General features: G+C 41.1%; 2 protein-coding genes across 2 annotated transcripts in view; both read left to right on the plus strand.

Moving 5' to 3' along the window:
* LOC138887992 (uncharacterized) overlaps positions 1–2,022 on the plus strand; it is a 3,032-nt gene extending 1,010 nt beyond the window's left edge. The window contains exons 2-3 of the mRNA XM_070169786.1: positions 486–622; positions 1,761–2,022. Of these exons, the coding sequence (XP_070025887.1) occupies positions 486–622; positions 1,761–2,022 (399 nt within the window). The remainder of the gene's footprint in view (positions 1–485; positions 623–1,760) is intronic.
* A 1,609-nt stretch (positions 2,023–3,631) lies between these two features.
* On the plus strand, positions 3,632–4,252 carry LOC138887993 (uncharacterized). The gene is made up of 2 exons (XM_070169787.1): positions 3,632–3,874; positions 4,010–4,252. The coding sequence occupies exons 1-2, from the start codon at positions 3,632–3,634 to the stop codon at positions 4,250–4,252; spliced, it is 486 nt and encodes a 161-aa protein (XP_070025888.1).
* Positions 4,253–144,179: the final 139,927 nt, after the last annotated feature.

The raw sequence follows: 144,179 nt of genomic DNA on the forward strand, positions 1-144,179 counted from the left end.
TATGGATGAAGTCCAAAAATGGATTTTATCATTACTAAAGCCAGAAATGCAACCAACTACCAGAAGTCCAGAGCACTGAAGGCGGACATCTAGCCAGAGCCTACCTGTTGCTAGGACTTTGTGAGTTAGGAAGGCTATTCCACGGAGCCAAGGATGTCGAATCTGGGGAAGGTCCTTCTAGGACCAAATAGATAGGAGTTTATCTTTTTGCTTTATAAAATGTAATAAGGCCAATGGCCATTAGTAATTTTTCATTTCCTATTTATTTAGTGTCAATTTGGGATTCGTCTACTTTTTATCAATAAAATGAGGCATTTAGCATCCAAGTTATCCAAATCAATTTGTCTCTAGGACATGATTTACCTTCCCGCACTATGTGTTTAAATATTACAATACTTTTTATGATCCTCACTAACTTGGTTCCCTTTTCGTTTTATTCTTTGTTTTTGTCTTTGTTTTTGTCTTTATTATTCCCTTCCCCAAAGGTTAGTTCGTGCACTCTGGAAACATTATCCTATTTCACAAGATCTAGGGGCCCTCCACCCACTCATCCTCTTAGTCCTGTTAAGGTCTGTTGTGTTATTCTCAAGGAGGAGGGGGAGGAGGCCCTTCCATATAGGCTGTGAGCAAAGGTGCACATCTCAATAATTGGACCATCAGGACAACGAAAGCCCGAAGAGCTTCGGGGTAGCATGGCTAAAACAAGCATCATGCACTGCTTATTTACTAAATGCTTTTCCTTTCGCATTTTTCATTTCCAGCAATAAGATCTCCAATGTTCAAAATAGTTATGCAATTTATCAAAGCATTTTGACTTTTCTTATGAATCAACACTCATTATTATTTTCTCTCATTACTTTACTTATATAGCATTACTATTACTTAACTTGATGAACCAATGACTGTGACATGCAATGAGACAATGTAACAAATGGACATTGATTTAGAGGAAGATGACATACTAGATGAGATTGTCAAAGAAGTTGAGAACTTTGAGAACAAACCTAAGTCCAACCAGGACGAGACCGAAATTGTTAACCTGGGAGATACAGAAAATGTCAAGGAAACACAAATCAACATTCACTTATCGCTATCAGAAAAGAAGCAATACACAGAATTTCTAAAGGAATATGAGGACATATTCGCCTAGTTGTATGATGACATGACTGGTCTGAGTACGTCTATTGTGGCTCACCAATTGTCAATCAATCCAACATGTCCTCCGATAAAGCAAAAGCTCAGAAAGTTCAAGCCTGATAATAGTTTGAAAATCAAGGAAAAAGTCTCTAAGTCAAGGCTAAGGTTCTCAGGGTAGTAGAATACCCGACGTGGTTAGTCAACATCGTGATAGTGCCAAAGAAGGATGGGAAGGTCTGAGTCTGTGTCGACTACCGGGATCTCAATCGGTCCAGTCCAAAAGACGACTTGCCTCTGCCGAACATACACATCCTGATTGACGATTGCGCCAAGCAAGAGCTGGAGTCATTTGTAGATTGTTTCGTGGGTTATCATCAGATCTGGATGGGTGAAGAAGATGCTGAGAAAACGACTTTCATTACGCCGTAGGGAATGTACTGTTACAAGATGATGTCGTTTGGTTTGAAGAATGCAGGGGCCACCTACATGAGGGCCATGACTACCATTTTTCATGATATGATACACAAGGAGGTTGAGGTATATATAGATGATGTCATCATCAAGTCCAAGATAGCCACTGATCACATGGAAGATTTGTTGAAATTCTTCAATAGATTGTGAAGGTACAACCTGAAACTGAATCCCGCAAAGTGCACATTTGGGGTTTATGCTGGAAAATTTCTTGGGTTTATTGTGAGTCGCCGAGGAATAGAACTGGATCCATCAGAAGTCAAAGCTATTCAAGAATTTCCACTGCCAAAGAACAAGAATGATGTGATGAGCTTCTTGGGAAGACTTAACTACATCATCTGGTTCATAGCACAGTGTACAGTTATCTGTGAGCCAATCTTTAAGATGTTGAAGAAGGACACCGCCACCAAATAGACTGATGACTTCCAAAAGGCCTTCGATAGAATCAAGGAGTACCTGTAAACACCACCAGCTTGGTCCCGCCTGAGCCAGGTAGACCATTATTACTCTACCTTGCAGTATTGGATGGAGCTTTCAGTTGCGTTATGGGTCAGCATGATGAAACGGGAGGAAAGATCTGGCCATCTATTATTTCAGTAAGAAGTTCACCCCATACGAGGCCCGGTATTCTCTGTTAGAATTCACCTATAACGCCTCGACTTGGGTAGCTCAGAAGCTGAGGCATTATTTCTGTGCCTATACTACATATCTCATATCAAGGATGGATCATTTTAAGTACATCTCTTAGAAGACCATGCCCACTAGCAAGCTAGACAAGTGGCAAATCTTGTGGAGTGAGTTTGACATTATTTACGTAACTCAGAAAGCGGTCAAGGTACAAGCACTAGCAGACCACCTTGCGAAGAATCCCGTGGATGGAGAATACGAACCCCTGAAAACTTTTTTTTTTGCAAAAAGATATCATTTATAGGAGAAGACATTGCATAATCCTATGATGGTTAGAGAATGTTTTTCGATGGAGCAGCAACTTTCAAAAGAGTTGGCATATGAGCAGTCCTAGTATCAAAAACCGGTCAGCATTATCCGATGTCCGCCAAACTCAGGTTCCCGTGCACCAACAATATGGCCGAGTATGAAGCTTGCGTCTTAGGACTCAAAATGGCCATTGACATGAATGTTCAAGAGTTGCTGGTGATTGGAGATTCAGACATACTTATACATCATGTACGAGAAGAATGGGCAACCAAGAACTCCAAGATACTCCCGCATTTGTATCATGTACAGGAATTGAAGAAAAAGTTCAAGAAGACGGAGTTCCAACATGTTCCTAGAGTCCAGAATTAGTTCGCCGACGCATTGGCTACCATGTCAATGATACATCGTCCAGACAAAAATTTCATTGATCCTATTCTAGTAAAGATCCATGATCAGCCAGCTTACTGTACCCATGTTGAATATTTTGCAAAAGGAGAATACCTAGAGCTTGCAAATCATACTCAGAAACGCACCCTTTGGAGGTTGTCCAACAATTTTTTTCACAGCGGAGGAATCCTGTATAGGAGGACTCCCGATTTAGGACTATTAAGGTGTGTCGACTCAAAGGAAGCATCCAAGCTACTAGAGGAAATTCATGCTGGGACCTGCAGTCCACATATGAATGGTTTTGTCTTAGCAAAGAAGATACTCTGGGCCGGTTACTTTTGGATGACTATAGAAATGGACTACATTCAGTATGTACGGAAATGCCACCGCTGTTAGATACATGAAGATATGATAAATGTACCTCAAAATGAGCTTAATGCAACAAACTCACCATGGCCTTTCACCACCTGAGGAATGGATGTTATTGGACCAATCGAGCCTGCTGCTTCCAACGGACACAGGTTTATCCTAGTAGCCATCGACTATTTCACCAAGTAGGTCGAAGCAGCATCTTACAGAGTAGTAACTAAGAAAGTAATGGCAGACTTTGTTCGACGACCACATTGTTTGTCGATTCGAGATTCCATAGTCAATCATTACTGATAATGGCTCCAACCTCAACATCGACTTGATGAAAGCTATGAGTGAGACTTTCAAGATCAGACACAAGAATTCCACAGTTGACAAGCCTCAGATGAATGTAGTTGTAGAAGCCACCAACAAGAATATCAAGAAGATATTGAGGAAAATGATAGAAAAACATAAACAGTGGCACGAGAAGCTATCATTTTCTCTATTAGGATATCGTACCATAGTCCGCACATCAACCAGGGCAACCCCCTATATGCTGGTTTACGGTACAGAGGATGTCATTCCCGATGAGGTAGAAATTCCTTCCCTAAGGATCATACAAGAAGTTGAGCTCGGCGATGCAGAATGGGTGAAAAGTCATTATGAGCAGCTAGCCCTTATAGATGGATAGAGAATGAATGCAGTCTGCCATGGTCAACTCTATCAGAACATAATGTCTAGAGCCTTCAACAAAAGAGTCAATCCGAGACAGTTCACACCGGGGCAACTAGTGTTAAAGGAAATTTTTCCACTTCAAGATGAAGTCAAGGGGAAGTTCTCTCCCAATTGGCAGGGTCCATACATGGTCCACTGGGTTCTGACAGGAGGAGCCCTCATACTTGCAGATATGGACGGAGAAGTATGGCCGAAGCCAATCAATTCAGATGCAGTCAAGCGTTACTATGTCTAATTTTCATGCTTCCCTTATATGATGTAATTTGAACTATGCCTGATCTGATTCCAGTTTATGAGGGGATACGTAGGCAGCCCTATGAGTTCGGTCACAATTACATAAAATTTCATCCCCCCTCCCCCGCAATTGGAAACTAGAGCAGAATTTTGAGGACGACCCTAAAAATTCCGAAGTAATTTCAGCCAATCGTCGCAAGCAACAGTTAGGAGCATCAACCAATTAAAGTGGGGCAGAAAGAGATGTTGCAATGTCTCGAACCATGTCACAGTCGTCAGTTCATATAAAACATTATTATGTCATATTTTTACTAAATCATGCATATTACTGAAATTACTTTGTTTGGCAATGCTACCCCAATGATACATATAGTACCACCAGATCAAAGCTGAGTAAGTCAAGTAAAGCCAGCGAGGATACGAATTGACCTTCCCTTTTACAAAACTCACGATTTTTCTTTGGATGCAGGCACTTGGATTGCAAAATCATCAAACATATTAAACACCCATGGGACAAACATTGTTCAGGAATACAACTCTTAGAACCATTGAACTTACCAACATTTCATTTCCGTACACACCAGTGATATTCTGTATGTCACAATGTCCCTAGCAATCACAATGTCGCAATCTGCTATCAGCTAAGAAAGCTCTACTACCATTTGCTAATTTGTTTCTTGCATAAGGCTGCCATTCTGCCTCCGTATACATTTGTATTGCATAAGGCTACCATTCTGCCTTCCGAGACTAAACACTGTCTCCATCTACATTTGCATTGCATAAGGCTACCATTTTGCCTTCCGAGACTAAACATTGTCTCCATCTGCATTTTTTGCATTGCATAAGGCGACCATTCTGCCTTCCGAGGTTAAGTTCTACCTCCAATACAAAGGACCGTACCACGTCCTCATCGCAAGCGACGGAGACATATTGGACCTCAAAACATCGCCGGCACATCCCACACTAAGTTATAACCATCTCCTATTTCATTATATATTTCACGCTAACCCTTATGAAGGAGCTCAACCGAAGCAGTCAAAGCTCTAACCCAACCCGAAGACCTTAAGGTTTAAAGCATCCGTTGCACTATTTTCCTTCGACCTAGTTTTTATCCCGAAAAGGGTTTTACCGGCAAGGTTTTTAATGAGGCAACCTTCACATGCTACCTAAGGACGACTAGACAAGTATTCAAGGATTCTTTTGTATTCAACATCGAATATTAGGAGGGCACCCCCCATCCCCCCCGAAAGGCCATCCGCTCGGAAAAGCCAAGAAATGTCAAATGGGGTCCCAATCGGAAAATGATGTACCGGGCCAAACGATCGAATGAACCATGTTCGTATAGTTGGGCCCCCAGCGGCGAAAACACCTACACTTTTACCAAATAATTGAAGAATATCTTTTATCAAAGCATCTCACACTTCAAAAGAAGCTCGACACCTTCGCAGAAACAACTCATCCGCCAAAAATGTCTCAAACACTCGGGGACTAGCGTTAACAATTTAAAACCTGAACGACCTTCGGGTCAGGACTGCAAACTCATAAACCCTCAACGAGGCAACATGAAAATCACAAATCATCTCCAAGGCTGAAAGTGCCCAAAACTCTCGGGTACTAGCGTCAAAATATCAAAAAAGCATGATCTTAGGGTCGGAATCTTCGAATTCATAAGCCCTCAATAAGGAAATACCTTGTTTACAAGTAATGGCTCCCTAGTAAAAAAAACCTCGACGTCTCGGGGACTACCGTCAAGCACCATCTCCTTCGACTTATCAAAACCCGAGGTTGTAAGGCCACATGCGGGCAGCTTCAGTCTTGTAAGACCTACATAAGGCAACAACGTTATCTGTAAAACCTCAAGCAAGGCTAGAAAAATACTTGTACTGATTATCCAAAACTGTAAGACCTCAAAGGCATGTAAAACTGTATGACCTCAAAGGCATGTAAAACTTGTAAGACCTCACTAAAGGCATAAACCCGATCTCAAAGTTTCGGCTATATATCGAACTTGTAAGACCCCTAAAAAGGCATACCCTCGATATAGATGCCGAAACTAATTCACTCGGACTTATAGACTCCGGCCAAACACAAATGACTCTGGTCACAAGGCTGTACCAGCCAAACTAATGTGACTCGGGTACTCCCGATCGTCGCTACAAAATCACAGGCCTTCAATTACTTCGAATCTACTTCAAAAAGAACCTGTTAAACAGGCTACCCTCGACATAGGCAAAAGAGCTTCGACTATGTCATCTCCAAATCACAGGATTCAAGATACTTAGCCTCCGATCCAAACCTCCCGAGGTGCTCGATTATCGCCATATAACGACTCGTAATAGAGGTTTTTATCGAACCGTCGAAGAGTCAGGCAAAAATCATTTCAAAAAATCCTTAACAAGGGAAAAATAAATCCAATAAAGGTCGATTCGACCCAAGGTGTAAGAGCCATTGTCGCCAGCCCACACTAAAAGGTCGCATAGGCCCAAGGCGTAAAAGCCATTGTCGCCAACCCACACTAAAAGGCCGCATTGGTCTAAGGTGTAAGCACCATTATTGCCAACACAAACTAAAAAGGTCGCATCGACCAAAAGTGTAAGAGCCGTTGTGGCCAGCCCACACAAATCCGAAAACTTGAGGGTCAATGAGCTTGATTCGTAACCTGATTCGGAAACTAAACCCAAAACAGTTAACAAAAAAGGTTGCATCGACCAAAAGTATAAGAGCCACTGTCGCCAGCCCATATACACTAAAAGGTCGCATCGACCAAAAGGGTAGAGCCACTGTTGCCAGCGTAAAACTCAGCAACTTGAAGGTGGGGACTGAGCCCAAAACAGTTGGCCTAAATATGCCTAAGAGCAAAAGCGCGTAAGAGCCCACGGGCCCGCCTAATAATCCCTAGGGCCATATCACGAATCTAAGGATTCCTACCAACTTAAAGACTAGTTCACCCGGCCAAATTCGAGACAGAAAGAGATATAGACGAAACAAATCCGGAAGGTTTTCTTTTATACACATATATGAAAAAACACAACCTCTATCTAAAAACATGATTTGAAATGCTATATACAAATGGCAAAATCTATGACCCCTGGGAGCAACGGCCTACCGGCCTCATCTTCGCTTTCTTCGGTGACGAACAAAAGTAACCGAGAATTACCCTTGTCCGGCCTCGCTAGTGCCAACTCTTCCGAGTGGACGAAACCTCTAGCACGGATCTCCTCTAGGGTCTTTCTCTGAGACTTGCAATGAGCATATTCTTCAATCCTCTCTTTGCAGTCGAGGACCCTTCTCAGCTCAGCCTGAGCATCGGTAGCATCCTTTATATAGATCTCCATTACCTGGTAAGCCTTAGCTCGGCTCATTGCGACTTTAGCCCAGGCATCAATGATCTCAGCCCTGACCTTCGAAAGCTTGGACTCGAGCTTCGTAATCATATTTGTTTGAACCGAAGCGTCATCGCGAACTAAGTGAAGTCGAGCCTCAAAAGTAGGAACTCTAGCCAGAGTACCCTTCCCCTATAAAGCTTGAGCCTCCGCCCGAGCTTTTAGCTCATCACGCTTATGCCAGGCTCGGTCAGCTTCATCCCGAAGGCTCTCCAGGGCCTCTATCCTTTTATGCAACTTAAATAATTGAAGCGTTAGCCTCAGAAGCTAGAAGGAAGAATCCACGCTCATCTGGGATAGAAAATTATGTGCTTCTTCAAGTAGTTCTCATAATGCAAGCTCCGGCTCACCTCATACCGCAAGTGTACCAACTCGACTTCCTTTTCATCACAAAGGAGCCTAAGGGATCTCTCCTCATCTAGATCTTTCTGAAGCCTGGCTTCACGGCGAAGCATCCCAGACTTAAGCTTGTCGAAAGCCTGCAAAAGAAAACCCAATAAGGAAGGGAAAGGCATGAAGCTCAAAAGGCCTGTGCCGAAACTCACCACAAAGTGAAGCCACTGAGCTTCCTCGAAGGCCGAGCGCACATCTTGCAACCTAGTTCCCTCAGCTTTGTAAGGGTCGACTCCGGTCGAGGCACAATCGCTCGGTGTATGCGACCCTGGGTTTTTAGTATCTCTCGAAGTACTATCAATGGAAAAAGAAGGCAATAGGAAAGGAGAGACCATCTTTTCCATTCCAGGAACCACGAGCGCGGCGGGCTCGGACGATGCTTCTGCTCCAAAGCCCTGAAAAAGCATCTCTCACTTATTGTTGTCGTTCTTTAGCCCGGAAGCTGACAACCTTTCCCCCTCACTAGAGGAGCACGACCTCACCTCAAAAGGCTCTCCGATGACTACAATAGCAAGATTAAACGCGCAAAAGGAAAATTACTCTCCAAATGAAGGAATGTAGAGGAAAAAATAACACGACACGCACCATGATGTTTTTCTTCCCATCTACCCCGGGACAAAGCTCTCCACTTGCGCTCATCGCAGGTCGAGTGGATCGCCAACTTCTGCACCCAATCCGGCAGATTAGGAATGTCGCCCGGTACCTATGAAATTGCTGTAGAAAAAGAAAAGAAGGCACGGTTGTGAAACCAGCTTTCGTGAAAGACAAAACTGAGAAGGCATGAAATGCACCACTTACATGTATAGTTCCATTCCTCAGGGAATGGCATAAGCTCCACGGGGATAATGTCAGCAGTCTGAACTCGGAAGAAATGATTCACCTACTCCCGGTGTCCATCTCCCTCATCATCAACAACGAAGAGCATGGTCGATCGGCATTGCAAGGTTAGCAGACCACAATGGTGAAAGGGCCGGTACAACCTAATAAGATGACTAAGCATAAGTTCAAGCCCCGCTTTCTCCGCAAAAAATCTGATCATCAATATTGTTCAACAAAATGACGGATGGATCTGCACCAATGTAACCCGATATGTTAAACAGAAGTCAAGCACAATTTTATCAAGGGGGCCCAGTGTGAAAGTATACATGTCCACATTCAAAAATCCATCGGCGCGATCTGTGATGCCCTCATCCGAGGAAAATGTCTGTAACACTACTTTCTCCCTCCTATCCACAGTCTTTTCTCACTAACCCAAGGTGCTCTTCTCCTATCAAAGAAGTGATCTTCGGGTTATACTCTCGTTAGTCCTGAATGTCGGAGGTGGAAACCTCCCCTATCTGCCGTATAGACCCCGATGTAGCGGTTATGGCTCCAGGAAGCCAATGACATCATCGCAAGTCCCGAGGTGGTACCCAACCTCGAGGACCTCCGTCAATGGAAAGTTAGGCTCTAAGAAGCCAATGACATCCTCGCTAGTCTCCAGGTGGTACCCGACCTCGAGGACCTCCGTCAAAAGAATGTTAGGCTCTAAGAAGCCAATGACATCATCACCAGTACCGAGGTGGTACCCAACCTCGAGGACTTCCATTAGAAAGGAGTTATGCTCTAAGAAGAAAATAACATCATCAACAGTCCCGAGGTGATACCCGACCTCGGAGACCTCCAACAAAGAGAGGTTAGGCTCTAAAAAGCCAACGACATCATTTCTAGTCCTGAGATGGTACCCAAACTCGGGGACTTTTGTCAGAAAGGAGTTATGCTCCAGGAAGCCAGTAACATAATCATCAGTCCCGAGGTGGTACCCGACCTTGGGGACCTCCAGCAAGGAGAGGTTAGGCTCTAAGAAGACAACAACATCCTTGCTAGTTTCGAGGTGGTACCCGACCTCAAGGACCTCCATCAAAGGAAAGTTAAGCTCCAAGAAGCCAACAACATCATCGCCAGTCCCGAGGTGGAACCCGACCTCGAGGACTTCCATTAGAAAGGAGTTAGGCTCCAACAAGCAAATAAAATCATCGCCAATCCGGAGGTGGTACCCGACCTCGGGGACCTCCAGCAATGAGAGGTTAGGCTCTAAGAAGCCAACTACATCATCACTAGTCCCGAGGTAGTACCTGACCTCGGGGGATTTTATCAAAAAATTAGGCTCCAAGGAAATAAACACTTCAAATACACCCGTATGGGCTTGGGCCCGGGGTATCGTCTGAGTTCGGACAAACCCACTTCCAGGATCCATCTACAGCACTTTAAGGTTATCTACACTAAGTTCAATGCAAGTTTCCAGGTGGTCCGAATTTGAACGAACTTCCACTCGGGGACTGCCATCGAAAGCTTAAAGGCAGTCCCTATCCATGGGCCTCCGAGCAAATTTCCCCTTAAAGGTTACCGCGGCGCCTAAGTGATAAATCACGATTTCAAGGCTCGAAGCGTTACTTTCATTCGACTCGAAGTAAGGGTCCCAATGACCCAAGTTTATTGGTCCAATCAAGGCTCGATCCAAGGAACGGCGAAGGACTCCACGATAAGCCATACTAATCAATCAAAAATCAGGAAATAACATTCACCTCTGGGCTCGATAGTGGCAACAACCGGTAGAGTCATACATTCCGAATCTCCATAAATGCAAATAAAAGGGAATACATCAAGCATCAAAGACGAAATTGAAGAAACTTCTTTGTATTCATAAAACTTTTTGATTACAAAAGCCCACGAGGGGCCGTTACATATGATTACAAAAGACTACAAGGGGTCCTTACAAATAAATAAAGAAGAGAAAAAGTACACATGTAGCAAAAGAAAAGTCCATGGGATGTCCCGATTATCGTGAAGACTTATGTCATAAGTATAATATCATCAACGTGACATCATCGCGGGAAGCCAGAAGAGCTGGATGTCAAAATTGTTTCTTGTCACTCCTCTCTAAGAAACGCGGGGACTATCTGTATACGGTGAAATCAGAGGGCCCAATTTCTCATCATCAAGGCACCTCAGAAGATCATCTTGAAGCCTCGAGGCTACAAGGCTATGGTCGAGTTTCGCCCTCGAGGTACATCAACACCCGACATTGGGATAATGTCGATCACATATATGCTAGAAATGAGGAGTTCCCAAGGTACACGGCTAGGACTGACAAAGCCTAGTGGACTACCCTAACCCTAAATCAGGGTGTCACCTAGCTGTCCCATCCCCATATCATTGTAATTAATGCATTTTGTACTGTGTTGGGACTCCCCTCATATATAAAGTGGATCCTTGTCATTTTTTAAACCCCTGTTGCTTCAGCTGCTCTACACAAAATATACAAGAACATTCTCTTTGCTATCTAACATATTCTCATGATATTACTGTTTCTATTTATTATCTTCATTCTTGTTCATCATTTATTTCTTATCATTGACCATAAAGAGCCTTCGTTGATTTAACCATAACTGTTAGTGTGTACGGTGAATTCGGGGGCCTGATTCCCCCCGTCATAGAACCATCTCGCAGTGGTGCCCCTCGAAGCTTGAAGCCAAGGTCGAGACTCATCCTTGAGGCTCATCATACATATCAGTCTGAATGATATCGTATTCTGACATGTAAAGCAAGTTATGACAGGCGAGAGGGGAGTTCCCAAGGCACGCGACTTAACCTGACATGGTTGGTCTATCCGAGGCCTATTTTCAAGATGTCATGTCTAGCCATCCTATCTCCATACCTTTACAATTAACACGTTTTGTACCATAACGGATTCCCCTCCTATATAAAGGGGATCCCCATTACTTTGTAGACTCGGCTGATGTTGCTCAATTTTTTCACAAGTGCAATAATATCTCACTCCCTTTCTCTCTTTTCTTTCTAACTTGCTTGTTCTCGCTGGCCCGAAGTCGCCTTAATCTCCATTTATTTCTTACTAGTTCTTCATCGTATTGCTCAGTATTGGCTTCGAAGATCCTTGGGTAATTATATCCTCAACTGTTATCCCATCCGTGACTATCCCCGATAGCTCGAGCTCGACCACGACATTGACCCCGAGGTCCCCCATCGGCCAGATCTACACTCGGGCAGTAGGCCCTTCGGTTCGATTACTATCTCGTTTTAGCTTGCATTTCGTCATTAAACTCCGCCTTATTAGCATCAAACACTCCAACAACTAGCTTGTGAATAGATCGCGTATTTTTAAAATCCCATTTACAAATTTAATTGTTGTTACCATTTTCACGGTAAATAGTTTGGCGCCCACCGTGGGGTTAAAATTTTTTGTTGTTATTTTCTTGCTGGTTCTATTGCACAAACACACGTTATCTTTCACGCTTTTTCTCGCACAAAGATCTCTTTTTTCAGGACAAAGTGTCTGGTTCGACTAGTGAAATAGGAAGCCGGAACCTCGAAGGCGACGGAGAAAAAGGCACGACCGACCCAGGGGCCGATGTCCACAAGATTATTGGGCGAGCCAACATTCCCCTACGACCCATGTCCAAACGAGTGAGAATGCCCGCTACAGAGGAGGGGTCGGCCCGAGAATGCTTACTTCGAAAAACCCTCATATTTAGCGAGGAGGATCTCGAAGCTACGATGGAACCGCACAACGATGTGCTAGTAATCTTGTTTCTCTCAAACAACACAAGAATAAAGTGCGTGCTCGTAGATCCAGGTAGCTTGGTCAATATAATCAGGTCAGAAGTAGTAGAGTAGCTAGTGTTGCTCAATCAAGTTGTTCCCGCCCATCTAGTCCTCCACGGTTTCAACATGATCAGAGAAGAAACAAAGGGAGAAATCATTCTCCCGATCGATACATCTAGCACGACCTGGAACACCGAGTTTCAAGTCATCGACAGCGACATGAGATACAACGCACTACTTGGCAGACCTTGGATACACAACATAAGGGCACTGCCCTCAACCTTGCACTAGGTGATAAGGTTTCTTACCAGGGATAGCATCACGACCATAAACGGGGAACAGCGGGAAGCAAGGAAAATTTTAGCGGTCCACCACGAGACGCCAACCCCCGCATGCCCGGCCTCGGTGTCATGACCCTGGTTCGTCCTCCGTGAACCATCATGACGGCACCTAGTCTTGACGACTAGGTAAACCAAGGATGGTCTGGGCCAAACCAAGGAAGCTGCGGATCTTGGTAGCTGAGGATGGTCTAGGCCAACTCTGCACGGCCTCTATCTTCTTTGATTTCAACATGATCAGAGAAGAAACAAAGGGAGAAATGATTCTCCCGATCGATACATCTAGCACGACCCGGAACATTGAGTTTCAAGTCATCGACGGTGACATGAGATACAATGCCCTACTTGGCAGACCTTGGATACCCAACATAAGGGCACTGCCCTCGACCTTGCACTAGGTGATAAGGTTTCGTACCAGGGATAAAATTACGACCATACACAGGGAACAACGGGCAGCGAGGAAAATTTTAGCGGTCCACCACGAGATGCCAACCCCCGCATGCGCTGCCTAGGTGTCACGACCCCAGTTCGGCCTCCATGAACCATCATGACGGCACCTAGTCTTGACGACTAGGTAAACTAAGGATGGTCTAGGCCAAACCAAGGAAGCTGCGGATCTCGGTAGCTGAGGATGGTCTGGGCCAACTCTGCACGACCTCTATCTTCTTCGGATCCACCTGAATACCCTCACTCGATACCACATGGCCTAAGAATGCCACTGAATCCAACCAAAACTCACATTTAGAGAACTTAGCATATAACTTCTTCTCTCTCAAAGTCTGAAGCATAGTCCTCATGTGATGATCATGATCTTCTCGACTCCGGGAATATACTAGAATATCATCAATAAAGTTAATGACGAACGAGTCAAGATACGGCTGGAACATATTGTGCATCAAATGCATAAAGGGTGTTGTGGCATTGGTCATCCCAAATGACATAAAAAGGAACTCGTAATGACCATACCAAGTCCTGAAAGTAGTTTTCGGGATATCTGGTTCACGAATATTCAACTGATCGTAACCTGAGCGCAAATAAATCTTAGAAAACACATGTGTGCCCTGAACCTGGTCAAACAGATCATTAATACGAGGCAAAGAATAACAATTCTTCACTGTAACCTTGTTTAACTAGTGATAATCAATACACATACGCATAGAACCATCTTTTTTCTTCACAAAGAAGACAAGAGTACCCTAAGGTGATACACTGGGCTGAATAAAACCCATATCAAGCAATTCCTGTAACTGATCCTTCAAGTCAGGAGTAGCCACACGATACAGAGGAATAGAAATGGGCTAAGTGCCCGGAAACAAATCAATGTCAAAATCAATATCTCTATCAGACAGCATGCCTGGAAGATCAGCTGGAAACACATCGAGAAAATCCCGTACTACTGGAACTGAATCAACTAAAAGGGTATCAATACTGACATCTCTCACATAAGCTAAATATGTGTCACACCCCTTCTCAACCATATGTTGAGCTTTAAGAAAAGAAATAACTCTACTAGGAGTGTGATCTAAAGTACCCTCTAAGATAGAATAATATCAAAATCAATCATGGTGAGCAATAATAAATCGGCTATGGTCTCAAAACCACTAAGAGCAACCAAACATGACCGATAGATGCGGTCCACAATAAGAGAATCTCCCACAAGAGTAGAAATATAAACAAGGGAACTAAAAGAATCCCGAGATACACCCAAATGTGGAGCAAAATAAGAAGACACATAAGAGTAAGTGGAGCCTGGATCGAATAGAACTGGTGTATCTCTATGACAAACCATGACAATACCTGTGATGATAGAATCAGCGGCAACAACTTCGGTACGAGCAGGAAGTGCATAGTATCTGGCCTGGCCTCCCCCTCCAGGGCGACCTCTACCTCCCCGACCTCTACCTCTAGCTAGTTGAGCAGGTGGGGTAGCAAATAGAGCTGTAATCATAGCCTGAGAACTCTGTGGGGCACGCTGTCGCTGAGAAGTCTGTGAAGGTGCACTCCTCGCAAGTCTAGGGCAATCCATCACCATGTGGCATTTGTCACCACACTCGAAACAAGCTTTGGAAGGACATGGTGGCTGTGACTGGCTAGGGCCAGGTCTGCTGGACTGACCTCTGAAAGCACCCCACGCAGGAGGTGTGCTAGATACCGGATGTGCATATTAAGGCTCCTAAGGTTTAGGAGGAACTGGAATACCACTAGCTGCTGGAAGAGTTGAATGAATAGGGCGACTCATATAACCCCTACCATGACAACCTGCAGCTAGGGTACGTGCACTAGAATTATGGCCTGACTCTTGAGACCTCTTGGCCTCCCTCTCCTCTCTCTCCCTAGCATGCATACCCTCAATCCTCCTATCAATGCTCACCACCTGCTGAGAAGAAATATCCATCTCCAACTCACACGCCATGCTAGATCTGATCCTGGGAATAAGGCCCTCAATAAATTGGCGAACCATCTCGCGGATAGCAGAAACCAAGGCTAGTGCATGCCTAGCCAAACTGGTGTAATGGATAGCATACTCTGAAACAGTCATAGCACCCTGGCGCAAATACTCAAACTCTGCACACCACGTCTCCCTGAGGCTCTGAGTAACATACTCCCTCAGGAAAAGATCTAAAAATTGATACCAAGTTAGTGAAGCATCATCATCTAGACTGTCTAACTAATAAGTGTGCCACCACTCATAGGCGGCTCCTCAAAGCTAGAAGGTAGTGAAGGAAACCCCGTTCGATCCTGATATACCCATGGTACGGAGAATGCGGTAACTCTCATCTAGAAATCCTAGAGCATCATTCAATGCTAGACCACCAAATACAGGGGGCTTGTACCTCTTGAACCTTTCAAGCCTCAGCTACTCCTCCTCGGAAGCCGTTGCCCTTTCCTCGGGCTGAATTGGCACTACAGGCAGTACAGGAATAATCTCAAGGGCCTGCTCAACATTCACTCGCTGCTCAGGAGTGCGAGCAACGAGAGCCTATGCTAATTACCCCAGCCTAATATAAGGTTGCAGCAAGGGGAAGCAACATTGCTTGAGCCAGAGTGGTGTACATACTCTTGATATGTGCCAAAGTCACCTGAAGAGCCGGAATAGTAGTAGTGGTAGGCGTATCAGGTGCCTGGACTCCAGCTGGATCTGCTGTTGGTACCTCGGCGGCAGCTTGCGTATGTGCTCTGGTTGCACCACTTGTGCGTCCTCAGCCTCTACCCTGGCCCCGGTCTCTGCAGTAGGGGGCGCGACTGCCTGATCATCTCAGGTAGCACGTGTCCTCACCATCTGCGAGAGAATAAAAGACAGAAGTTTAGAATTGTGAAATCAAAAATCTTGCATGACAAGGAATTCAAATAAAGTGGAATTTTCTTAACGGTTACATAGCCTCTCGTAGATAAGTATAGACGTCTCTGTACCGATCAGCGAGACTCTAATAAATCGGCTTGTGATCTATGACTCCTATGAACCTGTGGATCTCGGTAGCTGAGGATTGTTTGCGTCAACTCTGCACGGCCTCTATCTTTTTCGGATCCACCTGAATACCCTAACTCAATGCCACGTGGTCTAAGAATGCCACTGAATCCAAAGAAAACTCACATTTAGAGAACTTAGCATATAACTTCTTCTCTCCCAAAGTCTGAAGCACAGTCCTCATGTGCTGCTCATGATCTTCTTGACTCCGGAAATATACCAGAATATTATCAATAAAGACAATGACGAACGAGTCAAGATACGACCGGAACACAGTGTTTATCAAATGCATAAAGGCTGCTGGGGCATTGGTCAGCCCAAATGACATAACAAGGAACTCTTAATAACCATACCGAGTCTTGAAAGTAGTCTTCGGGATATCTAACTCCTGAATCTTGAACTGATCGTAACTTGAGTGCAAATCAATCTTAGAAAACACCTGTCTGCCCTGAAGCTGGTCAAACAGATCGTCAATATGAGCCAAAGGATAACAGTTCTTCAATGTAACATTGTTTAACTAGCGATAATCAATACACATATGCATAGAACCATCTTTTTTCTTCACAAACAAGATAGGAACACCTCAAGGTGATACACTAGGCCGAATAAAACCCATATCAAGCAATTCCTGTAACTGATCCTTCAACTCCTTCAACTTAGGATGATCCATACGATACGGAGGAATAGAAATGGGCTGAGTGCCCGGCAACAAATCAATGCCAAAATCAATATCATTATCTAATGGCATGCCTGGAAAATCAGCTGAAAACACTTTGGGAAAATCCCGTACTACTGGAACTCAATCAACTAAAAGGGTATCAATATTGACATCTCTCATATAAGCTAAATACGCGTCACACCCGTTCTCAACAATATGTTGAGCTTTAAGAAAAGAAATAACTCTACTAGGAGTGTGATCTAAAGTACCCCTCCACTTAACATGTATTACACCTGGCATAGCTAGCATCACGGTCTTGGCGTGACAATGAAGAATATCATAATGGGGCGATAACCAGTCCATGCCCAAGATAATATCAAAATCAACCATGTTGAGCAACAATAAATCGGCTCTGGTCTCAAAACCACTAAGAGCAACCAAACACGACCGATAGACGCAGTCCACAATAACGGAATCTCCTACGGGAGTAGAAACATAAATAGGGGAACTCAAAGAATCCCGATATACACCCAAATGTAGATCAAAATAAGAGGACACATAATAGTAAGTGGATCCTAGATCGAATAGAACCGGTACATCTCTATGACAAACCATGAAAATACCTGTGATGAAGGAATCGGAGGCAACAGCTTCGGTACGAGCAGGAAGTGCATAGTATCTATCATGCCCTCCCCCTCTAGGACAACCTCTACCTCCCCGACCTCCACCTCTAGCTAGCTGAGTAGGTGGGGTAGTAACTGGAGCTATAATCATAGCTTGAGAACTCTGCGGGGCACGCTGTGGATGAGAAGTCTGTGGAGGTGCACTACTCTCAAGTATAGGACAATCCCTCACCACGTGGCGTGTGTTACTACACTCAAAACAAGCTTTGGAAGGACATGGTGGCTGTGACTGACTAGGGCCAGGTCTACTGACTAACCTTTGAAAGCACCCCATGCAGGAGGCACGTTAGATACCAGAGGTGCATAGTAAGGCTCATGAGGTGTAGGAGGAGCTGGAATACCACCGTCTACTAGAAGAGCTGAATGAACAGGACAACTCATATAACCCTACCATGATGACCTGCAGCTAGGGTACGGGCACCAGAATTATGGCCCAACTCTCGAGACCTCTTGGCATCCCTCTCCTCTCTCTCCCTAGAATGCATACCCTCAATCCTCCTAACAATGCTCACCATCTACTGATAAGAAATATCCATCTCTACCTCACGAGCCATGCTAGATCTGATGTTGGGAATAAGGCCCTCAATAAATCGACGAACCATCTCACGGATAGTAGAAACCAAAGTTGGTGCATGCCTAGCCAAATTGGTGTAACGGACAGCATACTCTGAAACAGTCATAACACCCTGGCGCAAATGCTCAAACTCTGTCCGCCATACGTCCCTAAGGCTCTGAGGAACATACTCACTCAGGAACAGATCTGAAAACTAAGTCCAAGTCAGTGAAGCAGCCTCATTTGGTCTGTCTAACTCATAGGTGCACCACCACTCATAGGCGGCTACTCAAAGCTGGAAGGTAGTGAAGAAAACCGCGCTCGATCCTGATATACCCATGGTACGAAGAATACGGTAACTCTTATCTAGAAATCCCAGAGCATCCTCCGATGCTAGACCGCCAAATATAGGAGGCTTGTAACTCTTGAACCTTTCAAGCCTCAACTACTCCTCCTCGGAAGACGCTGGCCTATCATCGGGCTAAACTAGCAATATAGGCGGTACAGGAATAATCTCAAGGGCCTGCTCAACATGTACTTGCTGCTTAGGAGTTCGGGTGGTGGGAGTCTGTGCTAATTCCCCTGTCTTGAGATGTGGTTGCAGCAAGAGGAAGCAACCCTGCCTGAGCTAGAGTGGTGTATATACTCATGAACTGTGCCAAAGTCTCCTAAAAAGTCGGAGTAGTAGTAGTGTTAGGTGTATCAGGTGCCTGGACTCCAACTAGATATACCGGCGGTACCTCGGCGGCAACTCGCGCATATGCTCTAGCTGCACCACGTGTGTGTCCTCAGCCTCTACCCAGACCCCGGTCTTTAACGGCTGTAGTAGGGGGGCACGGGTGCCTGATCGTCTAGGGTAGCACGTGTCTTCACCATCTGCGAGAGAATAGGATACAGAAGTTTAGAATTGTGAAATCAAAAATCTCGCCCGACAAGGAATTCAAATGAAGTGGAATTTTCCTAATGGCTACATAGCCTCAAGTAGATAAGTATAGACTTCTCTGTACCGATCGACAAGACTCTAATAAAATAGTTCTCCCTCCGTGAACTATCGTAACGGCACCTAGTCATGGCGACTAAGTAAGCCTAACAAATGCAAAAAAAGAACTAACTTGTGGAATAAATAATCAAAAGCTAAAAACAACTTAAAGTAATAATATCTAAATGCCACCCAGCATATACACATGACTTCTCAAAATCCGATACACTATCCCAAAACCTGGAAACTGACGAATCACAAGCAAAGATCAATTTCTAACTCCGGAATGTCTAATAAGAACAGAAAAATACAGAAGGGCTAATAATAAATGCAGGAATAGAAAGGGACTTCTTGGTCTGCGGACGCGGCAGATGTACCTCAAAGTCTCAAGAGAATTCGCCTCCTCAAAGATGATAGGCCTGAGCAGTGTTACCTAGATATGCACATAAAAAACATGCGCAACAGAGGCATGAGTACACCACAACGGTACTCAGTAAGTGCCAAGCCTAACCTCGGTTGGGTAGTGACGAGGAAGGTTAGGGCCCTACTGGGATTAAATAATTATAATGATGACAGGATAAGATAAGCAGTACAATTAAGAATCTACAATAAGAATTTACACAGGATAACAAGAGTACAATAACGTAACAGAGATGAAGGAAAACCACAAGGAAGTAACCGGGGATCTCATGGTATCCCGAGAATCTCTCGGTATCCTCAATATAGGCTAGGGATCTCTTGGTATCCCGAGGATCTCTCGGTATCCTCAATATATGCTCGGGATCTCTTGGTATCTCGAGGATCTCTTGGTAACTCAATATACGTAGCATGGATCTCTTGGTATCCCGAGGATCTCTTGGTAACCTCAATATACGTGGCAGGGATCTTTTAGTATCCCGCACCTTAGTACAGATCATAAATACGTACAGGGGATCTCCCGAGATGCCGTCCCGTTGCCCCAAATTAAAAACACATAGAAGCAACACAAGAATACTCAATTAAATGCAAATTTCGTACCAAGTAAATAGTTAATTCTAGCCTAACATGCTTCACGTAATGCAATTAAAGCAGTTTAAGAAAATAGGCAATTAAGTCAACTAAACATGCTTTTCTAAACAATAACAGGCTAAATTTGCAAGTAGAATAAAGCAGAAAAAGGAACTCAATTGAAATACTTAAAGTAAAATAGGATTTTCAACAATTAGCTCAAGTACGCACTCGTCACCTCAAATACAAGGAATTTCCATTACCAAATATACCATATCCTAAGGGGAAGGTCCCCTACACAAAGTTAGACAAGTCACTTACCTCGAACCAGCTCAAAATCAACCCGACACCACGTCTTTGCCACCAGTACTTGACTCCAAATGGCCCAAATGTATTCAATTCAATTGCACAATGTAAATAACACTTCAAGTAACTGATTCTACAATTAAAGTCTAACCTAATACGCGAAATTATGTAAAATGACCAAAACACCCCTCGGGCCCACATCTCAAAATCAGGTTAAATTTCCATTTTCAAAAAGCTCGTACTCTCATGAGTCTATACATAACAAGAACACTGAAATAGGAGTCCAAATGACCACTCAAATACTCATTTAAAGGCATCTTAAACCCAAGCCCTAATTAATCATTTTCCCAAAATTCTCACTACTAATTAGGTCTTTAATCACATAAAAATGAGTTATGAAGTCAAAAATGTTAACTCCAAGTGATTTTTCTTTGTTTTCCTTAATAAACCCTCTCAAATGCTTAAAACCCGGATGAAAATGGTGAAAGAATCCCTCAAATTCACGAAGGCAACTATTTATATGTTCTGCCCAGTGATTTTCGCATTTGCGGCCCAGGGACCGCATCTACGGTCCTGCTTTTGCGGAACAACTGTCGCATCTGCAACTTTCACTTAAGGACCCAGCTTTCGCATCTGTGGTACTCTAACTGTAAGAGCGGTTCTACTTCTATGGAAATCGCACTTCATGTGCGTTTCCTGAGGAAAATCCCAAAGTTCACTTCTGTGGTCCTCTATGCCACTTCTGTAGCTTTGCATATACGATCCCTAAACCGCAGATGCAGAAATACCAGAAGAACAGCTGTTGCAGCAACGTCACACCAAAATTTCCTCCGTCAACCATCCGAATTCATCCCGAGGCCCCCGGGACCTCAACCAAAGGCATCAACATATCCTAAAACCTTATTCAAACTTGTACAAATCTTTAAAACACTTCAAACAACATCAAAACAACCTAAACACATAGGATTCAAGCCTAAGTTCCTAAAATCTTCCGAATTCCGCTTTCAATCAAAAACCCAACCAAAACATGTCCGAATGACCTGAAATTTTCACACACATCCCAAATGACATAACGGAACTACTGTAACTCTCGGAAATTCATTTCCACCCTCTGATCAAAATCTCACTATCGAATCGGAAACTTCCAAAATTCAACTTTCGGTATTTCAATCCTAAATTAGCTACGGACCTCCAAAACACAATCTGAACACGCTCCTAACCCAAAATCACCCAACGAAGCTAATGGAACCATCAGATTTCCATTCTAAGGCCGTCTTCACACTGTTCTGACTACGGTCAACTTTCCAACACTTAAGCTCTCATTTAGGGACTAAGTGTCCCAAAATTCCCCAAAACTCAAAACCGAACATCTTGGCAAATCACATTAGCCCCCGAGGAATCCGATGCGACCAAGTTAATAGTCGAAGATCTGGAGCAAATCGTTTTGATCAAACACCTCCCAGATCGTAAGGTATACCTGGGAACGGGGCTGAACCCTAAACTCAGGGCAGAGTTTATTCAATTCCTTATTAATAATATCGACTGTTTTGCTTGGTCCCACTTATGTATGATAGGTATCACACCGGAAATAACCTCCCACAAACAAATGTTGACCCCAAATTCAAACCTGTGAAGCAGAAAAAAAAGACCGCAGTCCGAGGTGAAGCATGCCTTCATCAATGAAGAAGTGGCGAAACTCCATAAAATCGGATCCGTCACGGAGGTAAAGTATCCTGAATGGCTAGATAACGTAGTTGTAGTGCCAAATAGGGGAATAAGCTAAGGATGTGCGTAGACTATATGATTACCGTGAAAATGGTAACAACAATTAAATTTATATATATGATTCTAAAAATACATGATCTATTCCCGAGCTACTTGTTAAAGCAGTTAATGCTAATAAAGTGAAGTTTAATGATAAAATGCGAGCTAAGACAAGGAAGTAATCAAACCGAAGGGGCCTATTATCCGAGTGCAGAGATGGTTGATGGGACCTTGGGGTCGGCGTTGATATTGATCTCGAACTACCGGGGACAAGCAGGGATGGGATAACAGTTAAAGGAATAATAAAATAGGGCTCTTTTGATCAATATTAAGCTATAGAATGAACAACAAGTTAAGAAGCAATGAATACGGAGGCGGCCTCAGGACAGTACCAAGTGTTAAGGAGAATGACCAAAGATAAATGACTTTGAACCAAGGGGAATAAGCAAATTAGAGAAGAGAGAGAGAGAATATAATTGCACTTGAGTAGGATCAATGGAGCTCTGCCTTGCAAGGTGTTGGCGACCCCCCCCTTTTTAGAAAAGGGACGCCCAAACATAGTACAAAATAGTTAGTATGACAAAAAGAATGAGATGTGACAGCCCATTAGTTTTACGTCGCATGAGGGCTAGCATCGAGCCACTTGAATAGATTTGATCGACCCCGAGTGCATTCCTCGGGGAATTCCTGCATTCGTTGGGGCCTCTGCCTATGATTATTCTTGGCAGGGCTTTGACAGGTTTTGAGGGAAGCAACCGACCCAAGATCCCCTGCTTTCGGGGCCTCTCTCCAAAGCATTACATCGGGGGGGGGGAGGAGCGATCGGTTCCCCGGTTTTAACCGCATACAGATAGTCTCTATGTTTCTTAGAGGGAAGTGATAAGAAACAATATAGACATATCATGTCCTGATCCCCTATAGCAGTATTATGTTTATGGTGTAGCCCTCCTTTGACAAGTATCGAGGTACTTCGCCTTTTCGCTTCTTCGAGATCACCCGAAATGTTACGACCCTTGGAGTCATATTGTTGCTATCGGTTTAGCTTCTATGAATGCATTGACTGCGCCTGTTGTTATGTTTTTGGAGGGCGGTAATGGCATCGTCGGCTGCTTTTCCCTCCTTGTAAATGAGGCTCCTTGTGGCTAGCTTTTCTACTTAGACTTTCTTCGATACCTATCTCTCTTTCTTTTTATATCATGTTGAAGTTCCACCATCTTGCTGTGTTTGAGGCCCAGGCTTCAAGATTTAATACTATATGCGCCTTGACTCCTTTCTTGATCTCTTTTTGATTGGACAAAATGGTGTCGCCATGATGTTGCTATTGTTGATGTTGTTGTTATTGTTGTTGCTTCAGTCGTTGTAAGCTCGGGGCGATGAGGCAGAGGGCCGATTCCTTCCAACACTGGGTGTATTTTTTGGACTATGCACCACTACTCAAGAGGGGGCTCAGATTATACACTGTTGCTCACCCTCCTCCCTCGGTTTGGCGCGCTACGCCCCTTTTGGATTCCTGGGGGTGTGGCGGCTGTTTTTGCAGGATGTTGCCTCTGGGCTGAGGCAACATCTCAAGAAGTGGCTTGATGGGTTTAACTGGCGGGATTCATGACAGCCAGATTTTTCACCCAGCCACTTCTTATCTCCATCCCTCACCTTTCTTCCTTTTGAAGATGTCATTCTAAGGAATTGAGATGAGGTCCTTGAGGGCCTCAGACTCGGAAGATATTGTCTTTGAGGTCATATGCCCGAGGGGATGACGACGGAGATGCCATGCAAAAAGTAGGCTAGACTCTTAGGCTTTTGTTGTATGCATATCTTTGGATTTCTTTTTTGCGTGATGATCCCCTCGCGGACTTTTGTAATCATATGTAAGGACTCCTCGAGGGCTGTTATTTATGGATTTCTTATGAATATGAATATACTTTTTCTGACTTCTGCTTTCCTTACTTTGCTTTGTTTCTGTATGCTCCCATGCCCTTAGAGGCTCTTTGAATGCCTTCTTTTATTTGTTGACTGCCGATATCTGAATTGAGTGAGTGCGTTCATTCTGATCTCCTGCTGATCAACATGGTTCTCCTCCAACCCGCCATCGTACTTCGGACCAATCTGGGATCATTCTGATAGTTCCGAGCTAGCGAAGCCCTCCGATTTGTTTGGAGATCATGCATCGAATTCTGGGGCCTTTGGGAACGTCATCCCGGATGAAGGTCATCTTCGAGTACTCGGGGGGTCCCTATTGACCTTGATGTAGACAATCCTTTTAGAATGTATAGGATTGACTGCTGCTGAGGAGTTTTCTTGTATTTAGGTGCTTCCTTGGACATTTGTGGAGCTTTCGATTGATAAAATGGCTCCGCATAGGATTCTTTGTGTCCTGGCCCAAAATAAGACCAGTAACATCGGGCCACCGGATGCTTACCGTGAAGGCATGAGTTGTGTCTTCGGACATCGTAGTGGCCTTTGAGAGGAGGCTTGACCGAGGACCGGCGGGTTTAGGGATGCAAGTGGCTTCTCGAATGTAGTCTCTGTGCAGAGATCTTCCTGCATTTGGATTATCTAGATCGATATCCGGGGACTGTTCCATATGAGTGTATGTTAAGATGCAACTGTATTTGCTATCTAGCTTCCTTTGGTGGAGGCCTTTGTGTGCTGATCTCGTGTTGGTAAAGGCATTGCTGGTCTTTTAGGGCTTTATCTTACCGTGATGGAGGCTTCCGGGGTTGGCTATCATACTGGCGCCGGATATGATGCTGATGGCTGGTGCCATTGGTTGTTTTTGAATTTGTCACCATTTTTCTGTCATGGAATGTGAGGCTGCTTTCGCCTCCTCGGGGGTCGTCGAAACCTGCCTTTAATGGCTACTTTATTTGGGGAAGGTAGAGACTGGGCTTGGGCGAATTGTTCCTCCCAGGTGTTGGTGCCATACATTCGAAACCCTCGTCAGTTATTTGAAGGGATGAAAGGATGTCCTTCAGGCGGTATGCCCCACGCTTCGCCGATTCTATCTGTGATGATGGTGAATCAAGCAACCGTTCTTTCCTTACTCTATTGTGGACGTTGTTGGTGTTGAACGGTCCCAGTGGTCAACGATGATAGTGAGATATGTGATGTGATGGATCCTTTTATTAAGGCGTGGCCGTTTCATGCCTCTGAGGAGAATGCATCGATTTGAGCCGGGTGTTTCTAGAGACCTTGATTCTTGGGTGACCGACCCAAGTTATGGGAGCTATTTGATGGAGCAGGTGGCTTTCTGTAGTACACGCTTCGCCCCCCTATGCCCTTAGGGATAACCCCCTTTCTATTATATTAGCTGCAGAAAAAAGTGGAGGTTTCAAAGTACCGTAAGGGCGATGTCAAGCTTCGCCAGAGTGACTCGTGGGGTGCTAAGGGCTCAAGTGCAGGCTCAAGCTTCTGAGGGGACGAATGTCTCGGCAATGGTCTTTGCCTTTCGAGGTCCAACTTCTTTTGACTTGTGACAGTGCCAATGTTCAACCAGGTATGATTGGGAAACTTCGAATTTGAACTTCTGAAGTTTTAGAGCAAAGATAATTGATGCTTGGGCCGAAGTGACACTAAGTCGAACCAAGGCGGGTCGGGAGATGGTGATTCGTATGAAGGGTGCTACTGATGCCCAAGCCGAGGTGCAGCGAGCCCTAGACCAAGAGAAGAGGATCAAGGAATATGTTCGTTGCAGGTCCCGAGCAGAGGTACTCGAGTAGGTTGGTGCAAGGGGTTCCATTTTCCCGGAGGAATTGGCTCGATCCAGGGGAATAATCATGGCACTTGGTCACTTCTTGCTGAAGTTGCGGAGGGCAATTTTTTACAAGTTGTATACCATGTAGCGCGAAGTGTAGATTTTGCCATTTATTGTCACTTTCTTTTTGATATATGCAGAATATGCCTGTAGATGGAGAGTGCGCCTTTCTTGCGCATGCAATATATAAGAAGGAATTTGAATCTTTGTTTCTTCTGTACCTTTTTATTTGCTATTGCTTTCTACTAGGCAGGCTGGTTTTGCTATTTGATTGGATCCTCGTAGGTCCAGAACGGAACGAGCAGATTGGGGGCTCTTAAGCATGATTTTTGACATGATTAGGTACCGGGGCCTCCGTGCTTGGCTTGGCTGTTTAGGCTTGGTCTCCGAGTCGGGCTCCGACTCGAGCCTTCTTGTTCTTTAAATTTTTTTTGCTTGTGCGGGTAGGTAGTATTTGTTTTGATCTCTTGCCCTTCGCCATTCGCTGCTCCAACTATTTGGTGGGTCTAGTTTCCGAGCTGCATTATGACTGGTGCTTAAATCTACGCTCAAGCTCTCCCTTGCTTGCATGGGAGAGCTCTCTGTGCTTTTGGTCGAAGTGACCTCACGGGTGCGTGGCTTGGAAATTTAATCGACTGACGACGGTATCTTTCGATCCGTGCCCTTAGGCATCCTGCAGTTCAACTATTTTGGGTCCAGTCTCCTAGTCGCGTCGCGATTCGAGATGTAATCGACCCTTAAGTTTCCCTGATTCCCTTGCCAACGATAGTGGCATTTATTCCCCGCCGTTAGGCATATTGCAATTTTTGGGTCCAGTCTCTGAGTCGCGTTGCGATTCGAGCTGTGATCGACCCTTAAATTTACTGGAGTTTCTGGCTGGCGATAGTGGAACTTACGCTATTTGGTCGTTGAGACCTTTTAGTATGTGGCCCGGAGGCTTGCATAGTTAACTATTTTGGATCAGGTCTCCGAATCGGGTTACGATTCCAGCTCATTTTAATCCTTAAGTTGTCAAGATTTTTTAGCTGGCGACAATGGCTCTTGCGCTGATTGGTCGTAGAGACCTTTCAATATGAGGCCTGTAGGCTTGCTTAGCTGGCGACAATGGCTCTTATGCTATTTTTGCCCGTGGGCTTTTTTGTAAGCTTTGGTTCCCCTCGTTATGGTCTTTTAGAGTATTTTTTCCTGACCCGTCATCGGTTGCTAGAGGAACCTCGATTTCAAGTCGTTGTCGGCAATGTTTCGAGCACCTCGTAAGGTTCATAGCTCGTAGGTCGAGTAGATAGACACTCTTGTATTTGGGAGCCAACATTGTCGGAGCTCATTTTTGCCTGTTGAGGGAAGCCTGTTTTAACCGGTTCTTTCCGAATTATATTTGGAGTAGTGGCTTGCAATTCTTTAGCGACAGTCGGGCATCCCCGAGTCGCATTATTTCGGCTGTATTCGCCATTTTAACCGTAGTCATATGCGTTTGGCCGTAGCCATGTTTTATCCCTAGTGATAGTTTAGGCGTCTATATCGAGGGTATGCCCTTTAAGGATTCTTACAAATGCAATGTACAGATTAAACATCGGGATTTTCCATGGCTGTTGAGGTCTTACAGTTTGTCATGCCTGTTGAGGTCTTACAGTTTGTCATGCCTATTGAGGTCTTACTGCTCATAGAATAGATCTAGTTATGTCGAGTCTACTCGTTAGGGTCTTATAGTTTCGAAATTTCTAGTGCATGGTGATTGGGGACAGTTTCTGAGTTATCGAGTTTGGTTAAGCTTAAGATAGCTTCTCTTGAACTCGGAGTTGCATTGTGGGGGCTTTGTATTTGTGTGGGCACTGAACCATTTAAGTCTCCGAGTGTCTCAGGATATATTTGGTGGAGAGGTTTTTGTCGAAAGTATACTACGACTTTCCCTTTTTGGAGAGTGAGAAGTTGGAAGATATTCTTCGATCCATTGGCGCAATACATGTGTTGTTGTGCTGAGTTAACCTATTTTTGGTTGACTGCGGTTGCTTTGGAGATATTCATGTTGCCTTACTCCGAGATGGAGCCCTCCTCTTTTTCATGGGAGAAAAAGGGTATTTTTTGATTGCCCGATATAATAATATATGCTTCCGCATTGGCGGGAACTAATTACATCGACCGTTTGGCCCTATACATCGTCTCCCCATAGGAATCTTTGCTTAGCGTTTCTCCACCTCCTGCGAGTTGGGTGGCTTCCAAGGGGAATGCCCCTCGCCGCTTGAAAGTTGGCCGTAAGAGTAGCTTCGAGTAGTTCTGTGGAGCTTTTCCCCTTTGAGAAGCTTCGTAGTCATTGCCTCGTTAAAAACCTTGCCGGTAAAAACCCTTCTTTTCTGGGATAAAAAACTCGGTTGAAGGAAAAGAGTGCCACGGGCGCGCTTTTGGTGGTCTCGAGGTCTCCTCATAGTGTTAGTGTCTTGGTATCTTCGGTTGAGTGCCTGCATGAGGGTTAGTTCTTAATCTGAAATAAAACAAAAGGAATAGATGTACTTTAAAACGAGATAGGCTAGTGGTGCCTTGGGGTTGGCTTATTATGACCGACCAAGGGCGGACACGCGATGCAAATTTCTATTTGTACTGGTAAACCCGAACGGGATTGAGACATGATTCACCCATTGGCATTTTTGGGAACGGAGGTACGGGCGCTGGTAACACATCATGTATTGCGAACATTTCCCTTGACGCGTGTTATTCCCCATAGACGATTTTGATCCCGTCTTTTGTCGGGAATTTTATCATCTGGTGGAGAGTGGATGGTACCGCTCTCATGCAGTGTATCCACGAACACCCAAACAAGGCGTTATACCTCATATCTCCCTAGATGACAAGGAATTTGGTATCTTGGGTTGTGCCTGCCACGGTAATCGGAATGATGATTTATCCTTTCGTTGTTTCGCTCGCCATGTTGAACCCATTAAGGACTCGAGTGGAGGGCACGATCCGTTCAGTTAGTCCGAGCTATTCTACTACCTTTGACTTGATAATATTGGCAGAGCTACCTGGATCCACGAGTACACGTTTTATCTGAAAAGAATTCACAAGAAAGGAGATTACTAGGGCGTCATTGTGGGGTTGAGACAGAGCCTGGGTATCTTCTTCGCTAAACGTGAGGGCGTTTTCGAGAATATATCCCCGAGTTCATTTTTCCCTGGTAATGGATATTTTTGTTTTCCTCATCATGGGTTCCTGCGGGGCATCGGTGCTCCCCATGATCATGTGGATGACGTGTTGCGGCTCGTTTGCCTCATTTTTCTTGGTTGCCTCCCTATCCCGAAACTGATTTTTGGCCCGGTCGCTAAGGAATTCCCGAAGGTGCCCTTTGTTGAGTTGTCGGGCCACTTCTTCTCGTAGTTGATGGCAATCCTCGGTCCTATGGTCGTATGTGTTGTGGAACTCAGATACTATTGGTTTGGGCCACTTGGCGTCCCAGATTTTGCCGATAGCGAACACGATGTCTGATATGTCGACGCTGAAGTTGTATTACGATAAGTGGGGCGCGTTCATTGGCGCCATGTTTTGATCGAACCTGGTTCTGTTGATGAGCCCCCGTGGGTCTTTTCCTCAATCTATTCTCCGATAGTTTCGAGGTAGGTTGCGCCTCAGTGCATTCCTTCTGTCTTCAAGGTACGGTTGGTACCTTTCTCTGCTCGGTTTTATCTCTTTTTGTAGGAGTCTGTTTGGGTATACTAAGCCCGAATGGGCTCCCAACTGGTCATCCTCGGCCTTGATCTTTAACTGGTATCAGTTGGGAACGTCCGACTAGGTCACGACCAGGTATTCGATTAGATTTTGTTTTAGCTGTTTTGAAGCCATCGAGCTTTGTTCGTTCAGGACTTGGGTGAAGGCCTGCACCGCCCATTTTTCGGAGACTGGTGGCAGCTCCATCTGTTCCATCTGGAAGCGGGATACGAACTCCTGCAACATCTCATTCTCTCTCTACTTGATTTTCAAAACGTCAGATTTCCTCGTTGCTACCTTGATGGCTCTGTCACGTGCTTTTACGAAGGAGTGTGCTAGTGTGGTGAACGAATCTATGGAGTTGGGAGCCAAGTTGTGGTACCACATCATGGCCCCCTTTGAAAGCGGTTCTCTAAATTTTTTCAGCAACACAGACTCGATCTCGTCGTTTTTTATGTCGTTGCCTTTTACTGCGCAGGTGTAAGCAGCGATGTGTTTGTTAGGGTCGGATGTACCATTGTACTTAGGAAGTTTTGGCATCCTGAAACTTTTCGAAATGGGCTTCGGGGCCGCTTCCTCAGGGAAACGACCTTTGAATGAACTTCTTTGAATCCAAACCTTTGAGGACTGGGGGCGCACCTGGGATCTGATCGACCCTAGAGTTTTAGGTCTCGACTTTTTTATCATTGGATGCAATCATTTTCTCACCTGTTTCGATCCTTTTGGATAGCTCCTCGAGCATTTTTACGATTGTGGGATCAGCCATTGATCCGTTGTTGCTTGACTTTTCGAGTACTCACTTGGCGGGAGGAGTCGTCTCTGATGCCACTGTGTTGGGGCTTCTTGGGTGGCTTTATAGCTGAGCGATGGCCTATTGTTGTGCCTATAACATCTCAAAAATAACATGAAGACTAACTTCCTATTCTTCCCAGGCTGGGGTTTTTTGTGCTTCTTGTTGGTCGCTGTGTCGTACGCTTCTATCGGTGTGAGAATTTTCGTCTACTTATTGTGCGTCCTATGAATCTGCCTCCGCTAGGATCAGTCCGGGAGTGATATCAGGATTTTATGGAGGTGCTCCAGTGGCCGGGATAGCCACTCCATTTTTCCCGTGATTTTTGAGGTTGTCGTTCTCAACTACGTTTACCAAGCTAGACATTTTGGCCTGAAATCAAAGGATCCTGGACAAGAAAAAGTGTAAAAGATAATGTGCGTTCGTGTGACGAAACCAACAAGAAAATAATCACTATAATTTTTAGCCCCACGGTAGGCGCTAAACTGTTTACCATGAAAATGGTAACAACAATTAAATTTGTAAATGGAATTCTAAAAATATGTGTTCTATTCCCGAGATAGTTGTTAAAGTAGTTAATGCTAAGAACGTGAAGCATAATGATAAAATGCGAGCTAAGACGAGGCAGTAATCAAACCAAAGGGGCCTGTTATCCGAGGGCAGAGATGGTCGATGGGACCTCGGGGTCGGCGTTGATATCGATCTCGAACTACTAGGGATGGGCTCTTTCGGCCAATATTAAGATATAGAATGAAGAACAAGTTAAGAAGCAATGAATACGGGGGCGGCCTCGGGCCAGTACCAAGTGGTAAGGAGAATGACCGAAGATAAATGACTTTGAACCAAAGGGAATAAGCAAATTATAGAAGAGAGAGAGAGAGAGGATATTATTTCACTTGAGTAGGATCAATGGAGCTCTGCCTTGCGAGGCGTTGGCGACCCCCCTTTTATAGAAAGGGGATGCCCAAACTTAGTACAAAATACTTAGTATGATAAAAAATAATGAGATGTGACAGACCGTTAGTTTTACGTCGCATGAGGGTTGGCATCCAGCCGCTTGAATAGATTTGATTGACCCCGAGTGCATTCCTCGAGGAATTACTACATTCGTCGGGGCCTCGACCGATGTTTATTCTTGGTAGGGCATCGACAAGTTTCGAGGGAAGCGACCGACCTGAGATCCCGTGCTTCAGGGGTCACTCTTCGAAGAATTACGTCGGGGGGGGGGAGGGGGGAATTGGTTCCCCCGTGTTCACTGGATACCCTATAAAGACTTGAACAAAGCGTGCCCGAAAGATTCCTTCCCGTTGGCTAATATGGATTGCCTGATCGATGCTACGGCCGGCCACAAGACCCCCACTTTCCTCGATGCCTACTCGGGGTACAATCAAATCCAGATGAACCCCGAGTATAGGGAAAAGACCTCATTTATCACGAAATACGGTACATATTGTTATAACGTAATGCCCTTCGGGATAAAAAATGCAGGAGCAACATAACAATGGCTAGTTAACAAAATGTTCGAACACCAAGTAGGAAAATCAATGGAGGAATATATTGATGATATGTTAGTCAAATCCCTGCGCGCAGAGGACCATCTGACCCATTTGCAGGAAACCTTTGACATCTTCAGAAGCTACAACATGAAGCTAAATCGTGAGAAATGCGCCTTCAGAGTAGGTTCGGGCAAATTCCTGGGCTTCATGGTCTCAAACAAGGGGATCAAAATCAATCCCGACAAAAGAAAAGCCATCGAAGAGATTACGGTGGTAAACAACGTAAAAGCCGTTCAATGGCTGATGGGGAAGATCATAGCCCTAGGCAGATTCATATCGAGATCGTCAGACAAACGCCACTATTTCTTCGCCATGCTCAAAAGAAAGAACAACTTCGAATAGACTCTAGAATGCCAACACGCCTGGGAAGAACTGAAACGGTACCTGTCTAGCCCGTCTTTGCTGCACACGCCCAAGGAGGATGAGACGTATACCTATACCTGGCCATATCTGAAATAGCGGTAAGTGGTGTACTGGTCTGAGAAGAGAAAGGTACGCAATTTTCTATTTATTATGTGAGCCGAATCTTGGGGGACACCGAAACCAGGTGCCCCCATCTGGAAAAATTGACTCTCGCACTAATAAGCACCTCGCGCAAACTGAAGCCTTACTTTCAGTGCCACCGTATTTGCGTCATGTCAACTTATCCCCTCCGTAGTAACTGCATAAACCTGAGTTATCAGGTCTATCGGCCAAGTGGGCCATCAAACTCGGAGGGTATGACATCGAGTATCAACCTCGGACGACCATCAAGTCCCAAATCCTTGCAGATTTCGTGGCCGACTTCTCGCCATCCCTCGTGCCCGAGGTAGAGAAAGAGCTTTTATTAAAATTAGCCACATCCTATGGGGTATGGACCCTATTGACATATGGTTCCACAAACGTAAGGGGATCCGGACTTGGTAAAGACCTAAAGCCTTCCGTAGGCGGCATAATCAAAAAATCCATAAAAACCACAAAACTGACTAATAATGAAGCCGAGTATGAGGCTATGATTGCAGGTTTAGAGTTGGCCAAAAGATTGGGAGCCGAAACTGTCGAGGCAAAATGCGACTCGCTCCTCGTGGAAAGCCAGTAAACGGAAGCTACAACGCCCAAGAAGACAGGATGCAAAGGTATTTGGAAAAAATCCAAATCACATTGCGCTGCTTCAAAGAATGGACCTTAGTCCATGTACCTTGAGAGCAAAATTGCGAGGCCGATGCCCTCACGAACCTAGTATCTTTCACTTAAGAAAATGGAATGCTCCCCGGAACCGTCGTTCAACTATTCAAATCTGTGGTCGAGGAAGGTCACGCGGAAATTAACTCCACCAGCCTGACATGGGATTGGACAAAACAAATACATAGTTTATTTGAAGGACGGAAGGCTACCCACGGATCCAAAAGAATCGAGGGCCCTACGAACCAAAGCAGCCTAGTTCTCACTCGACGAAAATGGGGCTCTTTAAAGTAGAACTTTTGATGGTCCCCTGGCGATATGCTTGGGGCTGGGCGACACGGATTACGTGCTCCGGGAGATCCACGAGGGCACCTGCGGAAATCACTCTAGGGCCGATTTTTTAGTCCGAAAAGTGATCAGAGCGGGCTACATTGTGACAGAGTAGAAAAAGACGCCAGGGAATTCATAAAAAATTGTGGCAAGTGCCAGAGGTTCGCTCCCATGATCCACCAGCTCAAGGAACGACTGCATTTCGTTTTATCACCATAGCCATTCATGAAATGGGGGATGGACATTTTTGGCCCTTTGTAAACAGCGCCAGGTAAGGCCAGATTCATTTTATTTATGACTGACTTTTTCTCAAAGTGGGTGGAAGCATAGGACTTCGAGAAAATAATAGAGAAGGAAGTCATCAAATTTATATGGGAACACATCGTATGCCGGTTCGGAATCCAGTCCGAAATAACATATGACAATGGGAAGCAATTCATCGGGAGCAAGGTAATACAGTTCATTGAAGACAACAAAATCAAGAGAATCTTGTCGACGCCATACCAACCGTGTGCAAATGGCCAAGCCGAATCTACGAGTAAAACCATCATTCAGAACTTAAAAAAGAAGTTGGAAAGCACCAAGGGAAAATGGAGAGAAACACTGCCCGAGGTGTTGTGGGAATTTCGGACAACTCCAAAATCGAGCACCGAGGAGACACCCTCCACTCTAGTGTATGGCGTCGAGGAACTAATACCGGTAGAGGCTGGAGAACCAAGTGCCATATTACGTCACACTAGCGAGGGGTCAAACAATGAAGCCATGGCAATGGCCCTTAAACTGCTCGACGAAAGACGGGAAGCCTCGCTGGTTCGGATGGCTGCCCAGAAATAGAAAATCAAAAGATACTACAATAGAAGAACAAATCTCCGAAACTTCAGAATCAGAGACTTGGTCCTAAGGAAGGTTACCCTCAACACCTGAAACCCTAATGAAGAATAGTTGGGCAAAAATTAGGAAAGACCGTACCGTGTCCTTGTGATAGTTGGCAAAGGATCCTATAAGCTTGGTACCATGGAGGGCGAGCAGCTTGCGAGTAACTGGAATGTATCTATTCTTAAGCAGTATTACTGCTAGGGCGGCCGGATGTGGAACCTCACAAATGTCCTTGAGAAAACATCGCACTTTTTTCCTTCGATCGAGTTTTTTTACCCCGGAACGGGTTTTTGCTAACAATGTTTGTAATGAGATGACGTCCATACATTTTGCCAGAAGGATTCGAGGAACCTACAAGATTTCTTTCGCAGTCAGCCCCGCCCGAGAAAAAGACGAACAAGGCTCCGATATGGAACAACGTATTGGGCTGAGCTTGCGAAAACAAAATACATGTATCTACACTAAGCAATAAAAGGATATCTTTTCAACATCTTATTCTCCAAACAATGAAATCTCAAGTAGACCCCCGATAGGGGCCTCTCTACCAAATGTGTCCCGAGATACTCGGAGGCTTAACGTCAGCAATTCAGCACACGCACGACCCCAGGTTCGGAACTCCAGGCTCATAAAGCCCCTACAAGGAAACTCCAAGCTCACGAAAAGCGGTCTTCAAGCATAAAACTGTCATTCATCGCCAATCGCCATGCACTGGGAAACCCAAAACTGTAAGACCCCTAGCGGGAAGACTCGGCGTAACTAGATCTATTCTACATTACAACAACAATTGTAAGACCTCAATAGGCATGATAAACTGTAACACCTCAACAGGCATGAAAATCCTGAAGTTCAGGCTATACGTCGCATTGTTAAGAATCCTGAAAGGGCATACCCTCGGTGCAGATGACGGAACTATCACTCGGGATCAAAAATGGCTCCGGCCAAACATATATGACTATGCTCAAAACGGCATATACAACCAAACTAACGTGACTCGGGGATGCCTGACCGTCACTAAACAAAATCGCAGGCAACTACTTTGAATATACTTCGGAAAGAACCGGTTAAAACAGGCTTCCTTCAATAGGCAAAAAGGAGCTATGAACCTTTTGAGGTGCTCGAAACATCGCCGATAATGACTTGAAATCAAGGTTCTTCTAGAATTGACGACGGGCCAGGAAAAAGTATTTCAAAAGACCTTAACGAGCAGAAAACAAAGCCTGCAGAAAAGCCCATGGGAAAAAACAGTGTAAGAGCCATTGTCGCCAGCTAAGCAAGCCTCCAGGCCATATATTAAAAGGTCTCTACAACCCAAGAGTGCAAGAGTCATTGTCACCAGCTAAAAAATTGACAACTTGAGGATTCAAATGAGCTCGAATCGTAACCCGATTCGGAGATCGGATCCAACATAGTTAACTATGCAAGCCTCCAGGCCACATATTGAAAGGTCTGAATGGACAGAACAACGTAAGAGGGACTATCGCCGGTATGAAAATACTTGAGGGTCAGTTGAACCTCGAGTCGCAATGCGACTCAGAGACTGGAGACGAAATGGCTAAACTACAATATGCCTAAGGGAACGACATAAATGCCATTGTCAACCAGTCGAATGAGCCTCCAGGCCATGCGCTTATAAGGTCACTCCGACCCGAAGCATAAAAGGCCATCATTGCCCGCCCATGTAGGCAGGAAAGGAACTTTAGGATCGATAAAAGTTTGAATCGCAACGTGACTCCGACACTGGACCCAAAATAGTTGAAACAACAAAATGTCCTAGGGCAAAAGATAAAAACCGTCATCACACGACTGCGCGGGCACGGGAAAGCATAAATCAACAAGGCTCAGGACAAACCTGGCCCGGAAACCCAACGCAAATCAGCGAGGCAAAAGCGTAAGATCCCTCATGGCGGTTCATGTTGGACGCCAAATAAACCAGCCACGTGACAAACTCCCAAGCCAGCCCAAAAGGGCCACAGGGCTCTATTACAAGTCCAAAGGTTTTTTCACCAATCATTGGTGAATTCAAAACACAAAGGGAAACAGAGTCGCAAAATTCTCCTCATACACATGCCAGATAAAAAAGTACTATACAACGAACAGGGAGATCAACAAAAATAGCAGATCCTAATCGATTACCAAACCAATGGCCTCAAAGGTTGCATCTAGGAGATTATAGAGCCCCGCTCTCCGAGGATCAACCCCCATTTTTAACCCCGCTCGAGCTACCTTCCAATACACTCTCGACGGTCAGTCTTTGAGAAACTGGCCAAGCATGACCTACGGTTCAAGGAAAATTCAGGCCATTCCCCTCGAATGCTCTCTCAACGTGGGAATCTACGATAACCGCTCCTCCCCCTTGTGAATATACAAGTGCCTCGGCCTCAACTTTGATCCGGAGCAATGCGGCCACCAACTCGGAATGAATGCTTTTATACATGTCGTTATCCTCCCTTGCGCCCTGAAGGTGGTGCTCATTCAAGGTAACTCTCTCCTTGAGGTTGTCCCTTTTAGAAGACACCTTGCTCACACACCAGCTAATCTTAGAGATTTCAGCATCTCTGGTCCGAAGCTCCCCTCTCAGCAGGGCTTTTTCCTTCTCAAACTACACAGATCGAGGCACGAAAAGTTGAATGCAAAGAAATTTTACAAGGGCTCAAATAATAGAAAAAGCAAGGGATAGATAACATGTTCGGTGAAGAAAGAATTCTCATACTCACGACGACTCACCTCATCCTGGCACTGAGTGAGGACTTGGTTATAAAGCTCCTCAACCTAAAACAGCATAAAAAGTTAAGAAGATAAAGGATGGAGCAGCTCGTAGCAACAAACAAGGCAAGATGAGGTTACCCACTCACAAACATGCCCATCTCGCCAAAAATAGATGAGGCATCGACATCGGAACTACCCTAAAGGGTGATCGCCGGCCTCCCGACTGCGTTTCTACCTTTGATCAGTGCTCCAGCCACAAAAGGCTACTCGTGAGACTCCTCTTGCATTCCAGAAGATGGAAGGATATCCCCCTTTGGAGAATTAACAATATCCAACGGGCTAACGGGGTTAACCTAATCTCCATCCTCTGTTCATCCTGGGACCCAGCTCGAGGTCCCTCCAAACTTCCTGTCAAGGGCGTCCCAGTTCAGGGAGAACTCTGGCCACCTGTCAATTCAAGGTCAGTACTCAATATCGTAGCCATTGCCTCGTCACCACGAATCTGAGTCACGCCAACATCAGACTCCTATCCGAACGCATCTATTCCTATGGCTTGAGGGTCAATCAACCCCAAATGCTATTCAAACGGTGTCGAGAAGCTGCTTTCTCCCTCGCCTTCAGCACAAGGATTTCCCGTTGTCCCAGATACTGGAGCCAATGAGTCAACCTTGGAATCCTCCACTCTGATCCTTTTGGGCTCCAGCAGCTCACCCGGTAAGCTCTCCTGCCTATTCCCCTCCTCGTCATGCATCCGAATGTCCCCTCCAACGGATGGCGCCTCTCTTACCAGTAGGGTTCCTCCCAGACCTACATAGATGCAGATGTTAAAATGTACGGTATGAAGAAAGCTACTAACATCAAGCTACATCAAATGCATGGATGCGTCTAGACTCAAGCCTTACTAGGTCCTCCGGCCTCCCACCGAGCTCGAGATAAATCCTGCCACGCTTGGTTAGTATAGGTGGCAGATTGAGTGCAAACAACCAACCCAACACAGAAGGTCCGGCACCGCACCAGGGTAGATCGCTGCGGCTAAAAGGACAAGAAAGGCAAAGTCAGATGTATAAAGAAAATTTACCAAGAAATGGCAATGCCACCATGTCTACTTACTCCAAGCGTTCCATTTCTCAAGGAATGACATCTTTTCCGCTGAAATCAGATCAAATGTCCTTACTTGGACGAATCGGCTTACCCACGCATCATCCCCGAATTCCTCGGTGGGGGCAAAAAGGGACCTCGAAGCACGACAGCAAAGCTTTACAAAGCCTCCGCAACGTGTACGAGGGCTATACATCCGGATCAAATGGTTCAGGGTGAAGGGAATTCCCTCTATCATTCTCAAATAATGCCTGATCATATAAACCACGCACAAGAACGAAGGGTGGACTTGACCTAGAGTTATCTGGTAACTCCGGTAGAAGTCGGGAATTACGAGGTCAGTTAGGGGCGAGGATGGCCCCACCGACCATAAAGAGAATGGGTAGGTATACACACTTAGAAAGTCGGCTTATGAGCCATAATATCTTCATCCTAAGAGGGGATCTCCATGAGCACGGTATCTCCCTAGCAGCGATTTTCCTTCATTCTTTCGGTATCTGTTATCGAACTGATATACCGAGTCACAGTCTCGCGGCACCCTGACTTCGAGGAGGGTTTCTCGACCCTAAAATCAGAGGTCATCACAAAGGGTCCTAGAACGTACTTCTCAGCATGGGAGGGAGTGACCACTACACCTCGAGAGAAAAAGCGAAGAGGATGAGCCCGCAGCCTCCTGAAAGCAGAAGTGGTAATATTCGTTATCCTTGGAGAAATCTGAGGAAATAAGAAAAAAGGGTATTTTGTCCCTGAGAAAGAATGCAAACGAGGGGAAACAGACCACACTGAGGGTTTTGAACACATGATGGAATCTAAAAAAGAAGAAACAAGTATTTATAAAAGCATCCTGGTATATTGAAGGAAGCCAACCACCACAGTCAATGTCAAAATCTACAGGAACAATGCATATAATGTGCCTTAATACCTTGTATCCGTTCGCAAGGGCACCAGAGGAAGCAGTGGTTCAGAACCATTTCTTATTGTTTCTTGTCACCTTCACTCTAAGAAATGCGGAAACGATCGGTATACGGAAAATTCGGGGACCTGATTCCCCCCGTCATAGAAACATCTCGCAGTCGTGCCCCTCGAGCTCGATGCCAAGGTCAAGACTCATACTCAAGGCTCGACATATATATCGGTCCGAAGGATATCGTATTCTAATAGGTACAATAAGCTATGATAGGCGAGAGGGGATTTCCCAAGGCACGTGGCTTAACCTGACATGGTTGGTCTATCAAGGGCCTATTTTCAAGATGTCATGTCTAGCCATCCTATCTCTATACCTTTATGATTAACACGTTCTGTACCATAACGGATTCCCCTACTATATAAAGGGGATCCCCATTACTTTGTAGACTCGACTGATGTTGCTTCATTTATCCACAAGTGCAATAATATCTCACTCTCTCTCTCGCTCTTTTCTTTCTAACTTGCTTGTTCTCGCTGGCTCGAAGTTGCCTTAATCTCCATTGCTTTCTTACTAGTTCTTCATCGTATTTCTCAGTATTGGCCGCAAAGATCCTTGTTTAATTATATCCTAAACTGTTATCCCATCCCTGACTATCCCTAATAGCTTGAGCTCGACTTCGATATTGACCCCTAGGTCCGCCATCCACTAGACCTATACCCGAGTAGCAGGCCCTTCGGTTCGATTACTATCTCGTTTTAGCTTGTATTTCGTCATTAAACTCCACCTTATTAGAATCAACTGCTCTAACAACTAGCTCGGAAATAGATCACGTATTTTTAGAATCCCATTTACAAATTTAAATGTTGTTACCATTTTCACGGTAAATAGTTAGCCATACTTCGACCCCCCTCGATAGCTCCCAGCCGAGCTCCAGAATTGATATGGTTATGATACCGTAACCATATTGATATGGTTACCGTAAACAAGCTCAAGGCCCTGATTGTTAACTTATTGGTATGGTTATCACTTCATTCCTTACATTTATCTCGTTTCTAAACCTCACACTTAGCGTCAACTGCTTAACAACTAGCATGTAAATGGTTTACGTATTTTTAGAGTCCCATAATCAAATTTGCTTATTATTATCATTTTCACGGTAAACAATATCCTTTGATGTAGATTCAATTCTTTTTCCTTAAAAAGGTACTGGAGGCTCTTATGATCCATATAGATGTCAACATAAATGACATACAAGTAGTTCCTCCACATCTTTAGTGCATGACTCAGCACAGCTAATTCTAAATCATGGGTTAGGTAGTTCTTCTCATGCTTTCTTAGTTGTCTAGAAGCATAAGCCACAACATTACCATGCTGCTTCTGTACACAACCCACTCCAGCGACTGAAGCGTCACAATAGATAAAGTAACCATCAGTCCCTTCTAGAAGCGTTAGAACCGGTGCATGCGCTAATCTTTCCTTTAATGCCTGAAACTCCGTTCGCAAGCATCAGTCCACTGAAACTTTTCTCCCTTCTGAGTGAACTTTGTCAAAGGTGCTAAAGGGAAGAAAATCCCTCTACAAATCTCTTGTAATAACCTACCAAACCAAGAAAGCTACTAACCTCCGTTAGTGTTGTGGGTCTAAGCTAAGTCTTTACTGCCTCAATCTTTTGTATATCCACTCGGATGCCTTTACCCGAAACGATATGCCCAATGAAAGCTACAGAGTTTAACTGGAATTCACACATAGAGAATTTTGCATACAACTTCCTTTTTTGTAGAACTCTGAGCACAGTACGCAAATGATCTGCATGCTCAGCCTCTTAACGAGAATATACCAATATATCATCAATAAATAAAATACGAATAGATCTAGAAAGGCCCGAACACACGATGCATAAATCCATGAATACTACTAGGGTATTGGTTAGACAAAACGACATAACCCGAAACTCAAAGTGCCCATATCTAGTTCTGAATGTTGTCTTCAGAATATCTTCATCCTTAACCCTTACATCATGGTAGTCAGACCTCAAGTCTATCTTTGAAAAACAATTGTCACCTTGTAACTGATCAAATATATCATCAATTCTCGGTAGTGGGTACTTATTCTTGATCTTCACCTTATTTAGTTGCTTATAAGCAATACACATTCGTAAGGAACCATCTTTCTTTATCACAAACAACACAGTTTCTCCCCATGGTGACGTACTGGGTCTAATAAAACCTTTTTCAAGCAAGTCACTTAGTTGTTCCTTTAACTTTTTCAGCTCTGCGGGGGCCATTCTATATGGAGGAATGGATATTGGATGAGTATCTGGTAGCAGGTCAATGGCAAACTCAATTTCTCGCTCTAGCGAGAGACCTGAAAACTCATCGGGAAAAACATCAGGAAACTCATTTACCACAGGGATGGACTAAATGGTTGGTGACTCCACTTCCATAACCTCAACCCGATCTAAGTGATAAATACAACCCTTATTGATCATCTTTCTTGCCTTGAGATATGAAATAAATCTACCTCTCGGCGATGCCGTGTTACCTTTCCACTCAAAAACAGGCTTCCCCAGAAATTGAAATCGGACTATCTTTGATCTACAATCAATGTTGGCATGACAAGAAGCCAGCCAATCCATACCCATTATAACATCAAATTCTACCATATCTAACTCGATTAAGTCTTATACAGTAGGTCGACCATGAATTATTATTATACAACCCCTATATACTTGCTTAGCTATCACCGAGTCACCAATAGGTGTAGATACCTCAAAAGGTTTAACCAATTAAGGTTTTATTCCAAACTTACCAGCAACTAACAGAGTAACGTATGATAAGGTGGAAGTTGGGTCAATCAGTGCATATACATCATATGAGGAGACTGATAATATACATGAAACAACATCAGGCGATGACTCTTGGTCATGTCGTCCTACCAACGCATAAATGCAATTTTGAGGACTGCTCGGGCTAGATGCTCCACCTATGCCTCTACCACGACTCATTGGTGCTTGGGGACCTTGCCTAGGGGGGCGTACTGATGATGACGAACTAGATGCAGATCCCGACGTCTGATTTATGCTTTCATCACCTTTCATCAAACAATCCCTCATAATGTGGCCTGAATAACAACAAGTATAACAAAACCCTAACCCTATACGGCACTGCTCGGTATGCTGCTTACCACATTGGGTACATCGTGGCAAGGATGGCCTCATCTGATTTGACTCACCCCTATACTGAGAACCTAAGGCCCTAAAATTCTGACATGACCCTGAATATGTAGAATGATCAAATATCTTACCGTCTAAATGTGGGCGCGCGCTAGACGAGTGCTGGGATGGATAGCTCGAGTACTGCTGCCTCTGACCAGAAGGACCCGAAGACCTTGCTCTCTTATTCTAGGCCTTATCATGCTCATGATTGGCCCTCTGTTTCTGTTTATGCTCTTTACACCCTGAGCATATGCCTGAGTATGAGAAAGATCTATGTCTGGCTGAAGTGAGACCGACATACAATGATTAAGCAAGTGAGGCTCTAATTACATCACAAACCGTTGAACCCGATCATCCATCTTAGATACAATAGTGGGAGCATACCTAACCAACGAATTAAACTGAAGACTATACTCCGAACACTCATATTACCCTACCAAAGGGTCAAGAGCCTATCAACTTTGGCCTGTTTAAGCTCTAGTGGTAGATAATGATGAAGATAAGCTTCTGCAAACTCCTGCCATACCGCCGGAGGGGCATCCTCACCTCTGGACAATTCCCAAGACTCGTACCAATTAACGGCAACATCTCGGAGTCTATAGGAATCTAGCTCAACTGACTTAGTCGCAGCGGCCTTCATTACCCTTAACGTCCTCTGCACCCTATCAATAAATACTTGAGGGTCCTTATGTAAAGCCCCAGAAAATTTTGCTTAGTAATTTAAGATTTCGTGTTGCCAAGGTAGGCCAAATATTTTATCTTGCATGCAAATGAGGATTAAGGAGTTTATGAATATCAATTGGATATGTTAATAAGTGTATAAGTCATAGTAGAAGTGAATTGGGGTCTAAGGAGTGGCCTAAGTCTAAGCCAAGTTGGAAAATTTCATAAAAGACAAAAGTTGCAAATGAGTGTGCACAAGACCTCACTTTGGACAATCATATCTCCAGTTATATAATGACTTGTATGATGCACAACCTATCAAATACAATTACTTTGAGTCTAGTTTCCAACGCTTCAAACCGTTCGTCATTCGGACACTCCTACCAAAAGTTATGACCAAATTACCAAAAGCGGCGCAGAAGTTTACACTACCGCGCCGCCCCATGCGGCGCGGCTGTGTAAATTATCAGAGCACCTCCAGTTTTGTTTCTAAGCACGTTTTTCATTACCGCCCCGACCAATGCGGCGCCTCATGCGGCGCGGCTGTGCAAAAATTGGGATTTTTATTATAAAACGACCACATTTCGTCAAATAGATTCAAGGAACCATTTCTTGAGCAAAAATCAGATATTTTAGAGTGAGAGAGTGCCCTAGAGTGAGAAAGTATCCCTCATCAATTCTTCTACAACTCTTGCTCAAATATTAAAGTATTAACAAGGAAAACCACACTAGGCCTTCATCCTTGAGGTATGATTCTATACCCTAACCTTTAATTTTGAATCTAGCTAAAGATGGGTAATTATAAAGAACGTTTGTGGGTATTGGAGTTGTTGTCTTGCTTGCATGTGTTGTCAAAGGTTGTAGAAATATTGTTGAGCTAAGGATGGTAAAGTATGGGTTGTGGTTTGATGAAATCCTCTATAAAAGGACCATAAAGATTTAACGCACATATGGTGTTTGATAAAATGCTCGAATGAGCTAGAATTATGAATATCTTCCTAATTTGTGTTCAATTTTATTATGTCTCGAAGTAGATTGGCATTGCTAGAATTTCCGGAACGTTGTAGTAACTTAAGGAAAAGATCTTTGAGGTATGTATGGCTAACTTTAACTCTTGTAGAATCCCCTTGTTGTGACGAGCATATGGTATATGTACCTTGTATGAAAATATGTGTATTGATTGTCTTAGTTGATTTCCACACCACCGTGTTATATGTGATTGTGAAAAGTGATTTGATGTTCCTACCTTATTATGTTCTAAGCTTGTAAATGCTTGAGGATGACGATATGAGGGTATGTATTAACGAATGAAAGAACGTTAATGTGTCCTAATGTGGGAATGTGTATAATGGCTAAAACCCTGCGTGGTATGTAATGAATGATTGTATTGTGAAATGACGTAAATGAGTTGAACGATTACGACAACACCTTGTACATGAATTACTACTTGGTGACATCTATGGTGTCTTGGGCCCAAATGTATGAATTGTTGATATGAACTTGTACTTTCTTGAAATGATGATTCTTGTGATTAATATGCTTTGAACGTTGTTGGTTAAGTCTCGCGATATAATGGTGTAAGTAAATGGCAACAAACCAAGTGTGTGTGTGTGAATGTGTTCATGTCGTAAGAATTGTGTAATAAATGATGGAAATAAATCGTAATTGATGCAATTGAAACAACTGTGGTAATATCATACGTGACTTGTCGCGGGCAATTGTCGATGTGACTTAAATTGTATACGGGCTGCTGCATATGATGGAAATGGTATTTGATGTTATGAAAATTCTTTGTGAATTATTGTTGTTGTCGTGTGAAATTTGATTGTCCGGTGGGATAGGGTTGCACGCCGCAACACAAAGTTATAAGGTGTGGGTTGTGGTGATAAGGGTGGCCGAGGTAATAAGGGTGGAAAAGTGATCGAAATCACTATTGAAATGATAATATGTGAAAGTTGTGAAACCATTGATGTGATGAAATAATGTTGAAAGGGGAAAAGAAGAGATTGTGGAACTTGTTTGGCTTTGGTTGTTCCTTTCATGTGCATTGGATTGTTGATTCTATTACTATTTGTTACCTGTGTATTTCTTGATTTTACTTGGGGTAAATTTTGTTCATACATACCAGTACAATTCAAATGTACTGACGTCCCTTTTGCCGGGGGCGATACATTTGTGTTATGATTGTAGGTGGTTCTATAGCAGGTACTCAAGTCTACCAATAGTAGCACTCCTTCACTTTCCGTCAGCTGTATTGGTGAGCCCCTTTTTCCTCTCGGGGCCCTGCGTGGCTCATGTCGCTTTTCCTCCCGGAAATCTTATTTTGGTATTTGCATAAGGTATAGCCGGAGCCTTGTTACGGACAAGTATTGTAACACTCTTTTGTATCCCTATAGGCTCCGTAGACAGGAAATGTAGGTTATGTAATTATGTATTTTGTATTTGGTCAGTGTAACTTGTAAAGCACGCTATGTAACCATGTATAATATGTAATTCTGATAAGAAAGTGTTTAAATCATAAATGGATATTTCACTTGGTTAACGCATAATGAAAATGCGAGGTAACACGTGGGATAGGAAAGGCACCCAGGTCCGCTTGACTGGGGTTACCCTGTCGAGCGCTTGTCGCGCCCTTCAGTTTTGGGGCGTGACAAACTTGGTATCAGAGCCTAAGGTTTTAAAGTGTCCTAGAATGTCTCGGAGCCGTGTCTAGTAGACTCCTTCTTATCGGTGTGTTGTCGACCATATATATAAGTTGGAGGCTACATGGACATTTAGGAATGTTACCCTTCTTCAACACTCCAGATCGTGCGATAAAGCTTTACTATAATATTGTCTTATAACTCGTGCGTTGAGATTCAAGGTAAGTTTAGACGCTCTTTCGTCTATTTCAAGTAATGTTGTCATGCGGAATGACCAGTGGGCAAAGGCCTGGATATTAAGGAGATGGCATATGTGTTATGTTGAACTAATGATACAAATATATGAGGTACGTACATAGTACCAGAAGCATACTTTATTTGAGAAAGTGTTAAAAATGATTGTAACCTCCAAAGAAACATTGAATTGATAAGTTCTATATAAGCATTAATAGAACATGTGGATAGTGTGAGAAGTATGTAAATGCTCCTAAGGTGTGAAAGAAAGCTGGTTATATAAGCACGTGATATATGGGAGACATGACAAGGCGATTGATGATGAGAGTGCAAGTCTCTCCTAGGAGACAAGAAGTTATGAAATGAGAGTCAATTGAACCCATAATGAGAAGACCCTTATGATACGAATGTTATAAGAACCCCATAAGTGTATGAAGTTTTGTTACACTCCTAAAGGATATTGGTATGAGGAATTGGAATCCCAAACCCATGTGGCTGAATAAGAGAAAAGGACTTATGAGGTTAATACCATTGTTATTTCAATCTCCCTAATACTCGAACATATATGTGAGGGATAGAGAAATGAAACATATGTCCATGAAGTTGCTAAATTCAAGACTTGTGTCAAAATCCGGGACATTCACCTAAGTGGGGGAGGAAGGACCATAGCAAGGCCACTTAAATACAATGAAACAAGAGTAAGACCATGTAGCTTTGATGTTTGAATATTTTTGTTGAAGATAGGCGTAGTCTAGAAAAGTGATAATTGATAATGTGATTATCTGAAAGGATATGCTAATGATAGACCACTAGTACCTCCAAAAAGGTGGAAGGTTAAGGAAGGTAAATTCTTCATACATGGCAATGTGAATGATAGGATCAACGATCCTAGAAACTAAGAGTAGGTTTGTAAAGGGGTTCTATACTTGTTAGAGGGCTCGGGACAATGCATTCTAATGAAGTACTATAGATCAAAGGTTAAAGTTTTGCGAGTTTTTAGAATGGGTTAATTATGGAATTGCGATTCAACTAAAGTTCCAAGACATTAAGAAAGGTGGAACGAGTGGGAGAAATAAATATGATGCTATAATAACCCAAGAGAGTATTTGGGATTGATGGAAACCTTACAAGCAAGTAAGTGTTAAGTGATATGTGGATGAACACACTTTCCCACGAATATCCTAACAAGAATTAAGAGGTGAGCGGGTTAAAAAAAATTGAGGAAAAAGACCGCGTAACATGTGGAAGAGTGCGTGGCTATTCACTAGCTAGGAATAATGAGGCTAGAAGAAATAAGAAGAAAATCTATAAATTGAGATGTCCATGGTTATCGCAAAATATTTCATATCAGAATGGTGGACTCGCCTGGAGCACAAGTGTTAATAGAAGGTAGAAAGGACTAACCATAATGCTATCGACTTGGGTGACACTGAATGGTAACTAAAGGAGCTAGATATAGTTCATGTCTACATATAACGGAAAGTAAGACTACTGATGGTAAAGTTGCGATATGATAAACTCATTAAACTAGGCACAATGATATTACAAGTTCACGGGAGGTAGAAAAGTGTGTGGCAAAATAAGGCAATTATGCACTATGTGCATAATAGAATGGGAATGAATATTCCATTTAGAAAGAAATGATGGTACCAATATATTGTTCGGGCCAGTGGCGCTTTTTGAATTGAATATGTACGAAGGGTGTTGATATGTGTTTTGGGTGGTGTTGAACAGTAAAGAGAGATCAAGAGAATGTTTACAAGGGAAAGTGGAGTGGTTTCTTAAATCCTATAAGGCACACAAGGAGGAAAGAGGTTGACCAGGAAAGGTCTGAGCACAATGTTACATTACACTTGATGCAATGTCGTGCATGTTAATGATATTAAGGTGCGTGCGCAGCCTAGAAGATGTTATTCATTTGAAATAGAAGGTTCTATAAGAAAACTCATCCAGTAATGTCTTTTGTTAAGAATTTGGAAGAGCAAGTTGCAAGAGAAATATGATATAGATGGTTCACTATTGATAGAACATGGCTAGGTGATCACTTATGCCTCTAGGCAACCCAGGAATCCTGGAAAGAACTATTCGGCACATGGTTTAGAACTTGCGGCGGTAGTTTTTGTATAAAGATTTGGCGACATTATGTGTATGGGGTCCACGTTGATGTATTTATGAACCACAAGAGCCTTCAATATATTTTTAAACAAACGGAGTTGAATCTGAGACATAGAGGATGGCTCGGGCTACTTGAGGACTATGATATTGTGATTCTCTATCACCTGGGAAAGGCCAATATTGTGGAGGATGCTCTTAGACGGAAATCTATGGGTAGTTATCTCACTTAGATATATATCAAAGGCCGTTGGCCAGGGAGGTTCACCAGTTGGCTAGTATAGGAGTTCATCTTGCGGACTCTAGTGAGGGGAGAGTAATTGTGTAGAATAAGGCTGAATCGTCGCTTGTAGCGGAGGTAAAAGAAAAGCAATACAACGATCCATTGTTGGTACAGCTGAAGGAAGGAATTCATAAACGCAATATCACATCTTTTCTTTTGGCATTGATGATGGTACCCTAAGGTGCCAAGAGCGCATATGTGTTCTAGATATTGATAGTCTTCGGGAAAGGATTTTGGTAAAAGCTCACACTTCTAGGTATTTCGTACACCCAGGTTCTACTAAAATGTATCATGATCTCAAAGAATTTTATTGGTGGAATAACATGAAAAGAGATGTGGCAGACTTTGTGACAAAATGTCCGAACTGTTAGCAAGTGAAGGTTGAACATCGAAGAGGATTGTTACAAAGCATAGAAATTCTAACGTGAAAATGGGAAAGGATCAATATGGATTTTGTGGTAGGATTACCTCGCACTATGCACAGGTTTGACTCAATTTGGGTGATTGCGGACAGACTCACGAAATCAGCGCACTTCTTGTAAGCACGTGATTTTTGCCTCATACAAATTACTCCAAAATGAATTCCCAAAATTAGGTCTTTTCTTTAATTACGTGTTATTTTTAGGAATTATTGTGTGATTTTCCTGATTGTTCGCATATATTTTTGTGCATGTTTAATTTTATTAATGCATTAAAAATACAAAAATATAGCATTTTCATTTAAGATTTGATTTTTATATTTTTGGAATTAATTAATAATTAGATGTTTTACAAAAATGAAAATTCAAAAAATAATAACATATTTTTTGTAATTTTAGTCAAATTGTTGTGATTTTTTTTAATTTGGCATTTAATTATTTGTGATAATTATTAGTTGGAGTTAATTAGTATTTTTAAGTTAATTTGGTGTTTTTATAATTTAATTTAGGATTTTGGTTTTAAGTTTTCAGAATTGGGCCAAATTTAAGTTGATTTAAGAAGCCCAAAACCAAAACCCAGCCAAACCCAGCCAAAAACCAGCCCAGACCCGTCCCAACCCGGTCCGCCCTTACCAGAACCAAACGACGTCGTTTGGACACGCTTTAATCAGGGTCGTCAATTTTATTTGATCGAACGGCCCAAATCTTTGCCCATCACCCGTATCCGACCTATTTCATCTAAGACTTATCCGGTCTTAAGCTCACTCAAATGATGTCGCTTCATTTAGTCAGATGATCCAAGCCGTTGATCTCGTTTGATCGAACGACCTGGATCAAATCCCACCCCAGTATATATACATCCAAACAAACCACGCCCCCCTTAGAACCCCCCCCCCATCTCGTCTATCGTCTCCCTCACTCCAAACCCTAGAGACCAGCCGCCACCATTCCTCACTTGCCTTCCGGTGGCGGTGCCGGTTCCGTTCCCCTCCAAAATCACACCCCAGAACCACCCCAACTCCCTCTTTCAAAATCCATGACTCGTTTCCCTCGAATCTTGCCCGAACCTCTCGAATTTTAGATCTAAGGGTCAAATCCCAAAACCTCTGAACCCTAGCCGACTCCAATCAATCCCAAATTAACACCACACAACCGCCTTGACCCCCTTATACCTAATCTATCACCAGTTTCCCTCGAATCTGGATTGGAAAGAAATAAAAACGAACCCCAAATCCCAAAAATCCAAATCGTTAGATGCTTGAAGATTTGAGATCGAAATCGACCTTAGTTGTGTGTTCTCAGTCGAGAACACTCGATTAAGGTATATTCCGGCCACAAATTCGAAGAAAATCAAAGGCCTAATTAGAGACATTATTCAGATATTTGGAGGTAGATTTCCTGATTTTAATTTTTTCTATTTTTCTTATTACTATCTTCTTCTACTCTTTTCTGTTATTAGAATATTTATTTGGTCAGTATTGTTCTATGTTTTTAGTTAATAGATTGTTTGTTGATTTTGTTTGGTGTTGTTTTGTTTCTCAGTAGTTTAAACTCACAGTAGTTCTTGAATTGATTCCTGTTAATTTTATTGAAATTATTTCATTTTAAGAACTATTAGGCAGTCTGCTGGGAAAGTTTGTTTGTATAAAGACTGAATAACCTAAAACGATATGATTTGAGTTCAGCCTGGCCCGTGAATTTCAAGTTTAAAAACAAAAACTTTAAACTAATAGTGGGAATTATTTAAGTGTTCACCTACTTAAGAAGTTTCTAGTGGATAGTAGGGTAGTATTTGCACTAATGGATTAAATAATTAAGTGTATAATTGAGTGGACAATGGAGTGGAGGATTAAAGAAATGAAAAGTTAAATTGGTAGTGAAAAATACACTAATTGAATGCCCATTTAAGGGAGTTGAAATTCAGGAGAGGGAGGGGGCTAGTACTTGAAAAATAGAGAAATATACACTGAGAGAGACATAGGAGGGAGATACATAGAAATAGATACAGAAAGAAAAAAATAATCAAAAAACGATTGCAGAATTTCAAAAAAATACACTGTTTCATTGAGTCATTTGGTATTTTCTGAAGTTTTCCTCTAATATGGAAGTAATTTCTGGTTAGCTGATAATAAAAAGGGTTTAAGTCGAGTCTGGTTTGGGGTCTGCTGATTTACTAAGACTGAAATTAGGGTCTGACTATCGTATCACATCCGTTGGTTTCAAAATTAGTCTGCTGGTTCATTTTCTAGTGTTGAATACTACTGCTGTTGTTGGTTACTGCTGATACCTCATTTTTCTGCTTCCTTCTTCCATTTCCAGGTACACATTCAAAATTCTGATGTAATTATGAGCTTGAACATGGAATAAATTGCACACTTGCTTGGTTATGAGAAGTGCTGCTGACTGTTGGATTTAAATAGATGTTAAAATTGTTAAGCATAGTTGAGTAGTGATTTGTTGTATACAAACGGTGGATTTATTTTTATTCATGGACTGTTAGCTGATTCAAGGTCTTCTGATGCGAATTTTGTATTCATTAGGTGATAATTTGATCTGATTTAAACTTCCAGTTGATATTATTGAATGTTGATTGAAGCTACTAAATTCAAAGTAGAAGTTTAACTACAAATTGAAAATTGATTTGAGCCCAGTCATGATTTAATGTTGAGGTCAGCTCAGATGTAATAATAGTTTAACTGGACTAGGTTGGTATTATGGATGTCCATCGTTTTAACATATACAAGAGAATAAGTGTTCTAGACTTAGTTAATGTGTGTATTTGAATTGTTATCGTTGAATTAACGTTAGGATTTGTGAGTATTCAGATTCATGGAATTGGTTTATTGAGTTTAGTAGTTTGCTTTAGTTAATAACCTCCCTTAATTTGATAAACACCTTCAAATAAATACCTTCACTTATTTGCATGCCTGAGTATGAAGCTACAATCAATACTAGCTTGAATTAAGTGAATAAACTTGAGACAACTCAGAGTAATCGCTCAATTCGAATTGTTGTGTCTAGGCCTTTGACTCAATATAGTTTTCAGTCCTTGAATGAGCAGCCCAGGCCCATCTCTGATGGCCGTGTATATTTGGGTCCAGGCAGAAATCAGCGCATAGCCCATCATTGGCGTGAGCATGAGCATAACACCCTCTTCGTTTGGCTTGTCTTAGAGCCCGATGGCTTTGGTACAGATTTATTATGTGGTTGGACTTAGTCCAACAACAAATTAATTAGGACCCTTCTTTTATCTGTAGAGACAATAAAGGTAGAAAATCATAATCTCTTTAGGATTGGCCTTTAAATAAAAATGAGATGAGCCTCGCCGAATAAAAATGCAAATTTGCGGGGCCCTCAATAAATATTTGTTTAAAATACTTAGATTTAGGGACGGGCCGTTTAGCGATTTTCACGGCCCTCCCCAAAGATAATAACGCGTTAGACTCTTTAGGCGCGATTTTAATAAAATTACATTCTTAAATTCGGGTGTGCATTTCATGAGACCCAAATCCAAATCCTAAAACGTTATATAAAAATGTTTCAAGGATCCGAGTGCATTTCATGTGACATGATCCGAAAACACGTTTGTTAAACGACGTTCACTTTCTTAAATTTTTTAATTAAAGCAGTAAATGATCTTTAAAATTGGCACATAAGTTCAACATGTATTAAAATCAGATAAGAGCTAAACATGACAGTTGAGCGACTGTGCTAGAACCACGGAACCCAGGAATACCTAACACCTTCTCCCGGGTTAACAAAATTCCTTACTTGGATTTCTGGTTCGCAGACTGTTAACAGAGTCATATGTTCATCGGTTCGGGATTCAACCGGTGACTTGGGACACCATTAATCTCCCATGTGGCGACTCTAAAAAAATAATAATAAATCTTGTTCTGATTGTCCTTTAAGTGGAAAAACTCCTTTATGCCCTTGCGGGTGTAGGTAAAAAGGAGGTGTGACATCTCTGGCGACTCTGCTGGGGACTTTAACCCAGAACCTTTGGTTCGGGGTTCAAAATTCGAGCTTGGAATAATTGTTATAGTTGGCTTTTGTTTATTATCTGATTTTTGCATGTTTGGTTCTAATGTGCTATGTGTTGCTTTTACCGCTTTGATATTATGTGAACTGTATATAAACTGCTACGAAACCCTTCTTCTCTCCGAGTCTTCTAAATCATGGAGGAGTGTGCACTTCGTGTGACTTATCTTCTGTTAGAGTCATATCCCAAATTTTAGAATGAGGTTCAGACAAGTTGCAAAGCCGGTGAAGCTTCTGTATTCCCGGTACGCTGCCCCACATCGGCTCCGCCGGCTCGAGTTGTCCGCTCGGGTTAGCCAGGTCTAGAACAATAAACCCAGGTTTAAAATCTAGTATAACAAGATCTCATGCCGGATCCCTAGTAGGAACATTTGTTGCATCACGTGAATTTAACTTAGGGGACTCAACACAGGGGTTTGGTCCGTCTAGGTCAGGTGTACCCAAAATAACAAACCATTTTGATGCATCCTGTGTGCTACATGTTGCATTTCTTCGAGGGTAAAAGGGTCATTTGGCAGACTAATGATAGTTGAGGGCAAATGAAAAAAAAATGAAAAAAAGAGAGGGTGTAGTGTAAAGATAAAGCGAGTGGGGCCTATTTATGTTTTCTGTTACATTTTTTTAAGAGAAAAGAAAAAAAAAAAGCTTTGAAAATTCAAAAGATTTTTATACTTTTTCATCATTTTTCAAAAATCAAATATCAAAAAAAAGGGAAAAAGAAAATAAAAAAAAGAGTTTACATGTTTCATCATTTTTCAAAAAAAGAGAAAGAAAAAAAAACATATTTTCTCTAAATTAGTTGTTATTTTTATTTCTCGCCCGTATCCTATCAGCCCGAACTACGCGAACCTGATTCTCGTCTCTCGGGGCGGGATACGTAGGCAACCCACATAGGGTCCGGTTTTACAAGTAAATATTATGTTCTTGGTTTTGCGGGGTCTTAGCCAAATTTTGCACTTCTAGCCACCTTTTGGCCAAATAAGCCATTTTGCAAAAATAGCCTCAATCATGTCTTGTTTGTGTCTAGTAGGGAGTGTTATTGTCTCACATAGTGTTGGTTTAAAATTTTCTCATAAAGGTGTGGATTTATTTACCGTAGTTTGAGCATGACAGACACCCCGTGACCATCCAGTCAGGATCGCTTAATCAGGAGTTGCTTAAGGAGATTTGTTTTATTTTTATGTTTTGAGTCCGTTCTTTATTTTATGTCGTCTTTTACTTTTTACTTTTGTATAGTAATGTCAAGTCTTTTGTTATTGTATTTTCTTCTTTATATTTGAAAAAATGTACTGTAACTCAAAAAAAAAAGATATTGCATTTTATATTTCCGTTATAAGTTTTTCTTTAGATTACTAATTTAGAAATGAAAAAAAAGAAAAATTTCTAAGGTTGTTTTTCCTTTAGGCAATAAATATCTAGGACTTAAAATGAATAGTTTTTATGTTTCCTTTAAGTATAGTAGGACCAAAATTCAAAAAAAAAAAAAGAGAATTTTCTTTTAGTATTTCTTTAAAAGCTTTATTTAAGGTGTTAATTCAAAATCCAAAAAGATTTTCTTTTGAGAAGTTTCTTTGGGAAATTAGTAAAAAATGAAAAAAAATTCTTTTCATTAGAACTTTAGGATATTGTACATAGAAGAAAAAAAAGACAACATATTTTATCTTTGATTTATTTTCAAAGTTTCTCTTTTAGGCAATCAAAATTGAAACCCAAAAATATTTTTTTTTTGCTTGTTTCAAAATCTTGCGTCAAGATATCAAAGGAAAATTCAAAATAATTTTCTGTGGTTTATTCTTTAGATTTTCTTCCTAAATAAAAAAAGAATCAAAAAAAAATATTTTTCTCTTCTAGGATTTTCCTTAATAGAATATTTGTTTCAAAAGGATAAAAAAAAAACATGCCCGTTAAGCTTGAGTTTAGAATAGTTCATAGAACGTTAAGTCTAGAAATTCAAAAAAAAGGATTTGCTAGTTTTATTTATCTATTCTCATCAGAGTAGTTGTGGAGGTAAAAAAAAAAGGAGAGTGTCAGTTTGTTTACTTTATTCTCGTCCTTCCAGAACTACGCAAATATCTGATTCATACGGCGTCATGATACGTAGGAAACCTACATAGGGTTCGATCGAATCATTTTAATTTTTTTTTAAAAAGAAAAAAAGAAGGAAAAAAGGGGAAAAAAGAAAAGAAAAAAGGGTGAAATTATGGGACGTGAGAAATGAGAGGAAAGAAAAGAGTAATAATTAAAAAAAAAGGAAGAAAAATGATCAAGCAAGTGCTAGAAAAGCAAAGAAAAGGGAGGTTGAAATGAACAAATTGGGATGATGCCAAGTGACCTTATGAACCTCGAAGTCATTCTAGAACCGTTAATTGTGGCTAGGTGCATTGCACACAATATGATATTTTTGTTGTTAAATGCCCTAACGCTAACGTGATGGCCTTATTTTGTTATATTCATAGCAGAAGGGTGGTTGGTTTGTGGTTTTTAAAGTGGTAACTCTTCTCTACAACACAAAGTCAGAAGGCAATGGCAGACAACAACAAAACTGAGTTGGTTGATACCGGTGCCCGAAAGCAGTTGGTTGAATAGGACAATGGGTTGGTTGAAGAGGTAGAGATGTTAAGACAACACATGGCTGACATGTATCAGGCTTGGATGACTGGGAAGGAACCACCCCCGCCACCACCTAGCTTCCTAGATGCTGCCCTTACCCAAACTCCGGACACAATGCCAGATGATCATCCATACTCTCCAGATCTACCCGCTTATCACAACTTGCCCAACCACCCTAGTAGCTCCATCACTCGTCCTCCAACTATCTTTTCCCAAAAGTTCCTCCTGTCATATCCACTATTCCCAACAATGAATATCCACTCAAAGCTCATGACCAAAACTACCCCGTAGAGGTTGCCTACAAGGTTCCTGACTCATACAAGAAGAGCCCTCGGGATAAGCTTCATGTTGAAAATGAAAGGTTCACAGGAAGAGAAGGGAAAGAAGGGATACCCAGGAGGCTGAAAGGCATAGAAAAATCCTTGAAGAACAAACAAGGAAGGGAAGACCAGGGTAGCATGGCTTACAAAGAACTGTCTGTGTCCCCTGACGTTCGCCTGCCCGCGGGGTTCAAAGTGCCAAAATTTAACTTGTATGATGGGTGTGGATATCCGGTAGCCCACCTAAGGGTCTATTGCAGTGAAATGAGAAGCGTTGGAGAGAAATATGTCCTGTTGAGGGCATATTTCAGTAAGAGCCTAGCTGGGGCAGCTTTAGCCTGACATATTCGTCAAGATGTTGATAAGTGGCCTACATTGGGAGACATGGCTCAAGATTTTGTTCGATACTTTCAGTACAGATAAAGCGTTACCCCAGACCGCTCCTCCCTATCTAGAATGGAAAAGAAGCTGGAGGAAAGCTTTAGAGAGTTTGGGCTCATATGGAGGGAATAGGCTTCTCGCGTCAATACCCCGATTGGTGAAGAAGAAATGGTTGAGCTTTTCATACGAGCCCAAGGGCCCACCTACTTCAGTCATTTGATCCCGACCTTGGGAAAGCCTTTCAAAGATGTGTTAAAAATGGGGGAGGTAGTAGATGAGGGAATCAATTCAGGCAAAATCATGAGTTGTTCGAAAGACATTCAGAACATCCCAGTAAGCTTGGGTGGAAGAAAGAGAAACAGAAAAGATGATCCGCTGGGCTTTCCCGATCAACACTTCCAGCCTCGATATCATCCCCATGGATATCCTGATGCACCTGGAGATCATCCCCAATGCCACTTCTCTCCACGGAACTCCCAAAATCGTACATCACTCTCTCAGTACCCAGCTCCACAAAATGCCTATCCACCCATACAAGCCTATCGAAAACCTCTTGGATCAGGTTTCCGGCCCAATCAAGCATTTAAGAATGAGAGGTTGCTGAAAAAATAAAAGGCTTTCACCCCATTAGGAGTGTCATACGCCAGTTTGTTCCAAAAGTTGAAGCAATTGGACATGTTGAAGCTGATCCATATAAAAATGCCGAACCCCCTATCAAAGAAGTTTGATTTTTCTCAAAGGTGCGCATATTGATCAGATGCCCCAGGGAATGACATAGAAAAGTGTTGGAATCTGAAAAATGTGATTCAGAAGCTTATTGATTCAGGCGACATTGTCGTGCAAAATCAAGATGCAGCAGACACCAGCCAAAGTCCATCGCCTGTGCATAATGAGACGCATATGGTGGGTATGATTTATTTTGAAAAGGAATGTGAGAATTCTTCTGTGAGCCTTGGAGGCTCACATGCTACTAAGCTTTCAGCGCTATCAGAGGTTGATCTTAAGAATGAGCCGGTGGAAGGAACCCAAAAGCAATTTGTTAAGAACAATGTGATGAAGACGTGTGAAGTTCCTAGTATTGTTGATGTAGAAGTCAGTGGCTAAGATGTTGAGTTTGAGGATTGGAAAGATGCTCTTTTCTTGGTGAACCAGGGAGCAGCTTTTGTGGCTTAGTTTGTTGTCATTTCTGTTGTCCGGGTTATTTTAGGGTTGTAATCCGGATATTGTCTTGTGACTCAAACCCTTCTATCCTTTTATTTTGTCTTGTTCCTTTAGTCGTAATATCTCATTTAGTGTTTTCTAGGTTTGTTCCAAGGTTGTATCCTAGTTTTTTTTACTTGTTTGGTTATTCGAACCGTTTCACCGTCTGTCTAATGCAATGTCCTGTCTTTTGTTATTTCCAGTCGTTTTCTTTGTTTAGTTCTTTTCTATCCTTTCATTTTGTCTTTTGTCTAATGCTGGTTCTAGTGACATGACATGCATGCAAAATTCTAGGCCTGGTCTTAAAGTCAGTTTAGTTATGAAGCAATGGAACAATTTTGAAGATGATAGGGACATTTGAGGGAAATAAGTAAAGGCATTTTGAGATCACTTCCAGCCCGAATTGTGTGAAACTGGGGCAGGTAGAACGTAAAGAAAACCCTACTAAAATGCATCATGCCGCATTGGGTTGAAGCTAAAGGCAAGTTTGCCCAAATTGACAGGAGTCGTTCGTGGTATTGAGGGTGAGAGTATTGTCCAATGGTGCTTTATGTTTAACAGATGTAGAAGGCGAATGTGTAGATATGGTTATCAAGTCTGGTACAATCAAAAGATGTTACAATTGTTTTCCTTGGTTTGTTTAATTGTGTTGTTTGTACTTGGCATGTTTTGAAGATTGGAATGACGAAGGCATTTTGTTTTGCTATCTAAACACCTTATCCTTCGTTACCCCTTTGAGCCTCATTTATTTTCTTTCATACCCCTCTTTCGGTATCAGTAGCAAAGATCAGAAACACAAGCGTGAAAGATAAGTAGAGGAAAAGGAGAAAAGAATAGAACGAAAAGGGAGAGAAGAAAAATGAAAATTGAACAAAAAAAAAAGAAAAGAAGAAAAAGAAAAAAAAAAGAGGAAAAAGAAGAAAGAAAAAAAACAACAAAACAACAAAAAAAAAAGAAAAAGGAAGAAAGAAAAGAAAAGAAAAGAGAAAGAGAAAAGAAAAATCACAACAACAGAGCAATTCCTATGTCATGAACTACGTTCGACCTGATTCCTTTTAAGGATACGTAGGCAGCCTCACGGTTCGGTCCCATTAAAATAAAAATCCAAAAGTCCCCAAGCAAAGAAACTGGGGCAGAAGTTGTGTTTGCTGTAAAAAATCTGATTCCAAAAGGTTGTAATTTTAAACTCATGTCGAACTGTTTTGATCCTTTGATACCCTTTCTTTCTAACCCCATCCAAAATCCCACATTACAGTCCAAATAAAGACCTTCCGATCAGTCTTCGAGAGATGCCAAGTCGAGCAAATAAAGGTGTTTCATATCAGGGTAACACTCTGGTCCAAGCAGGAAAAGTAATGAAAATGAGAGAGTCTTATTGGTGAAAACCTTCACGGGCACCTTGAGGTGACCAAAGTTGATAGAAAGAACCAAATGAGAGAGGCTTGATGGTGAAAACCCTTTGGGCACTACAAGTCGAATAAGGATTGTAAATCAGATTGGATAATCGGAGCATTGAAGCCCAGTTTCACGGCTTAGAGGGTACAACAATAGTTGAACATCAGACTTGCTTGACAGAATAGGCCACAGGTGCATGTCATGGTCATTAGAGTTGGTATCCAATCTGATAGGTTTCTCATTTGCAGTTTTCTTGTTAGGAATCATCTCTTTCCCTTGTCTTTTACTTTGTTTCTTTTGTCGTGTTTACTTCCTTTTTCTGAGTTTGTTTGGTCCAAACAAGTGAGAAATGACTTCAAAATTTTCTACTAGCTTTCCAAGTGCACAAAATGAGATCTGGCTAGCACATCAAAACATCATAAGTCAGTAAAGAACAACAAGCGCACTGAACTGGTAACAATCAAATTACTTTGGGATCCTTGTGAAATAAAAAGCTTTGGTGCATATCAATCCATAGACAATGCAACAAATAGAAGGTGTTAGGTGAACGGATCAAATGTATCTTTTGTGTTAAGATTGACAAAAGTGGTTAACTAGTGGCAAGCGAGGTATTCCAAGCAGAAATTAAAGTTATCATGGCAAGCGAGGGATCGGTAGACCTCAAGGCCATGGCCAGTGGTTTAAGTCAAGGAAGAATAGCATATACACCGAGTTGGTAACAATCAACATGCGTTGGGATCCATGTGAAATACAAGGAGAAAAAAAAGGGTGGTAAACCAGTGACAAGCAAGATCTTCCATGCATAAATCAAAGCTATCATGGCAAGCAATGGAGCAATTGACCTCAAGACCAAGGCCAGTGATTTAAATCGGGAAAGAACAATGTGTGCATTGAAGTTGGTAAAATCAATATACCGTGGGGATCATGTGAAACACAAAGGTTTGGTAGATGCCGGTTAATGAGCATTGCAATAGATAGAAGGTATTGGGTCTGAACGGATCAGAGGTATTTTCTGTGATAAGGGTGACAGAGAAAGTGGTCAGTCAATAAACAGGCAAGGTATTTCAAGTTGAAACCAAAGTTATCATGGAAGTGAAGGATCAATCGCCTTCAAAGTCAATGCCACAAAACAACCACCATATTTATAAACTCACAAGTTTTCTTTGTTTGAAACAGGGACAAATATTGTGTCCAAATCAAAGCTTGGAAGATTGATTTTTTTTCAAATGTCATGCCCAAATTTTGTCAGCACTAAGGCAATTTGAGAAGGGGAAAGGAAAATTTGTTTGATCTGTAGGAACCCTCCATGAGGAAAATCATGGTTCAGAGGCAAGGAATTTTGTTCGTCATGCAGAGATCCTCCAGAACGAAAGCATGGCTCAGGTAAGTTCATTCTGGGCTCTTCAGGACCCTCCTGGATAATGGGATTTAGTTTTAAGTGTTCAGGACCCTCCTGGACAATGGGATTTAGTTCTAAGACCTTCATAGAAAATGAGATTTAGCGTAAGTTTTACCTTTAGTAAATATGATTTAGCTTTGAAGTTGTCACTCTAAGGTGAGATTTAATTTGAAATTTTCAGAACCCTCCCGGAAAATGGGACTTAGTTTAAAATTCAAAACAATCATGAGTAGCAAGATCTAGTATAAATGTACCCCAAAAGAATATAAGTTGGCTTTAAAGATTTTTTATTGTTAGGATAGGATTTAATTTGAAGTTTTCAGGACCCTCCTGGAAAATGGGACCTAGTTTAAAAATCGAAACAATCATAAGTAGCATGAATATACCCCAGGGAATATAAGTTGGTTTCAAAGTTTGCATGTCTAAGATAGGATGTAATTAGGAGTTTCCAGGACCCTCCTGGATAATGGGATAGCTTTAAGACCCTATTAGATAACAAGATTTAGCGGAAGTCACACATTTAGGAGATATAACTTAGATTTAAAATTGTCGCTTAGATAAGAGTTGTCAGGACCCCCCTGGATAATGGGACCTAGCTTTCGAATTTTAGTAATATTTGGTAATATGATTCAGTTTAACACTCACATATGTGCCCAACATCCAAACGGGGGCAGAAAGTTTTCTTTATTTTATCTGTTTCATTGAAGTCAGGAGCCCGCCTGGAGAGCAGGGAATACTTTCAAGCGCAGCAGTCAGGAGCCCACCTGGAGAGCAGGTAATACATTCAAGTTCAGCAGTCAGGAGCCCGCCTGGAGAGCAGGGAATACATTTCAAGTTAACAGTCAGGAGCCCGCCTGGAGAGCAGGGAATACATTCAAGTTCAGCAGTCAGGAGCCCGCCTAGAGAACAAGGGAGTACAATTCAAGTTTTAGTTTTCATGTTCTTATTGATATTTGGTAATGTGATTCGTTTTACACTTACATATGTTCCCAGATACCCAAATAGGGGCAGAAAAATTTCCTTTGTTTTCATCTATTTTGGTTGAATTCAGGAGCCCGCCTGAAGAGCAGGGAATACATTTCAAGTTAGCAGTCAGGAGCCCGCCTAGAGAGCGAGGAATACATTTCAAGTCTAGCGATCAGGTACCCGCTTGAAGAACAGGGAGAAAGCAGTTCAAGTTTAGCAGTCAGGAGCCTGCCTGGAGAGCAAGGAATACATTTCAGTCTTTACATTTTTCAAGTTTTGAAGTTGGGAGCCTGCCTATATAGCAGAGGAATACATTGAAGTTTGAAGTCAGTAAAGCGGAGGGTTACAACAAAAATCCCCAGTAGAAATCATAAGGAAGACCACAAGAGCCAGAAGTAAAGAAACAGCGGAGGAAACACAAATCAACAAGGCAACATCAGTCACAAGATCAAGTTTGGAAATAAATCTTTGTAAAGCATAGATTATAGCTTAGTCTAGCTTCTTCATTTTTGTCATGGTGTAATAAGGAGGTCAGTAGGCAGTATCAACAGCAGCAACATCAGTAATAGCAAAACTGCAGCTTCATTGTAGTCCCAACTACCAAAACGTCCCGAACTACATTGACCTGATTCATTTATAGCCAAGGACATGTAGGAAACCTTTGAAGCAGAGGTTCAGTCAAATCTTTCAAAAATGCTTCCCACTGAGTGTTCAAACAGGCAAAAATCGCTCGTATCCGCTCACTTTATCTTTGCACGAAAACTCTTCATGTTTCCGGACAAAGAGGGGCAGCTGTGAGCACGTAATTTTTGCCTCATACGAATTACTCCAAAACGAATTCCCAAAATTAGGTCTTTTCGTTAATTATGTGTTATTTTTAGGAATTATTGTGTGATTTCCCTGATTGTTCGCATATATTTTTGTGCATGTTTAATTTTATTAATGCATTATAAATACAAAAATATAGCATTTTCATTTATGATTTGATTTTTACATTTTTTGAATTAATTAATATTTAGATGTTTTACAAAAATGAAAATTCAAAAAATAATAACATATTTTTTGTAATTTTAGTCAAATTGTTGTGATTTTCTTTTAATTTGGCATTTAATTATTTGTGATAACTATTGGTTGGAGTTAATTAGTATTTTTAAGTTAATTTGGTGTTTTTATAATTTAATTTAGGATTTTGGTTTTAACTTTTCAGAATTGGGCCAAATTTAAGTTGATTTAAGAAGCTCAAAACCAAAACCCAGCCAAAAACCAGCCCAGACCCGTCCCAACCCGGCCCGCCCTTACCAAAACCAAACGACGTCGTTTGGACATGCTTTGATCGGGGCCGTCAATTTTATTTGATCGAACGGCCCAAAGCTTTGCCCATCACCCGTATTCGACCCATTTCATCTGAGGTCGATCCGGTCTTCAGCTCACTCAAACGACGTCGCTTCATTTAGTCCGATTATCCAAGCCGTTGATCTCGTTTGATCGAATGGCCTGGATCCAATTCCACCCCAGTATATATACATCCAAATAAACCCCACCCCCTTAGAACCCCCCCCCCCCACATATCGTCTATCGTCTCCCTCACCCCAAACCCTAGAGACCAACCGTCACCATTCCCCACGGGCTTCCGGTGGCGGCGCCGGCTCTGTTCCCCTCCAAAATCGCACCCCAGAACCACCCCAACCCCCTTTTTCCAAATCCATGACTCGTTTCCCTCGAATCTTGCCCAAACCTCTCGAATTTTAGATCTAAGGTTCAAATCCCAAAACCTCTGAACCCTAGCCAACTCCAATCCCTCCCAAATTAACACCACACAACCGCCTTGACCCCCTCATACCTAATCCATCACCAGTTTCCCTCAAACACCCTTGAAGCCCCTCGAATCTGGATTTGAAAGGAAAAAAACGAACCCCAAATCCCAAAAATCCAAATCGTTAGATGCTCGAAGATTTGAGATCAAAATCGACCTTAGTTGTGTGTTCTCAGTCGAGAACACTCGATTAAGGTCTATTCCGTCCACAAATTCGAAAAAATCAAAGTCCTAATTAGAGACAGTATTCAGATATTTGGAGGTAGATTTCCTGATTTTAATTTTTTCTATTTTTCTTATTACTATCTTCTTCTACTCCTTTCTGTTATTAGAATATTTATTTGGTCAGTATTGTTCTATATTTTTAGTAATAGATTGTTTGTTGATTTCGTTTGGTGTTGTTTTGTTTCTCGGTAGTTTAAACTCATAGTAGTTCTTGAATTGATCCCTGTTCATTTTATTGAAATTATTTCATTTTAAGAACTATTAGGCAGTCTGCTGGAAATATTTGTTTGTATAAAGATTGAATAACCTAAAACGATATGAATTGAGTTCAGCCTGGACCATGAATTTCAAGTTTAAAAACAGAAACTTTAAGATAATAGTGGGAATTATTTAAGTGTTCACCTACTTAAGAAGTTTCTAGTGGATAGTAGGGTAGTATTTGCACTAATGGATTAAATAATTAAGTGAATAATTGAGTGGACAATGGAGTGGAGGATTAAAGAAATGAAAAGTTAAATTGGTAGTGGAAAATGCTTTAATTGAATGCCCATTTAAGGGAGTTAAAATTCAGGAGAAGAAGGGGGCTAGTACTTGAAAAGTAGAGAAATATACACTGTGAGAGATATAGGAGGGAGATACACATATATAGATACAGAAAGAAAAAAAATTAATCAAAAAACGATTGCAGAATTTCAAAAAAATACACTGTTTCATTGAGTCATTTGGTATTTTCTGAAGTTTTCCTCTAATATGGAAGTAATTTCTGGTTAGCTGATAATAAAAAGGGGTTAAGTCGAGTCTGGTTTGGGGTCTGCTAATTCACTAAGACTGAAATTAGGGTCTGACTATTGTATCACATCCCTTGGTTTCAAAATTAGTCTACTGGTTCATTTTCTGGTGTTGAATACTACTGTTGTTGTTGGTTACTGCTGATACCTCATTTTTCTGCTTCCTTCTTCCATTTCCAGGTACACATTCAAAATTCTGATGTAATTATGAGCTTGAACATGGAATAAATTGCCCACTTGCTTGGTTCTGAGAACTGCTGTTGGCTGTTGGATTTAAATAGATGTTAGAATTGTTAAGCATAGTTGAGTATTGATTTGTTATATACAAACGGTGGATTTATTTTTATTCATGGACTGTTAGCTGAATCAAGGTCTTCTTTTGCAAATTTTGTAGTCATTAGGTGATAATTGGATCTGATTTAAACTTCCAGTTGATATTAATGAATGTTGATTGAAGCTACAGAATTCAAAGTAGAAGTTTAACTACAAATTGAAAATTGATTTGAGCCCAGTCATGATTTAATGTTGAGGTCATCTCAGATGTGATAATAGTTTAACTGGACTAGGTTGGTAATATGGCTGTCCACCATTTTAACATATACATGAGAATAAGTGTTCTGGACTTAGTTAATGTGTGTATTTGAATTATTATCGTTGAATTAGCGTTAGGATTTGTGAGTATTCAGATTCATGGAATTGGTTCATTGAGTTTAGTAGTTTGCTTTAGTTAATAACCTCACTTAATTTGATCAACACCTTCAAATAAATATCTTCAGTTATTTGCATGCCTGAGTATGAAGCTACAATCAAAACAATCAATACTAGCTTGAATTGAGTGAATAAACTTGAGAAAACTCAGGAGTAATTGCTCAATTCGAATTGTTGTGTCTAGGCTTTTGACTCAATATAGTTTTCAGTCCTTGAATGAGCAGCCCAGGCCCATCTCTGATGGCCGTGTATATTTGGGTCCAGGCTGAAATCAGCGCATAGCCCATCATTGTCGTGAGCATGAGCGTAACACTCTCTTCGTTGGGCTTGTCTTAGAGCCCGATGGCTTTGGTGCAGATTTATTATGTGGTTGGCCTTAGTCCAACAACAAATTAATTAGGACCCTTCTTTTATCTGTAGAGACAATAAAGATAGAAAATCATAGTCTCTTTAGGATTGGCCTTTAAATAAAAATGAGACGAGCCTCGCCGAATAAAAATGCAAAATTGCGGGGCCCTCAATAAATATTTGTTTAAAATACTTAGATTTAGGGACAGGTCGTTTAGCGAATTTCACGGCCCTCCCCAAAGATAATAATGCATTAGACTCTTTAGGCGCGATTTTTAAAAAAATTACATACTTAAATTCGGGTGTGCATTTCATGCAACCCAAATCCAAATCCTAAAACATTATATAAAAATGTATCAAGTATCCGGGTGCATTTCATGTGACGTGATCCGAAAACACGTTTGTTAAACGACGTTCACTTTCGTAATTTTTTTAATTAAAGCGGTAATTGATCTTTAAATTTGGCACATAAGTTCAACATGTATTAAAATCAGATAAAATCTAAACACGACAGTTGAGCGACCATGCTAGAACCGCAGAACCCAGGAATGCCTAACACCTTCTCCCAGGTTAACAGAATTCCTTACTCGGAATTCTGGTTCGTGGACTGTTAACAGAGTCATATGTTCCTCGGTTCGGGATTCAACCGGTGACTTGGGACACCATTAATCTCCCAAGTGTCGACTCAGAACAAATAATAATAAATCCCGTTCTGATTGTCCTTTAAGTGGAAAAACTCCTTTATGCCCTTGCGGGTGTAGGTAAAAAGGAGGTGTGACACGTCTTACCAGTCAAGTCCACTGATACTATAGAATAGTATGCTCATTTGTACATCAAGGAAGTAGTCAGACTTCACGGCACTCCAGTTTCTATTATCTCGGATTGAGGGGCTCAGTTCATAGCAAACTTTCGGACGAAATTTCACTAAGGTTTGGGTATCAAGTAAATCTCAGTACAGCCTTCCATCCGTAGACTGACGGTCAGTCAGAGCAGACTATTCAGGCGCTTGAAGATATGTTGCAATCTTGTGTTCTAGCTTTCAAAGGTAGTTGGGATGACCATTTGCCGCTTGTTGAGTTTGCTTACAATAACAGCTTTCACGCTAGTATTTAGATGGCCCCATTCGACACATTGTATGGAAAGAGTTGTAGATCTTCGATTATGTGGTTTGAGGTTGGTAAAGCAGAACTGTTAGGGCCAGATCTTGTGCATCATGCTATGGAAAAAGTTAAAGTCATTCAGGAGAGGTTGAAAACTGCTCAGAGTCGTCAGAAATCCTATGCATATGTGCGTCAAAGAGAATTGGAATTCCAAGTAGATGATTGGGTGTTATTGAAAGTATCTCCCATGAAGGGAGTCATACGATTCGGGAAGAAAGGGAAGTTAAGTTGAGGTATGTCGGACCGTATAGAATCATTCAGACGATCGGTCAGGTGGCATACAAGCTCGAGCTACCACCCGAGATATCATTGGTACAACCGGTCTTCCATGTGTCCATGATGAACAAGGTAGTGGGAGATCCATCCGTTATTGTGCCAATTGAAGCTATTGAGGTTAATGAAGAACTATCTTATGAAGAAATTCCAGTTGCCATTCTTGATAGGCAAGTCCGGAAATTGAGAACTAAGGAAATTGCCTCTGTAAAAGTGTTATGGCGGAACCAGCAGGTTGAGGAAGCCACTTGGGAAATCGAGGAAGAAATGAGAAAGAAGTACCCACATTTGTTTGAATTGTTATGTAATAGCTTTCATGCATTTGGTTCCTGTAAACTCTTATCTTTTGATTTGATCTATGTTAAACTATTCCATTTTGACTATGTATGTTGCCTATGCGGCCAGGGTTGGTATTGTACAAGTTATGTTATGTCTATGAAACATGTATATTCATTTAGGATATGTATCTAGGGCCCTCTGACGGGTGGATAGGACTAAATATAAAGGAAACTCTGGCAAAATTTTCGAAAATTTAAGGAGTTAGCCAAATTCGGGGCAGATGATATATTTCATAATGTGAAAAAGCAGAAGTTACATAAGGATGGATAATGAATGAAATTTTATCCTAATTCGAGGACGAATTATGGGGAGAATGTAAAGCCCCAGAAAATTTTGATTAGTAATTTAAGATTTCTGGTGCCAAGGTAGGCCAAATATTTTATCTTGCATGCAAATGAGGATTAAGGAGATAATTAATATCAATTGGATATGTTAATAAGTGTATAAGTCATAGTAGAAGTGAATTGGGGTCTAAGGAGATGCCTATGTCTAAGCCAAGTTAGAAAATTCCATAAGAGACGAAAGTTACAAATGAGTGCGCACAAGACCTCACTTTGGACAATCATATCTCCCGTTATTTAAGGATTTGTGTGATTCACAACCTATCAAATAAAATTTCTTTGAGTCTAGTTTCCAACGCTTCAAACCGTTTGCCATTCGGACACTCCTACCAAAAGTTATGACCAAATTACCAAAAACAGCATAGAAATTTACACTACCGTGCTGCCCCATGCGCCGCCCCATGCGGAGCGGCTATGTAAATTATCAGAGCATCTTCAGATTCGTTTCTAAGCATGTTTTTCATTACCACACCGCCCCATGTGGCGCGGCTGTGCAAAAATTGGGATTTTTGTTATAAAACGACCATATTTCGTTAAATAGATTCAAGGAACCATTTCTTGAGCAAAAATCAGATATTTTAGAGTGAGAGAGTACCCTAGAGTGAGAAATTATCCCTCATCAATTCTTATACAACTCTTGCTCAAATCTTAAATCATTAACAAGTAAAACCACACTAGGACTTCATCCTTGAGGTAAGATTCTATACCCTAACCTTTAATTTCGAATCAAGCTAAAGATGGGTAATTATAAAGAACGTTTGTGGGTATTGGAGTTGTTGTCTTGCTTGCATATGTTGTCAAAGGTTGTAGAAACATTGTTTAGCTAAGGATGGTAAAGTATGAGTTGTGGGTTGATGAAATCCACTATAAAAGGACCATAAAGATTTAACACACATATGGTGTTTGATAAAATGCTCGAATGAGCTAGAATTATGAATATCTTCCTAATTTGTGTTCAATTTTGTTATGTCTCGAAGTAGATTGGCATTGCTAGAATTTAGTGAACGTTATAGTAACTTAAGGAAAAGCTCTTTGAGGTATGTATGGATAACTTTAACTCTTGTAGAATCCCCTTGTTGTGACGAGCATATGGTATATGTACCTTGTATGAAAATATGTGTATTGATTGTCATAGTTGATTTCCACACCACCGTGTTATATGTGATTGTGAAAAGTTATTTGATGTTCCTACCTTATTATGTTCTAAGCTTGTAAATGCTTGAGGATGACGATATGAGGGTATGTATTAACGAATGAAAGAACGTTAATGTGTCCTAATGTGGGAATGTGTATAATGGCTAAAACCCTGCATGGTATGTAATGAATGATTGTATTGTGAAATGACGTAAATGAGTTGAATGATTACGACAACACCTTGTACATGAATTACTACTTGGTGACATCTATGTTGTCTTGGGCCCAAATGTATGAATTGTTGATATGAACTTGTGCTTCCTTGAAATGATGATTCTTGTGATTAATATGCTTTGAACGTTGTTGGTTAAGTCTCGCGATATAATGGTGTAAGTAAATGGAAACAAACCAAATGTGTGTGTGTGAAAGTGTTCATGTCGTAAGAATTGTGTAATAAATGATGGAAATAAATCGTAATTGATGCAATTGAAACAACTGTGGTAATATCATACGTGACTTGTCGCGGGCAATTATCGTTGTGACTTAAATTGTATACGGGCTGCTGCATATGATGGAAATTGTATTGATGTTATGAAAATTCTTTGTGAATTATTGTTGTTGTCGTGTGAAATTTGCTTGTCCGGTGGGATAGGGTTGCACGCCGCAACACAAAGTTATAAGGTGTGGGTTGTGGTGATAAGGGTGGCCGAGGTAATAAGGGTGGAAAAGTGATCGAAATCACTATTGAAATGAAAATATGTGAAAGTTGTGAAACCATTGGTGTGATAAAATAATGTTGAAAGGGGAAAAGGAGAGATTGTGGAACTTGTTTGGCTTTGGTTGTTCCTTTCATGTGCATTGGATTGTTGATTCTATTAATATTTGTTACCTGTGTATTTCTTGATTTTACTTGGGGTAAAGTTTGTTCATACATACCAGTACAATTCAAATGTACTGACGTCCCTTTTGCCGGGGGCACTACATTCGTGTTATGATTGTAGGTGGTTCTATAGCAGGTACTCAAGTCTACCAACAGTAGCACTCCTTCACTTTCCGTCAGTTGTATTGGTGAGCCCCTTTTTCCTCTCGGGGCCCTGCGTGGCTCATGCCGCTTTTCCTCCCGGAAATCTTATTTTGGTATTTGTGTAAGGTATAGTCGGAGCCTTGTTACGGGCAAGTATTGTAACACTCTTTTGTATCCCTATAGGCTCCGTAGACAGGAAATGTGGGTTATGTAATTATGTATTTTGTATTTGGGCAGTGTAACTTGTAAACCACGCTATGTAACCATGTATAATATGTAATTCTCATAAGAATGTGTTTAAATCATAAATGGCTATTTCAATTGGTTAACAGATAATGAAAACGCGGGGTAACACGTGGGATAGGAAAGGCACCCGAGTCCGCTTGATTGGGGTTACCCGGTTGAGCGCCGGTCGTGCCCCTCGGTTTTGGGGCGTGACACCTTATTCGGATCTGCCCTAATGAATACTAGAGGGTCTAAATTAATGATGTCACGAACCCTCGCACTGACTGACCTATCTGCCTGAACAATACCTATTTCCTGACGTCGAGCCTATACGACTACTAATTGCGTTAATAGATGAATAGAATCTCTCATCTCTTCACCCGGTGCATCCGGCTGAGGTGCTGAATGTACAGGGGCGAGCACTGGCGTTGGTGCCCCTCAGAGCTCTTCTTGAAAGGGCGGGGTATGTGAAGTTTGAGATGGAACCTCACCATGAGACTCTCTCCGAGATCTGGTAACTCGTGGCGCTCGACTAGTAGTCTCACCAGCCACGGACTATCCCTTCTGGCAGTCGTACTCGTCGGAAGCATTACTGGAAATACAACATATTGTTAGGAAGATGAATTCTTGTATCGCCCGATCTGAGATAAAAAGAGAGGATAACATCCTATATATCTTGTAGCCTCCTGTTTATAAGTGTGGTGCACAACACACCCATAAACAATACTCTACTAGACACGGTCTTTAGACAACCCTAGGACAAAACTGCTCTGATACCACTTTTGTCATGACCCAAACCGATAGGCCGCGACTGGACTATCTACAGACCTTTAATAGAAACATAACTATACAAAGACAGGACTGAGCTACATCATACCCATATACATATGTATATACAAATGTATAGTACCAAAATCAAAGCAGCTCCGGATCAAGTGGAGCATGCCAACTCTCGTTGATCAGGGCTCCTATGAAGGGGGACCGTTAGCTTGCCTACCAGCACCTTCGGGCATGAAACGCAGGCCCCGTAAAATAGGGCATCACTACAAAAAATGTACTGAGTATGTAAGGCATGAAAATTAGTACGTAAAATACATAGTTAAAACATGGAATAAAGAAACACATCTTTAAATCTGAATAATTTTGTAAATTCTGAAACATTTATAATTTCGTGCACGTGCGTATAAGTGTCATTCCATGTATAGGTATGGGTGTACAGTATATCATCAACCCACTGAGGGCATCCCATCATATCGTCTCGGTCACTGTGGGCAACATCATCAACATATACTAGCTGCTCAGGTGGTGGTGCGTATATAACACTGTAACCTTTTCCCATATCCCATATACATATATTCACATATATACGCGTATATAACGACATTTGGTCATGGGTAAATGCACATGTAAAAATGGGTAAAATGCATGAAAAATGCGTAAAAATCGTAATATTACTTCCGGATAAACTTTTTCAATTGCTTATTATTTTGAGACCCATGAACAGAAGATAATAATAATTCTCTTGGGGAATCAAAAATATTGACACCTCTACTATCTCTATGAATAGAGTAATCTATGGAAACTATGCGTTTTCTCATTTCTTTAGTATAATTTGGACCATGCCAAAAGAAAGAAGGGATGGCCTAAACATGCTTGTTCCTTGAATTATTTTATTTTCACTAAATGAAGCTTTTGCTTCTTTGAATTTGAACGAAATTCCTTGCTTGGATTTTATGAAACTTGAATAAAATTGCTTTTGATGAAGATTTGAAATTCTTCTACTCCAACGTCTTTGGTTTTAAGCCAAAGACATATTGTTGTTTTGAGCTTTACAAGGAAATTCATACCAATCTCATGGATAAGATTTACAAGTCTTATTAGGACTTAACTTAAGTCGTGATTTGGTTACATTACCTGGTAACCATCTGGCAAAGTGACCAAGAGTCATCTTTTGCCACTGTGGCTTTATACCACATGGGAGGGTGGGTGAAGATTATTAATCTTTACCCACTTATTAGTTAACTATGTAATGTCCAGTTATCCAGTAATTAACCAATTACCCACATAATTTAAAAATTGCCCCAAATTACTTAAAATTCTATTTATTTTTAATATATTATATACATAATCTATACATTATACTACTGTGGTCATATGGTACCTTCATGGTACTAGTTCATAATCATCGGTATTATCGCTCGACCCATATTTTATTCCAAATTGGCCACTTTCAACGAAACTCGTTTTCTTTAATTCGTGTACCCCTTTGTCCTTCATAACACTTATTTATTGCTTGTTATAAATAATATAAATGCTTTAACGTCAAGATGATCGCATCCCCGAGTCTATGTCAATTAACTGAAGGCGATTCTTTTAACGTACGAAAATGCGAGATGTAACACAAATAATGATGCCAGATCTTCAAGGCGTGAACAATAGCAGCTAACTCGAGATCATGGACAGGATAATTCTTCTTATGTACCTTCAACTATCTAGACGCGTAGGCAATCACCCTACCGTCCTGCATGAATTCCGCTCCAAGGCCAATCCTCGAGGCATCACAGTAGACTGTATAAGACGACGAACTCGTAGGCAATATAAAAATTGGGGTTGTATTCAAAGCTTTCTTGAGCTTCTGGAAGCTCTCCTCACACTCTTCCGTCCACTGGAACAGAGCACCTTACTGGGTCAGCCTGGTCATAGGTGCTGCAATAGATGAAAACCCCTCAACAAATCGACGGTAATAACCCGCCAAGCCAAGAAAACTATAGATCTCTGTAGCTGAGGTTGGTCTAGGACAACTCTGCACTGCCTCAACTTTTTCGTATCCACCTGAATACCCTCACTCGATACAACGTGACATAACAATGCTACGGAATCCAACCAAAACTCACATTTCGAGAACTTTGCATAGAACTTCTTTTCCCTCAAAGTCTGAAGCACTATCCTCAGATGTTGCTCGTGATCTTCCCGACTCTGGGAGTATAACAAAATATCATCAATAAAGACAATGATAAACGAGTCAAGATATGGCCAAAACGCACTGTGCATCAAATGCATGATGGTTGATGTGGCATTGGTCAGCCCAAATGACATAACAAGGAACTCGTAATGACCATATCGAGTCCTAAAAGCAGTCTTCGGGATGTCTGGCTCCCAAATATTCAACTGATGGTAACCTAAACGCAAGTCAATCATAGAAAACACTCGTGCACCTTGTAGCTGGTCAAACTAATCATCAATTCGAGGCAAAGGATAATGATTCTTCACTGTAACTTTGTTCAACTGACGATAATCAATGCATATACGCATAGAACTATCATTTTCTTCACAAACAAGATAGGAACACCCCAAAGTGATACACTAGGCCTAAAAACCCTTGTCAAGCAATTCCTGTAACTGATCCTTCAGCTCCTTCAACTTAGGAGGGGCCATCCGATATGGAGGAATAGATATGTGCTGAGTGTCCAGCAACATATCAATGCCAAAATAAATATCTTTGTCGGGTGGCATACCCAGAAAATTATCTAGAAACACATCAGGGAAGTCCCGTACTACTTGGACTAAATCAACTGTAGGGGTATCAACGCTAATATCTCTCACATAGTCCAGATATGCATCACACCCCTTCTCAACCATTCGTTGAGCTTTAAGGAAAGAAATAACTCTATTGGGAGTGTGTTCTAAAGTACCCCTCCACTCTACTTGTGGTACACCTGGCATAGCTAGTGTCACGATTTTGGCGTGACAATAAAGAATAGCATAATGGGGCAACAACTAGTTTATGCCTAAGATAACATCAAAATCTACCATGCTGAGAAACAATAAATCAACTCTGGTTTCAACACCACTAAGTGCAACCAAATACGACCGATAAACGCGGTCCACAATAAGAGAATCTCCCACATGAGTAGAAACATAAATAGGGGAACTCAAGGAATCTCGAGATACACCCAAATGTGGGGCAAAATAAGAAGACACATAAGAATAGGTGGAGCCTAGATCTAATAAAACTGATGCATCTCTATGATAAACCAGGATAATACCCATGATGATAAAATCGGAGGCGATAACCTTGGTACGGGAAGGAAGGGCATATTTTCTAGCCTGGCCTCCCCCTCTAGGGTGACCTCTACCTCCCCGACCTCCACCTCTAGCTGGCTGAGCAAGTAGGGTAGCAACTGGTGCTGTAATCATAGCCTGAGAACTCTACAGGGCATGATGTGCCTGAGAAGTCTATGGAGGTGCACCCCTCCTAAGTCTGGGGCAATCCCTCACCATATGGCGTGTGTCACCACACACAAAACAAGATCTAGAAAGAGGTGGCGGCTGGGACTAGCTCGGGCCAGGTCTACTAGACTAACCACTAAAAGCACCCCGTGAAAGAGGCACACTAGATACTAGAGGTGCATAATAAGGCTCCTGAGGTCTAGGAGGAGTTGGAATACCACTGGCTACTGAAAAAGCTGAATGAACAGGGCGACTCATATAACCTCTACCATAACGAACTGCGGCTGGAGCACGGGCACCAAAATAATTGCCAGACTCTCGAGACCTCTTGGCCTCCCTCTCCTCTCTATCTTGAGCATGCATACCTTTCACTCTCCTGACAATGCTCACCATCTGCTAGTAAGAAATATCCATCTCCAACTCACGAGCTATGCTAGAACTGATGCTGGGAATGAGCCCCTCAATAAACTGGTGAACCCTCTCGCGAACAGTAGAAACCAAAGCTAGTGCATGACTAGCCAAGCTAGTGAAATGAATAGCATACTCCGAGACAGTCATAGCACTCTGGCACAAATGCTCAAACTTTGCATGACATGCATCCTTGAGGATCTGAGGAACATACTCCATCAGGAACATCTCTGAAAATTGAGTCCAAGTCAGGGAAGCTACCTCATTCGGACTGTCTAACTAATAAGTACGCCACCACTCATTGGCGGCTCCTAGAAGTTGGAAGGTAGTAAAGGAAACCCCGCTCGATCCTGATATACCCATGGTACAGAGGATGCAGTAGCACTCCTCTAGAAATCCCAGAGCATCATATGATGCTAGACCACTGAATACAGCAAGCTTGTACTTCTTGAACCTCTCAAGCCTCCGCTGCTTATCCTCGGAAGCCGCTGCCCTATCCTCGGGCTGATCTAGGGCTGCAGGCTGTACAGGAATAATATTTGGGACCTGATCAATATGTACTGGCTGCTCAGGAGTGCGGGCGGCGGGAGTCTATTCTCCTCCCCCAGCCTGAGATGTGGCTACAACAAGGGGAAGCAACCATGTTTGAGCCAGAGTCGTGTATATGCTCATGAACTGTGTGAGTCTCCTAAAGAGCTAGAGTAGTAGTAGTAGAGGGCAAATCAGGTGCCTGGGCTCCGACAAAAGCTGCTGGTGGCAGCTCGCGCGGGTGCTCTAGCTGCACCGTGTGCGCCTCCTCAGCCTCTACCCCGGCCCTGACCTCTGACGGCTCTAGTAGGGGGGACGCGGGTGCCTGATCATCTCTAATAGTACGTGTCCTCACCATCTATGAGAGAATAGAAATAGAAGTTTAGAACTGTGATATCAAAAATCATGCACGACAAGGAAATCAAATGAAGTGGAATTTTCCTAACAGTTACATAGCCTCTAGTGGATAAGTACAGACGTATCCGTACCGATCCGCGAGACTAATAAACCGACTTGTGATTCATTACTCCTATGAACCTAGGGCTCTGATACCAACTTTTCACGACCCAAGTTCACCTTCCGTGAACTGTCATGACGGCACCTAGTGTCTACAACTAGGTAAGCCTAACAACTGCAGAAAAAGAAGAGAAAATACGGAAAAACTAATAAAAACTAAAGATAAACAAATATAGAAGCGTTTAAGATGTCGCTCGGCATATACTAATACAAGATCTCAAAAACTGAACAACTTCAAAAAACCCGAAATCTCATGAAATCACAAGCTATGAATACTACATAGTGCTCTAACTCCAAAATGTCTACATCAAAGTAAATACATAAAGGCTATAACGACTAGAGAGAATGGAGAGGGACTCCACGGTCTATGGACGTGGCAGATATACCTCAAAATCTCTGGAGAATCGCCTCGCCTCAAAGATTATAGGGTTGAGCTGAAGAACCTGGATCTGCACATGAAAAACATGTGCAGTAAGGGCATGAGTACACCACAGCGGTACTCAGTAAGTGCCAAACCTAATCTCGGTCGGGTAGTGACAAGGAAGGTTAGGGCCCTACTGATTTTAGACGAAAAACAAGGTAAAGCAGTATAGAATATGACAATATAATTAAGTGCTAACAGTATGAAGTAACATAAGGTAATAAGAATAAAAACAACTACAATAGAGAGAGAAAACACAAAGAGAATATAACTCCACACAAAAATAGCAACCGAGGATCTCCCAGGATACCGTCCTGTAGTCCCCAAATGAAAATATCCAGTGAATCTCCCGGGTGTCGTCCCGTAGTCCAACTCATAGTGTGTGGGGATCTACCGAAATACCGATCCGTAGTCCCAAATGTTAATACCAGTACCAAGGGAATCTACCGGGTGTAGTCTCGTAGTTTCAATATAAATGTGTAGGGGGATCTACTGGAATACAAATCTTTAGTCCTAAAGTAAACATGCAGGGGGATCTCCCTGGATACCGTCCCATAGTTTGAAAGTAAACACACAGCAGCAACACGAAGAAATTCAATTAAATCCAAATTTCATACCAAGGTAAAATAGGTATCTCTAACCTAGCATGCTGCACAAAATTCAATTAAATCAGTTTGAGCAAAAAATGCAATTAAGTAAATTAGACATGCTTCCCTAAGCTAACAGTAGGCTTAAATTGCAAATAGTATAAACAGGGAAGTAAAGCAAGTTATAGTTACTTAATGAAAACAAGACTTTCAATAATTATCACATGTACACACTCGTCACCTCACGTACAAGGCATTACATGTATCAACAATACCATGTCCTAAGGGGAGTTCCCTCACACAAGGTTAGGAAAGCCACTTACCTCGAACCCGCTCAATCAACTCAATACAACGTTCTTGCCATAAGTATCCGACTCCAAATGGCCCAAATCTATTTAAAGTAATTTGCATAATGTAAATATAACTTCAAGTGACTAATGCAACTAATTAATTCGAAGCTAATACGTGAAATTAGGAAAATCGCCCAAAAAGCCCCCCTGGGCCCACGTCTCGAATTCTGGTAGAATTTACAAATTCGGAATCCTCACACTCTCACGAGTTCATATATACAGAAATTACTCCAATCCGACATCAAAATCTTAACCAAAACTCCAAAATTAGGCCTAAGAACTTTCCCAAATTTGCACCCCAAATTCGAATTTAAAGGATGAATTTAAGCATAGATTTTTGGAAATTAATCAAAACCGAGTAAGAATTACTTACCCAAAATACCCAGGTGATAATCTCTCCCAAAATCACATAAGCACACCTGTGGAACCCTCGTTTCAGCCCTTTTTCTTGCCTGTGGAATCGCATATGCGGCACTGGGACTGCACCTGCGGTCCCGCTTCTGCGGATACCATGTTGCACCTGCGACCTTTCATTAAACTACAATTCTGCACTTGGAGCTCCATTACCTCACTTGCGGTCTCGCTGGTGCGTTCGACTTCTCGCAACTTCGACTTCTAGATCCTGGGCCAAATTCTGCTCCTGCGGTCACCAAGCCACTTCTGTGGCGCCGAACCTGCAGTCACACACACGCAGGTGCAGTTATGATAGGGTCAGCCATCTTCAGATTTCTCCTAAGTCCAATTCAACTTCCGTTAAGCACCTGAAACTCACCCGAGGCCCCCGAGACCTCCACCAAACATTTCAACCAATCCTAAAACATCATACAAACTTATTCCAACCCACGAATCACATCATACAATGCTAAAATCACAAATAACTCTTCAATCCAAGCCTAAGGATTTCCAAAACATCTGATTTTCGCTTTCGATCAGAAAGTCTATCAAACATCGCACGAATGATCCGAAATTTTGTACACACGTCAAATTCAACACTACGGAGCTACTTTAAATCTCGGAATTCCATTCCGATCCCTAGATCAAAATCTCACTAACGAACCGGAAACTTCAAAAATTCAACTTTCGGCATTTCAAGCCTAAATAAGCTACGGACCTCCAAAACACAGTCCGAACATAGCCTTAAGCCCGAAATCACCCAACGGAGCTAACGAAACCGACGAAATTCCATTCTGAGGTCGTCTTCATACTGCTCTGACTACGGTCCAAATTCTAAAGCTTAAGCTCTCATTTAGGGACTAAGTGTCTCAAAACACTATGAAATCCAAAACGAACCTTCCCGAGAAATTACAATGGCAGAAACAAACACGGGGAATGCAGTTAATAGGCGATCGGGGCGTTAAATCATAACACGACCGGCCGGATCGTTGCAACCCCTAACCTCACGAACTCAAATATATCATTTATTCTCAATTTCATGCCCAAATTAAAGGTAACAATCAAAAAATACAAAATCGTAGGTTTCCTACCAAACCCCACAATTTCCCACTAAATTTCATGCTCGAATCCGTATATATTCATGTATTTAACTCAAAACTAGTATGAATCACTTACCCCATGTTTTTTGATGAAAATGGCACTCCCAAGTTGCTCCAAATCCGGCTCCCATGGAGGAAATTGGGTGGAAATGAGTCAAACCCTCGTTTTAAAGAAACCTCACTGCCTCCAGCCTTTTCGCACATATGATCACTTGACCGCTTCTGCGGTTCCACATATGATGTTACGCCCCGCAATATTACGTCGATCTTACGTCCCGCAGTACTATATTACGATGATGTTATGCTTCGCAGTATTAAATTACGATAATGTTGCACCCTGTAGTGTTGTACGTTGAATTTGTCGTAAGGTAATTGACATTAGTCCAAGTAAAGAGATTATTTGCATATTATAAGGATTATGCTATTTTAAACAAATGATGAGTAAATTCGTGAAGATAAGAGGGGAAGCAAGTCAAATAAAATGATTTTTTGTCGAAGTTTGGCATATTGAGATAAAATACTGGCCGAGCATTAGTACTTGATATTTATGAACTAGTGTCATACAAGGTACTACATGACCATGCTCGTAAGGTGTACAAGGTATGTTAAAAGAGAGTAGTATTTTAAGTAAGTCGAGATAATTCTTATTTATGTGGGTAATTGGTTAATTACTGGGTAACGGGAAATTACCTAATTAATTGGGATATATTGGATAAGTATTAAAAAAGCATGTGGTGACAGCCCCTCATGCAATTAGAATGACTCATACCACAAATTAAAAGGTGGGATCTAAGTGTCATGCAAATGAAACTTACGTACAAAAACTACAAAGACTTTAAAGGGTGGATTGTGGAATTCGTTGAGTATAACACTAATTCGTAAAGAGATAGATTCTCTTAATGAATCCAAGGTAAATAAATTTCAGCAAAGTAACGCTTATGTGCAAACCATTATGTACAAAATTATACTGTCACGACCCCAGTTTTCCCTCTATGAACTATCGTGCCGGCACCTAGTCTCTATGACTAGGTAAGCCTAACAATTGGCAGAAATAGGAAACAACAGATAAAAACTAATAGAAACTACGGATGAAGATAATCAAAGTTTTTAAGAAGCCGCTAGACATATACAAATGCACACTCTTAACGGAAAAGATATCCCAAAACCCAGAATCTCATGAAATCACAAGCTATGGATACTACATAGTGCTCTAACTCCACATTGTTTAAATCAAAGTAAATACAGAAGGGTTGTAATTACAAGAGAGAATAGAGAGGGACTCCTCGGTCTACAGACGCAGCAGATATACCTCGAAGTCTCTGAAGGATGGCCTCGCCTCCAGGATGGTAGGGCTGAGCCGAAGAACCTGGATCTACACATGAAAAACATGCGTAGAAAGGGCATGAGTACACCACAGCGGTACTCAGTAAGTGTCAAGCCTAACCTCGATAGAGTAGTGACGAGGAAGGTCGGGGCCCTACTCATTATAGCTGAAAAATGAGGTAAAACAGTATAGAATACGACAATATAATTAAATTCTAATAGTATGAAGTAACACGGGATAATAAGAATAACAACAAATACAACGAAGAGAAAATTATAGATAAGAACGCAACTCCACATAGAGATAGCAACCAGGGATCTCCCAGGATACCATCTTATAGTCCCTAAATGTAAATATCAAGTAGATCTCCCGAGTGTCGTCCCGTAGTCCAACTCATAGTGCGTGGGAATCTACCGGAATCCCAATCCGTAGTCCCAGTACTAGGGAATCTACCGGGTGTAATCCCATAGTTCCAATGTAAATGTGTAGGGGGATCTACCGGAATATCAATCCGTAGTCCCAAATAAAAAAGCAAAGGGGATCTATTGGGATATCACTCGTATTCCCAAAGTAAAGACACAACAGCAACACGAAGAGTATTCAATTAAATCCAATTTCATACCAAGGTAAAACATGTATTTCTAACCTAGCATGCTGCACAGAATTCAAATAAAGCAGTTTGAGCAAGTAAGGCAACAAAGTCAATTAGACATGCTTCCCTAAGCTAACAGTAGGCTTTAATTACAAGTAGCATAAACAGGGAAGAAAACACAGTTATAGTACTTAATGAAAACAGGATTTTCAACAATTAGCACATGTACGCGATTGTCACCTCACATACAAGGCATTTCATATATCAACAGTACAAAAACCTAAGGAGAGATCCCCCACACAAGGATAGGCAAGCCACTTACCTCGAACTGGCTCAAAAATCAACCCGAAACCACGCTCTTGCCACGAGTACAAGGCTCAAAATGGACCAAATCTATTCAAATTAATTGCATACTGTAAACTTCAAGTAACTAGTTCCAATAATTAATTCAAAGCTAACACGCGAAATTATGAAAATTGCCAAAAAGTCGCCGAGGCTCACGTCTTAGAATAGGGTAAAAGTTACGGATTATGAGCTCCCATTCACTCACCAGTCTAACCATATCAAAATTATCCAAATCCGATGTCAAATTCCAAATCAAAACTCAAAAATTAGGTCTAAGAACTTTTCCAAATTTTTCCCCAATTTCTCACCCTAAATCCAAAATTATATGATGAATTCACTTTTAGATTAATAGGTTATAAGCAAAAAGGAGTTAGGAATCATTACCCACAAACTTCCTCTAAAAATCTCTCCAAAATTCGCCTCCTACCAAGATCCCAATTCAATTTCGTGATATGAATTCAAAACCCTCAATTTTGATATTTATGTTTTGTCCAGACGTGTTCTTCTTCGCGAACGCGAGACCATTGTCGCGAACATGATGCACAAAAATCCACTGGCCAGTCTTCCTCTTTTGCGAACGCGAGGGTCCACTCGCGAACGCATAGCTTATATTGGTGAACCCCACGCAAATGTGAGGACCGTGTCCCCCGGGACCATAAGCAAACATGCCAAACAATCCTAAAACATCATTCAAACTTGTTCCAACCTTCGGAACGCTCAAAACAACATTAAAACACCAAATTAACATCGGATTCAAGACTAAGAACTCCAAAAACTCCCAAATTCCACTTTGGATCAAAAAGTCTATCAAACCTCGTATGAATGACCTAAAATTTTGCATGCACGTCACATTCAACACTGTAGAGCTACTCAAACTTCCGGAATTCCATTCCGACCCCGATATCGAAATCTCACTATCGAACCGAAAACTTAAAAAATTTAACTTTCAGCATTACAAGCCTAAATAAGCTACGTACCTCCAAAACACAATCTGAACACACCCCTAAGCCCGAAATCACCCAACGAAGCTAACAGAACTGATGTAATTCCATTCTGAGGTCGTCTTCACACTGCTCCCACTACGGTCCAAATTTTAAAGCTTAAACTCTTTTTTAGGGACTAAGTGTCCCAAAACACTCCAAAACTGAAAACAAATCATCCCGGCAAATCAAAAAAGCAGAAACAAACATGGGGAAAACAATTAATAGGGGATCGGGGCATAAATTCTTAAAATGACCGGCCGAGTCGTTACATCCTCCCCCTCTTAAAACATTCATTCGTCCTCGAATGAGCATAGAGACATACCTAAAGTAGTGAAAAGATGAGGGTAACGGCTGCGCTTATCCTGCTCGGTCTCCCAGGTCGCCTCCACGACCGGCTGAACCCACTAGTGAACCTTCACTGATGCAATGTCCTTTGACCTCGACTTCCAAACATGTCTGTCCAATATTGCCACTGGCTCCTCGAAATAAGATAGATCCTTGTCCAACTGGACTGAACTGAAATCCAACAAGTGCAACGGATCACCGTGATACTTCCGAAGCATCAAAACATAAAATAATGGATCTCCTGCCAAGCTGGGTGGTAAGGCAAGCTCATAAGCAACCTCCCCAACACGTGTCAATATCTCAAAAGGACCAATAAACCTCAGACTCAACTTCCCTTCCCAAATCTCATAACACCTTTCATAGGCGAAAACCGAAGTAGAACCCGCTCTCAAACCATATAGGAAACATCACGAACATTCGGATCCGCGTAACTCTTCTGTCTGGATTAGGCTGTACGGAGTCTATCCTGAATCACTTTAACCTTATCTAAAGCATCATAAACCATGTCTGTGCCCAATAATCTAGCCTCACCCGGCACAAACCAACTGATCCCAAGAACCTCCAAACTCCATCACACACGCACGGAGTATATCCTCAAAAATCTGAATAGTGCGCTCGGACTATCTATCTATCTGGGGGTGAAATGTTGTGCTCAACCCCACCTGAGTACCTAACTCATGTTGTACGGCCCTCCAGAACCGTGATGTGAACTGACTACCTCTATATGAAATGATGGAAACTGGAATACCATGCAAACGAACAACCTCCACGATATAAATCTCTGCCAACTTCTTCGAAAAATAGGTAGTACACACAGGAATGAAGTACGCGCACTTGGTCAGCCGATCCACAATCACCCAAATGGCATCGAACTTTCTCAAAGTTCGTGGGAGCCCAACTACGAAGTCCATAGTGATCCGCTCCCACTTCCATTCCAGAATCTCTATTTGCTGAAGCAACCCACCCGATCTCTGGTGCTCATACTTCACCTGCTACCAATTAAGGCACCGAGCTACAAACCCAACTATATCTTTCATCTGCCTCCACCAATAGTGCTGCCTCAAATCCTGGTACATCTTTATGGCACCTGGATGTATAGAATACCGAGAACTATGGGCCTCCTCTAGAATCAACTACCAAATCCCATCAACATTTGGTACACATACCCGACCTTGCATCCTCAATACCCTGTCATTACCACTAGTCGCATCTCTGGAAACACCATGCAGAACCTTGTCCTTGAGGACGAGCAAATGAGGGTCATCATATTGACGTTCCCTGATACGATCAAATAAGGAAAATAGAGAGACCATGCAAGCTAGAACCCGACTGGACTCCGAAAGATCCAATCTCATAAACTGGCTGGCTAAGGCCTGAAAATCCATCGCCATGGGCCTCTCCACTGCTAGTAAATAAGCCAAACTCCCCAAACTCTCCGCCCGGCAACGCAAATCATAGGCCATCACTTTGGCCTTGCCCGGTGATACAAGATAGTGATATCATAGTCATTCAGTAGTTCTAACCACCTCCTCTAGCGCAAATTAAGATCCTTCTGCTTGAACAAATGCTGCAAACTCTGGTGATTAGTATAGATCTCACAAGGAACACCGTACAAATAATGATGTCAGATCTTCAAGTCATGAACAATAGCAGCTAACTCAAGATCATGGACAGGATAATTCTTCTCATGTACCTTCCACTGTCTGAACGCATAGGCGATCAGTCTACTGTCCTGCATTAATACCGCTCCAAGGCCAATCCTCGAGGCATCATAATAGATAGTGTAAGACCCCTAACCAATAGGCAATATCAAAATTAGGGTTATAGTTAAAGTTGTCTTGAGCTTCTGGAAGCTTGCCTCACACTCTTCCATCCATTGGGGGTCAATCTGTTCATAATTGCTGCAATAGATGAAAACCCCTCAACAAAACGATGGTAATAACCCACCAAGCCAAGAAAACTGTGGATCTCTGTAGCTAAGGATAGTCTAGGCCAACTCTGCACTGCTTCCACTTTCTTCGAGTCCACTTGTATACCCTCACTCGATACCACGTGACCCAAGAATGCCATGGTATCCAACCATAACTCACATTTTGAGAACTTTACATATAACTTCTTTTGCCTAAAAGTCTGAAGCATTGTCCTCAAGTGCTGCTCATGATCCTCCCGACTCCTAGAGTATACTACAATATCATCAATAAAGATAATGATGAATGAGTCAAGATATAGTCGGACAAACTATGCATCAAATGCATGAAGACTGCTAGGGCATTGGTCAGCCCAAATGACATAACGAGGAACTCGTAATGACCATATCGAGTCTTCAAAGAAGTCTGCAGGATGTATGGATCCTGAATCTTCAACTGATGGTAATCTAAACGGAAGTCAATCTTAGAAAACACTCGTGCACCCTGTAGCTGGTCAAACACATCATCAATACGAGGTAGAAGATACAGGTTCTTCACCGTAACTTTGTTCAACTGGCGATAATCAATGCAAATACGCATAGAACCATCCTTTATCTTGACAAACAAGACAGAGCACCCCAAGGTGATACAATCGGCCGAAAAAAAACCCTTATCAAGCAATTCCTGCAAATGATCCTTCAACTCAGGAGGGGCCATACGATACAGAGGAATAGAAATAGGATGAGTACCCGGCACTAGATCAATGCCAAAATCAATATCTCTGTCGGGTGGCATACCCGAAAGGTCAGCTGGGAACACATCAGGGAAGTCCCATACTACTAGGACTGAATTAACTATAGGGGTATTAACACTAACATCTCTCACATAGGCTAGATAAGCGTCACACACCTTCCCAACCATTCGATGAGCTTTAAGAAAAGAAATAACTCTACTGGGAGTGTTATCTAAAGTACCCCTCCACTCTACTCGCAGTACACTTGGCATAGCCAGCGTCACGTTTTTAGCGTGACAATCAAGAATAGCATAACAGGGCAACAACCAGTCCATTCCCAAGATTACATCAAAAACTACCATGCTAAGAAGTAATAACTCGGCCTTGGTCTCAAAACCAATAAGAGCAACCAAACACGACCGATAAACACGGTCAACAACAAGAGAATCCCCCACAGGAGTAGAAACATAAACAAAGGAACTCAAAGAATCCCGAGATGCGCCTAAATGCGGGGAAAAATAAGAAGACACATAAGAATAATTGGAGCCTAGATTGAATAGAACTGATGCATCTCTATGACAAACCAGGACAATACTTCTGATGACAGAATCAGAGGCGATAGCCTTAGTACAAGCAAGAGGGTCGTAATATCGGGCCTGGCCTCCCCCTCTAGGGCGACCTGTACCTCCCCAACCTCTACCTCTAGCTGGCTGAGAATGTAGGGTAGCAACTGTTGGTGGAACCATAGCCTGTGAACTCTGCGGGGCACGATGTGGCTAAGAAATCTATGGAGGTGCACCCCTCCTAAATCTGGGGAAATCCCTCACAATATAGCGTGTGTCACCACACATAAAAAAAGCTCTAGGAGGACGTGGTAGTTGTTACTGGCTAGGGCCAGGTCTGTTGGACTGATCACTGAAAGCACCCTATGCATAAGGCACATTAGATACGAAGGTATATAATAAGGCTCCTGAGGTCTAGGAGGAGCTGGAATACCTTTGGCTACTGGAAGAGCTGAATGAATGTGGCGACTCAAATAACCCCTACAATGACAAAATGCAGCAGGAGCACGGGCACCAGAGTAATGGCCCGACTCACAAGACCGTTTGGCCTCCCTCTCCTCTTTATCCCGAGCATGAATACCCTCCACTCTCCTAGCAATTCTCACCACTTGTTGATAATAAATATCCATCTCCAACTCACGAGCCATGCTAGACCTGATGTTAGGAATGATCCTCTAAATATAAACCATCGAACTGTCTCATGAATTGTAGTCACCAAAGTTGGTGCATGCATAGCCAAGTTAGTGAAATGGACAGCATACTCCGAAATAGTCATAGTTCCCTGGCGCAAATGCTCAAACTCTGTGTGACATGCCTCCCTGAGGCTTTAAGGAACAACCTCTCTTAGGAACATATATGAAAACTGAGTCCAAGTAAGGGATGCTGCCTTAGCTGGGCTGTCCAACTCAAAGGTACGCCACCACTGGTAGGCGGCTCCTCGAAGCTTGAAGGAAGTGAAAGAAACTGCACTCAATCCTCATATACCCATAGTGCGGAGGATACGGTAGCACTCCTCTAGAAAACCCAGGGCATTATCTGAGGCTAAACCACTGAATACAGGAGGCTTATACTTCTTGAACCTCTCAAGCCTCCGCTGCTTATCCTCTGAAGCTACTGACCTATCCTCGGGCTGATCTGGAACTGCAGGCAGTACCGGTATAACCTCGGGGATCTTATCAACTTAGACTCGCTGCTCAGGAGTGCAGGCGGAGGGAGTCTGTGCTCCTCCCCTGGCCTGGGATGTGGCTGCAGCAAAGGGATTAGCTCTGCTTGAGCTAGAGTGGTGTACATGCTCACGAACTGTGCAAAAGTCTCCTGAAGAGAGGGAATAGTAGTTGTAGTAGGCGTATCAGGTGCCTGGACTCTGGCTGGAGTTGCTGGTGGCTCCTCTGTGGCAGCTCGCAAGGGTGTTCTACTGCACAATGGGCACATCCTCAACCCCTACCCTGACCCCCACCTCTGACGGCTCTAGAAGGGGGTGTGGGTGCCTAATCATCTCCGGTAGCACTTGTCTTCACCATCTGTGAGAGAATAGAAGACAAAAGATTAGAATTGTGATACAAAAATCTCGCACGACAAGGAAATCATATGAAGTGAAGTTTTCCAAACAGTTACATAGCCTCTCGTAGATAAGTACAAATGTCTCCTTGCTAATCCGCGAGACTCTAATAAACCGGCTTGTGATTCATGACTCCTATGAACCTAGAGCTCTAATACCAACTCGTCACGACCCCAGTTTGTCCTCCGTGAACAATTGTGACAGCACCTAGTCTCAACGACCAGGCAAGCCTAACAATTGGTAGAAAAAGAAAACAACAGATAAAAACTAATAGAAACTGCGGATAAACATAATGAAAATGTTTAAGATGTCGCTCAACACATACAATTGCACACTTTCAACGGAAAAGATCTCCTAAAGCCCAGAATCTTGTGAAATCACAAGCTAAGGATACTATAAAGTGCTCTAACTCCAGATTGTCTAAATCAAAGTAAATACAGAAGGGTTGTAACTACAAGAGAGAATAGAAAGGGACTCCTCGGTCTGCGGACGCGACAGATATACCTCGAAGTATCTAAAGGATGGCCTCACCTCAAGGATGGTAGGGCTGAGCTGAAGAACCTGGATTTGCACATGAAAAACAAGCGCAAAAGGGGCATGAGTACACCACAGTGGTACTCAGTAAGTGTCAAGCCTAACCTCAATCGAGTAGTGACAAGGAAGGTTAGGGCACTACTGATTATAGCTAAAAATTGAGGTAAAAAAGTATAGAATACGATAATATAATTAAATGCTAATATTATGAAGTAACACAGGATAATAAAAATAACAACAAATACAATAGAGAGAAAATTACAAATAAGAACGAAACTCCACACAGAGAGAGCAACCGCGGATCTCCCAGGATACCGTCTTGTAGTCCCCAAAAGCAAATATCCAGTTGATCTCCTGGGTGTCGTCCCGTAGTCCAACATAGTGCACGGGGATCTTCCGGAATTCTGATCTGTAGTCCCAAATGTAAATACCCAGTACTGGGGGAATCTACCGGGTGCAGTCCCGTAGATCCAATGTAAATGTGTAGGGGGATCTACAGGAATATCAATCCATAGTCCCAAATAAACAGTCAAGGTGGATCTACCGGGATATCGCCCATAGTCCCAATGTAAACACACAGCAGCAATACGAAGAGTATTCAATTAAATCCAATTTCATACCAAGGTAAAACAGGTATTTCTAACCTAGCATGCTGCTCAAAATTCAAATAAAGCAGTTTGAGCAAGTAAAGCAGTTAAGTCAATTAGACATGCTTCCCTAAGCTAACAATAGGCTTAAATTACAAGAAATATAAACAGGGAAGAAAACACAGTTATAGTTACTTAATAAAAGCTAGATTTTCAACAATTAGTAAATGTACAAACTCGTCACCTCACGTACAAGGCATTTCATATATCAACAGTACCAAATCCTAAGTGGAGTTCACCCACACAAGGTTAGGCAAGCCACTTACCTCGAACCGGCTCAAAAATCAACCCGAAACCACTCTCTTGCCACGAGTACGTGGCTCCAAATGGCCCAAATCTATTGAAATCAATTTCATAATGTAAATATAACTTCAAGTAACTAATTCCACTAATTAAGTCAAAGCTAACACGCGAAATTAAGAAAATTGCCCAAAAAGTCCCTTGGGCCCATGTCTCAGAATTGGGTAAAAGATACGGATTACGAACCCCCATTCACTCACGAGTCTAACCATACCAAAATACCCAAATTCGATGTCAAATTCCCAATCAAAACTCGAAAATTAGGTCTAATAACTTTTCCAAACTTTTCCCCAATTTATCACCCTAAATCCGAAATTAGATGATGAATCCACGTTTAGATTAATGGGTTATAAGACAAAAAGAGTTAGGAATCATTACCCATAAACTTCCTCCGAAAATCTCTCCAAAATTTGCCTCCTACCGAGCTCCCAATTCTATTTTGTGATACGAACTCAAAACCCTTGATTTTGAAATTTATGTTCTACCAGATATGTTCTTCTTCGCGAACGTGAGACCATTGTCGCGAACGCGATGAACAAAAATCCACTCGCCAGTCTTCCTCTTTCGCGAACGCGAGGGTCCACTCGCGAATGCATAGCTTACACTGGCGGACCCTACGCAAACGCGAGGACCATGTCGCGAACGCGAAGACCAAAGGGTCCATACCTTTACGAATACGGGAAATCATCCCGAATGCGAAACACGATTCAGCTGCATCATCCAGATTCTCTATGCGAACACGAGAACCCTCTCACGAATGCGATGAAGGTTTTCTCTGCAACACAATAGTAGAAAATCTGCAATTTTTCTAAGTCCAAAAATGACATGTTAAGCATCCGAAACATACCCGTGGCCCCCGAGATTATAAGCAAACATGCCAACTAATCCTAAAACATCTTTCAGAATTGTTCCAACCTTCAGACTGCTCAAAAAGAACATTAAAACACCAAATTAACATCGGATTCAAGCCTAAGAACTCCAAAAGTTCCCAAATTCCACTTTTGATCAAAAAGTCTATCAAACATCGTCCGAATGACCTGAAATTTTGCATGCACGTCACATTCAACACTGACGAGCTATTCAAAATTCCGAAATTCCATTCCGACCCTAAAGTCAAAATCTCGCTATCGAATCAGAAACTTTAAAAATTTAACTTTCGACATTCCAAGCCTAAATAGGCTATGGACCTCCAAAACATAATCCGAACACGCCCCTAAGCCTGAAATCACCCAATGGAGCTAAAGGAACTGACAGAATTCCATTCGAGGTTGTCTTAACACTCATCCAACAATGATCTAAATTCTAAAGCTTAAACTCTCTTTTAGGGACTAAGTGTCCCGAAACACTCTGAAACACAAAACAAATCATCCCGACAAATCAAAATAGAAGAAACAAGCACGAGTAAAATAGTTAATATGGGATCGGGGCATTAATTCATAAAACGACCGGCTGGCTTGTTACATATACTACGTAATAGCGATGAGATTTTGTGATTCTGAGGAAGTACGGTGCAATCTTTTCCAAGAATATCATACGGATTTTCCCCTACGACGATCCGTTGTTATGTGTTGTCACAAAGATGTGGGTTAGAGGGATTGTTAAGAGAATCAGCTCAGGTATGTTTAGGCTATTCCTCGTTTCTTTTTGGCATGATCCAAATAATACTAATGAAACGAGCAAAATACATGACTTTCATAAATGACTCTATTCATAGAAATATTAAGGGGTGTCTATATTCTTGATTCCCATGTGGATTATTATTATATCTTCTGTTCATAGGTCTCAGAAAATACGTATTTGATAAAGTTCATCTGAAAGACATGGATTTTTATGGCATTCCAAGAAAATCTAATTAACGTATTTTTATGCATTTCATGCATTTATACATGTACATTGACCCATGAACAGATGGCGTTATATACGTATATATATGTATATTATATTTATATAAGATATGGGAAAAGGTTACGGCATTAAATACGCACCACCACCTGATCAGTCGGTATACGTTGAATATTTTGCCCATAGTGGTCGAGATGATATGAAGGGATGCCCTCAGAGGCCTGATGAGGTTATGAAACATGCACCTATGCATGACATGACATTCATATGCATATGCATGACACCATAATTATTTCATGATTTATGTAGTTATCAAGACTTGCAAGTTGAATCATTTACTCTATATTCCTTACTTGTGTGTTATGTACTTATTTATGTGCCTCATATACTCAGTACATTATTCGTACTGATGTCCTTTTTACCTGGGGATGCTGTGTTTCATGCCCGTAAGTCTTAATAGACAGGTCGAGAATCCTCCAAGTAGGCGATCAGCTCAGCGGAAGATGTTGGTACACTCAATTTGCTCCGGAGTTACTTCTTTGGTCAATACGAATTAGATGTGTATTATTTGGTATGAAGGGGATCCATCCTGACCTTTATGACAATTATGTATTCTTAGAGGCTTGTAGAATGATGTCTTGTATGTAAAAGGTTGTATGGCCTTGTCGGCCTATGTTCAGTATAGGAGTGGTTATTTTGGCCTTATATGCTCGTACGTCATATGTATACGTTTGGATTATATGTTTGATCGTCCAATGTTGAGTATTTCTCCATGTTTTATTGTATTTATCTCATTACAGCCTCCCTGGATCATTTACCTATGATAGTATGATACGAAAGATACATTACGTAGGTATAAGGTTAAGTAAGGTACCAGGTGCCCATTGCGGTCCATCGGTATGGGTCATGACAAAAGTGGTGTCAGAGTAGTTCTGTCCTAGGCTGTATACAAGTTGTGTCTAGTAGAGTCTTGTTTATGGGTGTGTCATGCACCAAACTTATAAGTAGGAGGATATAGGGCATTTAGGACTATCACTCTTTTTTCTTACTCTAGATCGTATGGTAAAGCTCAGTTCTAAAAATTCAAATTCCTAACTTCTATTTTATTCGCAATAAGACGACTTATTTCTAGAAATACGGTTGGTAAAAGACATGGATATGGAAGAGTTGAGTCAGAGGTACTCGACTTTGCATCATGCTTATGATAAGTATATGTGAGGTCTTTAGCAGATCATGTGCATACTGAAAAGTGTAAGCCTTTTGATAAAGAGTCTTGAGGCAAGAATATCTATCCACCTTAATGATGAAAAACAATGAGAGATTCAGAAGATAAATACAAGTTCAACAAGCAAAAGAAGCAAGATTAAGAAGAGTATGAGGTGCTCTGTTAATAGAGATTATCCTTATTTACCATTCAGCAAGAGAGATATAAGCATTTTGAGTTACCTTCAACAGTAATAGAGGTATGTATAATTGGACACCCCGATCTGAGTTATGCTCTCTGGGAGCTAGCAAATATGGTTTATGAGAAGGACATAATATCACGATCCGGCTGGGGTTAGAGTGACCAAAATGGTGGACAAATTGTTTGCGTTAGTTGATATTTCCAAAGGATATTATAAATGTGTTAATAGATCTCCTTGTGAGACACCCAGATGGTGCATACTAAAATAGTACAGCTAGATAGGAGTACTACAAAGATAGGAACTGGAAACCTTAAAGGGATAAATATTACCGTAGTATGGCTCCGGTCCCTAATAGAGGGAGAATGTTAGGCAGCCCGAAGAGCCAGTAGATGGAGCAAGGGGAGGTAAGAAGCGAAAGAATGTCTTGCTAAAAGTTTCAGGATAACATGATAAATAGAAATATAAGCAGGGAAGTACGAAGAGGGATAATGAAGAATAATGAGTGAGATGTGATACATGGATGGAAACAATAGAGTGTTACAGAATCTGTAGTCAGATGAAGAAAGAGACGAGAGGTGATGGGCCTTAAGACAACAGTAAAGTATAGGCCATATTGTCGCATCCTCATTTCGAGAAATAAGTTCGCGACTCTAACGTGATTAACATATGGAAAAGTTAGACCCCAAAGCAATATAAACTAGTATGGATTGGTTAACAAAATAAACTAAAATTGAATTAGGGACTGAGTGATTTGATAATAGTCGGCATCATGAGAATTTCAGATTTTGTTCCGGCGATAGTAGAATGGACAGCAGAAAAAGATTCAGGAGAAATTCAGAGAATGGTCATTCAGGAAAACGCTTCCCTAAAGCAAATAATATGAGCAAAGTTAAGCTTAAGTGAATATATGTACCAGTTACATTAAGTGTCACCCTCGCGAGTAAGGAGTTTTGTTATCCTTGGTACATAAGGATTATCGCAAGGTGAGTAAGGGTCATCGACGTTATGTAAGCACGATGTCAGAAAAGGAAGTAAGGGTTCCTGCCCGGAAGGTTATTGATAAATAAGTAGACAATGCAAGAGGTTAGTTAGACAAAGGAAATAACCCAATAGAGATTACACGGAATATGAATATGAGAATGGGTCAACGAGTAGTTAGTAGTTAATTCAAGAAGAGCCTAGTCATAACTAGACAAGAAGTTACAGACATGCAAGATAAATGTAGTAAACCCCAACATGGAGAATTCTACCTCGCATAAATGTCATTATATTACTTGAGATATATCCAAATAGGAGTCAAGGTAGTTAAAGGTACAGTATGAGTGTTATGGGGATAAACGAAAGTGCCACTGGGATGACAGTCAAAATATCAGTTCAGACGCAACCCTACAAGCAGAAGGACACTGAGGTAAGCAACTACGGATGATTATACGCAAGGAAGGACATCAAACGTTCTGTAATAAGCTCACAACTTTATGAGAGTCAATGGTTCTCCCTTGACTGAGGAAATAAGAAAGAAGCTTTCAACCTAAGCACAACAACGTAAAGAGGAAATGATCGTGTAACAACAGTCTCGCAACAACATTGTAAGCACTCTAAAGGAGTGTGGCACCTACCGTGGATAATGAATGGGAAGTAAAATTAAGAGTATATTCGAGATCATATAAGTTTCACGAGAACTCTAGCATATACGGGCACTAAGATAAGCGAATTATGGACGTAACAATTGGGCAAAAACACCAGGAAAAGTAATAGCATACGATAAAAAAAAGCTAAGATGGAACAAAAAAAATTGTTCGATCAATGATCCAGATTTGGTTACGATATGAACGCACTTAAGAGTTCGAAGTATTATCCATGCAGCATATATGTTGATAATCATACGGCCGTAAAAGATTTCGGTATAACTTAAAAGAAAAAATTTAGCTCAGGTCATAGATAAAGGAATGGATAGTGAGAAGGTTGTATCATGGATATTCCATACCGTCCATGAAGGGCTAAAGTAATAACTAATACCATGAGCCGCAGATTGGAAGATAACTTAAGCCGACATAAAGGTAGATCAGAAGTAGGAGGAAACTAAAGAGTTACATCAATGAAGTAGATTAATAGACCCAGAAGTTATAGAAATCATGATTAAGAACATAGAAGAATCACTCTTAATATTAGAGGTGCAAGAGATATAACACAACAACTATATTCTATGATGGCTCTACGAGAAAGCCAGTTAGAAGAGTATCAGCTTCATAAAAGTTAGTATGGAGCTACTACCAAATCGTGTATGTACCAGAGGTGTAAGTATTACAATAAAGCTTCAAGTTGTGGATATGAATTATACCTATGTGGAAGGGAGGTCATGAGAGAGATAGAAGATGTGATACAAGATTTTAAGATAAGTAAAGTAAAGGTGAACACCGTACGAGATACTCAAATGCAAAAGGTTATGAATAGTCCATACTGTGGATAAAAGGATAGAAGTGTGGGGATTCAGTATCCAGGAGTGATAGCAGCGTCATCAGTGGCATACCTTCCTGCCTATGGTTTCTAAATACCGAAAGGTCTAATGAGAGATTAAAAGAAGGATTAGAGACGATGTGATGTCTCTCTTGATTCCAGAAAAACATAAGGAAATTGGTCGCAAGCTAAAGTATGATAGAACAACAAGGTTTTAGAAAGATATGATTAAGGACAAGAAAAGGGCAAGTGAGTAGGTGACGAAAATGGATAAGTTCTTGGGATTAAACCCGTGAAAACAAAGGAACTGATGGTTCCTCTAAGTTATAGAAAGCTCATTATAGCTTGAATGAACTCAAAAGAGTCAAAGATTAGTAGTATTTAGAAGAGATAGAATGCTACCCTAGTAGTAGAATGAAAGTGTGATGGTGATAGATAAAGAATGACGTTTGGGCCTTCGAGTGAGTAATGACTTGAAGAGGATTTCATGAATTGTAAGGTACTAAAATACCTATATAAGTTGATTCACACTGGGATGCTATAAAGTACGATTATAGAAGTATTATATCACCCATGTGGATCAGAAAAATCACTTCAAATATTCCATGACGCAACGTAAGCCCTAGTGGCAATATATTACGTAAAAAATCTCAAGTTATCAAGGGATGATTGTAAATCAACATTGAGGTGAATCAATAATGGATGGGTAAAAGTTGCAAAGTACGAGATGAGATTGGGCCATTAGTCTTAAGATGAACAGTAATGAAGAAGCGTTAAAGCATTTATCTTTATCCATTTAGGTTAAGCAACGAGAGTAACCTGGAGTTCGGTAACACGCCTCAGAAACGATAAACCGAAGTAACAATTTTGGTATAGTATGGCCTACTTAGATGTAGTAAAGCTAATGACACCCACAGGGATAGCTTGACATAATTTTGTATATGTTCACAAAGTGAAGCCTAGAGATTGGCTAAAAGCTGGAAAAGAAGAGAAGAGTCAGGTGCACATACAAAGTTATAGTCATAAAGGCTGCATGATAGAAGGTAGAAATAGTTACAAGATTAGAAACATTCCGATTACAAGTCATGGTGTGAGAAAGAGGCTTAAAGGGGGGAATACCCTGGCCTTTGGGATTCATTCACAGAACAATCGCCTAGACGGCAAGACGAGTACTAAAGTATTCGTAAGACCTATGGGCTATGAGTATGATAAGAGCATCAGTCAACATTCGAGGACGAATGTTCCAAATGGAAGAATGATGTTACGCCCCACAATATTACGTCGATATTACGTCCCGTAGTATTATACTACGATGTTGCTATGCTTCGCAGTATTAAATTACCACGATGTTGCACCCTGTAGTATTGTACATTGAATTTGTCATAAGGTAATTGACATTAGTCCAAGGAAAGAGATTATTTGAAGATTATAAGTATTATGCTATTTTAAAGAAATGATGAGTAAATTCGTTAAGGTGAGAGGGGAAGCAAGTCAACGAAAATGAATTTTTCATCGATGTTTGGCATATTGGGATAAAATATGGGTCGAGCATTAATACCCGATATTTATGGACTAGTGCCATACAAGGTACTACATTACCATGCTAGTAAGGTATACAAGGTATGTTAAAAGAGAGTAGTATTTTAAGTAAGTTGAGATAATTCTTAATTATGCAGGTAATTGGTTCATACCGGGTAATGGGACATTACCTAATTAATTGGGGATATATTGGATAAGTATTAAAAAAGCATAAGGTGGCAGCCCCATGAAATTGGAATGACTCATACCGCAAATTAAAATTGGCATCTAAGTGTCATGCAAATGACACTTACGTACAAAACTACAAAAACTCTATCTTCCAAACCAAGAAAGATGTGAATTTCTGTGGCTGAGAACAGTCTGGGCCAACTCTGAACCGCCTCTATCTTCTTCAGATCAACCTGAATACCCTCACTGGACACCACGTGCCCCAAGAAAGCCACTGAACTTAGCCAAAACTCACACTTGGTGAATTTTTCATAAAGCTTCTCCTCCCTCAATTTCTACAACACAACTCTCAAATGCTCTGCGTGATCCTCCTGACTGCGAACACACCAGAATATCATCAATGAAGACTATGACAAACGAGTCGAGATAAGGCCGACACACTATTCATCAAATGCATGAACGGTGTTGGGGCTTTGGTTAGCCCAAAAGACATCACCAAGTACTCATAATGACCATATCGGGTCCTGAAAGCTGTCTTAGGAATATCTGAGTCCCTGATCTTCAACTGGTGATAACCTGAACGGAGATCAATCTTGGAGAACATTCTCGCTCCCTGAAGCTAGTCGAATAAATCATTAATGCGAGGCAAAGGATACTTGTTCTTAATTGTTACCTTGTTAAATTGTATATAATCAATGCACATCGTCATAGTGGCATCCTTTTTCTTCACAAATAGAACCGGCGCACCCCAAGATGACACACTAGGCCAAATGAACCCTTTATCAAGGAGTTCCTAGAGCTGCTCTTTTAACTTCTTCAACTCCGCTGGTGCCATACGATACGGCGGAATAGAAATGGGTTGAGTGCCCAGCACCAGGTCAATACCAAAATCAATATCCCTATTCGGTGGCATGCTTGGTAGGTCTGCAGGAAACACATTGGGAAAATCCCTCACAACTAGAACAAAATCAATGTTGGGAGTCTCAGCACCGACATCCCTCACAAAGGCTAGATACGAAAGACAACACTTCCCAACTATACACTGGGCTTTCAATAATGAAATCACTCTACTGGGAACATAATCAGTCACACCTTGCCACTCAATCTGTGGCACACCCTGTATAGCCAATGTAACTGTCTTAGCATGACAATTTAGAATAGCACGACACGGAGATAGCCTATCCATGCCCAAAATGACATCGAAATCCACCATACACAATAATAAAAGATCCACACGGGTCTCCATACCCCCCAATAGTCACCACACATTACTAGTACACATGGTCTACAACAACAATATCGTCCACCGGGGTAGATACATGAACAGGTAAAGCAAGAAACTCACGAGGCGTGCCCAAATAACGACCAAAGTATGATGATACATAAGAAAATGTGGAACTGGAGCAAATAATACAGAGGCATCTCTGTGGCAAACTAAAACAATACATGTAATAATAGCATCTGAAGTAATAGCATCGAGTCTGCCTGGAAGTGCATAGCTGACTTACCTCCACCCTTAGCTGGTTGGGCGGGTGGTGGTGAAGTAACTGGAACTGAAGCCAATGACTGACCCCTCTGCTAAGATGAACTCGCAAGACGACGAGGGCACTGCCTCCATATATGACCCATCTCACCACACTAATAACAACTCCTAGGTGCTGGAGAAGGGGACTGAATGGAACCTCTCGCACCGGAGTGACTAGCAGATGCACTCGGCATAGAAGAGCCCTAAACTGATGGAGCACGGGATGAACTCTGAGCTAGAAGGGCACTAAGTAATGACTGGCCCTGATAAGAACTGTGAGAACCATGACCTGACAGCACCCCACGGTAACCTGGGCGAGCTGGATGAGCATGCCTGAATGGACAGCCTCTGCCGTGCTGAAATTGACCTCTCGAAGGGGTAACACTATAACTGCCAGATCCTCGAGGCCTCTTGGCCTCCCACCCCTCTTGCTCTTAGCGATGAATAGACTCAATCTCTCAGGCAATATCCTCAACTTCCTCGAAGGTAGCACCAATAACCCTCTACCTTGTCATGAGAATACGAAGCTGATAAGTGAGGCTATCAACAAACCTTTTAATCCTCTCTCTATCTATCAGAACCAACCAGATGACATGTTGAGCTAACTCGGAGAACCTTAACTCATACTGTAACATAGTCATCTCCCCCTGACACAACCACTCAAACTGCCTACACAGCTCTTCTCTGCGAGACTAAGACACGTACTTCTCCAAAGAGAACAGAAAACTGCTGCTAGGTAAGGGGTGATTCACCAACAGGCCTACGCCTCTCAAAATACTCCCACCAAGTGAAGGCAGCTCCCGAAAACTGATAAGTAGTAAAAGCGACCCCGCTGGTCTCCAGAATACCCATTGTACGGAGCATCCTCTAATGCTTATCCAAGAAGCCTTGGGCATCCTTGCCCTCTGCACCACTGAAGGTCGGAGGCTGAAGTCTACCAAACCTCTCCAACCTATGTTGCTCGTCCTCTAGCATGGCAGGAACTACATAGTCCTGAGCAGCTGCAACCAGCTGGGCTGGATGTGCCCCCGGCGTCTGAAGTCCCTACACAACCTGCTTAGGTGTGCGAGCGGTGGAAGTCTGATTGCCTCCCCCGGCCTGAGAAGTAGCTACGGTCGTAGTGGCTGAAACCACTTGAGCTAGGCCAGTGCAAATTGATAAAATCTTATCCAAGGCCTCCTGAAGACCTGATACTAAACTGGGATAGCTGGTGGATCTGCAGGTGCTACCTTAGCTGCTCTACCCTTACCGAGACCACAACCGCTTCCTCGGCCTCTGGTGGCCACAGCTAGTGGTACTAGTGGTCATCTATCCTGACCGGTAGCGCTTGTCATCACCATTTGTGAGAGAATAGAATAACAAAAGTTTAGTACTCGGATCAACAAAGACGCACTACAAGAATTTCAAGAATATGAAGTTTTTCCTTAAGGTTCTGCAGCCTCTCGAGGATAAATAAAGATGTCTCTGTACCGATTCGCGAGACTTTACTAAACCTGCTCATGACTCATGAGAACTATGTAACCTAGGCTCTAATACCAACTTGTCACGACCCTGGTCCGCTGACCCGGTCATGATGGCACCTCTCGTGAAGACAAGGCCAGCCGACACTACCTATTTCAGCAGTTAATAGCATAATTTGCGGAAAATAACCCAACACAGCCCGATACCATGGTGTCACTAGTCATGAGCATCTAACAAAATGGAATACTCCAAATCAAACTACAGAGTTTAATACAGAAAACCAAGAACATGAAGAAGTAAGATAGGGAAGAGCTCCGACCTACGAACGCCAACATCTACCTAGAGACTCCTTGGATTCGCCTGAGCCGGAAATGATCAGCACTCGGTAGCGGGACCAGATACATCTGAATCTACACACAAGGTGCAGGGAGTAAAGTGAGTACTACAACTCAGTGAGTAATTATCATAAATTAAGATTGAAAGCAGGAAATCACGTAACACACAAGGCCTGCTATAATGAAGCAGTAAAACCTTTAAAACACTAAACCAGTGAAATATAGGTAAAATCCTTTAACTCAAATTTAACTTCATGAAAAGCCTTTTTCAATAATTAAGCAGGTAATTCGACAAGCAATTAAGAAAAGATAAACACATAAAGGTGCGCCCCTCTGGCATCGTGTCAACAAATTCGCCTCTTGGGCAACATCTCAAAAAAATACCAGCCCCTTGGGCTCAATTTCACATCACAATAGGTACCTACACTCACTGGGGGTGTGCAGACTCCTAGAGGGGCCCCTTACGGCCCAAGCGCAATATCAAGCCATCTAGTGGAATCATCACTAGGCTCTCGGCCTCATATCAATCGAGCCACCTCGTGGCGTACATATCTCAGGCCCTCTGCCTCATAATCAATATCAAATATTTCCTCACAACATAGGCCCTCGGCCTTACTCAGTCAAAATCCTCACAAGCCACTCGGGCAATAGTAAAACACGATTCTCATCCTAAAACATCATTTAAAAATATCATTTAAGTGTTAAAACGGAGTAAACTGGGCTGAGTACGAAAATAGTGAAATATAACATGATTGAGTTCAAGTATAAAGTCATCATAGTGAGGAAATATCAATAAAAGTCCCCTAAGGGTTCAAATAGTTTGCACGAAGCCCAAATATGGCATTCAACCCAAATAATGATGATAGCAAATAGATTTCAGTCAAATACACGGTAAAATAGTCATTCAGGATGGACTAAGTCACAATCCCCAACAGTGCACGACCCCGCGCTCGTCATCAAGTGTGTGCATCACCTCAATATAGCACAACGATGTGCGAATCCGGGGTTTCATACTGTCAGAACATCATTTACAATCATTACTCACCTCAATTCAGTCAAATATCTAGCTCGCGACGTCTTTGCCCCTCGAATCGGCCTCCACTCACGTCGAATCTATCCAAAATCAGAACAGGGACATCAAAATATGCTAAGGGAACGAAACCCAAGCAAAAATAATCAATTTACAACATAAATCCCGAAATTACCAAAACCCGATCCCCGAGCCCATGTCTCGAAATTTGATAATTTTTACTTAAACGGAATCCTTATCTTCCCACGAGTCCATACATATCAAAAGTACCAAAATCCGACCACAATATGTCCCTCAAACCCCCAAGTCTAGGTCTCCAAAACCAAGCCCTAGTTTTCCCCAATTTTACCCTTAAATTCCAATCATTATAGTTCAAATCCGTGAAATAATGCCATAGGGACAAGTTTTCGGGCCAAACTCCTTACCTTAATAAAGTTCCCCTGAAATCCCACATCAAAATCGTCCAAAATGCTCCCAAGACGAATTAGAAATGGTGAAAATAGCTCAAAATCACGAAGGACACAATTTATACCTTCTTCCCAGGCATTTTCGCATCTGCGGCCCAATTTCCGCTTTTGGGGTACTGCATTTGCGGCCAACCAACCGCTTCTGCGGGTTTCACTTAACTCACCTTTCACGACCCAAACCGATGTGTCGTGACAGGCAGCCGGTACCTTACTCGACCGAGTAACAATGTAACGTATCTTTCTTATTACATTATCATATACACATGACATACGTGCCTAATAGGCCAACGTAATCATTTATAAACTCAAAACATAGGCCAACAAGGTTGTACAATCTTTCACATATACGACATATGTCTACAAGTCTCTAAAAGTACAAAAATGTCATAAAGGTCGGGATAGAGTCCCGCTATATCAAACAATACACGTCTAAATCATACTAACCAAACAAGAAACTCCGAAACAAATGGAGTGCACCAACATCTTCCGCTGAGCTGATAGCCTATTTGGAGGGCTCTCGACCTGTTTATTCGGGCCTGCGGGCATGAAACGCAGCATCCCCAGGCTAAAGGGACGTCAGTACGAATAATGTACCGAGTATGTAAGGCACATAAATAATTACATAAGAGACATGGAAGAAATATATAGTAAATGACTCAACCTGTAAGTCTGAATAACTTTGTAAATCATAAATTACTTTTAGCATCATGCATCATGCATAGGTACATGTTTCATAACATCATCAGCCTCTGAGGGTATCCCATCACATCAAATGGGCCACTGTGGGCAAAATCATCATCGTATGCCAGCTGATCAGGTGGTGGTGCATATGTAATGTCGTAACCTTTTCCCATATCCCATATTCATATATTTACATATATACGCGTATATAATTCCATCTGGGCATGGGTCAGTGCACATGTATAAATGAGTAAAATGCATGAAAAATACATAATAATCTCGATATTTCCTTCCGGATAAACTTTTCCAACTGTGTATTATTCTAAGACCCATGAACAGAAGATAATAATAATTTTCATGGGGAATCAAGAATATAGACACCCCTACTATTTTTATGAATAGAGTAATTTATAGAAACTGTGTATTTGCTCGTTTCTTCAGTATAATTTGGACCATGCCAAAAGAAATAAGGGAGGGCCTTAACATACCTGTTTCTGTGAAATTTACACTTGGATTCCTTGAAATCTTGGATGAATTTGTTTTGCTTCTCTCGTTTTGTGTATTGAAGACAGAAATGGAATTAAATCATAATGGGTGAACTTTGAAATTTCAATTGAAATCTTGGCAAGATTTTGGACGAAAACATTTCTTCTGTTTCCAATTTTGGAATGATGAAAACGTTTCTTCTTTCCTTGAGTCTTTGAAAGGAAAACCTTGTTTTCCTTTGTGGTTCCTTGAGAATTTTAAAGGAACAATGTTTCTATTCCTTGAAGTCTTGGAATGAACAATATTTAATTCGTTTTGATTTGAATCTTAGTAGATACCAAATTAGTCATTATCTCTCATTTATGCCTAGGTTGCCACCTAGGCATAAGTGACTTCTTAGTCATACTCTTGACATGGTTAACACTTGCCACGTCTTTATGGGGATTGATTTTTAAATTTTTATCCACTTATTAGTTAATCGGGTAATGTCTCGCTACCCGGTAATTAACCAATTACCCGCATAATTTAAAAAATTACCACAAATTACATAAAATTTTACTCACTTTCTACATACCTTATACACCTTACTATCATGACCATGTAGTACCTTGTATGGCACTAATCTGTAAATACTTGGTATTTTAGCGCGGGCCGTATTTTATCCTAATATGCCAAACATTGACAAAATTGGTTTCTTCGATTTTGCTTACCCTCCTACCTTTACGAATTTACTCATCACCTATGATCCTTATACTCCCCATATAATCTTTTCCTTAGACTGATGTTAATTTCTTTACGACAAATTCAACGTACAATACTGCATGGTGCAACACTATCCTAACTTATTACTGTGAAGCGTAACATCACTGTAATATAATACTACAAGGTAGAACACTATTGTAACTTAATACTGTTGGACGTAACATCATCGTAATATATTACTGTATAGGGTGACATCATCGTAACATATAACTGTAGAGCATAACATTGTTGTAATATAATACTGCGGTGCGTAATATTGCGGGGTGTAACATCATTCCCCTCTTTGGAACATTCATCCTCGAATGTTGACTAATGTTCTTATCATTTTCTTAACTTATATCTTCCGAATACTTTAGAACTTTCCTTGCCATCTAGGCGACTGTTCGGTTAATAATTCCAAAGTCTAGGGCATCCCCCTTAGGCCTCCTTCTCACACCACAACTTGTAGTCGGAATCCTTCCAATCTCGTAACCGTTGCTATCGTTCATCATGCAACTTGTATAGTTTTGATTTTGTAAGTCTGCCTAATCTCTAGGCTTCACATATAGAGCTTGATAAGATGTCCCTTTGGGCATTTATGAGTATACTGAAGTTCTTCGCTCGGTACTTGGTTGAATTCATGAATATTGTTATATCTCATCGCATAGGTCCGTTTAACCATTCGTATGAATTTACTGCCATAACTCTTACTTTTATTTATCGTTGCGGAGGTGAGCTACCAAATCCTAGATTACTCTCGTTACTCATTCCACATGTATAAATTTAAGTCCTTTAATGCTTCCTCATTATTGTTCATCTTTAGAATGACGGCCTAATCTTATCTCATACTTTGTAACTTTTGTCCATCCATTGTTGATTCATCTCAATATTGATCTACAATATACCACTGATAACTTAACCTTTTATGTAATATTGCTGCTAGGATTCACATTTTATTGAGGAATGTCTGAAATGATTAGATTGATCCACATGGGGCAATACCCTGCTTTCATAATCGTACCTCACAGCATCCCAATGCGTTTCACCTTACGTGGGTACTTTAATCCTGTCCAATTCATAAGATCTATTTCTTTTCTTTATTGAATCATTAAATCAAAGGCCCAAACGTCATCTTTTATTTATCACAATTGCACCCTCATTCTATTACCAGGGTGGCATTCTAAATGCTATTAGTCTTAGAGTCCTTTGAGTTCATTCAGGCTATAGAGAGCTTTGCATAATTTAGAGAAACCATCTGCTCTTCTTGTTTTCAAGGCTTAATCCTAAGGACTTATTCATTTTTGTTACCTTCTCACTCGCCCTTTCTTATCATTACTCTTGTCTTCTAGAACCTTGTGGCTTCACCATACAATGTCTTGCAACCTACACAATTCTATTTATATTACTTGCAACCTTTCAACTTGCTTGCATCATAGATTTCCTTATGTCATTCTAGGACATCAAGCGATACATCACATCGTCTCTAACGCTTCTTCCTCCTTGATACCTAGAAACCATCGGCTATGATATATGCCACTGACTATGCCACTATCATTCCTGGATATTGAATCCTAGCACTTCTAGCCTTCTATCTGAAGTATGGATTATTCACATATTCTGCCTTTGAGTATCTCGTACCCTATTCATATTTACCTTACTTACCTTAAAATCTCGCATCGTATCTTCTATCTCTTTCATGACCTCCCTTCCACATAGGTATAATTCACGTCCATAACTTGAAGTTGTATTATGTTTCTTACACCTCTGGTGCATACACAATCTGGTGGGAGCTTTGTACTTACTTCTTATGAGGCTGGTACTCTTCAGTTAACTTCATCATAAAGTTATTATAAAATATGGCTATTGTACTATCTTTCTTATACATCTGCTACTTAAGAGTGATCCTGAGGTGTATAATTCTCTTGGTCCCTCATGTTTTGCTTAGTCGATGTAACTCTTTAGTCTCCTCTTCTTTCTAATCAGCCACTATGTAGGCTTAAGATATCTTCCGACCTGCGGCTCCTGATATTAGTTATTACTTTAGACTTTCATAGGCGCTAAGGGATATTTATGATAAAATCCTTTAACAATTCAATCCTTCATCTATGACCTGGGCTCAATTCTTTCTTTTAACGTATACTAGAATATTCTATGGCTGTATATGATGTAGGTATAATACTCTAAACTCTTAAGTGTGTCCATAACGTCACCAACTCGGGATCATTGATCGAATAATTTCTTTCATTCCTTCTTAGCTTTCTTCAATGTAAGCTATTACCTTTCCTGGTCTTTCTGCCTTCTTGTTGCGTGCATACTTAGCATATCTTAGTTCCCACGCATGCTAGAGTTTTCGTGTAACTTATATGACCTTCGAATATTACTTTTAAGTTTTCTTTTCATTCATTATCCACGGTAGGGCCACTTTCCTTTGGAGTGCTTACAATGTTGTTGTGAGACTGTTGTTACATGACCCTTTCCTCTTTAGGTCGTTGTGCTTAGGTTGAAATCTTCTTTATTTCCTCAGCTAGTCTTTCGTTATAATACTTAGGGAGAACCCTTGAAACCTGTAAAGTTGTGAGCTTATTATGGACCTTTTGATGTCCTTCCTTGCCTATAATTATCCGTAGTTGCTTACCTCCGTGCCCTTGTGGTTGTAGGGTTGCTTCTGAACTGATATTTCGACTGTCTCTCCAGTGGCACTCTCTTTTATTTTTGTAACATTCATACGGTACCTTTAACTACCCTGACTCCCATCTGAATATATTTCAAGTATTACAATAACATTACTACGAAGCTGAATTCACTATATTAGGTTTTACTATGTTTATCTTGCACGATCTGTTGATTTGTCTATAACCTCCTATCTAGCTATAACTAGGCTCTTCCTTAATCAACTACTAAATACTCGTTGGCCCATTTTCATAGAAATATTCCAAATTATCTTTCTTGGGTTATTTCATTTGTCTTAAATTATTTCTCGCACTGGCTCCTTATTTATCCATAACATTCCGGGCAGGAATGCCTTACTTCTTCTCCTTGACGTCGTGTTTGCATAATGTTCTGGGATCGTAACCTATCTGTAGGCTTTGAATAGTGCAATCTCATCCCTTTCTTATTTTTATTACATTCTTCCTTTACCATTTCATAGCTACTGGAACCAATTAATTTTGACTTAACAGCACATCACTTCATATTCCCCCGTTTAGGGGAGTACTAAGAGTTGAAGCCATGAGGATCTACCTATAAATGTGTTACCTCTTCATCTTTGGCGTCTTTTCACATCATTGATGACCTTTACTCCCCTTGTGGCAATCCTTCTGTACCAAGGATAACAAAATTCCTCACTCATGAGGGTGATACTTAGTGTAACATACACATACAATCTCTTAAGCTTAACTTTGCTCACATTGCTTGCTTTAGGGAAGCGTCTTCCTGAATAACCATTCTCTAAGTTTCTCATCAATCTTCCTATGTGGTCCATTATATTATCACTGGAACGTAATATGAAGTTCTCATGATGTCGACCACCATCAAATCACTCAGCCCCTAATTCATGTTTAATTTATCTTTTTCCACCAGCCCATGCTGACTTATATTACCCTGGGGTTTAACTTTTTCTTCTGAATCGCGTTAGCATCGCGAACTTGTTTCTCGAAGTAAGGATATGACTTTATGGCCTATACTCTTTTGTTACCTCAAGTCCTGTAACTTCTCGTCTTTTCCTTCACTTGACTATCGACTCTGGAATACTGTCATCTTTTTGGCCTACCGTTATCATCCATATATCACAGCTTACCCTTAATGCTTCATTAGCTCTCTTCTTATTTCTTGCGAACATTTCTGTTTATCACTTTATTCTGAAAATTTCAACAAGATATTCTTTTGCTTTTAGCTCCCCTTTGCACCATCCACTGGCTCTTTGGGTTGCCTAGCATTATCTCTCTACTAGGGACGGGAGCCATACTAAGATAATATTTATCCTTTTCGGACTTCCAGTGCATGTCTTTGTAGTACTCATGTCTAGCTGTACTATTTTAGAGTGCACCATCTAGGTATCTCATAAGGAGATCTATTATCACCTTTTTAATATCCTTCCGAAATCTAAATTAGCACAAACCATCCATTCATCATTTTGGTTTACTCTAACCCAGCCGAATCCTGCTATCACATCCTTCTCTTAAACCATATTTGTTAGCTCTCATAGGGCATGACTGAGATAGGTGTGGCCGATTGTACGTACATATATTACTGTTGAAGGTAACTCAAAATTCTTATATCTCCCTTCCTGAATGGTAAATCATGATAATCTTTATTAACTGGGTACCTCGTACCCTTCTTCACCTTGCTTCTTTTATGTGTTGAAACTTGTGTCTAACTTCCGATTCCGCTATTCCTTTTTACCATAAGAGTGGATAAATATTCTTTCCTTAAAGCTCCTTATCAAGAACCTTGCACATTTTAGTACACACATGATCTGTTGAAGACCTCACATTTATTCATCATAAGCAAGATGAAAAATTGAGTTCCTCTAACTCAACACTTCCACAGCTATATCCCTTATCGACCGTCTTTCTGAGTGTAGGCATCGTCTTATTACGAATAAAATAGAATTTCAAAATTTTAAATCTTATAAGTGAGCTCTACCACACGATCTAGAGTAAGAAGAAAGAGTGACAATCCTAAATGCCCTGTAGCTTACTGCTTATAAGTGTGGTGCACGACACACCCTTGAACAAGACTCTACTACACACGGCTTGTAGACTCCCTAGGATAGAACTGCTCTGATACCACTTTTTTCATGACCAAAACTGATGGGCTGCGACAGGCAGTCGGTACCTTACTCGACCGAGTACCAACGATGCATATCTTTCTTATTACATCATCATATACACGTGACATACGTGTCTAATAGGCCAACATAATTATTTATAAACTCAAAACATAGGCCGACAAGGTTGTACAATCTTTCACATATATGACATATGTCTACAAGCCTCTAAGAGTACATAAATTTCATAAAGGTTGGGATAGAGTCCCGCCATACCAAACAATACATGTCTAAATCATACTAACCTAACAAGAAACTCTGAAGCAAATGGAGCGCACTAACATCTTCCCCTGAGCTGATAGCCTATTTGGAGGGCTCTTGACCTATCTATCGGGACCTACGGGCATGAAACGCAACGTCCCCAGGCAAAAGGGACGTCAGTACGAATAATGTACCCTGTATGTAAGGCACATAAATAAGTACATAAGAGAGATAGAAGAAATATATAGAACATGACTCAACTTGTAAGTCTGAATAACTTTGTAAATCATAAATTACTTTTAGCGTCATGCATATGTGTATGAATGTCATATCGTACATAAGTACATGTTTCATAATATCATCAACCTCTGAGGGCATCCTATCACATCATATTAGCCACTGTGGGCAAAATCTTCATCGTATACCAGCTGATCAGGTGGTGATGCGTATATAACGCTGTAACCCTTTCTCATATCTCATATACATATATTTACATATATAAGCATATATAACGTCATTAGTATAATTTGGACCATGCCAAAAGAAAGAAGGGAGGGCCTTAACATACCTGTTTCTGCTAAATTTACACTTGGATTCCTTGAAATCTTGGACGAATTTGTTCTGCTTCTAATGTTTTGTGCATTGAAGACGGAAATGGAATTAAATCTTAATGGTTGAACTTTTAAATTTCAATTAAAATTTTGGAAATATTTTGGACAGAAACATTTCTTCTGTTTCTAATTTTGGAATGATGAAAACGTTTCTTGTTTCCTTGAGTCTTTGAGAGGAAAACGTTGTTTTCCTTTGTGGTTCCTTGAGAATTTGAAAGGAACAATGTTTCTGTTCTTTGAAGTCTTGGAATGAACAATATTGAATTCATTTTGATTTGAATCTTAGCAGATACTAAGTTAGTCATTATCTCTCATTTATGTCTAGGTTGCCACCTAGGCATAAGTGACTTCTTAGTCACACTTTTGACATGGTGAACTCTTGCCACGTGTTTGGGGGAATGATTATTACATTTTTATCCACTTATTAGTTAATCGGGTAATGTATCGTTACCCAGTAATTAACCAATTACCGCATAATTTTAAAAATTACCACAAATTACTTAAAATTTTACTCACTTTCCACATACCTTATACACCTTACTATCATGGCCATGTAGTACCTTGTATGGCACTAGTCCATAGATATCGGGTATTTTAGCTTGGGCCGTATTTTATCCTAAAATGCCAAACATTGACAAAATTGTTTTCTTCGATTTTACTTACCCTCTTACCTTCACGAATTTACTCATCACTTATGATTCTTATAATCCCCAAATAATATTTTCCTTGGACTGATGTCAATTACTTTATGACAAATTCAATGTAAAATACTGCAGGGTGCAACACTGTCGTAACTTCTTACTGCGAAGCATAACATCACTGTAATATAATACTACAGGGTAGAACACTGTCGTAACTTAATACTGCTGGACGTAACATCATCGTAATATATTACTGGAGAGGGTAACATCATCGTAACATATTATTGCAAAGCATAACATTGTCATAATATAATACTGCAGGACGTAATATTGACGTAATATTGCGGGGTGTAACATCACCACTTTCTGCATCTACAGTGCTATTCCCGCATCTGCGGCATCACAGGTGCGATCCCTCCAAAAGCTTCTGTGGTTTCCTACCATCTTACCAAATTCCGCTTCTGCGACCCCTTTCCCGCATATGCAGCGTCGCACTTGTGGTCCCCAATCCGCAGGTGCGGAAATACAAGAAACAACAAAATCTGCAACTGCAACAATTTCTCAAACTCCCCCTCAACCATCCAAAATCACCCCGAGGCCGCTGGGACCTCAACCAAAAACACCAACATATCCCAAAACTTTGTCAAACTTATACCAATCTTCAAAACGCCTCAAATAACATTAAATCAACCAAAACACATCGAATTCAAGCCTAAGTTTCAAAAATCTTCTGAATTCTGCTTTTGATTAAAAACCCAACCAAACCACGTCCCAATGACCTAAAATTTTGAACACACATCCCAAATGACACAACGGAACTACTGCAACTCTTGGAATTCCATTCCGACCCATATACCAAAATCTCACCTACTAGTCGGAAATCTCCAAAATATCAACTTCGCCAATTCAAGCCTAAATCTACTCTGAACCTCCAAAACCCATTCCAATCACGCTCCTAAGACCCAAATCACCTTCCAAAGCTATTCGAACCATCGGAACTCACATCCGAGCCCTCTAATACATAAGTCAACATCCGGTTGACATTTTTCCAACTTAAGCTTCCTCAAAAGAGACTAAGTGTCGCAAACCTTACCAAAATCATTTAGGATTTGATCCAACCAACCCGATACCATATAACACAGATAAAAAAAGCATAGACAAGCAGAAATGGGGGAAACATAGCGGTACTCATGAGACGACTGGTCGGGTCGTCCCAAAAATACACGACTTTCATAAATGACTCTATTCTAGGGGTTGTCTATATTCTTGATTCCCCATGTTGATTATTATAATATCTTCTGTTTATTGGTCTCAGAATAATATGTATTTGATAAAGTTCATCTGAAAGGCATATGGATTTTTATGGCATTCCAAGAAAATCTTATTAACGTATTTTTATGCATTTCATGCATTTATACATGTACATTGACCCATGATCAGATGGCGTCTTATACGCGTATATATGTATATTATATTTATATAAGATATGGGAAAAGGTTACGGTGTTATATACGCACCACCACCTTATCAACCGGTATACGTTGAATATTTTGCCCATAGTGGCCGAGATGATATGATGGGATGCCCTTAGAGGTCTGATGGGGTTATGAAACATGCACATATGCATGACATGATATTCATACGCATATGCATGACACCATAATTATTTCATGATTTACGGAGTTATCCAAACTTGCAGGTTGAATCATTTACTCTATATTCCTTCCTTGTGTGTTATGTACTTATTTATGTGCCTTACATACTCAGTACATTATTCGTACTGATGTCCCTGGGGATGCTGCATTTCATGCCCGTAGTTCTTAATAGACAGGTCGAGAGTCCTCTAAGTAGGCGATCAGCTCAGCGGAAGATGTTGGTACACTCCATTTGCTCCGGAGTTGCTTCTTTGGTCAGTATGAATTAGATGTGTATTATTTGGTATGGAGGGGATCCGTCCTGACCTTTATGACAATTATGTATCCTTAGAGGCTTGTAGACTGATGTCATGTACGTAAAAGGTTGTATGGCCTTGTCGGCCTATGTTCAGTATACGAGAGGTTATTTTGGCCGTATAGGCTCGTACGTCATATGTATAAGTTTGGATTACATGTTGGATCGTCCAATATCGAGTATTTCTCCATGTTTTATTGTACTTATCTCATGATAGCCTCTCTGCCTCTTTTACCTATGATAGTATGATACGAAAGATATGTTACGTAGGTACTCTGTTTAGTAAGGCACTTGTGCCCATTGCGGTCCATCGATTTGGATTGTGACATGTGCGGACCAAATACCGCTTCTGCGGTCCAGGGCTCCCAGCCCATTCCCGCTTCTGCGTCCTCTCCTCCGCAGGTGCGGTCCCGCTTCTGTTGCAAGATGACCGCATATGCAGTCCCACCTCTCCCCCTCAAAAATCGCATTTGCGACCTCATGGCTTCTTCTGCGACCCCGCACCCGTGACCCAAGCCTTGCAGGTGCGGTTACACTAGAAGGCAGCTAAATTTTTCTTCTAACTCCAAATTCGATACGTTAACCACCCGGAATCCACCCGAGGTGCCCGAAACCCTGTCCAATCACACCAATAAATTCCAAATCACATTACAAACCTAGTCAAGCATTCAAATCACATCAAATAATGTTTAAACCATGAATTGCCCTCCAATCAAAGCTTAATGAACTTTAAAATTTCAAACTTCAACATACGATGCCGAAACCCATGATATCTCGCCCGATTGACCTGAAATTTTGCACACAAGTCAAATTTGACATTATGGACCTACTACAACTTCCTTAATCAGAATCCAACCCCGATATTAAAAGTCCACTTCCGGTCGAACTTCTCAAAAACCTTCAAATTTCTAACTTTAGCCAAATGACACCAAAATGACCTACGGACCTCCAAATCCACTTCTGATCGTGCTCCCAATACCAGACACAATACGAAGCTATTCATAAACTCAGAATCCCAATCGGCCATCGATATCACCAAAATGCACTTCAACCCAAATTTATGAAATTCTTCCAAAAATGCTATCTTCCATAATAGGCTCCACATTGGTCCCGAGTCATCCAAAAAACACAATGTGAACATACGCCCAAGTTCAAAATTATCATACGAACCTGTTGAAACCTTCAAATCCTGATTCCAAGGTTGTTTACTCAAAAATCAAACCTTAGTCAATTCTTTCAATTTAAAGCTTCCGAAATGAGAATTTTCTTTCCAAATCAACTACGAACTTTCCGAAATTCAATTCTGACCATGCGTACAAGTCATAATACCTGAAGTGAAGTTGCGCATGGCCTTAAAATGTTGAACGACACGCCAGGTCTCAAAATGACCTGTCGGGTCATTACAATATCTATGGTGTTCTTGTTGCCTTGATGTTTATATCACTGGTTGATTATTTTTGGTATCACTGCTATGAGCTTCCAATTATTTTTATGCTATATTGCACAGGTTATTAGACTAGTGAGTGTCTTGACAATTCCCCGTCACTGCTCCACCGAGGTTAGTCTTGATACTTACTGGGTACCGACTATGGTGTACTTATACTACACTTATGCACATTTGTTTTGCGGCAAAACACATCGCCAGCTCCTTAAAGATATTCACACTTTTCACTTAGACACTCCATCTTAAGTCTACTCCATTTGAACACTTTAAACAGACCTTTACTTTATCATTTAGACACAAAATATTAACATGGCAAGTGAGTGTTTCTAAGATTTTTCAAGCGCGTAAAAATGGTCTGAAAGACAAACCTTTCATACTTCTTGCTGCAAAATAATAGCTTTTGCCAGAAAACTTTTCCAGTGAATATTTCTTTTACATAATTAGATCTTTCACGCCATTACTATCATATCCTCCTCCAAATCAGAGCATACCACCACATCTCTACCTTTAATTTCATCTACCACCATAAATTTTTTATTTTTGTTTCTCGTTTTTAAAATCCCATCAAAAACACCTTCAGATCTAAAAGTTTTGTGGGGAGTCTAAATGGGTCGCAGTTTGTCGGTATCAATTACACCGGCGAGAATGTCGGGTGGCGTACAGGATTAGCAAACCCACACCCAAAAAAATTATTCCTATTGCAACAAAAAATTTTGAAGGCTATAAGGTCTTGCTCAAAGATTTGATGCCGCCAGGTGGTTTCCCCATCTCTGCCATGTCCTTGGTTTCTCCATTTATTAAAACCAACAATCCTTTGAGAAAAAAAGAACAAGTAAAGGAACATATTAAAATATCTCAATAACACTCATATACTATCACGACCCTAGTTCACCAACCGTGAACATGTCATGACGGCACCTACTCTCCGTGACCAGGTAAGCCTAACACTTGTGGAAACATAATAATTGCGGAAAAATAGAATACCATATTTAATTATCTAGAAAAGAAATTGTACTGAATGTCGCTCGGCATATACGACTCAATATATCAAGACTAAAACAATCCCAAAACCCAGAAACTCACAGGAAAACACAGGCTACAGAAATGTGTAGTGAGGCTCCAAACTCCAGAATATCTAACAAATGGAAGGAAAGAGAACTAAGTACTAAGGATAGAATAAAGAGGGAGACTCGTCGGTCTGCGGAAGTAGAAGATCTACCTCAAAGTCTCTGTAGTCCTCCTACCTCACTAATAGTGTGCCTGAGTAGAGGTACTTGGATCTGCATATGAAAAAAAAATATGCGTAGAAGAGGCGTGAGTACACCGCAGCGGTACTCAGTAAGTGCCAACCCTAACCTGGGTTGGGTAGTGACGAGGAAGATCAGGGCCCTACTGAGGTTATATAAAATATAAAGATGGCAGGATAAGATAAGCAGTGCAATTGAGAACCTACAATAAGAATCTATGCAGGATAATAAGAGTACAATAACGAAAACAATGATGAAAGCAAACCATAAGGAAAGTAACCAGGAATCTCTAAGTATCCCGAGGATCTCTTAGTATCCTCTACATTTACTAGGGATCGCTTGGTATCCCGAGGATCTCTCGGTATCCTCAATATAAGCCAGGGATCTCTTGGTATCCCGAGGATCTCTCGGTATCCTCAATATATGTATGGGGGATCTCTAGGGAATCTAACCCGTAGTCCCAATGTAAATGTGCAGGGGGGAATCTCCCAGGAATCTAACCCGTAGTCCCAAAGTGAATGTGCAGGGGGAATTCTTTCAGGAATCTAACCCGTAGTCCCAATTTAAAACACAGAGCAGCAACACAAGAATATTAAATTAAATGCTAATTTCGTACCAAGTAAACATTTACTTCTAGCCTAACATGCTTCACGTAATGCAATTTAGGTAATTTAAGCAAATAGGCAATTACGTCAACTAAACATGCCTTTCTAGACTAGCAACATGCTACATTCACAAGTAGAATAAAACAAGAAAAGAACTCAATTGAAATACTTAAGGAAAAACTGGATTTTCAACAATTAGCTCAAGTACGCGCTCGTCACCTCACGTACAGGGCATTTCAATTATCAAATATAGCACATCCTAAGGGGAAAGGTCCCCCACACAAGGTTAGACAAGCCACTTACCTCGAACCGGCTCAAAATCAACTAGAAACCATGCTTTTGCCACGAGTATCCGACTCCAAATGGCACAAATCTAATCAATTCAATTGCATATCGTAAATATCATCTCAAACAAATGATCCTATGTTTTAATTCAAAGCTAATACGCGAAATTATAGAAAATGACCAAAACGCCCCTCGGGCCCACGTCTCAGAATCGGTAAAAATTTATATTCCCAGAAACTTCGCACTCTCACGAGTCTAACCATATGAAAATTATACAATTCTGACACTATTTGGTCCTTTAAATCATCATTTTACATTTTTGAAAGGTTTCACAATTTTCTTCCCAAATTCCCTCTTAAATCACGAATTAAATAATGAATTCAGTGTTAGATTCATGTATTCTAGCCAAATCTGAGTTAAAATCACTTACCCCGATGAATTTCTTGAAAAATCTTCGAAAAATCGCCAAAATCCGAGCTCTGTAGGTCAAAACATTAAATAAAACCCAAAACCTCATATTTATAGGTACTCCTCAGGTTTCCAGCTACTACGGGCCACACTAAAACTCACGCGGTCCGCGCAAACCAGTGCGGTCCGCGCAAAGGCAATGTGCGGCCGCACAGGCCTCCCTCTGCAGTGACAGGCTTTAGTATTTTGGCCATAACTTTTGCTGCAGATGTCCAAATTGCATTATCTTTACTTTTCTGGAAAATAGACACGAAGGGCTACAACTTTAGGTTTTGAATCACCTCAAAATTTCTTATAGATCAAAACATATGAGCTTCTGAAGTAGGACCAGTGGGAGGGCCTTTCACCGCGGCCGCGCCCCACTTTGTGTGGTCCGCGCGATGCCTACCGCGGCCGCGCCCGCTTTTGTGCGGTCCGCACAGCACTCAACGCGGGCACACTAATTTTTGTGCGGACCGCGTGAGTGAGTTCTGGGGCCTACAACCCCTGTAGACCTGCTACAGCTATGATTTTTGCACTAAAACATCCTGGAACCTACCCAGAACTCCCGGAACTTCAAACCAATTATACCAACATATCCCATGACATCGTTCAAACTTGATCAACACTTCGGAACGCTTATAACAACATCAAATCACCAATTTCACGTAGGATTCAAGCCTAAGAACTCCAAGAACTCTTAAATTATGTTTTCGATCAAAAACTGTATCAAATCTCGTCCGAATGACCTGAAATTTTGCACACACATCCCAAATGACATGACGGAGCTACTATACTTCCGGAATTCCATTCCTACCCTCGAATCAAAATCTCACTATCGGACCGGAAACTTTAAAAATTCAAACTTCGGCATTTCAAGCATAAATTAGCTACGGACCTCCAAAACACATTCCGATCACGCTCCCAACCCCAAATTCACCTAACGGAGCTAACGGAATCGTCATATTTCCATTCCGAGGTTGTCTCCCCACTGTTCCAACTTCGGTCAACTTTCTAACACTTAAGCTCTCATTTAGGGACTAAGTGTCCCAAAACTTCTCAAAACTCAAAACCGAGCATCCTGGCAAATCACATTAGCAGAAATAAACTTGGGGAAAGCAGTTAATAGAGGATCGGGGCATTAATTCTTAAGACGACCGTCTGGGTCGTCACATATACCTCTGGAAAAATGGGCTATTCTACTATTATGATAGCTGATTTGCACAAATAAATCTCCAATTTCTATCACCAGAAAAGTATTCTCCAATCAATTTGGCTCCAGACTCTATATTAATAGCCAAAATTCTCAGTAGTTTTAGCCCAGGAAGAAGACGAAGAAGAAGAAGAGATCAAATTTCTGGAAACAAAGACAGAGCTAGAATGAAATAGCCGAAAAATGATTTTTTGGCGATGAGGGTCATTGGGGAAGATGACGATGGGGTGGGGTGGGGTTCTAGTTTGTATATTTTTAAATTTTTTAAGTTAAATCCACGTGTCCTTGTTATATTAGTCACTTTGGTGTGTGAATTATACGCACCTTTTGTATTTTGCTTCCTATGAATTTTGTGTCTAAATGATATCGTAAATGCCTGGTTAAAGTGTTCAAATAAAACAAAATTAAGATGGAGTGTCTAAGTGAAAAGTGTGGACAACTTTAAGGGGTCGGCGATGTATTTTGTTTTTTTGTGCAGAGCCGGCTATTGGAGATATCAAACTTGAACATAATTATAGGGTGATCGCAAGGATTCTAGGTAGAGCTGCTTGGCCATCACAGTCTATTGGAGTCTTTCCATTTTTATTTTACTATTAATTATTATTCAAACAGCATTGAGTGTTCGATCCTTGAGATCATTTCATGTATTTAGTTATAGTTCGTGACTCAGTACTACCAGTCTTGGGAAGTTGTATAATTATTTTTCGCTGTTAGTTTTGACACTTCTATTTCCATACTTGTGTTAAATTCTATTTCAAAAAATGGCTTGAATTGTAATTAAGATTGGCTTACCTAGTCTTAGAGACTAAGTGCCATCACCACGCCTGTGGTGGGATTTTGGATCATGACAAGTTGGTATCAGAGACCTAGGTTCATAGGTTCTACGAGTCACGAATGAGTTTAGTAGAGTTTTGCGGTTCGGTACAGAGACGTCTGTACTTATCTTCGAGAGGCTACGGAATTATTAGGTAATTTCCACTTCACTCATTCCTTATCCGTATAATTTAAACATTACCATAAATTACTTAAAATATTACTCACTTTTCACATACCTTATACACCTTAATATCATGGTCATGTAGTACCTTGTATGGCACTAGTCCATAAATACTGGGTATTTTAGCTCGGGCTGTATTTTACCCCAACATGCCAAACTTCGACAAAATTCGTTTTCTTCGATATTACTTACCCTCTTACCTTCACGAATTTACTCATCTCTTATAATCCTTATAATCCCCAAATAATCTTTTACTTGGACTGATGTCAATTACCTTATGACAAATTCAACGTACATTACTGCAGGGTGCAACATCATCGTAACTTATTACTGCGAAGCGTAACATCACCGTAATGTAATACTGCTGGGTACAACACTGTCTTAACTTAATACTGCTGGACGCAACATCAATCGTAATATATTACCGTAGGACATAATACCATCGTAATATATTACTGCAGAGGGTAACATCATCGCAATATATTACTGCAGAGCATAACATTGTCATAATATAATACTGCCGAACATAATATCGACGTAATATTGTGGGGCGTAACATCATTCCCCCCTTTGGAACATTCGTCCTCGAATGATGACTAATGCATTTAACATTTTTGTAACTTATAGCTCTTGTGAATACCTTAATACTCTTCTTTCCATTTAAGCAGTTGCTCTGTGAATAAATCCAAAGTCTAGGGTATTCCCCCCTTTAGTCTTTTTGCTCATATCATGACATGTGGTCGAAATCTTCCTAATCTTGCAACTTCTGTTACCTCCTGTCATGCAGCCTGTATGACCCTGGCTTTATAGGTGCACTTATGTGATTCGTCTTCCCTTTTTACTTTTATCTTTTAGTTAATCTCTAGGCCTTACTTTGTATATACAAGGCTTAATAGGATACCTCTTTGTGCCTCTATAGGTATACTAAAGTCCTTTGCTCGATACTTTGTAGAACTTGCGAATATGGCCATATCTTATTTCATAGATCTGGTTACCTATTCACATGACTTTACTGCATTTACATGGGTTACACTATAACATAATTTTTACTTCAATCTACCTTTACTGAGGTATGCTTACCAAGTTCCTAGTTTTTCCTTTAGGTATAAATCTCAGTCCTTCAATGCCCCTTAATTATTGTTCGTCTTAAGAATCATGGCCAAGCCTCATGTCATACTTTGTAACTTATATCTGACCATTATTGATTCGCCTCAATATTGATCTATAATCCTTTACTTGAAGACTTGAAACTTCTTTATGTAATACATTACCGCTAGGGCTTACGTTGTATTGAGGAATATTTAAAGTGATTTCCATAATCATATTTCATAGTGTCTCAATATGATTCGCCTTATGGGTGAATCTTGATTTTGTGACGCCAGCGAAATCTTTTTCTCCTTCTCTTCTTCTATTTTCTCTTATTATTATTTTCAAATCATTAATCAAATGAAGGACCAAATGTCATCCTTTATCTGTCACAATTATCCCCTCATTTTATTACTAGGTCAGCATTTCATTCTTTCTGAATGCTATTAATCTTAGATTCCTTTGAGTTCATTCAGGCTATACTGAACTTTCAATAACTTAGAAAAATCATTATCTCTCTTGTTTTCATGGACTTAATCCTGAGTACTTATCCATTCTTGTCGCCTTTTCACTTCCCTTTCCTCATTCTAACTCATGTTTTCTTAAAACTTTGTCGCTCTACCATACTTTAGCTTGCGACCTATAAATATCCATTTATAATACTCGCAACTTCCTTCAACTTGCTTGCACCATAGATTTTCTTATGTTATTCTGGAATGTCAAGCCATACATCACATCGTCTCCAACTCTTCTCTATTCTCTTAACTAGATCTCTCAATACTTAGAAACCATAGGTTGGAAGATATGTCGCTGACGATGCTTCTATCATTACCGGTTATTGAATCCCGTGCTTATAGCCTTCTATCCGAAGTATGGACTATTCATGATCTTCTGCCTTTAGGTATCTCGTACGTTGTTCACCTTTACCTTACTTACCTTAAAATCTCGTATCATATCTTCAATCTTTTTTCTGGCCTCCAATCCACCTAGGTGTAATTCACATCCATAACTTGAAACTCTATTATAGTACTCGCACCTCTGGTACATACACAATCCGATGGGAGCTTTATACTGACTTCTTATGAGGCTGGTACTTCTTCTAACTTGCTTCCTTGTAGAGCCATTATACATTATAGTTGTTGTGTTATTTCCCTTGAACATCTGATATTAAGAGTGATTCTGTCATGTTCTCAAGCACAACTTCTATAATTTTTCTAGGTCCAATAATCAGACTCCTGATTTACTTAGGTGATGTAATTCATTAGTTTCCTCTTCCTTCTAATCAGCCTTTATGTAGGCTTAAGCTATCTTCCGATCTGTGGCTCATGGTATCAATTATTACCTTAACCTTTCATGGGCGTTATGGAATATCCATGATACAATCTTCTAACAATTCAATCCTTTATCTATGCCCTGGGCTCAATTCTTTCTTTTAACTTATACCAGAGTCTTTTATGGCTATATGATTGTCAACAAATATGCTGCCTGGATAATGCTCCAAAATTTTAAGTGTATCCATAACGTACTAACTCTTGATGATTGATCAAATAATTCTTTCGTTCCATCTTAGCTTTCTTTCAACCTAAGCTATTACTTTTTCTGGTCTTTCTACCCCCTCGTTGCGTCCATACTTAGTTTATCTTAGTGCCCACACTTGCCATAGTTTTCATACAACTCATATGATCTCGAATATTACTTTTAATTCTTACTGCCCGTTTATTAGCCACGGTAGGTGCCACTTTCCTTTGGAATGCTTACAATGTTATCGTGAGATTGTTGTTACACGACCATTTCCTCTTTAGGTCGTTGTGCTTAGATTGAAGCCTTCTTTCTTATCTCCTCAGCTAGTCTTTCGTTGTAATACTTAGGGAGAACCCTTGACTCTCGTAAAGCTGTGAGCTTATTACGGACCTTTTTGATGTCCTTACTTGCCTATAATCATCAGTAGTTGCTTACTTCCATGTCCTTGTGCTTGTATGGTTGCTTCTGAATTGATATTTTGACTGCCTTCCCAATGGCACTTTCTTTTATCCCTGTAACACTCATATGGTACCTTTAACTACCCCGACTCTTGTTTGAATATATCTCAAGTATTATAATGATATTCTCCGAGGCTGAATTCTCCATGTTGGGTTCTACTATGTTTATCTTACATGATCTGATGATTCATCTGTAACTTCCTATTTAGCCATATCTGGGATCTTCTTGACCAACTACTAACTACTCATTGGCCCATTCTCACATCAATATTCCTTGTAATCTTTCTTGGGTTATTTACTTTGTTTTAACTTACATCTCACACTAGCTCCTTATTTATTAATAACAGCTCGGGTAGGAACCTTTACTTCCTCTCCTTGACATCGTGCTTACACAATATTCTTGAATCATAGCGTATCTGTAAGATTTCAATAAGTGACATCTCATTCCTCTTTAATTTATCGCATTCTTCCTTTACCATTCCATAGTCACTAGAACTACTTAATTCTGACTTAATGCCACATCATTCCATATTCCCCCTTTTAGGGGTGTACTAAGAGTTGGAGCTATGACGACCTGCCTATAGATGTTTTACCTTTTCATCTTTGTTATCTTTTCACATCATCGATGATCCTTACTCACCTTGCGATAGTCCTTTCGTACAGAGGATAACAAAATTTCCTTACTCGCGATGGTGACATTTAGTGTATCTGGCACATATAGTCGCTTAATCTTAACTTTGCTCACATTGCTTGCTCTATGGAAGTGTCACCCTGAATGACCATTCTCTGAATTCATAATAAATTTTCTTCTGTGGTCCATTCTATTACCGCCGGAACAAAATCCAAAATTCCCATGATGACGAGTACTTTCCAATCATTCAGTCCCTAATTCATATTTAGTTTATCTTGTTTACCAGTCCATCTGATTTCGGTTACTCTGGGGATTATCTCTCCCCTCTAGTAGTCGCGTTGGAGTTACGAACTTATTTTTCAAAATGAGGATATAACCTTATGGCCTATACTCTTTTGTTGTCTTAAGGCCCATCACCTTTCGTCTCTTCCTTCATTTGACTATAGGTTCTGTAACACTCTACCGTTTTCATCCATGTATCACACCTTATTCATAAAGCTTTCTTATCCCTCTTCTCATTATTCTGCTAATATTTCTGCATATCCTTTTTCTTGTGAAAACTTCAATACGACATTCTTTCGCTTTTAGTTTTCCTTTGCTCCATCCAGTGGCTCTTCAAGTTGCTTAACGTTCTCGCTTTACTAGGGATACGAGCAACACTAAGGTAATATTTATCCCTTCAAGGCTTATAGTGCATGTCTTTGTAGCACTCATATCTGGCTGCACTATTTTAGAGTGCACCATTTAGGTGTCTTATAAAGAGATCTATTAGCACATTTGCAATATCCTTTGGAAATGTCAACTAATGCAATCAATTCATCCATCATATATTCCTATACTACTTTTGTTAACCCCCATAGGGCATATCTGGAAGGGGTGCGACCAATTGTATATACCTCTGTTACTATTGAATAAAACTCAAAAAGCTTATGTTCGTCTGCCTCAATTATAAGCGTTGTTAACCTTTATTAACTGGGTACCTCGTACCCTTTTTTCACCTTGCTCCTTTTACTTGCTGAAACTTGTACTTATCGTCTTAATCTCTCATTGTCCTTTTCCATAAAGATGGATACGCATTCTTGCCTTAAGGCTTCTTATCAGGAAGCTTACAGCTTTCAGTACACCCATGATTTGCTAAAGACCTCATTTACGTATCGTAGGCATTATACAAAAATCTAATTCCTTTGACTCAGCTCTTCCCCAACTATCTCTCTTTCCAACCTTCTTTCCGGATGTAGGCATCGTCTTATTATGAACAAAATAGAATTTCAAAAGGTGAATTCTTATAAGTGAGCTCTACCACACGATCTAGAGTAAGAAGAAAGAGTAACAATCCTAAATGTCCTGTAGCCTCCTACTTATAAATGTGGTGCACGACACACCCATAAACAAGACTCTACTAGACACGGCTTGTAGACTCCCTAGGATAGAACTGCTCTTATACCACTTTTTTCACGACCCAAACCATTGGGCCGTGACGGGCACCCGGTACCTTACTCAACCGAGTACCAACGTAACGTATCTTTCTTATTAGATCATCATATCCACACGACATATGGGCCTAATAGGCAAACATGATCCTTTATAAACTCAAAACATAGACCGACAAGGTCGTACAATCTTTCACGTTCAAGACATATGTCTACAAGCCTCTAAGAATACATAAATGTAATAAAGGTCGAGACAGAGTCCCGCAATACCAAACAATACATGTCTAAATCATACAAACCAAACGAGCAAGTCTGAAGCAAATGGAGCGCACCAACATCTTCCACTGAGCTGATAGCCTACTTGGAGGGCTCTCGACCTGTCTATCAGGACCTACCGGCATGAAACGCAGCGTCCCCAGGCAAAAGGGACGTTAGTACGAAAAATGTACCAAGTATGTAAGGCACATAAATAAGTACATAACAGACATGGAAGAAATATAGAGTACTCGACTCAACCTGTAAGTCTGAATAACTCTGTAAACCATGAAATACTTTTAGCGTCATGCATATGCGTATGAATGTCATGTCGTGCATAGGTACATGTCTCATAACATCATCAGCCTTTGAGGGCATCCCATCATATCATACGGCCATTGTGGGCAAAATCATCAACGTATACTAGCAGATCAGGTGGTGGTACGTATATAATGCCATAACCTCTTCCCATATCCCCTATACATATACATACATATATACGCGTATATAATACCGTCTGAGTCATATTTCAGCCACTTTAGGCAATATCATCATCACATACCAGCTGATCAGGTGGTGGTGCATATATAACGTCATAACCTTTTTCATATCACATATACATATATTTACATATATACGCATATATAAGGTCGTTTGGTCATGGGTCAATGCACATGTATAAATGAGTGAAATGCATGAAAATACATAAAAATCTAGATATTCCTTCCGGATAAGCTTTTACAACTGCATATTATTCTGAGATCCATGATCAGAAAATAATAATAATTTTCATGGGGAATCTAGAATTTAGACACCCATAATAATTCTGCGAATAGAGTAATTTATGGAAACTGTGTGTTTGCTCGTTTCTTCAATATAATTTGGACCATGACAAAAGAAAGAAAGGATATCCTTAACATACCTGTTCCTGGAATTATTGGAACGAATCTACTTCTGCAAAATATGGACGAAATTCACACTTGGACAAACTTGAAATCTGGGACGAATTTATTCTGCTTCTATTGTTTTTGAACGAAATGTTGGCTAATGATTGAATTGTTTAATGCTTGAATATTTGAACGAAAATGATTCTGCTTCTAACTTTCTTGGTTTGAAAACCAAATACAAAATGGATTTAATTGTTGAACTTTGAAAGTTGCTTCTGCCCATTGTTTTTGTTGTTTGATAATGATCAAAAGTTTTGAATTTTTAACAAGGAAACTTAATACCATGTCTTACATGTAAGACTTGTAACCAAGTTTTATTTTGGATAAGACTTTATATCTATGTCTTTGCTTGATAAGACCTAATGAAATCCGTATAAGTGGCCACATGGCTTGAATGACTAAGAGTCATTCTTAGCCATTGTGGCTTTGTGCCACATGGCTTTGGGGTTTCTCAATTATATTTTTTCCGCTTATTAGTTAACTGGGTAATGTTTTGTTATTCGGTAATTAATCTATTACCCGTATAATTTAAAAATTACTATAAATTACTTAAAATATTACTCACTTTCTACATACCTTATACACCTTACTATCATGGCCATGTAGTACCTTGTATGGCACTAGACCATAAATACCAAGTATTTTAGTTCGGGCCGTATTTTACCCCAACATGCCAAACTTTGACAAAATTTGTTTTCTTTGATATTACTTACCCTCTTACCTTCACGAATTTAGTCATCACTTATAATCCTTATAATCCCCAAATAATCTTTTCCTTGGACTGATGTCAATTACCTTACGACAAATTCAACGTACATTACTGCAGGGTGCAACATCGTCGTAACTTATTACTGCGAAGCGTAACATCACCGTAATGTAATACTGATGGGTACAACACTGTATTAACTTAATACTGCAGGATGCAACATCAATCATAATATATTACCGCAGGATGTAAGACCATCGTAATATATTACTGTAGAGGGTAACATCATCGTAATATATTACTGCAGAGCATAACATTGTTGTAATATAATATTGCCGAACATAATATCGACGTAATATTGTGGGCCGTAACATCTGTACACCCCCAGTGAGTACGGGTACCCATCGTGATATGTGATATAGCTTGAGGGGCTAATGTTGTTCTATGTTATTGCCCGAGGGGCTGATACGAGTGATTGTGAGATAGCCCGAGGGGCTGATTTTGTTGGTATTTGGCCCGAGGGCTGATTTTTGGTATCTATATTTTCTCCATGTTTTTCATTTACTCATTTGAACTATTAAAAGATGTTTTAAAGAGATTTTCACATAACTAGGGTGTTTTTTACGAGCTTTCACTATTTTATTGCATTGTATTGGTTTTATACTGCCTTATTATAGAATTTTGTTATGTTTTACTTGTTTTCTTATCGCTCAGCTGCCTTTCCTTTTATTACTTACTAAGTTGGCGTACTCATATTAACCCCTAAACACTGTGTGCATATTATGGAGTCTCGGGTCCTACTAGCGAGGGCTGATTGCTTCCAGCAAGTTGTTCGGAGTTCACTAGGTAGCTGCTTGGCATTCGCAACCTAGTACTTCTCCCTCTTATCTTACTTTCCTTTGTACTAGTTCTATAATAGACTGTGTAGTCTCTTTCATACTCTTAAACAGATGTTTAGACACTCGGCTTTCGCAGCCTAGCTGTGTTTCCTTCTTTTCTGCAATAATTTCATGGGCACCGGGCGAAGTTCCTGATCTGCCCGGATGGGTCCGGAGGTTGGCGACCTATTCGACATGTGACGAACGTAGGTGGTGAGATGCATCTCGGGATAAATAGGGAGCAAAATGCCAAGGTATGTGCGTACGCTGCTTTTACCTTGCCCTTCGTACATTTCGGATGACATTTTCCTCTTTATATGTACTGACCTTGCCGTCATAGGTATCGAAAGGTCCCTAAGGGAAAGGTTGTGCTCCTTTGGAGAGGGGGAGTAGTTGTCAGCTTCCGAGCCAAGGGACAATGGCGATAAATGAGATATGCACTCGTAGTGCAATGGATCTTTTAGCAGGGCTAAACGGGTCCGTGTCTTAGAGTAGAAAACATTGCCTGAGCCTGCTGTACCTGAAGTCTCCGGTTCCAGAGCGGAGGTTCCTCTGAGTGATCATTCTTCAATCGAGGTTGGTTCTTCCAGGTCCAAGGGGGATGGACCAACAGAAGTGTGCTCGGCCTTCGAGAAAGTACGTCGGCTTCACTTTGCGGTGAGTTTTGGCATAGGCCTTCAGTGTCTCGTGTCTTCCCTTCCTTATTGAGTTTCTCTTCTGCAAACCTTTGACAGGCTTAGGTCAGAGCTATTCCATCATGGGGATAGGCTTTGGAAAGCTCTGGATGGGGGTAGCTCCCTTAGGTTCCTCTACATGGAGAAGGATGTTGAGTTGATGCACTGGCGGTATGAGGCGTACCGTAGCTCGAATTACGAGAGCTATTTGATGGAGCAGGTAATTTTTCATGGTATGTGTTTTGCTTTTTAACCTTTTAGGTTAACTTTTTGCCTGTCTAAGTTTCAGAAAATGACAGAGGCTCTGGAGCACCTTAGGGGTAAAGCCGACCGAGTTAGGAATGACTGTGGAGAGATAAGAGCTTAGGTGCAGGCTCAAGCTTCAGAGGAGAAGGGTGCCTTGACCAAAGTTCCTGCCTTCGAGGCCCAACTCTGCTTGGCCTGTGACAACACTTTAGTTCACGCGGATATGATCACGAAGCTCGAGTCTGAACTTTCAAGGGTCAGGGCTGAGATCGTTAATGCTCGGGCTGAAGAAGCATTGAACCGAACTAAGGCTGATCAAGAGATGGCGATTCATTTGAAGGATGCTACTGATGCCCAAGCCGAGTTGAAGAGGGCCCTTAATTATGAAGAGAGGATTGAGGAATATGTCTGTTGTAAGTCCCAAAGAAGGGTACTTGAAGAGATCAGCACCAAGGGTTTTATTCTTCCAGAAGAGCTAGCTCGAGCGAGGTCGGACATGCGTGATGCTTGATCACTTCTTCCCGATGTTGAGGAGAATGAAGACAAGGCTGATAGGTTGTAACCCTCGGGGGCGGGGCATAGACCTTTCCACTTTGCATGCGATACCTTCAAGTTTGTAGATAGGGAATGTACCTTTTCACATTTTTAAGTAACAAAGAACTCGAGGCTTAGTTTCTTTTGTACCCATTTCTGCTTTGCTCTCGACCAGGCGGACTGGTTTCAGAGTTGGCGAGAATCCTTTGATTTGTGATATGGACCTGGGGCTCATAAGGCAGGCCCGTAGGCTCTTACGCGCTCGGTTGATGCGGCCTTTAGTGTAAGCTAGCATTAGAGCTCTTATGCTTTGCTCAATTATTTTGGGTTTACTCTCTGAGTCGGATTTTGACTTGAGCCTAGTCGACCCTCAAGCTTTTGTGTCTGCATGGGCGAGCGACAATGGCGCTTACGCCTTGCCCTTGGGCATTTGTATTTTAACTATTTTGGGTTTAGTCTCTATGTCGTGTTGCGACTCGAGCTCACTTGACCCTCAAGTTTTTTTTGGGCTAACGACAATGGCTCTTATGCCTTGGGTCGAAGCGATCTTTTATATATGTGGCCGTGAGGCTCGTGAAGCTGGCGACAATGGCTCTTGTGTTATGCCCTTAGGTATGTATAGTTAACTATTTTGGATCCGGCCTTGGAATCGGGTTACGACTCGAGATCACTTTGACCCTCAAGTTTTCAAATTTTAAGCTGGCGACAGTTGCTCTTACGCTTTTGGTCATTGCGACCTTTTAGTGTGTGGCCCTAAGACTCATTAAGTTGGTGATGATGGCTCTTACGCTTTTTTCTTTAGGCATATGTAGGCTTTGCTTTCCTCTCGTTATGGACTTTTTGAAATGATTTTTCCTGACCCATCATCTGTTCGGAAAGAACCTCGATTTCAAGTCGTTGGCGGTGATGTTCCAGCAGCTCGGAAGGTTTAGCTCGTAGGCTGAGTAGCTCGAAGCCTTGTGATTTTGAGCTGACATGGTCGCAGCTTGTTTGCTTGTCGAGGGTAGCCTGTTTAATCAGTTCTTTTTGAAGTAGATTCGAAGTAATGGCATGTCGGGCGTCCCCGAGTCACGTTAATTTGGCTAGTGCAGTCGTATTGACCATAGTCATTTATGTTTGGCCAGAGAAATTTTTGATCACGAGTGTGGTATTTTAGGCGTCTACATTAAGGGTATGCCCTTTCGGGAGTCTTACAAATGCGACATATAGCCTAAACTTCGGGATCGAATTTTATGCATATAATAAGGTCTTACAAAATTTGCATGCCTATTGAGGTCTTACAGTTTTTTCATGCCTGTTGAGGTCTTACGAAATTTTCATGCCTGTTGAGGTCTTATAGTTTTTTCATGCATGTTGAGGTCTTACGGTTTTCTCATACCTGTTAAGGTCTTACTGTTTTTGTTGCTATGTAAAATGGGTCTTTCCAGATCGAGTTTTCCCGCTCGGGGTCTTACGGCCTCGGGTTTTTTAGTGAGTGGCAATTGGCGACAGTCTCCGAGTCATTGAGTTTGCTTAGGTTCTAAGGTCATTACTAGTGATCTCAGAATTGCCTCATAGAGGACTTATGAGCATGGAGTCCTGACCCTGAGGCTATGCGGGTATCAAATTATTGACGCTAGTCTCCAAGTATTTCGAGACGTATTCGATGGGGGGTCGTTGCTGTGAACATGCTGAATTTTCTTTGGAGTACGAGATGCTTTTGGCAAAAGATATTCTTTGATTACTTGGTGTAAGTACATGTTGTTGTGTTGTCGTAAGCCTAGCTTATGCGGACACGGTTCGTTCGACCGTTTGGCCCGGTACATCATTTCCTATTGGAACCTCGTTTGTCATTTCCTAGTATAGGGTTGATTGCAAAAGAAACCTTGTAAGCTTGTTGGGTCCTCCTAAGGCAGTGCGTGGACGTTGCCTCGTTAAAAACCTTGCTAGTGAAAACCCTTTTTCGGGACAAAAGCTTGGTCGAAGGGAAAGAATGCAATGGACGCCGCTAAAGCTTTGAGATCTTTAGGTTGGGTCAGCATTTCCGACTGCCCCGACCGGGTGCCTGCATAGGTTTTAGTGTAGAATAATGAAAGAGGGAGGTGGTCCTACCTGACCGTGGGGTGCACAGGCAATATTCCGAGGCCTAATGTGTTCCTGTTATTTGGCGCGAGGACCCGATACAGTCCTCCAGTGTGTTTAGTCGGGCTTAGCCGAAGACGTAGTTCGATTATCCTTTGACCCTTTCGAGGGTGGAGGTATCGTTGCCGGCGCTATGTTACGTAATGCGAACACTTCCCTTGACGCATGTTGTTCACCATAGACGGTTTTAATTCCGTCCTTTGTTGGGGATTCCATCATTTGGTGAAGGAGGGATGGTACCGCTCTCATGCGGTGTGTTCACGGCCGTCCGAATAAAGCGTTTATGCCTTGCGTCTCCTTTGATGACATGGGATTTGGCATTCTGGTCTGCTCCAGTCATGCTGGCTGAGAGAATGGTCTCTTCCTTCATTGTTTCGATCGTTGTGTTGAATCTGTCAAGGATCCAAGTGGCGGGCATGATTTTGTCTAGCAGTCCGAGCTGCTTTGTCACTCTCGACCTGATAAAGTTGGTCGAGCTACCTGGATTTATGAGCGCACACTTTATTCGAAATTTATGAATGAAGAAAGAGGTTACCAACGTGTTGTTATTAAGTTAGGACGAGGTTTCGGTGCTTTCCTTGTTGAATGTGGGGCACCTCCAGGTACGTATTTCCGGGTTCATCTTTCTGCGGCGATGGATATTTTTGTCCTCCTCTTCACAAGTTCCCAGGGGGTATCGACGCCCTCAAATATCGTGATAACATGTTGTGCCCCATTTTATTCATTCTTCTTGGCCACCTTTCTTTCTTGGAACCGAACTTGAGCCCAATTGCCTGAAAATTCTCGGTGGTGATTTTTATTGAGTAGGTTGGATATTTTTTTTAGAGTTGGTGGCAATCTTTGGTCCTGCGGCCGTGCGTATTATGAAGTTCACATACCAAGCTGTGATTCCTTTGGGAGGGATCCGACTGAATAGGCCTGGGCCATTTGGTGTCCCCGGTTTGGCTGATGGTGAACGCGACATCCGATACAGCGACATTGAAGTGGTATTCTGATAGGCGAGGCACCCCTACTAGCCTCGTGTCTCCACTGAATATGGATCTGTTGATGAGCCCTCGAGGGTATTGTCCTCGATCCATTCTCCGACCGTTGCGAGGCAAGTTGTGTCTCGGGGCTTTCCTCCTATCTTCGGCATACGGCTGGTATCTTTCTTTGGTTGGTTTTGGTTTCTTTGCTAGGATCCTGCTTGGGTATACTGAGCACGAAGAGTCTCCCAACTGGTCATCCTCGACCCTCACTCGCAAATGGTACCGGTCGTGGGCGTCCGACCAGGTTGTAGCTGGATACTCAATCAAGTTCTATTTCAACTATTCTGAAGCGACCGATATTCATTCGTTCAGGCCTTGAGTGAAGTCCTGCACCACCCAATCGTCGAGGACCGGGGCAGTTGCATTAGTTCCGTTTGGAAACTAGATATGAATTCTCACAGTATTTCATTCTCCTTCTTCTTAGTGTTGAATGCGTCGGACTTCCTTGTTAATACTTTGATGGCACCGGCGTGTGTCTTTATGAAGTAATCTACTAGCATCGAAAATAAATCTCTGGGGTTGGGAGCTAGGTTGTGATGCCACATCATAGCCCCCTTCAAGAGAAATTCTCCGAATTTCTTCAATAAGACGGACTTAATCTCATCATTTTTTATATCGTTGCCTTTACCGCGCAGGTGTAGGCAGTAGCATATTCATTGGGGTCTGTGGTCCCGCTATACTTAGAGAGTTCTGGCATTCTGAACTTCTTTGAAATGGATTCTAGGGCCGCTTCTTCGGGGAACGGCCTTTGCATGAACTTCTTTTAATCCACACCGTTTAGGACTGGGGGTGCACCCGGGATTTGGTCGACTCTGAAGTTATAGGTTTTGACCTTCATATAATTGGATGCTATCGTTTTCTCGCCTGACTCGATCCTTTTTATCACGACCCAAACCGATGGGCCGCGACGGGCGCCCGGTACCTTACTCAACCGAGTACTAACGCAACGTATATTTCTTATTACATTATCATATACACATGACATACGGGCCTAATAGGCCAACATGATTATTTATAAACACAAGACATTGACCAACAAGGCCGTACAATTTTTTACATACACAACATATGTCTACAAGCCTCTAAGAGTACATAGATGTCATAAAGGTCGGGACAGAGTCCCGCCATACCAAACAATACACGTCTAAATCATACCAGCCGAACAAGTAACTCCGAGGCAAATGGAGTGCACCAACATCTTCCGCTGAGCTGATAGCCTACTTGGAGGGATCTCGACCTGTCTATCGGGACCTGCGGACATGAAACACAGCATCTCCAGGCAAAAGGGACGTCAGTACGAAAAATATACCGAGTATGTAAGGCACATAAATAAGTACATAACAGACATGGAAGAAATATAGAGTACTTGACTCAACCTGTAAGTCTGAATAACTCTATAAATCATGAAATACTTTTAGCATCATGCATATGAGTGTGAATGTCATGTCGTGCATAGGTACATGTCTCATAACATCATCAGCCTCTGAGGGCATCCCATCATATCATACGGCCACTGTGGGCAAAATTATCAACGTATACCAGTTGATCAGGTGGTGGTGCACATATAACGCCATAATCTCTTCCCATATCCCATATACATATATACGCGTATATAACGTTGTTTGAATCATATTTTAGCCATTGTGGGCAACATCATCATCATATACCAGCTGATCAAGTGGGGTGCATATATAACGCCGTAACCTTTTCCCATATCCCATATATATATATTTATATATATACGCGTATATAACGCTGTCTGATCATGGGTCAATGCACATGTATAAATGAGTGAAATGCATTAAAAATACATAAAATCTTGATATTCCTTCCAAATAAACTTTTCCAACTGCGTATTATTCTGAGACCCATGAACATAAAATAATAATAAGTTTCATGGGGAATCAAGAATATAGACACCCCTAATAATTCTACGAATAGAGTAATTTATGGAAACTGTGTGTCTGCTCGTTTCTTCAGTATAATTTGGACCATGCCAAATGAAAGAAAGGATAGCCTTAACATACCTGTTCCTGGAATTATTGGAACGGATCTGCTTCTGCAAAATATGGACGAAATTCACACTTCAATGAACTTGAAATCTCGGACGAATTTATTCTACTTCTATCGTTTGTGAACGGAATGTTGGCTAAGGATTGAATTGTTGAATGCTTGAATATTTGAACGAAAATGATTCTAGTTCTAACTTCCTTGGTTTGAAAACCAAATGCAAAATGGATTTAATTGTTGAACTTTGAAAGTTGCTTCTGCCCAACATTTTTGTTGTTTATAATGATCAAAAGCTTTGAATTTTTAACAAGGAAACTTAATACTATGTCTTACATGTAAGACTTGTAACCAAGTCTTATTTTGGATAAGACTTTATATCTAAGTCTTTGCTTGATAAGACCTAATGAAATCCCTATAAGTGGCCACATGGCTTGAATGACTAAGATTCATTCTTAGACATTGTGGCTTTGTGCCACGTGGCTTTGGGATTTCTTAATTATATTTTTTTCGCTTATTAGTTAACTGGGTAATGTTCTGTTACACGGTAAATAATCAATTACTCACATAATTTAAAAATTATCACAAATTACTTAATATTCTATTTATTTTTAAAATACTTTATATATACTTTATATATTATACTACCGTGGTCATATGGTACCTTGCATGGTACTAGTTCATAATTATCGGGTATTATTTCTTGACCCGTATTTTTTTCCAAATTGGCCACATTCAATGAAACTCGTTTTCTTTAATTTGTGTACCCATTTATCCTTCATAACACTTATTTATCACTTGTTATAAATAGCGTAAGTACGTTAACGTCAAGATGATATCATCCCCGAGTCTACGTCGGTTAACTAAAAATGAAATTTTAATGTATAATACTTCAGGGTGCAACGTCGTTGTAACTTAATACTGCGAAACGTGGCATCATCGTAATGTAATACTGTGGTACATGACATCTCACTTTCGGGCTCTCATTAATTTATTTATGGCATATTTTCATGTACGAAAATATGGGGTGTAACATCATTCTCCCCTTTGGAACATTCGTACTCGAATGTTGACTGATGCGCTTATCGTTCTCATATCCCATAGCTCTTGTGAATACATTAGTAGTCCTCTTGCCATCTAGGCAACTATTCTATGAATAAGTCCAAAGGCCAGGGTATTCTCCCCCTTTAGGCCTTTTTCCCACGCCATGACTTGTGATCAAATTCCTTCCAATCTCATAACTATTGCAACCTCCCATCATGCAGCTTCTACGATACCGACCTTATAAGTGTGCTTATGCGACTCTCCTAGCCTTTTTCCTGCAGTTTTTAGCCAATCTTGAAGTTCTTCTCTTTTTGTCGAACTTGCGAATATTGGTTATCTTATTTTATAGACGTGGTTATCCATTCAACTTTACTGCATCTACATAGGTCATACCATACCATAACTCTTACCTTGACTTCTCGTTGCTGAGGTCTGCTACCAGATCCCAGGTTACTTTCATTACTTATCCCATACGCATAAATCTATGTCCTCTAATGCTTCCACATTACTGTTCATCTTAAGAATGACGACCTAATCTCTTCTCATACTTTATAACTTTTATCCATCAATGTTGATTCACCTCAATTTTGATCAATAATCCACCCCTAATAACTTAACCTTTTATGTAATATTGTTGTAGGATTCATGTTTTATTGGGGAACATCTGAAATGATTAGATTGATCCACTTGGGCGATACCCTGCTTTCATAACCGTATCTCACGGCATCCCAATGTGATTTACCTTGCGTGAGTATGTTAATCCTGTCCAATTCATGAGATCCCTTTCTTTTATTCGTCAGATCATTACTCAATCGAAGTCCCAAACATCATTTTTCATTTTTTTTCTATAATAATTACACCCTCATTCTATTAACAGGGCAGCATTCCATCTCTTCTGAATGTTATTAGTCTTAGACTCCTTTGAGTTTATTAAGGCTATACTGAGCTTTCTATAACTTAGATAAACCATTAGCTTTCTTGTTTTCATGGGTTTCAATCCCGAGGACTTATCCGTTCACGTCACCCTTTCACTTGCCTTTCCTCATCCTTACTCATGTTTTGTTAAAACTTTGTCACTCTACTATACTTTAGCTTGGGACCTATATATATCTATTATATATCTATATATATCTATCCGCGGCCTTCCTTTAACTTGCTTGCCCCATAGATTTCCTTATGTTGTTCTGGAACATCAAGCAAGACATCACATTATCTCTAACTATCCTTTACTCTCATAATCAGGCTTTTCGATACCTACACCAATGCTGGAAGATATGTTACTGACGCCGTTTCTATCATTTCTGGATATTGAATTCCATTCTTATAGACTTTTATCCGAAGTATGGATTATTCACGATCTTCTGCCTTTGAGTATCTCGTACGTTGTTCACCTTTACCTTACGTACCTTAAAATTTTGCATCGTATCTTCTATCTCTTTCATGAACTTCCCCCCACATAGGTATAATTCACGTATATAACTTGAAGCTCTATTATAATACTCGCACCTCTGCTACATACACTATCCGATGGGAGCTTTGTACTGACTTTGTATGAGGCTGGTACTTCTTCTAACTGGCTTTCTCGTAGAGCCATTATAAATTATGGTTGTTATGTTATTTCTCTTGAACATCTGATGTTAAGAGTGATTCTGTCATGTTTTCAAGCGCAACTTCTATAATTTTTCTAGGTCCAATAATCAGACTCTTGATTTACTTGGATGATGTGATTCTTTATCTTCCTCTTCCTTCCAATCAGCCTTTATGTAGGTTTAAGCTACCTTCCGATTTGTGGCTCATGGTATCAGTTATTACCTTAATCTTTCATGGGCGTTATGGAATATACATGATACAATCTTTTAACAATTTAATCATTTGTCTATGCCCTGGGCTCAATTCTTCTTTTTAACTTATACCAGAGTCATTTATGGCTGTATGATTGCCAACAAATATAATGATCCAAAATCTTGAGTGTGTCCATAATGTACTAACTCTAGATCATTGATCGAATAATTCTTTTCGTTCCATCTCAGCTCTCTTAAAACGTATGTAATTAGATTTTCTGGTCTTTCTGCCCCTTGTTGCGTGCATATTTAACTCATCCTAGTTCCCACACATTCTAGAATTTTTGTGCAACTCATATAGTTTCAAATATTACCTTCGATATTTTTCCCTGTTCATTAGCCACGGTAGGTGCCACTTTCTTTTGAAGGGCATACAATTTTTGTTGTGAGACTACTTTTACATGACCTTTTCTTCATTAGGTTACTGGGCTTAGGTTGAAGCCTTCTTCCTCATTTCCTAAGCTTGTCCTTCATTGTAGCACTTACGGAGGATCCTCTGACTCTCATAAATATGCGAGCTTATTATATCATATACTTGACGGACCTTCTACCATCCTTCCTTGCCTATACTTATCCTTAGTTACTTATCTCCAAGCCCTTGTGATTGTGGGGTTGCTTCTGGACTGATTTTTTGACCGTCTACCTAGTGGCACTCTCTTTTATTTCCGTAACACTCATATAGTACCTTTTAACTTCTCCAACTCCTATATGAATATATCTCAAGTATTACAATGTCATAACTGTGGGGCTGAATTCTCCATGTTGGGGTTTACTACATTTATCTTCCATGATCTGCTGATTTGTCTGTAACTTCTTGTCTAGTCGTGACTAGGCTCTTCCTGAACCAACTACTAACTATTTGTTGGACCATTCTCATGTCAATATTCCGCGAAATCTTTCTTGGGTTATTTTCTTTGTCTTAACTTATATCTCGCACTAACTCCTTTTCTATCAATAACATCTCGGGCAGAGACCCTTACTTCCTCTCATTGACATCGTGTTAGCATAATGTTCTGGAATTGTAGCATATACGTAGGAGTAGAATAAGTGTAATATAATTCCTTTTTCGTTTTTACCGCATTCTTCATTTATTACTCCATATTCCCCCTTTTAGGGGAGTACTAAGACTTGGAGCTATGACGACCTGCCTACAAATGTTTTTTTTCCTCTTCATCTTTGATATCCTTTAATGTCATCAACGACCCTTACTCGCCTTGCGGCATTCCTTCTGTACCAAGGATGACAAATCCCCTTACTCGCGAGGGTGACACTTAATGAACTAGTACATGCAGTCCCTTAAGCTTAACTTTGCTAAAGCTTGCTTTAGGGAAGCGTCTTCCTGAATGAACATCCTCTGAATTTCTCATGAACCTTTTTCTGTTGTATGTACTATTATTTTTGGAATATGATATGAAATTCTTATGATGCTGACTATTATCAACTCACTCAGTCCCTAATTCATGTTTAGTTTATCTTGTTCACCAATCCATATTGGCTTCTATTACTCTGGGGTCTAACTTTTCCTTTTGCTAATTGCATCAGAGTTGCGAACTTATTTCTCGAAGTGAGGATATGACTTTATGGCCTATATTCTTTCATTGTCTCAATGCATGTCATCTTTTGTCTTTCCCCTCACTTGATTGTAAATTCCTTAATACTGTCATCATTTTTTTGACCTACCGTTATCATACGTGTATCATATCTTACTCATAATACTTCATTAACTCTCTTCTCATCTCCTGCTAATTATCTATGTCTACTGCTTTATTTTAAAAACTCGAACAAAACATTCTTTTGCCTTTGGCTCCCCTTGCTCCATCCCTTGGCTCTTTCAATTGCCTAGCATTATTTCTTTACTGGGGCGAGAGCCACACTAAGGTAATATTTATTCCTTCAAGGCTTCCAGTGCTCATATCTAGCTTTAACATTTTAGAGTGTACCATCTAGGTGTCTCACGAGGAGATCTACTAGCACACTTGCAATATCCTTTGGAAATGTCAACAAACACAAACAATTCATTCACTATTTTAGTTTACTCTAACTCGGCCAGGTCCTGATGTTCCGTCCTCTTCTTAAACTATACCTATTAGCCCCTATAGGGCATAACTGAGATGTGTACAACCAATTGTACATATCTCTGTTACTGTTGAGGGGAACTCTTAATGCTTATATTTTTTTGCCGGAACTGTAATACCGATAATCATCATTAACTCGGCGTCTCGTACCCTTCTTCACCTTGCTTATTTTACTTCTTAAAAGCATTGTCTTTTACCATAAAGGTGGATAAATATTCTTGCCTTAAGGTCCCTTATCAAGAGGCTTACACCTTTCGATACACGCATGATTTGCTAAAGAACTCATATTTACTTATCATAAGCAAGATGCAAAATCGAGTTCCTCTAAATCAATAATCCCATAGTTGAATCTCTTATCGATCATCTTTCTAAATGTACGCATCGCCTTATTACAAATAGAAGTTCGGGACTTGAATTCTTATAAGTGAGCTCTACCACACAATCTAGAGTAAACATAAAGAGTGACAGTCCTAAATTCCCTATAGCCTCATGCTTATAAGTGTGGTGCACAACACACCCATAAACAAGACTCTACTAAACATGGCTTGTAGATTCCCTAGGACAGAACTGCTCTGATACCACTTTTGTCACTACCTAAACCGATGGGCCGCGACGGGCACCCGGTACCTTACTCAACCAAGTACCAACGCAACGTATATTTCTTTACATTATCATATACACATGACATACGGGCCAAATAGGCCAACATGATTATTTATAAACTCAAGACATCGGCCGACAAGGCCGTATAATCTTTTATGTACACGAGATATGTCTACAAGCCTCTTAGAGTACATAAATGTCATAAAGGTCGGGACAGAATCCCGTCTTACCAGACAATACATGTCTAAATCATACCAGCCAAACAAGTAACTCTGAAGCAAATGGAGTGCACCAACATCTTTCGCTGAGCTGATAGCCTACTTGTGTAACGACCCGACCGATCGTTCTGAGCTCCGGCGCATCATTCAGCAGTTTGAGGCCATGAGCGGCTTCATCTCAGGTATATTGACTTGTGTGTATGGTCAGAATTAAAATTCAGGAAGTTTGGAGTCAAATCTAAATGGAAATTCTCATTTTGAAAGCTTAAAATTGAAGAAATGAACTAGGATTAGAATTTTGAGTAAACGACCTCGGAATTGGGATCTGAAAGTTCCAGCATGTTCGTATGATGATTTCGGACTTGGGCGTATGTCCGGATTTGGTTTTGGGTAACCCGTGAGCATTTCGGCGTATATTGTGAAAGTTAGTACTTTAGAAAAATTTCATAAATTTGGGTTGGAAGGCATTTCAGTGTTATAGAAGTCCTTTTGGCATTCCGAGTCTGGGAATAGATCCATATGATTCTGGAGTTGGGAGCGCGATCGGAAGTGAATTCGGATGTCCGGAGGTCATTTTGAAGTCATTTGGCTAAATATAGAAATTTGAAGGTTTTTGAGAAAATTCGACCGGAAGTGGAAATTTTGATATCGGGGTCGGAATACGGTTCCGAAAGATGGGGCAAGTCCTTAATGTCGAATGTGACTTGTGTGCAAAATTTGAAGTCATTCCGGAATGATTTTGGTAAGGTTTGAGACACTTAGTCTCTTTTACGGAAGCTTAAGTTGGAAAAGTCAACCGAATATTGACTTATGTGTTAGAGAGCTCGAAATGCAAATTTTATGGTTCGGATAGCTTCGTTAGGTGATTTGGGACTTAGGAGTGTGTCCGGAATATTTTTATGATGACCGGTGTAGAATTAAGCTTGAATTGACAAAGTTAGTATTTTGGCGAATTCCGGTTGATAGGTGAGATTTTGATCCGAGGGTCGGAATGGAATTCTGAGAGTTGCTGTAGCTTTGTTATGTCATTTTGGACTTTTCTGCAAAATTTGAGGTCATTCGGACGTGGTTTGATTGGGTTTTTGATCAAAAATGGAATTTGGAAGTTCGTGAGATTCATAGGCTTGAATCCGATGATTATTTGATGTTTTGATGTTATTTTGGGTATTTCGAAGGTTGGGACAAGTTTGAATGATATTGTGGATATGTTGATATAATTGGTTAAGGTCCCGAGGGCCTCGGGTGGATTTCGAAAGGTTAACGGAATGAAATTCGGACCAAAAAGAAAAGAAAAAGTTGCAGAAAATTGCAGAAATTCTGCTGCGAGTAGTCCAGTTTGGAAGCTCATATCTTGTAATCTATAAGAAATCTGAAAAAGTTCAAAACACAAAAGTTGTAGCTCATACATTCTAGTTTTCTGAAAGTTAAACCATTTGTGATTTGGATATCATCTCAGAAAGTTACGATGGATCGAAAAGGGCTGCCGGAGCAATTTCGACAGAATTTACGATGCATTTTAGAAGCTCATATCTCGGGATATATAAAGGGTTATGTGGTGTACAACCTATAAAATTAAAGATCTTTGAGTCTAGTTTCTAAATCTTCAAACAGTTTGTCATTTGGATATTTATACAAGACGTTATGGGTGTTTAAACAGAAAGTGTCCGACAAGGAACAATTTTAATAGGATGTACAACTTGTATAGCACAAGTGCAAGGTACAATTCGACGAAGCACAGACAGATTCTTTTATACACGGATTTAGCTCACTTTTCTTCATTTCTTCAAAGTATGGACAATTTTTGGGGAGCTTCAAGAGGGGATTTTCATCATCAATGTGAAGGTAAGTTATCCCCACCTATTTTGAGTTAAGTACATCAATTATGTATGGATTTGAGCATGAAAATTGTAGAAAAATTGAGGATTTAGGTCTAGGGATTTGAAACTAAGATTTGGTGATTTGAGGGGTCAAATGAACTCCGATTTTGGTAAATTTATATGTACGGACTCGTGGCGAGACGAGAAATCCGGTGATGTGACTTTCGTAATTTTTCGAGAAGTGGGCCCGGGGCTCGGGTTTCGCTAATTTCGGGATTTTCGACATTTTTCGAGTCTTTTCGATTGGGTTATATTCCCTTAGCCTATTGTGACGTATTCGTTGTGATTTTGACTAGATTCGATGCGCGAAGAGGTCGATTCAAGAGGAAAGGGCATTGCGGACTAGTCTACGGCCGGTTAGAGGTGAGTAATAGATGTAAATGCTGTTCTGAGGGTTTGAAACCCCGGACTTTCACATCGTAACGCTATATTGAGGCGTGACACGCACTCCATGGCGAGTGCGGGGTCGGATACTATTGGGGATTGTGACTTGGTCCATCCCGTGTGATGTTTATACTATACTGGTGATTGATACACATACTTCATTGATATTACGGGGCTTGATGCCATGTTTGGGGCCTTGTGCCGATTTGTAAAATCCTTCGAGGATTGATATTACTGCTTAGCATGATTTGCATATCATTTAATTTCAGTCCAAGGTTTTAAATGCTGTTTTGCAAACTCAGCCATAATTCTAAGTGTTGAAAACTTAAATGATATTTTTAAATGTATTCCGGGCTGGGAACTTCTGTTTTGTAAATGCCCAAGGGGCTTATTATATTATTTTCTGGACTGATTATAAAGTGACTTGAAACAGTGGTAACAATGACACTGTGTGATATACTTGAAATAGTGGTAACAATGACACTGTGTGATATACTTGAAACAGTGGTAACAATGACACTGTGTGATATACTTGAAATAGTGGTAACAATGGCACTGGATGATATACTTGAACAGTGGCAACAATGGCACTGTATGATATAAATTGGTCAGGTAACAATGGCTGACCGGTCAGGTAACAATGACTGACCAAGATATTGCGCTTGGGCTGTAGGAGCCCCTCCGGAGTCTGTACACACCCCCAGTGAGCGCCGTCGACGATAAATAAATATGGATGGCTCGGGCTGCACGCCGCAGTGGGTACTGGAATGTACCATCATATGCATTGCATTGCATTCATGGATTTCTATTTATACTGTTGTTTAGCTGCTCAGTTCCATATGTTGCTGTATATTTGGATTTTAGCTTACTTTGTGTATTTACTGGATTTTCTTATCTTCGGACTGTAGTTACTTTTATTACTCACTGGGTCGGAGTACTCACTTTACTCCCTGCACCTTGTGTGCAGATCCAGGGCAGTCTCAGGCTCAGTAGATCCAGTTGGGAGTATCGAGGTAGCTGCACGGCGTTCGCAGCCATTGATCTTCTCCCTCCTATCCTATCTCTTTATTTCCGCATTATCAGACTTTGGATATACCATGTATTAGGATGATATTCTGTATTCTAGAGGCTCAAATTCGTGACACCGGGTCCTAGTGAGATTATATTGTGTATTTTGTTAAATTCTTCAGTACTTTAATCTTGCTTAATTGATATTTCTTTCCGCTATTTTTGATAAATTGGGTTAAGTGTTGAATAATGGTCGGGCTTGCCTAGTAGTGTGTTGGGCACCATCACGACCGAGATTTGGGTCGTGACAAAGTTGGTATTAGAGCCTAGGTTACTTGGTCTCGCGAGTCATGAGCCGATTTAGTAGAGTCTCGCGGATCGGTACGGAGACGTCTGTACTTATCCTCGAGAGGCTGCCGAACCTTTAGGAAAACTTCACATTCTTGAATTCTTATCGTGCGTCCTTAATTCAACTTGAAAAGAAACTTTTGAAATTCCTTCCGCGTGATCGTATGCACCAACTGGCGCTCAGTATCAGATGTGTCTCAATGGCTTTTGATTCCCCGATCTAGGGGCGAAGTGTAATCTCTGTGAGTTTGAAGTTAGACCAGTTTGGAGGAATTGAGGCCAAATCTTTGCCAATGCCTTGAGCACCGAGGTGCTGATTTTGTGAGCAAGTGTTTTGAACTCATATGTTCATTATTGTCCTTGTTAGCCGGAATGGCGGTTGGATATCCACGTGATGAGTATGTTAGTGTTGCGAGGTGTATTTGTACGACTTGGTAGTGGCGAAGAAGCCTACTGGATAGTAGATGAACTGTTAAGTGATTCGTTTCTTATTGTGATTTGTTGAGTAGCCCGAGTTATGGGCGCGTGAAGAATATTTTTCGTGTCTCCTAGTTAGATAAGTTTGGGAGCTGAGATCGCTTCCTTAAATGTATTATGACGAAATCGTTGAGTCAAGGAGACCACCTTGAAGGTCGAAAATATTAAAGGAAGAATATGTTCCTACTTGGTTGAATAGCCCAATAATGGAGGGTTGAAGGGTATTTTCTATGTGTTATGATTCAAATAGGTGCAACGCATGTCCATGTATCAATTTAGATTTATGTAATTGATATGCATTGTGATGCTTTGTCAAGTTGTGGATGTGTTGTTAGGATGGTTTTGGTGATTCTCTGGCAGGTGGATAGGACCAATTACAAAGGAGGCTCTGCCGAAATTTTTGAAAAATTTAGGACTTAAAAAAAAAATTGGTCGCCAAGAGAATGGGCTTAACTGTTGTGTGAGTAAATGCAAGAATTGCAGAAGAGTTAAAATTCCAGATGATTCGTGTTTCCACGAGCATATGATGGAGTGAGTTTAATCTCACCATGATATTACGACAACAATAAAGTATATGTGTTGTGATCTATGGCTTCAAGCCAAGTTGGGGAGCTTGTTGTTGATTAGCTGCACGGTTTATTATATGCGTGAATTCTGGTTATTGGCGTATTGGTGGGTTATTGCAGCTACGAAAAAGGACCATGAGTGGTAATTTGAGTAAATGAATTGTTGGATGCATGCTATGGTTAGCCTTATTGGCTCATGTTCAGACTTGAGGGAAGATTCATGATTTATGCCTCGTATAGGTGCAGGCTTCGAGGGAAGTGATCCCTCTAGGTGCTTTATCGAGAGGGTATTCATATGTTATAAAATTCAGTAGAGTTGGTTGCATTCGGGGCCAAGTCAGAGCTGGGTGGCTCTCAATAGCGGTCCTAGTTAATTCAAGAGGTAAAGTGTGGTGCCTAATGATTTTGAGTCTATAAGTACGGTTAAGAGTCAAGCTTTTGAAGCAGCTTATGAAGAAAGGCACAGAATGTTCTATGATGTTTTGACTTGCGGTGTAGCATTTGAGAGACATGAAATGGTCATGGTATTTGAGACAGCATGGTCTCGTGATTTAAGGTCACTCGGGGTGAGTTTGGTTGAAATAAGTTAGGTGTTAAAGGGAGATATTATTATTTCTAAGGCAATCAAGGATAAATTGGAAGGAAGTAGATTGATTAGCCATAGTTGAGTTGGTATACTGGTGTCAGTGATCGGTTCGTCCAGCGTGATCGAGTTACGCATGTGAGGCTTGTTGGCCGCGGTGATTGATGTTATTCTGAAGCATTCTTTTGTTAGGGCCTATTATGAGTAGGCGGATCCCAGAAAGTGTTATGGTGGCTTGGACAACTACTTAGAGATTGGCATATTCGACGATTATGAGGATTCGCCTGTATGCTGCTATAGTTCTCCTGAAGTGAGTTAAATGGAAAGTCTTATGTGATGAAGTATTAGCCTATCGGCGGTTCCAGAGTTGTGATGGAAATCGCGTCTATCGTATATTGGCACGTGAGGTGCAGTGAGTGGTATGGAATTTGAAGTAAGGACCAAGGTTGCAGTTTGGTCAATGACTGTGATGTCACGATCTCGGATGAGCAGTATATGAGTTTCAGTGTTTTGAGTAAGATGGGTATTGACGTCAGTATCACCTGAGGTCGGTGTTCTGTGAGAAAGGCTTTGCATCCTGGTTAGGGATTCTTGATCGCTTTTCAGCGTTAGTGCAGCTGGTGGTTTGGATGTGCAGACCCGTTAATTATTTCGGAAGATGGTGGGAGCTTGTCCCACAGGAATATTGTATAAGTGTGACATGTAGTCACTTGATTAATTAGAAATTTAAACCAAGTATGAGGATTTTGGTAATATCATCCATTTGAGAATTTATGCCTGGAGGGCACTCTGTTTATTGGGTTATGGACCTGTGAAAGATTATTGGCCTAGCTTGGCACGATCAGGATCGACTTGAGGTCGGTGGATAGATTTAAATGTGGAAGTGAGCCTTACGTCAGGCCAGTTGTGTTTATTTCAGCAATGCGCTCTTTATGGAAGGATAGTCGCAGTCTTATTTCGTGGTCAGTTAATTCATGTAAAGATATATTGCACCGTATGAGTTGTGAGACGGCTTGGTAAATTCCTTATGTGTTGAGGTTCCGCTCAGCGGTGATGTTATATGAGCAGGATGAGACTTAGATCATGTATCGCACCTCAGTTGTGCTTGAGTTTGTAGCCTATAGCGCTATATGTTTCCTTGGGAATGATATTATGCACCTTAGTGTGTTTATGACCGATATTCGGTATTTTGATGTGATGAGCTATTCAGCTCGACGTATATCTCCTTATGTGAGTTCTATATGTGGATCGGGTGGCACACCGCCATGGGTATGTTGTTTGGATCGGGTTGCACGCCGCAACAGTGTGATGTTCAGTTCAGTGCCCATATTTGCTTTTGTGTGTTCTGTTTTCCTATTTTCTGAGGAAGTTTATGTTAGTGTGCGAGTTGAGTAGTTCCTTCTAGAGTTCGCCTTCCTTTTGTATCACGTTCGAATTGATAGCATACTGGCACATTGTGGCGCCTTGTGGGATTTTTGATTATGTCTGAGGTGGCTTATTGCCTGAGCAGTTCGTACTGGGTGAGATGAGGTTACTAGATTTGGGGTCAGTGCAAACTGATTATATGTAGTATATTATAGAGCAAAGATCATTCTTTGGTTTGGGACAAGGTAATGGAACTTGTCAGGAGTGTAGATCCAATGAACTGTTGATTCCGCAGTTGGTTGTGAATTTCGGCACATCTCTTTAGTCGTATCAGTGTTGAAAAAAAAATTTAAAAAAAAGAAAACTAGAGCAAGACCTGTGTAGATCATGAGATGCAATGGGAGCATCAGATTCGTGGAATTTCGACCATTATGTTTAAAGAATGTTATTGTGGTTCTATGAGTAAGTGATGCAAAGTGTGAATTCAGCAAAGTTATGCAGTCATGTTTGGGTACAGCATGTGGAGATTGATATGGTGGTCGTATGATGGAAACAGGCTTGGCAGGAAAATTCAGGATGTTGGAATTGGGCCTAATGGCTTATTTGCTTGAATAAATAATTATATCTACAGAATTATCGAGATAATGTGCTCAACGGAGTAGTGGTAGCATGGGAAAGTGAATGATGTGTTAAACAAGTGATTTTGGACTACTTCAGTGTAGTTCTCAGCACGTTCGAGGACGAACGTATGTTTAAGTGGGGGAGATTGTAACGACCCGACCGGTCGTTCTGAGCTCCGGCGCGTCATTCAG

This window comes from Nicotiana sylvestris, chromosome 3, assembly GCF_000393655.2.
Source record: "Nicotiana sylvestris chromosome 3, ASM39365v2, whole genome shotgun sequence".
NCBI classification, from domain to species: Eukaryota; Viridiplantae; Streptophyta; class Magnoliopsida; order Solanales; family Solanaceae; genus Nicotiana; species Nicotiana sylvestris.

Bases quoted from the DNA above. Each gene is read 5' to 3' on its own strand.
- LOC138887993 (XM_070169787.1), top strand. From the start codon at position 3,632: ATGAGTGAGACTTTCAAGATCAGACACAAGAATTCCACAGTTGACAAG. The intron at 3,875-4,009 runs GTAGAAATTCCT...CAACTCTATCAG, and splicing joins AGGATGTCATTCCCGATGAG to AACATAATGTCTAGAGCCTT.